This window comes from Podarcis melisellensis, assembly GCF_964234715.1.
Source record: "Podarcis melisellensis genome assembly, chromosome: 9".
Taxonomy (NCBI): Eukaryota; Metazoa; Chordata; class Lepidosauria; order Squamata; family Lacertidae; genus Podarcis; species Podarcis melisellensis.
In genome coordinates, this window is record NC_138541.1 from 54,029,778 (window position 1) to 54,173,956 (window position 144,179).

Consider the following 144,179-nt stretch of genomic DNA (forward strand, 5'->3'; position numbering starts at 1 on the left):
GAATGCTGTTTTTTCCACCACAAGTTTACTTTTAAAAGACAACTGAAGGCGGCCCTGTTTAGGGAAGTTTTTAACGTTTGATGCTGTATTGTTTTTAATGTCCGGTTGGAAGCCGCCCAGAGTGGCTGGGGAAACCCAGCCAGATGGGCAGGGTATAAATAAATTATTATTATTATTATTATTATTATTCCACTAATGGAGGAAGTGGACAGGAAGCAGGAGAAATCTCTAGAGCAATTTTTTGGGAATGCTAGGAGCTGCAGGGGAAGGGAGAATAAGCAAAAATCTTCCCTTCATTAATTGACACTTTCCACTGGATCAAAAGGCCTTGCACTTGCAACTCTGTCCTCTTACCTAGCACTGAGGCTCAAGAGAACACCATTCCCTTTGTAATTTTGCCCATTATTTTGAAAACATTTAATTTGCCCCTTGTTTTATTAGCTATTTAGTCACATTTTACTGTTCCTTTTGGTGGTAGGAGTCCTTAAAACAATAGGAAAAATTGTGGCAAATTCTGCAGTGTCCTCTCAAAATTCACAAATGAAAGGTAATTAAAAAATAAGTTGGTGTGTTCCTGTAATATAGAAAATAAAACATGGGCTAATCTAGCCAAAGTTAAAACATTTTAACCCCATTGTTCAAACTTCTCCCATTGAAAAGAAAACAGTATTTTGTTTGGTCTTGATCATGCTTGATGTTTGTTTGGTTTTTCATTTACTTTGCTGTTTTCTGTAATTATTTTGGCATGCTATCCTAAGTAAGATTTGCACATACATAAACCTTTCATAACCAAACACAAAGCAAATAAATACATACCAAGATCCACCTCCTATGTGGAAACAGTAGAATAGTAATTATTGACAAAGAAATTATTTCTCTCCCCCCCCCCAGCTCCCATGTCTAGAATAGATGACTAAATAGGGGCAATAAACTCCCTTTTGCTCACCACCTCCTCTGAACATATTAATGAACAGGTTCCTTTTGGGATGGAAGGTGAATAAATAAATGAAGTTTGGAAAGTTGTCCTTGGGTTCTGGGTGAACGAGGAAAGAGGGAATCTGAGCATATTCTGCTCCACGCCTTATGCTCTCTCAGTAACAGTGCTTTTTCTTCTTTTTCTATAGAACTGTGGCTTATTATTATTATTATTATTATTATTATTATTATTATTATTATTATCATTATTATTTGCTCTCTGTATAGCTCCAACTTGCTTCCAATGTGGCAAAATGCATGGAGCTACACTCACAATTTCTTATTTTTACTTAACAGGGAGCGTGCCATTCAAGAGATGCGTCGACATGGTCTCTCTACCACTTCGCTACGTGCCTCATCCCCACTTAGTTCAACTTTTAAAACTTCACATTCTCCAGAAAGAACAGCTGCAGTGGTAACAGAACAAGCAGACAAGTATGCCATTGAATAGATTGGGTGTTTACTTTTTTGACATGTTATTCGTTTTCATAATATGAAACGTAAAATGAAATGTCAGAACAGGTCTGCAGTTAGCATTTTTCCAAGAGTAAGTTACAGATTGACAACAGTAAACCTTTGCTCTGTGGCCCCTCCGTATGAATGTAATGGCGGGGGGGGGGGATTCTTGGATGCTTTGTCTTTTGGGTAGCTAGGGTAGCTAAAATTATACCAGTGTATATTATTAATAGGTTTTATTATAGTGCAGTCTGACTTGAAGTACTGAGAAACAGATTCCACAGAAAATAATATTAAATTATCATGTCTTAAACGGACAGTATAGTGCCAATGTAATATAATAACTGTAATCTTTTCCTTCTCAGAGGTGTGGGCTTCAAGGATTAATCAGTTACTTTAAAAGAAGAACAGTAATAGAAGTTTTAACATGTTTGGACTCGTTGTCAACACTGACATGAACTCTACCTCCTAAACATTGTTAAATCATTTAAAACGTTGAGAAAAATGAATGCTTTTAATGTGTGTGATCAACCCTTGGAACAGTCTTTTATCACACAATATTTCTTAAATATATGGATGAGCTTTGTCTTTAGGTTACGACCAAAGTGTGTGAATGTAAATCTCATTTTCAAATGCAAGCTGTTTACTACAAAACCATGTGAAGGTGGCTGGTTATGAAGAGTCTTTTAGGCTAACATTTATTTGCTCTTTTGTTTACACCCCACTAATTTTATATAACCTGTAAGTCTTAAATAATGTTCAATTTAACCTAGCATTGTCTATAAACTTAACAAAATAGCACATCAAGGATTCATATACTTCTTTATCACTCTTCAGAGCTGAGCCTGTATTTTGAAAATCACTTTAATTTCGCTCTTATTAAAAACAATTACAATTGCTTGCATTAAGTTATCATGTTAGTAATAATGCAATATATATGCTTATCTTGGATCTGTCAACACTCTTCTTTCTTTTTTTAAAGTTCAGTGATAAAGTTTGAGGAGTTGCCACAGCTGAGCTCCAGCTTTTAATGGCGTAAAATAAGGCAGGTTAGTTTAGAAAAACTATTAGGTAAGTGAAGTAAGAATCTTATTGCAAAAAGACTGATAAACTTGAAGTTATTGTCACAATAATGTCATATTATATTAGCAGGTTCTGGAATATGTTTCTTACAGTCAGCTTTATATGTGTTGACTGTGTATCATCTCTGTCCACTAACCTTTTCAGAGCATAGAAGCATACATTAAGCACAGAGCTACCTCTGCCCACAACTCGTTCATTTTTTCTAGTTTTGTTTCATTTTAAAGAAAGAAATCTTAATTATGGGACCTCCATAATATGCAAAGCTGATCTGTTTGTGTTTCAGTGTGAATAGAATTCTGGATTAAGGGTATATCTGAATTGTCTCTTTCCAGTATATTAATCTTGTTTAACATCCTTCTGCTGTAACATATGTACTTAATGGTGTAATACACAGTAATAATATACTGTCTAAAGTGAAGGAACTTCAGTTTTCCAAGCATAATTGCAGACTGATTTAAAACTTTTCTTCAAAAGCACATATTTTCCAGTTTCCATTATAGAAACTGCTATGAAGAAGAGAAAAGGAATATGACATACGACAAAAACGGAAGCCCCAAATCCTGAAGTTGGCTGTGTCTAGGTTGCTTTTAATAAAACTGTGAAAGCATATTGTTTTAATAAATAAAATATATATTAACTGGAATAACAGTCTCAGCAGAAATACTGTGTTAAATTTCAGGATGACCATATATTGTTTTTAAGGTATTGACAGTTCATTAGTATGATACGTTTTCATACCTTCACATCATTCACAGTGAAAGTGGTAACAGAGAACACACACACAAATTGTGGACATGTTCTTAATATGCCATGAAATGTGATTTTTTTGAACATTTCCTTTGACTTTTCAAACCAGCATCAGTACTTGATGAAAACTCAGCTGACAAGTGGCTTAGGTTCAAAACTACAGGAAAAAAAAGAGAAGAAGAAATCCCTTGGGAAGATATTGTAGTTTTTAATATATATGTGTGTGTGTGTGTGTGTTATAAAACTTAATAAATCATGAATAAGATATTTGACCAGTTCAAATGTAATAGGAAACCATGGTTTCCTGCAAGATGCATAAGCCTATTAAGCCTCAGGTTCATGTGTTCCCATTTAACAGATGCACAGATGAGGTTGGAAGCATGTAACCCAACTTTGGATGTAACTGGTTTTAAAACTCTTTAATTAGTTCAAACCAACTAGACTCAGACTGGATAAGAAACCTCATCATAACCATGAAAATGGAGAGAGGTGAGGGAAAACACATGAGCCCCGGTGTTCGACATGGCTGCTGCACGTTTCCTGTTGCATTTGAAATGGGCCGTTGTGAATTTCACTGCTGAAAAACAGCTTTTTATTCCATATGCTGCCTTTTTTATGTGAAACACCACAGTTGTGAAGGAGTGAAACGGTGGGTTCTGCCATTCTGCTTTTAAAAACTACTTTGAAGATATGATGTTATCTTACAAAATAAGTACAGGGCAATAATAATTATGTCTGCTGTAAGCAATGCAAATAAAAGCATCTAAAATGTGTCTCTGGTTTTAAAGAAGTGTGGAGAGCTCAAGGTAGCCTCCTAATGGATGAACCATTTTGCTTATTTTTAGAAAAATATTAGACATGAAAATCACGCACTACATTGTGGATAAATAAAAAAACAACCTTCCTGGCCCATGCAAAAACATCACTGTACTTTGAACAAAAACTTCCCTATTCTCTGTGTGTAACTTTATGCAACAATCCATCCAGGGACATACCTATACAGGCATGTTTTGCACGTCACGGTAAGCCAAATTATGCCTTATCAAGAACAGAACTTTGTTTTCCCCTGGTCTTTTTAAACTCCTGTGCAGTGCTAAAGCCATGGTTTGGCTTAGGATGTCATCAGAGCATGGGCTCCTGGTTAAGCAGTCTCCTCTCCACACTAACCAAAAGTTGTAGCCAAGGTATGCAGTGTGTGATTAGCACACTGAGAGAGCTTAACCACAAGTCCAGCTTCAGGTGGCATGCTAAGGCAAATCTTGGCTTAGCTCACCACTGTTTGTTTACGGACTGGGCAGGAGCAAAGAAACTCTCTGTGTGGTCCCAGTATAAACCACAGTTTGGCTTAATGTGATAGGAACATGGAAGCTGCCTTATAGGTTTCTCTAGCTCACTGACTGGCAGTGGTCCTTCCCAGCCATACCTGGACATTGTACATGGGACCTTCTGCATGCACATGGTGATGATGTGCAGAAAAGGCCATAGAAACTGCCTTCAGTGTGCACTTTCATACCTCGGTGTGGAAACCACACAACAAATGCACTGTGCATACTGTACTGTTGTGTCATTACAAAACCCCTACCTATGATGCTCCTCCAGTTTTTCTGTGGCGTGTACCAGTTCTGTGGCAGATGAACTGATCTGGAAGGTATTCTCTGTGGGTAGGAAGTCTGAATCAGGATAGGCAAAACTGAGAGGCATTGTTTTAACTTTGCAACTAAGCCTGTAGTTTGGCTGACTAGAAATACCTGTAGCTCAAAATCTATGATTAAGTCCAGTGATCAATACACCAGGTTTCTTTCACCATTTTTTTTGTATTTTTATTAAAGATTTTCTTGATTTACAGAAGTATGTGTAATGTCTTTCTCTTGTGTTTTTTTCCATGTAACATTTTTACAAATCAGTTTCTCCTTGGTGTACTTCTAAGATCAGTCATAAAATAGTTAAAATAAAGAGGCAATGCCAGCCTAATGAGTCTGCAGCCAGTTCTATCTAGTTAACTCTCATCAGCTGCAGTCAGTGCATTCAAGGGTCAGGGATGATGGGAGCTGTAATCTAACAACACCTGGAGGTCCACAGGTGAGCCAGCTTTGTGTCATTCAGGTGTTTTAAGCCCACTTTGCCAACTAGACTTTAAACTCTCCATACAGACAATGGGACTAGAGAGCACACACCAGAGAAACCAGTCGACATGGGTACGGTATGTCCATTTAGCAATATGAAGGTAGCGTAGTGAGACTAAATGCCAGCTTATTTTATGGGATATTTGAGGAAGCACCTGATCCACAGCAATTTAACGATGCCCCTTATTTCAGAAAGCCCTACCTCCTTTTTTGGGACTCCCTGGAACAAGCATTGCGGTTCCACGAAGGTGGATCACACTCGGGAATCGAACAACGCTCAAGTAGCCCCTTTTCCCCGAGTGATCTATTATTAGGCGAGGCTTAAGGGTGGGGCCGGAGAGAGAGAAGCCTGGTTTAGAAAGGGGGAGAAAGCGAGCGAGCGATCGCGCCTCGACCTCCGCGGAGCCTGTTCCCTCCCTGCTCAACTTGAGGCTGCCGGGTTGCAGGGAGAGAGCGAGCATGTGATCGCATTGGCTCGCCTTGCCATGGTGTGGCAGCAGCGCGGGCAGCAATGGAGGCGGCTTAAGGGACGAGGCTGGGCGGCTGCTGCTGCTGGCTGGCTAGACCGCAGATGGGAAAGCCCGACCCAATTTCTCGTCGCCAAATCCAGGTAGGGCATTCGCATCCCTCCCCTCTTTTGCCTTCTTTCTCTTCTCTGGCGCGTATTTACGCATAAAAGCATTGTTCAGAAGCCGCCGAGGCGTGGGTTTGAATCCTACCGTCTGGTTTGCGTTTCCCTGACCTTGTCGCTTTCAGGCGTTCGCACCTCTTGTTGCGTTAACCCCCGAAATCCATTCTTGGTTTTTTGCGGGGGGACTCCGCGCCTGTCTATTGTTAGACTGCAGGCAGGCTGCTATTTCCTTGGGTCTGTGTTTGCGTGGAAGGCTGGCTGTGCAGGCTGCCAGTCAACCTAGAGGATGTGTCTGCTTTCTGAAAAGGGGGTATTTCTTGAGCATCAATGAAAGGCATCTGTGATGAACGTACACATTGGCAGCTCTCCTAAAAGGATTAAATAAAAGCAGAGCTATGCATGTTGGCAAGGCTTGCTTTGGCAGTACTTTCATACGCTATAGATTTCAGTGTGCTCTGACTTTTGAATTTCTTCCCATTTTTATTTTTTAAATCCCTTGGGTTAGTGTTTTCTTTGATTCTTGCATTAATTTTCCCGGAGGCAAGACAGAAAGGGATGACTTTTTGTTTGCTTGCTACATCTCAAACAAAGCTCCAGAGCTGCAATGCTTTGTCTAACCTTCTCTAAGGCCATTTATCATGGAACTCCCGTCACCATATTTTAATGAGCTGTGAAATCTGCTAGTTATTATGGTTGAAAGACGGAAGGTATCGTTTCCTGCGAACCCACCACCCACCCAATAACTAGATCAAGTGCCCCAAAGGTTACACTATCCGGAATGAGACGTCTGTTTTACGTCAAGGCTTTTCATTCATAATAATAATAATTTTTTTGCAGAAAAAACCCTGACAGACCATAAGGGGACAATCTTAAACATGTTTACACCAGGAGCACATCCCACTGAGCTTAGTGAGTAAATTTACTCCCTGGTAAACTGGTTTTAGGGTTGCCCTTACTCTCACTACTTCTTTTCTCCAGACAACTGGAAAGTCTGAATTGCACAAATGCTGCTGTTTCAAAGAAGCAGGTGATCAAGGTCGGAATCCTTTGCAAATTCATGGTTTTCTTAAGAACTGTGCAAGCGGTCTTCGGGATTTAAGAAATATTCCATTTTTTGCGCTCATCTGCCCAAGAGGGTTAAAGGAAAACTAGAAGCCACAACCGTACATGTTGAAATTTTAATATGGTTAACAATAGTGCGGCTGAAATTGAGATGCTGGGGGAGGGGAAGAGGTTAGTAGTAGAGAGAAGGGAAGCATGCCCAGAGTACAAGGAGTACTCTAAAGCCCATTTTTCATTTGTCTCCCTTCTCAAAAGAAGTAGCTGTGTGATGATATCAGTAATGTCTGTGTGTTTTAGGGGGTTGATACGAGAACAGAAGCAGAATCTTTATACAATAAATCCAATTTGCAATAAATATTCAGGAACACAGTAGACAAGCTAAGTAGAGTGCAAATCTTTTAAAAAAAAACACACACACACACCTAAATGTCACAGGAAAGTTTATTAGAGCTATCAAAAATGTTCACTTAAATGTGACATTTTTGCTTGTCCTAATAAAAAGCATTGTTGCGCTGTAAGAATAGCATTCACATTGCTGCAAAAAAAGCGAAAAGATCAGTATATTTCACTAGGTGTTACTCAGCTATTTGGTGGGTGGGGGGGAAATAAACAGACCGCAGAAAATAATTAAGAAATGAATACTTGTAGCTCAGGGAATGCAAGAGCAGACTCAAGGTCCATTTAATCTGCCATCATACTTCCACCTGTGGCAATGTTGGCCTCCTCCAGCATTTGCTTAGGAAGAACTGGTATTGCTGGTGTTGAGCCATAATGGTAGACACCCATCTTGCCAAACCTCCCCTCCAGTATTACTGTGATGAGCCACCGCTGCACCACCAAGCCTCTGAGCAATGTTACTCAATTATGTAGTATTGTTTTAGAGGAATTGAGGTGAGCAGGGGGTTGGCACTCCTGGGTTGCCAGGTGATGGCTGCCATTTATTTTGCCCATAAGGTCCCTCCTATTGGTGTTGCATCATCTAGCTCTACAATATACCCTTTCCCGATATGGAATGGCTAGAAATGTACCCATTATTCCAAATGCAGGCTGACATATATTGATGGATCTGCATTAAATTACTGGCTATCTTGTGCATTACACTACTTGTAGTTTTCAATCCCTTTATGTTAATCTTTAGCATAAAATTTGTGTTTTTCGCAAACACCACACCCATACATCAGATTGGCCTTTTCACTGCAGGATCCACCATAACCCCAATATATTTTTCCTAGTTAGTCACTGCCAGGTTAGATACAGTCAGTGCATGTGAGGTTAGGGATTTATCTGAATCACTGTACACTTCACAGTGCAAATCTTATACTTGAATACATGGAAGTCATTCTCACTGAGTTCAGTGAGACTTTCTCCCAAGTAAGTTGGCTTAAGGTTGCAGGCTGAACATACCTCGAACAACAACAACATATTTATTACTTATACCCGGTCCATCTGACCGGGTCTCCCCAGCCACTCTGAGCGGCTCCCAGCAGAATATTAAAAACACGATAAAACATCAAACATAAATAAACTTCCCTAAACAGGGCTGCCTTCAGACGTTTTCTAAAAGTCAGGTAGTTTATTATTTCCTTGACATCTGATAGGAGGTCAGAGTGGACGCCATTACTGAGAAGGCCCTCTGCCTGGTTCTCTGTAACCTCACTTCTTGCAGCGAGGGAACTGCCAGAAGGCCCTCGGCGCTGGACCTCAGCGTCAAGGCTGAATGATGTGGATGGAGACGCTCCTTCAGGTATACTGGGCCGAGATTGTTTAGGGCTTTAAAGGTCAGCACCAACACTTTGAATTGTGCTTGAAAATGTACTGGGAGCAAATGTAGGTCTTTCCTGGACCATTGTTATATGGTCTCGGCAGCTGCCCCCAGTCACCAGTCTAGCTGCCGCATTCTGGATTAGTTGTAGTTTCCAGGTCACCTTCAAAGGTAGCCCCACATAGAGCGCATTGCAGTAGTCCAAGCGGGAGATAACTAGAGCATGCACCACTCTGGTGAGACAGTCTGCGGGCAGGTAGGGTCTCAGCCTGCGTACCAGAAGGAGCTGGTAGACAGCCACCCTGGACACAGAATTGACCTGCGCCTCCATGGACAGCTGTGAGAATCTCTTGTTCTGTTTAGATGTTGATTCACCAAGATGTAAGAAATTTTTTGGTGGCTGGAGGAGGAGAGTTCTTCACAGTTCGATTGCATTTTCTCCATCCGTGATGGTGAAGAGCTAGCTCACTGTTCACTTGGCTACCTCACACTTTGCTTGGCTACACCACTGCTCTCCCCTGACTTCCTAAAGCAGATCCTTCAGGGAATCACACCGTTGATTTCCCTTCACTGTGAGAACTGGCTATTTGCTCTAAACTTTCCGCTCCCTTTTCTTTACCCAGCAGTCAGAGCAGTCTTGATTGTGTACATTCAACTTGGCATTTTAAAAGGGAAGAAAAGACAGCCCGAGAGTTCAGGTTTCTCAATGCAGGTCTGATGTCCCTGATTCTGCTGATTTACAAAATAGGGCTATTATTCAAACGTGTCATTACAGCTCTATAAGGTCACCTCAGTGGAGACAGCAAAGGCTACAGCAGTATGGGCATTAGTTTATGAAAGAAGGGTGATTTCTAGTGTTTCCCGTGTAATTGATTTTTATTTCTTTAGTTATTGCGCCTTATGAAAGCTCTCTCTTATTCTCTCATTTGGGAAGAGAAACGGAGGCTGAGGGAGAAATTACTTGAAAAGGAGCATTGCTCTTCTCTGGTCTTTTTTACTCTTGCACCGTGCTGAACTAAGTCAAAGTTTGGTTTAGTATGTCATCTGAATCTGGGCTCATGGTTAAGCGCTCTCATCATTGACCACAAGCTGTAGCCAGCAAGGAAGCCCAAGTTTGGATGACACACTAAGCCGAACCTTGGCTTAGCTCAGTGTGTTATTAGAATGAAAAAGACGGGGTGGGAGAAAATGCCTGCAAGTATCTCTCCAAGAACATGTTTGCATGTTCTCAGTAAGCCACAGTTTAGTGTAGCCTTGCTGTGCAAACCAGGCCAACACAGTTAGCTTTTAGTACAGTGGTACCTTGGGTTACAGATGCTTCAGATTACAGACGCTTAAGGTTACAGACTCCACTAACCCAGAAATAGTACCTCGGGTTAAGAACTTTGCTTCAGGATGAGAACAGAAATCACACGACGGCGGTGCAGTGGCGGTGGGAGGCCCTATTAGCTAAAGTGGTACCTCAGGTTAAGAACAGTTTCATGTTAAGAACAGACCTCTGGAACAAATTAAGTTCTTAACCTGAGGTACTACTGAATGTTTTTATTCATTCTGTTGATTTTTCCCAAGTTTGTCTTAATTGCTGCTTCTATGGTTTTATTTTTGCAATGTACTATGCATTATGGTGTTTAATTATTTTGCTATAAGCTGCCCTAAGAGTTTTTACTGAAGAGTGGCATATCATTTTTTTGATATGCAAGGTATTCAATGGGAAATAGTTAAGAAGTGTGACCAAAGCAGTACTGAAATTTCTGATTAGTCTTTTCAGAAGGTAATTTTGAAGAGTGTCATACTGTTAACATCTTTTCTCGGTCTAGTTTGATCTTTATAACCCAGGGGTATTAATATAATTCCCATCTCTCTCTCTCTCTCTCTCCCCGCCCCCGCTTCTCCGCCTGAGAAGTACACATATCCTCTTACTCTGAAGGAAGTGTGGTGTTCCTTGATGACGTAGACATGCTAATTTTCATATTTCTGTAATGGCTTAACTGGAGGCAAGTCCCATTGACCTCGGTGGGGCTTGCTGCTGAGTAGACCTGTATGGGATTGCACTTTCGTGCCGTGTTGGTAATGGTGCAGCAAATTAACTTGCCTGCTGACAGTTTGGTTACAGAGCAACATTCAACAGACAGGCTCAAAGCAGGCCAGTTTAAGGATGCAGTCACAAGAAGAGGAACAGCCAAGGAGTTCTCAGTGCAAGCTGTTGACCAGCCTCCCAATAGCCCAGGGGTCAGCAACCTTTTTCAGCCGTGGACCGGTCCATCGTCTCTCAGACCATGCGGTGGGCCGGACTATATTTTGAAAAAAATATATGAACATATTCCTATGCCCCACGAATAACCCAGAGATGCATTTTAAATAAAGGGACACATTCTACTCATGTAAAAACACACTGACCATCCGTGAGCCAGATTTAGAAGGCAGTTGGACCAGATCCGGCCCCCGGGCCTTAGTTTGCCTACCCATGCAATAGCCTCTTCCTGCTTATTTTTACAGGGCTGATGAGTAGGCAAGAGCCAATCTGAGCAGGGGAATTCAAGAGATGTCAGGCCAGTCTGCATTCCAAAACAGGGCAGGGTTGAGGAGCAATTCCAGACAATGGGTGGTGATGATAATCCACAGCAACTACTGTGGAAGAGTTCCCAGCGTAGGCAGGGCTGACTCAGGCTGACAACCCTGAGGGGATAGTTTCTGAATCCTAGTTGTTTGAATAGTCCCTCAGTCAGCACTTTGGGGGGAAATAAAAATGGAAATTTTGAACTTATGGACCCCTAACGTTTCCCTTAAGTTAATTATATGTAGCTGTTCATAATTTTTTCCCAGGTGCTTGAGGGCGTAGTGTTTCTTCTGTCAGTTGTGCTTCGAGTTCTTTCGTTGTATATGCCCACTGACTCTTATTGTACAAGTAGCCTCATAGATAGCGGTATCGAATCTTTAGAACAAATAAGTAAGCAATGCATGGATATCGCTTTTGCCTATTACATTAAAAAGAGTAGTTTGAGACATTTGTTTGTTAGACCAACACTGTGAACTTTAATGGCTGCCTCAGTCTCTGGGTTTGTACTTTTTTGTCTCAAAACATGTCTAAGGGCATTCTTGAGGTTTTCCCCTCTTTAAATAGCAGGCTCTTCCATGTTTCCTGCCTAGATGGCATTTGCCCTGGAGTCCAAGAATCTAAAAAGGTATACATGCTGTTTTTGTACAGTGATTTTGTTGACATTGTGCTAAAACGGAAAATCTTAATATTCCACGTATTCTTTTATAAACACTCCAGTTGTCTTTGATAATCCAGGTATTTGATATCTGCTTGGAATTCTCCAGTTCCTTTCAAAATTTCTCTCTGGTTTGTCAGCCCTTTTCAAAAACAGAGTTCTGTGGGTACCTTAAAGATTTGCACATGTCATAAAGTTTCCTGGACTGGAATCCACTAGGTCAGATGCATGAAGTCTTATTCTAAGTTGTGTGTGTGTGTGTGTGTGTGTGTGTGTGTGTGTGTGTGCACTCTCTCTCTCTAAATATATATGGGTCCAGAACACTGTTTAGTCCTGTTATGTAGATCAGGCGTTGTAACCTTCCAACAGTTTGACTTCACCCCCAAAGGCACAGTCGTCCATTGTCTCCCAAGACAGAGGCCAACCAATACTATGTTGGATAAGTTTCAGCTAACAAGACTCAAGTACATGGACAGTTAAAGCTATGGTTATAGTATGTATGGTATAGTTAAAGTTATGGTTTTCCCAGTAGTGATGTATGGAAGTGAGAGCTGGACCATAAAGAAGGCTGATCGCCGAAGAATTGATGCTTTTGAATTATGGTGCTGGAGGAGACTCTTGAGAGTCCCATAGACTGCAAGAAGATCAAACCTCTCCATTCTGAAGGAAATCAGCCCTGAGTGCTCAATGGAAGGACAGATTGTGAAGCTGAGGCTCAGGTACTTTGGCCACCTCATGAGAAGAGAAGACTCCCTGGAAAAGACCGTGATTTTGGGAAAGATGGAGGGCACAAGGAGAAGGGGACGACAAAGAACGAGATGGTTGGACAGTGTTCTCTAAGCTACGAACATGAGTTTGACCAAACTGGGGGAGGCAGTGGAGGACAGAGGTGCCTGGCGTGCTCTGGTCCATGGGGTCACAAAGAGTCGGACACGACTAAACAACTAAACAACATGGACAAGGTGCTTGAATCAGTCAGGGTGACCACTTGCACTCTGGACCCTAGCCCCTCTTGGCTGATAAACGAGCAGGGAGGGGACAGCTGACTGGGCCAGGGTGGAGATTAATGTCTTCTCCTGAGAGGGTGAGGTCCCTGCTTGCTTGAAGGAGGCATTAGTAAAAAACCCTCCTCAATAAACCCTCCCTGGATTCAGAAAATCTATGTAATTACTGGCCAGTTGCCAGTGTCTTTCTTGGGGAAGGTTTTTGAGTGGGTGGTCTTCGACCAGATCCAGGTACTCTTGGGGGAAACTGATTTTTCTAGATCCATTTCAATCAGGGTTTTTGGCTCAGTTTTGGCATAGAAACTGTTTTGGCCTGTATGATGACCTCTGTTGAGAGACAGGGAGATGTATCCTTGTTAATTCTCCTCAACCTATTGGCGGCTTTTGATGCCATCATCCATTCTGGAGCAGCTGTCCTAAGTCAGGGGTGGGTGGCACCATTTTGCTGATTAGTTCTGGACCCAATTGAAATTGCTGGTTTTGACTGTAAAGTCTAAAAGTCTTCCCATATGAATTGTCTCAGACGCTGCAATAATCACCTGAGGCCCTTCTTCATGTGCCTCTTCTGTGAGGGGTTTGGAGGGTAGCAACACGAGAATGAGCCTTTTTCGCGGTGTGTGTACACACACACACACACGGGGTGGGAACAGAGAAACAGACAAGACACTATTGTGGGAGATATAAATATAATGATTGCAGAGGTGGAAAAATTCTAAGCAGCAAGATCAGAGGGAAATGATATGCAAAAAAAAATGCTGACTGACAATTACACTCTAGTTTAAATGTAAGATCATTGCAATGACTATTTACTGTTGTTGATGACAACACAGGCAATCTGCCATTGGTAAATTAATTTAACACATATAGTGAAATTTAAACACACACACACACACACACACACACACACACACACACCATTAGCTTGATTCAGGTGAAAGAATTGAATTTCTTGATTCAGTAGAGTTTCCCTTGAAGTTCCTTTGTTCAAGAACAGGCACTTGCAGGTCCGTAAATATTCAGTGGCATTTCTGAATATTGCCTTTCCTAATGTCAGATTTCTACAGGTTTGCTAGAATAACTCCCCCCCCCCCCAAAAATGATGCAAACTGACCTGATCAACACATTCCAGAATAATGTGCAGATTGGAACAGTTTCATCCAGATTTCATTTCACCAATTTTCAAATTTTATGATGCAGTTTTTGGTGGGTGGGTGTGAGAGAGAAAATGCATGTGAATGTTTTATGAATGAATGCATTCAAAAATAGCTATTTTAAGATAATTTTATATCCATCTTTTTAAATTTTAAAAAATCTGCATATTTAGAGAAGAAATTAGACAGAACAAACTTACAAATAAACTCCCTAAAGAATCATATGGGCCAGAAACAGGCTGATTCATCTGCTCCTAGATCAGTGTCAATTTATTACTTTCTGTAGAGATGAAACCTGCTTGCCCTGTGTAGAATACAGAAGGGCATTTTTGGCAGATGATATCAGATGTCATATTGGAAGACAGCCTGGTGATTGAGCCTCCACTGTTGTGGCTGGTGTTGCTTTGACCTGTGATCGTGTCGCCATGGTGAATACGGGACGGGCTTTCTTGCAGGTCTGATCCCTGTGCTTATGTGTCTGTTAGGAGGCCTGTTATTGCTGGTGAGTCATAAGTAAGGGGGCTGTTTGTAAGCAAGGGCAGGCCTGTAAACACTGAGACGTGTCAGGGCAATGGTGTGTACTTAGAAATCTAGACAACAAAACAGAAAAAAGTGAAACTCAATTTTCAGGCTTACAACAAATGCCTACAAGGCTACCATACAATTCAAAGAAAATGTTCCCAAGGTTGCCCACCACAATAGCATATAATTGTCCATCAGTGGTGGATTAGTGCAGTCTAACTTGATTCTTCCAGCAAAGGGTGATGGTTAATCTCTGGTCTTCAGGCAGGAGCAACTCTTGAACCTTTTTTGGTCCGTCAGAGGTGAGGCTTCGAGGGAATAAGCAGACCAGTCTGTAGTCTGTTGTTTAGAGGGTTTTGCCTCAGCGCCTTAGCACCAGTTGTGTTTATTGAAGCCCGTTCTGTCAGATTGTTCTCTCTCTCATGTCTCCCACTTTCTCTCTCCCATTCTGCATATGCAATGAATTTTGCACAAATGAATTAATGACCTCATATACTCTTACATTATAGTTTGTTCACATGCCGTAACTGCTACATAAACAGTGTGATACATACGTAAAATGCCTTTGTAAGCATCTATGTCAGTGTTTCTCAATCTTGGGTCCCCAGATACTGTTGGACTACAACTCCCATCATCCCTGAGCTCTGGCCTTGCTGGCTAGGGATGATGGGAGTTGTGGTTCAACAACATCTGGGGACCCAAGGTTGAGAAAGGCTGATCTAGGTGGATGTGGAAGTCTTCCTTGTCAGCATACAACCAATTCATGACCCATCCCTATTTTCTGGTTGGCTCAGAGCAAAAGTTTGATTAAACCTGGCTGCTTGACCGGGCCTTCAAATCAACCACCCAAGGCCAATTAGGAAAAGATTTTATCATGCAGGATGGACTGTAGATCACTGATAATGTGCTGGAATGATTCTAGGTAAAGGTAAAGGTACCCCTGCCCGTACGGGCCAGTCTTGACAGACTCTGGGGTTGTGCGCCCATCTCACTTAAGAGGCCAGGGGCCAGCGCTGTCCGGAGACACTTCCGGGTCACGTGGCCAGCGTGACATCGCTGCTCTGGCGAGCCAGAGCCACACACGGAAACGCCGTTTACCTTCCCGCTGGTAAGCGGTCCCTATTTATCTACTTGCACCCGGAGGTGCTTTCGAACTGCTAGGTTGGCAGGCGCTGGGACCGAGCAGCGGGAGCGCACCCCGCCACAGGGATTCGAACCGCCGACCTTTTGATCGGCAAGCCCTAGGCGCTGAGGCTTTAACCCACAGCGCCACCTGTGTCCCGGAATGATTCTAGCTGGGAGTAAAATGTGTAAATCCTGAAACAGAATCTCTAACGAGTTGGAACAGATGCTGTTATATCATAGGGTTTGGCTGAAAACAAAGGATTTCATAGTGTGTTCTGGGAGGAAGTGATTAGTATTTATGTATGTATGTATGTGTAGCAGCGTTCAGTATAAGGTAGTGCTTATATATGCATTATGTAGTGACAGAATAATATCTGGAAATTGAGACTGATGGTGAAATGAAAGTTTTAGTGGAGTTCCTTATGAGCCTCCTCCCTATGAATCTAGATAATAAAGATGCCATCACTGTATCTCTGGAAATGGTCCAGCACATGGGCGTAGCCAGGGTTTTTGTTAGGGGGGGTTAAAACCTCAAGTTTGTATTGATTTTTATTGATTTGGGGTGGGAGCTGCCCCCCTGCCCCCCCCTTGGCTACGCCCATGGTCCATGGTAAGGAGAAATGTTGTTTGTCTCCTATAAACTGTATGTAGTGGTTCTTCTGTCTCTATATATTTAAGAATGGAAAACAATGGTGATAGTGTTAACTGATTGCAGTGTTTGTGTTCCTCAGGATTAATTTTCTTTAAATCTTGGTGCTTGACCATAATTACAAGAACTGCAGTTGGTCAACCACGCTATAAATGCTACATGGATTGTGGCAGCTGTTATTACATTGCAACAACAAGAAGAATAGTTCGAAAGCTCCAAGCAATCTGTGTTTTTGATGTTCATAATTTGAGTCCTAAGCAAATAGATAGGAAATGTTCTTGCTAGAGAAGAAGCCATTTATATACAGATGTTGATGCCTGTAAGCAAAATATTAAATATACATCTCTTGTTACCCTAGCAGATTTTGAAGCCTAACAATCAATTAACAAAATATATTTTCGAGCTCAGTCTGTACATTCCAAAGTTTGCAAAGGTAATGTAAAGGAGTGGTGCTCTCTCTCTCTCTTTGGACAGGTGTTCTATTTAATAGCTGCTGTTAATAACATATAATGGAAAACCATGTCTACCGTCCTGTGACTGGGAATCCTCTGGCTGCAAGCTCCATCCCCAGATTGCTGGAAGTAAATTTGCACCATCCAATCCACCCCAATCTTAGAGGGGGTAGGGGGTGGGAATGCAGAAACAGGTTGGCAGGAAGAGTGATTATTATTTACCCTGCTCCCTCCCACTGGAGTTGGTAATAGGGGTTAGGAGTTTGTGTAGATGTACTATCCTGTCCTTTGGACGCAGGTGGCACTGTGGTCTAAACCACTGAGCCTCTTGGGCTTGCTAATCAGAAGGTTGGCGGTTCAAATCCCCATGACGGGGTGAGCTCCCATTGCTCTGTCCCAGCTCCTGCCAACCTAGCAGTTTGAAGCACGCCAGTGCAAGTAGATAAATAGGTACCCCTGCAGCGGGAAGGTAAATGGCGTTTCCATGCGCTCTGGTTTCCGTCACAGTGTTCCGTTGCACCAGAAGTGGTTTAGTTATGCTGTCCACATGACCCGGGAAGCTTTCTGTGGACAAACACCGGCTCCCTCGGCCTGAAAAGCAAGATGAGCGCCGCAACCCCATAATCGCCTTTGCTTGGACTTAACCATCTAGGGGTCCTTTACCTTTACTATCCTGTCCAATTTGCAGCAAACTCAAATTTGGCCAGCAGAGACTTCCAGCCACTGAATCCTTAAGTATTCCAGGTGTCTGGTGCTGGGCATCTTGTTCCACTGCCACACACAATCTGCCCACAGAGCAGCACTTCCACCACTTCCAGGGATTGAATAGCCAGAGGATTTCAGGGAGAGCACTCCACTTTTGGCGGCATTATTATTTCCTTTGCAATTTTTGTTTTGTTTTGTAAGAGCAGGTGTTAGCTAAGAAGAGCACTAGGACTAAAGAGTGAAGTACAGTCGTACCTCAGCTCCCAAACGTCTTGGGAGTCGAATGTTCTGGCTCCCGAACGATCGAAAACCGGACGTGAGTGTTTCAACTGTCCCACAGCCTATCAAAAGCTGCGCTTTGGTTTCGGAATATTTCGGAAGTTGAACGGATTTCTGGAATGGATTCCGTTAGACTTCTGAGGTACAACTGTACAAGATAACAAATTCTATTTAATTTCTATTAAGATGCAGCATCAAGATATTTATGATTAATAACATAATCACAAAGATGTTAGTGAGAGCTCAAATTGAAGCAATTGAAATTGTTGCCAAACAAGGGGGTAATTGCTGTAGAATTGTTTGATTTGAGATGTCGCAATATAGAGCTCAACACATCTTTCCTATATAGAAAGCGCGTTCTGTCTCTGCAAATGGAGCTAGCATTTGGCAATTCGACTCCGTTGGGGGCAAATTTAGATACAGTTCTGCAACTATGTCTTTCCAATGACCCTTCCCCCCCCCCATCAACTTGTCAAAAGGCTGCCTACTCAGTAGCATGCCTGGCAATTTTTGTATTCCCTTAGTGCAAAATAGCAGCCCATTTAATGTTTCCTACACAATCACTGCCTCAGCGAACAGGAACTGTTGCCCTATATTCTGGCAGTGGATTAATGCAGTTTAGTTAATACTTCTACTAGAATAGAAGTAGATATTTATCTTGCAAATAAGAAGATCTTGTGTCTGCCCATTTTGCTCACTTTCACTTCAAATGTCAACCTTCCCTCCCCCTTTCCTTCATCAAAGTACACTGTAAGCTCCTCAGAGCAGGAAACTGCCTTTTTTTGGGTTATGTTTGTAAACGATATAAATAATAACCTACCAAATAAAAAAGGACACTCAGCTTTTTCACCAAGTAAAAGGACTGCTTCATTTCACTGTAGCAATTAATATATATTGTTGCCTGCCACCCCAATCTCTGAACGGTGCAAGATTCCAAGGTTTCTAGGCTTCGTGTTTCCTTTTGGAATGAGGCATAGCAGAGACTGTGGTGCCTTTATGTTGTATGGTTTGTTGTTGTTGTTTAGTCGTTTAGTCGTGTCCGACTCTTCATGACCCCATGGACCAGAGCACGCCAGGCACTCCTGTCTTCCACTGCCTCCCCCAGTTTGGTCAAACTCGTGCTGGTAGCTTCGAGAACACTGTCCAACCATCTCATCCTCTGTCGTCCCCTTCTCCTTGTGCCCTCCATCTTTCCCAACATCAGGGTCTTTTCCAGGGAGTCTTCTCTTCTCGTGAGGTGGCCAAAGTATTGGAGCCTCAGCTTCATGATCTGTCCTTCCAGTGAGCAGTCAGGGCTGATTTCCTTAGTCAGGGCTGATTTCCTTCAGAATGGATAGGTTTGATCTTTTTGCAGTCCATGGGACTCTCAAGAGTCTCTTCCAGCACCAGTTGTATGGTTTAGTCACACATAAACCAGTTGTATGGTTTAGGTAAAGGTAAAGGGACCCCTGACCATTAGATCCAGTTGTGGCCGACTCTGGAGTTGCGGCGCTCATCTCGCTTTATTGGCCGAGGGAGCCGGCGTACAGCTTTCGGGTCATGTGGCCAGCATGACTAAGCAGCTTCGGAAACGCCGTTTACCTTCTCGCCAGAGCGGTATCTATTTATCTACTTGCACTCTGACGTGCTTTCGAACTGCTAGGTTGGCAGGAGCAGGGACCGAGCAACGGGAGCTCACCCCGTTGGGGGGATTCGAACCGCCGACCTTCTGATCGGCAAGTCCTAGGCTCTGTGGTTTAACCCACAGTGCCACCCAGTTACACATAAATACAACCTGAGCCTATGATTGAGAGGTTCACAGCGTTAACACCCCAAAAAGGACTTGCTTCTCCTATAACCTTGGATTCAAGCAGAAAGCAAACATTGAACTCTCTCTCCCTGCCTTTTCCAGCCTGCAGCATTTTGCATCCAGCTCACATTACAGTGGTAACTCTGGTTACGAACTTAAATCGTTCTGGAGGTCTGTTCTTAACCTGAAACCATTCTTAACCTGAGGTACCACTTTAGCTAATGGGGCCTCTGTTCTCATCCTGAAGTAAAGTTCTTAACCCAAGGAACTACTTCCGAGTTAGTGGAGTCTGTAACCCGAAGTGTTTGTAACCCATGGTACCACTGTACTCCTAAACTCTGACTTTATCTGTTGGGGGGGGGCACCCATTTTCTATTTCACAGGAGCCTTTTGAGCCTTTGTTCTCTTAATGGCCTATCACTCAGGTGCTCACCTCAACACAGAAAGCTATTTTGACTTAATCTGGATCCAGGGATTAGGGATTAGTTTAACAGACCAAATCTAGATTAAATTGTAACACTTGGTGAATCTAGGGATTACAGGAGTCTGCCACCCAGAAATCTCATATACAGTCATACCTCGGGATAAATATGCTTCAGGTTGAGCATTTTCAGGTTACGCTCCGCGGCGTCCTGGAAGTAACAGAACACGTTACTTCCGGGTTTCGCCGCTTGGGCATGCACAGACGCTCAAAATGATGCCATGCGCAGAAGCCGCGAATTGTGACCCGCGCAGTCGTGGGTTGCATTCTACTCAGGATGCGAACGGGGCTCTGGAACGGATCCCATTCGCATCCAGAGGTACCACTGTAGTAGTAAATGCATGAAAAAGAATAGAGCAATTGAAGAGTGCTGATCAGATTTCTGGAAGGCTTACCATTGGGGGGGATGAAATAAAAATGGATGAAAAGATACTCTAACTATAAACCACACACACAGGCAGTTGGGGATCATTCAGATTAGAAAGTACTATAATAACTCTTGACAATACTTCACAATGTTTCTGATGAGTTATGACAATTGTCTCCAAGAAATGAAGTTTCTCGTTTTGTGGCAAGCTCAGATTTACTATGCCCCCACATTAATGGTTGTAATTAACATTTCTCCACCATTGCTTAGAGTAGATGTAAACATTCTTTGATTGTATAAATAACTGTTCTGTATCTCTTTTGAAAAAGAAAAAAAAACTTTCCTCAGTAACAGTATCTCTTTTGGAAAAATTGAAACTACAAGGGAATATCATATGTGTTTGAAAATCAGCTTCCAGAGTAGCAGGTCTCCCACACATAGGACTGGGCCGTGGGTTGATTATGGCATTTCACAGCTAGGGTGGATTTTTAAAGGCTGTGTTGATTTTATGTAGCACATTTTAATGGTGCAGTGAGTGGGGTGAGCCAAAGGACAAAGGGAAAATGAATATAAGAGATGAGAGAAGAGAACAGTGTGCGATTGCAATGCAGATGGTGATCAAATCCTGTCAACATGCAACCGAGTAATGCAAATTAGCAGTATTCTTGTTTACTGTAGTTCTTGATGCTTCTCAAGTTTGATATATTTATTTAGACTATTTTTAAAAGTCTCATATGGTTGAAGTAAGATTCAGCAAGAAGGCATGGTAACGTCAAATAATAAGCTTTGGCAACAACAGAAATTCCTAAAACTTAAAATGTCTAACCAGCTGAGCAAGGGCAGGGGAACTGTAGTTCACTGAGGCCGTTATTCAAATGCCACACCCACGTGCCCCTACACCTGAAGTCATGAGTTCCTATAGAGAACGCTCACACACCTGAACCCTGCAGGAAGAAAAGGAGGTCAGTCTTGCTTGTTCGCTATCTCCATGGTCCAACTTTGGACAGGTGGCCAAATCATCTGGCATAATGATACTGCCAGATGATTAACAGTTAGGTAGTCCTGCCCACCTGTCAAAGTTGGTGTGTGGGGTGGAGGGAGATAAATATCTGCCCAACTAAGCCACAAAGGTGTCCCACCATTACTGTAGGGGATCTAAAACTATGTTATCAAATGCACACTGCAGGGTTGATACCCAGTAGGTTGTAGCAAGCCATTTACTCCAGCAGTTGTCATTGAAAAGTATTTTGTTTTGAGGATTATTTGAGTATTAATGGTACTTTTTGTGCCCCATAACTGAGGTTCTCTTGGTGTAATTTATTATTATTAAATTATTATTGTTATTACCTCACCCATCTGACTGGGTGGCAGCTTTCAACATCATAAAAACACAGCAAACGTCCAATATTAAAAACTTCCCAATTCTGGGCTACCTTCAGATGTCTTTGGAAAGTTGTGTAGTTGTTTGATCGCATTTTGACATCAGATGTCAAACAGATAAACAAAATACAAATATAGCATTAAAAAGTCAATGTAAGGATAAAGCAAATGAAATATAACAAATATCATGACATTTGCACTGGATATCATCAAACCTCAAAAGGCCAAATACTTGGGAAGCCTCTAAATAGCTACAAAGAATAGAAAGGCCTTGGCCCTGTTCCCAAGTGCTCCCCTTTGGACTCAACTATCCAGGTATGTTTAGCCTAGCAAAGAGATGATTAAGAAATTGTATGACAGCCATCCAGAAATATTTGAAGGGCTCAAAAGATAACGGAGCTAATTTATTTTCTGTTGCTCCGACAAAAGGTTCAAATTACAAGGAAATATGTGATTTTGACCAAACATAAGAAAGTGCTTGATGGTGGTAGGAAGTTTGCAAATGGCTAATCTAAGTCACTGCTTGCCATCCTTTCTGGGGTGCGTGCTGCAAGTGAAGTTCAAAATATGTAATTGTTTTGTAGGATATTATGGATAACTGCAGAGGCCTTAATAATAATAATAATAATAATAATAATAATAATAATAATAATAATAAATTATTTATTTATACCCCGCCCATCTGGCTGGGTTTCCCCAGCCACTGTGGGGGCTCCCAACAGAATATTGAAAACACAATAAAACATCAAACATTAAAAACTTCCTTAAATAGGGCTGCCTTCAGATGTCTTCTAAACAGTATCTTGTTTGGTTAGGGGCAACAGTCAATTCAGTTCTCCTTACCTCATGATAAAGCTTGTTTTCAAGGAACAGCTGGAACAGTTTGATAATGAACTTAGAAAGGTTTAAATGTTTGGTGGGTACCGAACCTTAAAGCACATTCTGTAGGGCCATAGCAAACCCCCCAAAGGCCTTTCTTAGAGAAGAGAGATCCTCAGGAGAACAAGGCTGGCATTGATGGAACAGGCTCAAATGTTTATTATTCAAGGTTGTAAAGAGATAAGCAAACTAATGTACATGGCCGTGGTGTAGTGGGCCATGGCAGGAAAGAGGGAGGCAAGACCTTACATGGTAATAGGAACTTATTATAACTTTCGATTTCCCATTAATCAGGTGGTTTACAAGAAATCAGGTGGTATTGTATTCTGCAAATGTATAAAAAGCTGGCTCGCTTAGAATTCGGGGCCAGACTCCGAGCATGAGCTGGTCTGTGCCTTTGTGTCCAAGCAATTGCTTCACAAAATAAAAAAATCCTTTTCCTGCTGTCGTTTGACTCTTGCAGCGTCCTTGATGCTCCTAGTAACAGATAGGGACCTACCTAGATAGGTAGGTCCTTCAATTCCTCCCCCGTATCCCAAAGAATCCTGGCAATTATAGTTTATTAACAGTGCTGGAAATTGTAGCTCTGTGAGCTGTGTTCTTAGGATAGTTGAGGAGGGAGGAGGGCATACTTTAAATATGTGATGTGTACACAGACTAAGAAATAATCAGAAGTAACTAGGGTAGGTCACTTATCAAGGTACGCATGTGAAACTCCTGGTAACCATAGCTGAACTCTAAAGTCGTTTCTGAGAAAGCAGAGCCATGTGTGAATTTCAGCACTGAAAGGGAAGAAGAGACTTATTTGATGTCATCCCAGTGCTCAGGTAGATTTCAAGGTCCGACTCTCACTTATCCTTTGTCATCCTTGCAGCTGCAGCTGCTCTGCTCCTGTGGGTGGGGCCAGGGCATTCTTTTCGCTCAGCTTCTCCAGATAGTAGCGGCTGATTCTTTTACAAGGACATTTCCTTCCCTCATTTGAGTGGAAGCAAAACCTTTTGAAGGTTGAACGGGGAGAAGAGACGCTGCCACAATGACAGAGAGAACATAATAGACATTTATTTTTTTTGCGGGGGGGGGATGACTCTGTCGAGACAATGGATAGAGCGAGGGATTTTTCTCATAATAGCAGCAATTGGGCTTCTCCGCTAAAGATGATTTAGTGTAAGTTTGGGAGAGACCCAAGAAATATATTCTTGATGTATGGAGTACTCTACCACATCTATGGCTTAGTGTCAGTCAAAACCATAGATGATATAACTATCAAAGGATATTGCCCATAATGTGTAAATGAAATCACTGGTTCTGAGGCCTTGTGTGTTAAGAAGTAGAATCAAACACAGTGTGACAAAAAAAACCCCTCACAATGACCGCTCCCCGCTTAAAACGGGGGGCGCCCTTTGCGTGGACGCGTGCAGCCCCTAGATCTGGAGCGGCTCCAACAGCATAGGCTATCTCTGCTTGAACATATGTTCTCCAGAGCCGGCCCATCCCCCCCCCACACACACACTGGATAACCCTGATGCTCCCTAGGTCCCCAGCATAACGCCCAATGCCTGAGCCAAGGTCTACCCACATTTGAAAATTAATAAAGTTGTGGCCAATTTAATCCCATAGCACATTCTCTTGAGTCGTTATTCCACATGACGGGGGGACCGCGGGGGATCTGGGGACTCCGCCTGTCCACGCAAAATCTTTGTGACGTGCAAGAAGTATTGTTTGTCTTACACGAAATAGGGTGCTGAACTTGGAAATGGCTTCAGATTTTGTCTTCTGCCCACCACTGTTATGCTGAAGAATTTATTATTAAGTAAGTGAGGCAAAAAATATCTGGGAGTAGGAGTTTTTATTAAATTATGAACACACCTAATTTTTTGCTGATGTTGTATTTCACTTTTATATTTTACTTATGTCCCACAGCAATCTGAAAGTATGCTGATACTAGTTCAGGCTTGACTGTCCCACTCACAACAACTAAAACAATAGTATCTTGTGTATTTCACATATCCCAGTTGTAAACTGAGGAGGAGTGCAATTACTTTCAGATCACTGCAGATGTGCCAAGCATTGTTATTATAGCTATTATACTGAATGCATTCTAGAAGACATCACATGTTGTCATGCGATTCCTTCATATGGATGGCATAAGTTAGTGGAGCAGAAGGGTATTTGTTGCCTATGTGAAGCATCACTGCTTTCAAGTTGAGTCAGGCAGAAATAACAGTCTGTGATGTGGTCTCTCCAGACCATGAGTACAGCAAACTGCATTCTGTGAGATTCATCTTTTAGCCAGGCTGTCAGCACAGTTATGTATGTTTTACAACAAATATGTGGGGCCCATGGTCTTGATCTGAAAACCGAAGTACAGTGGTACCTCGGGTTACATTCGCTTCAGGTTACATACGCTTCAGGTTACAGACTCCGCTAACCCAGAAATAGTGCTTCAGGTTAAGAACTTGTCTTCAGGATGAGAACAGAAATCGTGCTCCGGCGGCGTGGCGGCAGCAGGAGGCCCCATTAGCTAGAGTGGTGCTTCAGGTTAAGAACAGTTTCAGGTTAAGAACGGACCTCCGGAACGAATTAAGTACTTAACCCGAGGTACCACTGTAAAATTTGTATTCCTTACGCACAAGTGGAGTGAAACTTGATTTCTGAGATTTAATGTTAATTCTCTGAGCACATAGCGGAAACTAACTGGGTGAATAACTGTGGCATTCTAGAAGTACAGTGGAACCTCAGGTTGCGACGTGATCCGTGCAGGAGACACGTTCGCAACCCGCAGCGTTTGCAACCTGCAGTGTCGCGTGTGTGCATGTGCATATGCACATAGCTCACTTTAGCACTTCTGCGCATGCGCAATTGCCGAAACCTGGAAGTAACCCATTTCGGTACATCTGGGTTCAGCGCAGTGCGCAACCCGAAAGCACGTAACTTGAAGCGTCTGTAACCCGAGGTACCACTGTACAAGGACCATCCAAGGACTATATGGAGGAACTGTGGTGCAAATGAAATATTTTGGTTCTTGATAACAGCAGCACAACACACCTTCTAAGTACTAGAGTACTGGATTAAACCTAATGGATAACTAATCATGCATCATCTGAATATTTCAGCATACATATGTGTCTCACAACATCAATATTAACAAGTATAGACATGTTCCAGCTAGTTACAAACACACATTAAAAACATGGCTTACAGAGCACTGCAACAAGGGCTGCCACCTTTGTGGTAATATAGTATGCTTGTAACGCAAAAACTGGGTGGTAGGCAAATTATGTTCTTATATTTGTTCCAAGCATCTAAAAAACATTTGTGAGACCTAAAAAAACGCATGTCGCAAAATTGTTTTCTGTGATATGAAGGATGATGGCCCTTATTACTTTCCTTGTAATAAAGCAAGGAAATTTGGGTACTCAAAACGTGGTTTATAATATTAAACTTACAGAAATGCAATTAAACTAAATATAACAAGCAATAAAAGAAAAAAATAGGGATCCAATAAATTTAAATGGTTAAAAAGCCTTCCAAAACATGAAGGTCTTTCAAGGAAACCTCAAAAAGCCATGAGGGATGGGAGTTGGCGAATCTTCCCAATAAGTCAGTTTCAAAATTACAGAACTACCATTGGGAATGTCCTGTTGGTTCTTATTTCATGGTGGGGCTGAGAGCGTTAGTTGCTTAGCTACCTCTTGACCAAAGGACTAGTTATGGTGGGCAAAGTTGACATTTCTGCTTGAGGCAAGTGACCTGCATGCCACTTAACATGATGTTTCCACAAGAAAGAGTTTACAGAAAAGTGAACAGAAGTAGCCACAATGAATTGACTTTCATTCTGCTGCAGGATAAAGACCTATTCTAAAGAGAAGCCTGTATTGTAATCGGTCTGGCTCCCAAGGTTTAGCGAACAGAATCAGGTGACACTTCTGTCATGATCATCTGGTGTTGGTAGTCAGATTTTTGTCACCAAAGCAGGCCTACTAGCTGTATCTACATAGTTGTGCAGTCAGTTATATTATGAACCTGAGCTGGAGTTTTGCATGGCATAGTTCTAATCTCCAGTTTAAAAGATCTTGTACGGTTGCTGGAAATTGCTCCAGCCTCCAACCTTGGATAGCTACTGCCTGTCGGAACAGATAGGCTAGTTGGACCAATGACTGTCTGACTTAACATGAGGCAGATTTACTAGTTATTTTGCCTTCCCTTTTCCAAATGCATGAGTGTGTGCCTGCAAATACGTGATACGATTAATTATCTGTCGTGAATGGCACTTCCTATTCTTTGTAGAACTGAAATAGTAGTCAGTTATCATTCCAAAGCAGCTCAAGTCCCCAGTCTTCAGACAAATCAAAGAAAACCACTTGTTTCATATGTGACAACTGAGCAGATTGAAGAGCTGTTTCCCTGAGCACTTGGAAGCTACTACCACCACCATCATTCTATGGGAGAAAACAAGCTCACTTTAGCATGGTTGTTGACTACTTTGAGAAAAGGCCCCAGGAGCAGGCCAGAAATTTTGCTCTCTGAAGAGCAGGAGGACTAGTTTTGTCAGTCATATTTTGTGGTTATACATTATGCAGTTCAGGGGCTGAATTCCCAGAACACCCCTCATTTTTTGGAACTTGGAAATTGAAAGTTGAAAAATTCACCACACCTGACTGGAGTGGTGGTATTGTTTATGTTTGGTACTATGTCGTCTATTTTTATGTTTTCATATTGTAAACCACCATGTAATTCTTGAATAAAGGGCAGCAAAGATTTTTAATAATTAAATAAAAAAATGTATTCCCACTTTTCCGTCAGGGAAAGCGACGAAACATAGCAAAACCTCTTGGACCCGTGCCTAATAATTGTGAGACAAAAGGAAGAAATCACAGAATGAGCTCTAGGTTACCAAGTGGCAACATGTTTACTGTACTAAATGTCTATTTCGTATATGGTCATTTGTATTTAGCCAGAGACACATTTTACCTCAAAATATTATCCGTGGGCAACACTTCATTTGTTGTCCTAGGTTGTGTACACAATGATACCTTTAAAGCACATTCAAAACACATACTTTCATTCAAAGAATTCTGGGCCCTGTAGTTTGTTAAAGGTCACTGTTAACTGTGACTCTGTATGGGGCAAACTATGGTGCCCGGATTTCTTTGAGAGACAGAACGTGTTTTGAATGTGTGTACGCAACAGTCTCAGCTTCCCATTTTGCTTTTCTAGCCTGTTTCGAAATCCTCTCTCCACCCCCAGTCATTCTGCGCACTGGCATTTATTTGACCTTTCTTTTCTATAATATTACAAAGCTCTGCCATTCAGTCGCGTCCTAACATTGTTTTTGCAAGCTGAAGTTTTGGAGCATAAAGGGCAGAGGATGGCTGTAATTTCACGGTGCTCCAAGTGACATGAGGTGGCAACGTTTCCTGTTTTTCATTTGCTATGCAAAACTATAAAGCCTGGTTCCTGCCTAGAGCTCTTTATTTGCACCCATTTGTATCCTGCCCTTCAGTGTGGCATACATTGGAGGGGGGGGGGTTATCCCATTTTAGCCTCATCAGTAATATAAGTTCAAACTGGCAGACAGCTAGTGCAAGGCAGGAGAACACAGAATATCCACGATTGGCCCCAGAAACTGGCATTGAATAGCATATTGCCTCAGAAAATGTGCGCTGGTTTTAGCTATCTCCATTAGGTAAAGGTAAAGGGACCCCTGACCATTAGGTCCAATCGTGGCCGACTCTGGGGTTGCGGCACTCATCTCGCTTTATTGGCCAGCATGACTAAGTTGCTTCTGGCGAACCAGAGCAGCACATGGAAACGCTGTTTACTTTCCTGCTGAAGTGGTACCTATTTATCTACTTGTACTTTGATGTGCTTTAGAACTGCTAGGTTGGCAGGAACAGGGACCAAGCAACGGGAGCTCAGCCCATCGCGGGGATTCGAACCGCCAACCTTCTGATCAGCAAGTCCTAGGCTCTGTGGTTTAACCTACAGCGCCACCCGCATCCCTCACAGCGCCACTCGCGTCCCTCCATCTCCTTCCCACCCGCTATCTCCATTAATTTGTCCTAATTCTCTTTTGAAGTCATCTATAAACTAAATTTTGTAAATTAGTTATGCGTTGTGTGAAGAAGTGTTTTCTGTCCTAAAACTACAGGCCATTAACTTCACTGTGTGTCCAGAGTGGTTGTTATTATGTGAAACAAGTTCTTTGTTTCTGTGCAAGGTGCATAATTCTATAACCTTGTTCATGTCCTTAACTTACTCATGTCCTCATACCCAACTAAAAAAGTCAAATGCATTTTAACATTTTTCTCCTAGGGAAAGTGTTACAACACCCTGAACACTTTGACCGCCCTTTGCTGCAGCTTTTTCCACCTCGATATCTGTTGAGTTTTTCACCACTGCACAGTGGACTGGCAATTTAATTCAATTACCCACTTCAACTTCAGTGAAGGCAGGTGGGACATTTGGTGGCAGTGGGAAATTACCTCACTGCAATTCAAGCTGCTCATGTGTACATAGCCTTTTTTGTTTTTAGGTACAGCATTTATCATTTATGTATTTTCTGGAGTTGCCTGCATTTTGAGGAGACTCAAGCCTGGCCACAATGCTTCTCCAAAACTATTCCAAACTTCCATGATTCTCTGCAGGTCTACTCAGAAGTAAGTGTCACTGAATTCATTTGGGTTTCCTCCCAGGAATGTATGCGACCCATTTAGTCCTTCATAGGGGGGGAAAAACCTTGCTACAAGATAGGTAAAGGTACCCCTGCCCGTACGGGCCAGTTGTGTCCGACTCTAGGGTTGTGCGCCCATCTCACTTAAGAGGCTGGGGGCCAGCGCTGTCCCGAGACACTTCCGGGTCACGTGGCCAGAATGACGAAGCTGCTCTGGCGAGCCAGCACCAGCGCAGCACACGGAAATGCCGTTTACCTTCCCGCTATAAAGCGGTACCTATTTATCTACTTGCACCTAAGGGTGCTTTCGAACTGCTAGGTGTGCAGGAGCTGGGACCGAAAGACGGGAGCTCACCCTGCCGCGGGGATTCGAACCGCCGACCATGCGATCGGCAAGCCCTAGGCACTGAGGTTTTACCCACAGCGCCACCTGCATCCCTTTGCTACAAGATATCCCTAGTCATTTTCTTTCAACCAATCTCCATCAGCATTTTCATGTGCTACCCTGATTTGCTGCCAGCTCCGCCTCCTGCAACTGGCCACTCCTCCCAAAGGTGCTGATAGGTCAATTGGGGTTTGGTGGAACCCCCAATGACTAGCACAGGGAGGCGGGCCAGCTGGTGAGTCCCACGTGGCCAGAGGTGCTGTGTGTGGTCCCACAAAAGGCGCCCACAAAGGAAGGTGTGAGCGCTCATTTTCATGTGCTACTCTCAGGTATTCGTGTACATTCCCTCATTGGTAGTCCTTTCCATAGGCACTCAGATGTGACAGTGAAGCTCCACTGGTTCGTATAGCCCTTTGCATCATTCCACAGGGGATGAAAGAGATGCTGTTGGTCTGTATGTGATACAAAGCTAACTGCCTAACTCAGCACATGGGTACCACTCCATTGTTAGAATTTTCACCCAGGCTCATGGGAGGTAGGGAAACTAATGCTGCCTTCTTGTCTCTTGCTAGTTGCAAACATTCACTGAAGTCTTCACTGCAGGGCTTTTTGTTAACAAAAAAAAAGTTCATTCAAGAAAGGACACACACTTCAACAACATACTGCAATTCTGTCATCGGAAATGCACTTCGAAAAGACCTAAGGAAAGATGCAATTTTTGTTTGGCAGTCTTTGATATGGATCATCTTACAACTAAGTTTGATTTGTACTATTATTAGCTAAAAGGCTATTTTTAATCTGTAAGAAACCACCATTATAATTTTCTAAATTCAGAATTATGTGGGAGAAAATATATATATACACACATTGAAATGACACAAGCTTCACAGAACAAAAGTGCACTGGTCAGAGTATGTAGCAGGATCAAACCAATTCTGAAATCCTGATTCAGATATCGTATGTTGGGAAATGTAGGGAAAACAATAGCTATGGCATGTAGGAACCCTGAGGTAACTTGTCCTTTAAAAAGTGAAAGCTGAGATTCCTGGGAAGCAGAACTCTACTCAATACCACGTTATTTTTATGTGCTTTACATTAATTGCTATTATTTATTTAACTCATTTATATACTGCCCTCCATTTAAGAAATATACGTCAGGGCAGCGTGCAACAAGAATATCAAAACACAATTACATTAAAACCCAATATTTACAATACATTAAAACTGATTTACAGTAGTGCCATATCCACAGCAGCAAAGGCATGGCAGCATAGCACATGCAAAGGCTGTCTAAGCTCTAGTAGAAATTGCCCGCTGAAAAGATGCCCCAGTCTTCTTTCCCTTCACCACCATTTTCTCAATGTTTGGACCAACCAAGAACAGAACTAGCCTTTATTAAACCGCCACACCCACAATGAATGCAGAGGATTGGCACCTCACCTTGTAATGAATTTTTTTCTTATGACACAGTCTTGATTTCGGCTGTCAGGAAAGGTATTTGACAAGTGCTGACAGGTACAATCTGATAACTTGCAAATAGTGATTCATAAGTAACAGCTGTAGTCACTGGGTGTTCTAGGAAAATGGATTTTGTTTATAATTCACCTGGTTTGAATTTAATAAATAATGTACCGATCTTTATGCACACCTGTGTTCATAGTGGATTCCATTTTAACAGCAAGTTCTCATGGGAAACGCATGCAGAACACCTTACTCGCAAGCATGGGTGAAGCATATAAAATAGGTGTGTGGTCTTAACAAGAGCACAGAATACTCATGAATCATTAAAAAAAAAAAGCAACCTTTAGGCTGCAAGAAGAGAGATCTCTCTCTTACAACCTAATCTGCAATCCACAGACTGAAGTACGTCATTGTATAGAAGTCAATAGCCCTAAATTAGTTTAAATCTTTGTGTGACAGGTTGAAATGTTATCTTAGCAACCATGTGTTCCCAAATCTACTAAAAGAAAAGAAGAAAGTTAATGTGAAGTAGGAAACACACAGGTGGTCTGGTTGGCAGGAGAAAGGAGTGTTTAACCCCTGCCAATTCTGCTGATTCTTCCACAGACCATTGCTTTGGGTTTTGGAGCATGGAGAGGAATAAAAACCTTGAAAACGATAGAGGGAACTTTGTGATGGAGAATCAGCAGAGGAGGAAGCAATTAAGCAGCGCACCTGCTGTAAGGACCTGGCTATATCTTTAAGCACACCTTAAGCTAGAAACCAGATCAAGAAGAAAGCGAAAGGAGAGAAAACCTGTTGTACTCAGTCATATATGTTAGAAAGGGTTTTGTCCATACATCTGTCTGTCTGTTCGCTATAGGTTTGGCTGCCTCCAGAGCATGAGACTTAATCTAGGGTTGTGCATTTGAGCCCCACATTGGACAAAAGGTTCCTGCATTATAGGAGTTGGCATAAATGCTCCCAAGGCAAGGGCGGCAGTCTCTGCCACTGTTTGGCTGTCGGTTGCTTTTTTGAATCCAGATGGTGCACCCAAACATCACTTTGGTATTACTTTCTCTGTTTTCTGGCATAAGTTTTGTGCTGCCTCTCGAGATATTGTTGTCCAACTCGGCACGATGCTTCCCGAGGGGGGATGAAGGTCTCTGTCAAAGTTTGTGCGGCAGGTGCAATTTTATATCAACATGGTGGACCAAAATGTTACTTTGGCATGGCTTTGCTCAGTTTGGGGCATGACAGGTCGAGACTCACAAATTGCACTATCCACTTAAAGATCACAGCGTTTTTTGGTTTCTACAAATTCCCAGGCAGTACTGTACTGGGTACTCCTCACTAGTTCCTTAGTAACACTGTTTATTGTTACCTGCTCATCATTAAGCAGAGAAAGTTACATCTGGCTTTGCATTATACAGTGGTATACAGTGGTACCTCGGGTTACAGACGCTTCAGGTTACAGACTCCGCTAACCCAGAAATATTACCTCGGGTTAAGAACTTTGCTTCAGCATGAGAACAGAAATCGTGCTCCAGTGGTGCGGTGGCAGCGGGAGGCCCCATTAGCTAAAGTGGTGCTTCAGGTTGAGAACAGTTTCAGGTTAAAAACTGACCTCCAGAATGAATTAAGTACTTAACCTGAGGTACCACTGTAGTTACAAGGGAAACTTGAGGTTAGGCACTCCATTTTTTCTCTCATAACCTTTAGCTCTGCCAGTTTTTCTGAGCTTGTGGATCAAGATAGCAATGGCCATTTTGTACCATGCATATACGTACACACACACACAAAGAATATTGGGTTTTTAAATGCTACTTGAGAATGTTTTCCTGCCAGAATATCAATTCTATACACACACACACACACACATGAATCAGAGCTACATCTAATGGGTAGCTCTGCCCTAGACTATTGGTCCTCCCTTTAGGGTAGAAAGCAATAAACAAAACATTCAGCAACGTTTTCACTGGAGTTCCTTGGAGATCAGAACATAACAACAATTTTTGCTGTAGGCATGTGCGACTGACAGTGGAATTCCCATCTGGGTGTCCCAGTTCTTTTTTCACTTGAAGGAAGACATGTCCAAAATCAAATGGCTGCATAAATTAATGCCCCATTGAGAAGGGACAGAATTTGATGTTGCCAGAATATATTTTTTTAATGTCTATTAAGATTCAACAGAATGAGATGACTGCAGTAACAAAAATGAAGATAGTTTTTCAGGAAAATTGGAACACCCTTAGACATTTCAACAATTGCTTCCCTCCCCACTTCCCTGTTGTGATGGTCTGGAAAATATAAATGTTGAGGATCTGCTTATCAAAAGGGCTAGATTTTATGTTTTGTTGTATGCTATTAAACTGTCTTCCTTGACTGCTCTGCACTGTGACATTTGGAATTGACAAGCACCCTTTCGGGATTTCATGGGTGAACCAAAGTGATTTCAGGAATAGTGGAAAGTTCATTGCAAGTTTTCAGTACCCAATATTGGATGCATTCAAGATAGAATTGCAAGAACCAACACATTTTTTAAAAGCTTGTTGATACTTTTAATACTTTGAAATAGTCAGTTACATAGCTGAGAAATAATTGCTTGTGATCTGGAACACAGATGGAAAGTGTTTTTATATTCTCTTGGAAGCCACCCAGAGTGGCTGGGTCAACCCAGTGAGACAGGCAGGGTACAAATAGTAAAGTTGCATTCAAAATGGCTGTCTCTGTGCTGCTCCGCTGGGCAGTGGGCAAAGGTGAGTAGGACATCTCAGGCCTGGGTAGGCCACACCTAGAATGGCTAAGGACTATGTACAAGCCACAGGTTATCCACCTGTGTCTTAAACGGCAACTAATGGCTTTTATCAGACAAACTGCATACAGGATGATGATCCAGGCTGCCACTCTCCAAGGCAGTGATGATTCTATTTCTGTTGTGTTGCAGATCAGTTGTTGATAAATTTGGCAGCCTTCAAATAGAGGTTCATTGCATTGCATAAAAATGGAAATCAATAGCGTGCTGTCCAAAACGAAATTATATGTCGTAACCACAGTGCACTAAAGGTATCTTTATTCTTTCTACAACTGTATGAGATGCTGCAAGCACTTAATTTTGATCCATAAAAACCAGTGATGCACAGCACACCGTCGGTTCTTAATGCAAACAGTAGCAGTGATAGATAAAGAAATGAATGTACAATGCAATAATTTTTTCATCCGCTCAGGGGAATTCACTTTAATATTAAAACTTCACTTCTACCTGGTAGATGCCAGGCACCAAAATGTCATGTTTACTTTCTCTTGCTCAGTTATTCTTTTAATCATATTCTGAATACTGCACTTATTGGGGTGGGAGTAGTCAGTCGAAATCTAGGTTATGTTGTGTGGGCTAGAGTTAGATTACAATGGGAAATTTCTTCATCTGATGAGCTTCCTATTTAATTTCAGTTAGCTTTTCCGTCTCGGTGTATATTCGTTTATTGTTTATTTTTCAGGTTAGGTTTTCTCTGGTCACAAAAAGTATTTTTGCAATTCCCAATACTAAACATTACCCAGAAGTAAAAAACACCTGAGCAAAACAGGTCTTGCCTCCCGGTAAGCAAGTTATGCTCTCACTCCTCCTATGTGTTGTACCCAGATGTTAATTATCTGCATAGGGCTGTTCTTCGTGCTTCAGGCATTCCTTGGTCGGCTCGCTTTTTTCCTGTCAGAAGAATGCATGTACCTATATAAAAATACACAATGGTAGGCAGAAAGTGCATAGCCACACTGGATGGAATCCTCCTGCAGGGTGTTGAAAACGGCATGGCATAAAAGCCACAATTATTTCCAAGAAATAATAATAATAATAAATAATAATAAATTTTATTTATACCCCACCCTCCCCAGACAAGGCCAGGCTCAGGGCAGCTAACAAGCAATAATAAAAACAAGTTGAATGAATACAACTTAAAAATAAGATTAAAATACAACATTGAAACATTGAAACATTAAAATGAGCCTTGTTTTCTTCAATTAATATTCTTTCTGTGTGGAATAATCTGTTTTCTCATTCTGTTTGTATACACAATCATAGCTGCTTGAAAGCCAGTTAACAAACTCTACCAATGATCCACCAGAGTGGATGTTGACTCCAACAATAGTGGGTCAGCAGAGGTACTGTCATTTTGAAAAAATGGAATGACAGAGCCGCCCCTCTTCAGAGAGGGGCGGGGTTGCATGCAGGCCTCGCACCTTCCCATCCTCAGTGTGTCCCCCACGTCACAGGGGACTCCCGGTCTGCTTCACAACCACCAGCCAATCCGGCTGGCTGGGGGGCGTGGTTTGCCGGGAGCTCTTCTGTCTGCTCCCGGCTTCCATGGATCTCCCACCCTCCTACCCTTCTTGCGTTCGTCACCTTGGCCTTGCTATGGACTTTGGTTGGTCGCCCGTTGAAGGGGCCTGGTAGGAATTTTCCCACTTGGCAGATTGACACCAGCCAGATTGGTTTTCGCCTACCTCATAGCAAATTGTCACAGCTTTGTAAGGTTTGGCGGTTAGGCATTGGAAAAGCTCCGTTTATGGGAGGGGAGGTTGTGGCAATCACCTACCCCTCCTCTTTAAGGGTATTCCATTAAAGCAGCCTTTCTCAACCTGAGGGTCCCCAGATGTTGTTGGACTACAACTCCTATCACCCCTAGCCAGCAAAGCCAGAGCTCAGGGATGATGGGAGTTGTAGTCCTACAACATCTGGGGACCCGCAGGTTGAGAACCGCTGCGTTAAGAACCCGGGGGTCGTGGTTCCTGCTGGAAGCCTGGGTAGAGGCTAGGGCCATAGGACAACCTGTCACATGACCCGGGGGGGAGCTCCGAGTTGATGTACATCAACAGGGCTCCCCCTACTGGTGGTTAACCCTTGTTAGACTTCCTGCATGACAGGCAAGAGTCAGATATAGTTGGTTCGGGTCCAACCAACCTAAAGCCATACCACTCACATTCTGTAACCAATAAAGTTGTGGCCTTTATTAGCCAATTAACCTAAAATACTTGTGTCCACATGGTTTATTCATCAAAAGAGGGGGTGCCGGGCCTTGACGTGCAACAACCACACTGCAACTGCTGTTCAACTTACATTATGCCGAAACAGCTCCTAAACTCGCCAATCTCTCCCAGTCTGTTGCTTGAACTGTTTTGGGGGGGGGGGTGCATCAGTTTTATATAACAACTTTTAATGCTTGTGCCTGAAAACACCCCAGTAAGCGTTGTTTTTAATACCAGACATATTGATTTTTGCAGGCCAGGAGTTGTCAAATAGCAATTGTCTAGAAATAAATACATGCATTTCTCCAGTTAACATTTAGATTTCAGACCATGCGGAAACACATCCAGTTCATACCCACTAAATCATCTGAGCCGTAGACAGCGTTAATGAGTTCCTCATATAATTAAAATGAAAAATTGCTTGCTTTACAAGGCTGTAAAAATATTCAATGGCCTTTTACTTCTCCCTTCCTCTCTTTGGAATAACTGATGGTTCCTGAGGAAAACGGATATGCAAATTGAAAAGCTATGGATGGCAGAGATGTTTATCATCTGCTTGGCTCTGTCTGCATCCAGATCTATTGGGTCAAGAAAGACACAACCCTGAATAGCAAAAAGGATGAACGCTGATTTTTTTTCCCCCAGTTGTATTACAGGGTAAGGTACCTAGGATACTTCCAAAGGTTTTCAAAGTGGTGTGGATATTTTATTATTATCTATAGTGCCTTAAAGTAGCCCTTCAAGGGTAGTTTACAAAAACAAGATAAAATAAAAATACAACATATAAATAGCATACGAAACATTCATTCGTATATTTAAAAGTCTGGGAAAATACTAACATCTTTGGTGTTAAAAAAAAAGAAGTATGTGTGTTGTTGCCAGGCAAGCAGGGACATCTATCAAGGTGCTGTAACTAGCTTGCCAGTTGCAACCCATCAGTCATTTTGAAGTCCCGCCCAACTTCTGTTTACGTACAATACAAGCTTTCATAATTACCACTGACCTCAGTGCCTATTGAGTCAACACACATAGACTGTGGATGACAAACACGCAAGAGGAATGATCTAACCAAGTTAAGCAGTAAATGCGCACTTGAAATCTCTCTCCTTGGAAATGAAAAGATGCTTAACAGTGGTTGGATCATACTTCATAATAAGTTTTACCATTGTTTCAACTCATGACTGTTTTCCTACATGAGTACTACATACATGTGTCAATTAGGCCTTTTTCTCCATAGTAGTGGTATCCATGTAGAAAAATGTGGGTTGGAGAATTCCTTCTCTGGATGTCTCCGTATTACAATCTTTTTCTCCTCGTGTTACCATGCCCGTTCGCTGGCCAAAGAACTAATGAAGCTTGGGGTGGGGTTAGAGTTGGTTTTGTTGAGTAGCTGTCATCTTTATCACATGGCAAACTTCTTTGGAAATGACGGGAAGGTAAAAAAGCAGTGTTTTATCTTGTATGCCGTTTGCTTGCAATGTTCAAAGAAAGAATAGCAAAAATTACTTTAGTCAAGTGGAAGCTTCTTCTATGAGTCCAAACTCTTTGGATTTTCCCCTGACCCTGTTTAATCTTTGTTCCACACATCTGATTTATCTGTATAAACTGAAACAAAACAGATTCTTTAATCTGTAGGATAGAGCTCTCTCTCTGTGTGTGTGTAAATAAAATACAATAACTATTTTAGGATAAGTATGTAGCATTACTGCAGAGCAACCTCCATCAACAACTGATCAGAAAACTTTGCACAACTGTCCTGCAAGCCTGACTATGTGATCATATACTCATTCACCTTTCCTCCAGTGGTAGTGATGAATCCGTTACTCCATCAGCTTAATCAAATTATTGTCCCTGGGTAAATGACTTTATTGCAATACTTTGTGAAGGTCAGATCAGGCAAACGGCATGTTTAATTACTGTGCTACGGATCACAGTTTGATCTCTGGAGAGAGAGAGAGAGAGAGAGAGAGAGAGAGAGAGAGAGAGAGAGAGAGAGAGAGACTCCCCAACACAGTAGAACACTTTAGCAACTCTGTGCTGTAATGGATCATGGGCTGACAAGACTGAAATTAGGAATATGCTGCAAAGCATCTTCCATCTGCTATAACACAAGGATAAATGTGTGCCTGCCACGGACCAGTGGTTTAGAGCACTACCTACCAAAAGGTTTTTTCTTCCAGTTACTCAGTGCGGAGAGTATTTCTGTCATGCTCCTCTGGTTATAAAAGGAAAGAATAGGCCATTTGCTTGGCTCTCTTTAATGATTTATGTTGAATTACTACTTCATAAGGCCCACAGAACTCCTTTGTAAAACTGATTTACAACAGGTACTATAGAAATGTTACAAATTATTTGCTGCCAATATGGAATGCCGGAATGTCAACATGAGAAGCTGTGTTTGATCTACCAGGCAGGTGGGCTAAGGGGACTCAGAGTCAGGTGTTGTCACCTATGACTGGAAACAGTTTGTGTTTTTTAAGTGAGTTGAAGGTTATAAGATAAATCAATAATTTTTTGTGGTACATATCATCATATCTCTATTTTACCTATGTTTCCAGTCATTTGGGCAGTAATGAGACAGAAGAAAGTGAGAAAATATGAATCAGTGGCGTAGCATGGGTTGTCAGCACCCGGGGCAAGGCAAGTAATTTGCACCCCCTAACCCGGCCCCCCTGCACCCCCCACGCTACGCCACTGATATGAATAGTGATTAAGTATACACCTTTTAATTTTTATATTTTGTTTTTGTAATAAAAAAAGCCTGTGTGTGCCAATTGTAACATTTCCTCTACCCTATTCCCTCCCACTCTCTTATAAAACGAAAACTTATAAAACAAAACTAGTGGATATTCTGTAAATACCTCTTTTCCATATTGAGTAAAGTTCCCTTGATTCACCACTCCATTTAGCTAATTTTTGATCAAGTTTAGGCTTGGTGTACATAAGCAACCTCACAGCAACACAATTTTGGCAAAGGGAGGTAGCATACCTCTTTCCTAAATGCAAAAGGAAGCAATCCCTATTCATTTCAATGAAGTTGCATTCACACTACATATTTAGGTCTGGGCTGTATTGGATTTTGTTAAGCTTTGCTCCTTTATCCTATTCACTTTCCTCACGGGGTTATTTCGCATGCCTGAGTCAGAGTCTTGTAGGCTATTCTGGAACTGCAACCACTCTCTTTTGAGACTCCAAATACAAATTAAATATCAGCTTACCACAACATGAACAGCCTTTGTGAAATGTTCCTGTTGAACTGCTAAACCTTAGTATTGGAGTCGGTGTTTGAAGTAATCTGCATGTAAATATTTCTAAACATCAGTCAAGGCCACTTTAAGGTGCCGCCGGTGAAGTTCCTAAATGGTGCCTCACTTCCCCCAGAAAGGAACACAATAAATAAGGTACCACAAAACTAAAGCCAGGTTTGCAGTCTTGTACCTACCTGGGTGCAATTCCCATTAAACTAAAGAAAAAAGAATACCTCTGGGTATATGATTTTGTTAAGTTGTGGGTGAACATATCAGACGACACAGCAATTCTTCAGACAGCTCTTGTTTATTCACAGGCCAGAACAGAACTGAACTGAAGGGTTTAGCCAGCCTGCTTATATAGAGTTCCACTAGAACGCAACAGTAACCATTTTCTGTAACTATCCAATCACTGAACGTCACTTTCAATCCCTTATTTGCATATGTGGACCTGAGTGAAAACTATCTACAGTATCCCCCTGCTGGCTCAGGGTGAGAACTTCAGTACATAACAGATTTATACCATCATACTGCAAGTTAGCTATATAGTGAATTCTTAATGTGTACCCATATTTGAGGAGACATGCCTAAGCCTCTTTGCAAAGTTTTCACATTTTGTACTTTGCATTTTTTTGGAGGGGGGATTTTTTTTAACCTCCACTCACACTTACTGTGTAGTAGTAATATTTACAGAAAACAACTTCTAGGGAGTTGAACTTGATCTCAGACAAACCAGCCATAGGAACAATGCATCCTGGTTGCTTTGTGGAAAGAAAGGGCAATCTAGTAGATCCTTGAGATTCCAAGGACTAGAAAATTAGGCAGAAGCAAGAAAAGTGCACTAAAGAGGAGAGGAAAATAGCAGCTCTTTAAGATTCCAGGGATTCCTTGCACCTCATGTCCAAACAACCCCACTCATCATTCACAGCCCTGATTTCACTCATTGGCTAAAATCAATTGAAGGTGGGTACAGCCAGACTGGCTAATCTCGCAGAAATAGTACAGAAGGATACCTGCAGATTTAGCTGCATAACTTTAATTGGATGGAACACCGTGCTCTAGCCAGAACGGTCAGCTCTGAATTGGTTCTGCTCCGTGATTTCGCTCAGTGTTTCAGCTCTGTGATTCAGCTCATCTCAGAGGGTGGCCGCGTCTGGCTGTGCTCTGATGTCCATCGATCCCACCTTCGTCGCCAGTGTTAAGTTTTGGGTTGAACATATCAGACAACACAGTGATTCTCCAAACAGCTCTTGTTTATTCACAGGTCAGAACAGAACTGAACTGAAGGGTTCAGCCAGCCTGCTTATATAGAGCTCCAGTACAACGTAACTGTAACAACCTTCTGTAACTATCCAATCACTGAACGTCACTTTTGATCCCTTATTTGCATATGTGGACCTGAACTATCTACAGTATCCCCCTGCTGGCCCGGGGTGAGAACTTCAGTACATAACACTAGCAGGACTAGATATATTTATTTATTTAACATTAAAGCATAGTGGGGGGGGGGCTTGCAAGGGCCCCTAGTTGCATGCTGCTTTGTCTCCTGAACTAGTAATAGCTAATCGTGAGACCTCTGTATACCCTATATATTGGCCCACTTAGTTTTTACCCTTCTGGGAGTGTATATTGCAGTGTTGCCTTTGAGTCCTTTTTGCTGATGTGATAACCACATGTCGGTGGACCACTTTTCACCGCAGGAGGAAGTAGAAACAATTAAATGTGTGAAGAGCTTTTGTTTCTTACCTGTTAAGGAAAGAAGCCTCACTGGCGCTAGTCAGGAGTGATTAATTTACAAGGTCCCCACTCTCTCTAACTGCAGAGGCAGTTCAGGTTTATGAAACATCAAGGGATCCTTTTAGCTGGTATATAACACACACACACACACACACACACACACACACACACTTTAATAAATAAAGCTTGCGTTCTCCAGATGAAGCACTTTCCTGGCATGCTATAGGGAATTCCCTCCCCACACCATGTTAATTCAAGTGTGTGAAGTGGCAACAGAACTTCCACAGCCCAACATTTCAATCCCCTGTACACTTTTGTTTTGTTTTGCTTGCTTCTCCTTTTTATGAGGTAAAACTAATGTCCTGAGTCCTGACTGTATAGCTAAGGGAAATGTTTCCCTTTCGGGCTCTTCCAGTAATTGGGATATTCTGGACAAGTTCCCCAACTTTTTTTGACTGATGCGGAAGGGCTTTTACTGTACTGCGGTGCACTTCATGGCCTCCTTAGAAGATAGGAAGAGACCTGCTGCTTCAGGCCAAAGGTCTATCTAGGTCAGCACCCTGTTCTCACAGTGACCAACCAGCTTCATTTTCAGATATTTACAAGGTGTCTCGGACCACGCGAGTAGAGATGCCAGCTTTCTAAGGGCCAAACTGCATTTTAGATTGGTGGGGAATTTAAATAGTCTGCATGGGGCCTGGGCGGGTCATGTTCCAAAGACAAAGCAGTTGGTGAGGGGTACAATCTGAAAGGGAAACACAACAGGGTGGGTTAAGTTTTCTCTTGCATTGTTTTGCTGCTGAACATCTCTCACAAGTTGCTGTTTGCCGCAGCTGCCTTCAGGGACTGAAATACACTCAGAATCGAGTGTGAATGTCATGCTCTTTATTCAGCTCATAGTAGCAATGAATGAAACTTCCCCCAAAATGTCTCGCTATATATACACATTATTTACACGATGGGCCCCGTGTGATTGGCTCATTCCAGGCTGCTCCTGTAGGCCAATCAGCTTGCTGATTCACTTCCACCTGGAGCTGGATTGGGTGGCTCCTGCGGACCAATCAGACTGCTGCATTCTGGATCCTATTGTTCTAGGATTCAGCTCAGTATATAACAGGGACCATTTTGGGTGGGAAAAGAGCACAGAGGGAAGTGTTGAAAGCCTCCCCCTGGTACAGCAGTCCTGATGCAGATCAGGGGAACTTGGCGACTGGTTTTTGTGAAGAAAGAGGCATGGCTTAAATGGTCCTAAAAACTATGTAGATGTGTAACTTATGTATCTTGTACTTGGCCCCAAGTCATGTGGAAATAAATAGCCTAATGATTTAGAGAAACTCCCAACCACCCAGAATTAGATGAGGCTCCGGTGTCTTGCATTGTCTTTGGTTGGCAACTGGCTAACTAGAAGCCGTTTAAGCTTCAGGGTTAACAGAATAGAAAGAAACATGATAGCCTGTGATGACAGGCTTCAAAAAGGGTCACTACCTCTAGAGGGAAGCATGAGAAATAATTGAATCGTCGTCTCTCAGTTACAACAGGTTCTTTGTTGCCAGAGTGCTGTACTCTTGACACCTCTGCCAGAAAAGTTAGAATAGCGCTATTGCGATCGGTGTCAGGGAAAGAGACACTGGGAAACAGGGACATTGTCCCAACATGGTAGGCTGAGGTTTGAGTTTTCAGCCTTCACATTTAGTGGCTGTTTAATTTGTACTAAAAACTATTGCTGCTGTCTGTGTGTCATATAGAAGCCAACACTTCAGGCATATTTACACAATGTACTCCAGTAGTTAGAACAATAGTCCCCTTGCTTTAAGGAACCTTGACAGCTTAGTTCATTAGAGTTTGTAGAAGGGTTGTAGCTCAGAGGTAGAGGACTTCTTTGCATGCAGAAAGTCCAATCTCTGCCTTCTCTAGGTAGGACTGGAAATGTCCCCTGTATGAAACCTCAAGAGAGCTACCTCTGGTCAATGTAAAGAAAGTTGACCTAGGTGGACCAATTGTCTTGACTCAGTATGAGGCAGCTTTCTGTGTTCCTATGAGAATTCTAGGAATTTGTAATTAAATTCTTAAATACTCTCACCAAACTATAATTCTCAGAATTCTTTGGGGAGGCCATGATCTGTTTAGCAAGATTGTATTTTGTTGAATTAAATCTCCATTGACCTGGTTCACATACTATGCTAAACTATGGTTTGATTAGTTAAACTGTGGTTTGTTTTTTGAACACCTGAACCTAGTCCAGCAAATTAACCAGAGTTTGTTTTCTAGTTGGTTTGTCACTGAGGTTTGTCATTATGGCAGACAAGTCATGCTTTAGAGAAACAAGTCGTGGCTTGTTTGATCATGTTAGATGATGAGATGGCTTATGGATTGTGTTTTAACATTAGCAATGTAAATATAAATATAATAGTATGTACACAGCTGAGAGAACTGTCTTCCTAAACTAAAACACTATCGCATTTTTCTCCTAAACAGCTGGAAAGAAGAGCATTAATTGGTATACTGAAGAAGTGCATGAAAAGTTTTGATACTTTGGGAAAGCCTGAGTTGACCCGTATATAAGAAGATTAAACTTTGGGAAGGTAAGGAATACATTGTAAATAAATATATTTTGACAGCTAAGCTATTATTATTATTCTATGAATAATAGAATATTTGGGCAGTTCCTGACAGTGCTGTATGAAGAATCCAGTAAACATGCACTTTGTGTATATTTACCAAAAAGGGCTCAAACCTTGCTGTGGAGAGCAGTGAAACTGTAGCTACAGACACTACAAACCTGGCTGAAGGCTGAAATTGCTGGGCAGTGATAAACAAAAAGGCAATGCTACTTGTTTAACTCCAGGTAGGTACTCTATGGGATGCGGGTGGCCCTGTGGTCTAAACCACTGAGCCTCTTGGGCTTGCTGATCAGAAGGTTGGTGATTCGAATCCCCGCAATGGGGTGAGCTCCCATTGCTCAGTCCCAGCTCCTGTCAACCTAGCAATTCGGCCTGTAAAGCAAGATGAGCGCCGCAACCCCAGAGTCGTCTGCGACTGAACTTAACTGTCAGGGGTCTTTTACCTTTTTTTAGGTACTCTATACTAAAGCAGATAAACTTTCAGGGCTGATCAAAGAGCCAGCGTATATATGGCAGTGGAAAGGAAGATTACTTTAGCTAATTTTGTGGCTAGTTAAACGTGATTTCGGGAAAGTAAGCTCACAACTATTACTGTGGTTGGAGAACTGGAAAGGGGGTGGGGAATGACATTTGTTGTATGACGAGGGAATTGCTTCTTAACAGATAAAAAGAGGGTGTATAGAAGCTGAGGGAGGTTTAAATGGTAGTGTTGGTTAGATATGTGTGGTTGAGGTGGCCTAGCTCTTTCAGTGTTCTCATGCAGGGACAGAGAAGTGATCCATTTGGTCAATACTGCTCTTTCTCTCACAAACTGAATTCCTAACCTGAAGGCACTATTATGATCTGTGACATTGGAGGATACACGTTCCCTACAAATAGTACAAAGGTGCAGTCCTAAACTCTGTTAGTAGAGTGTGTGTGCTATTGAACTCAGTGGATTTTGCACTGCAAGTAAAGTTTTAGAAATATAAGCAAAACATTTTGCAGAAGACTGATTTTGGCCCTTTATATATTATAAAGTAACTGATATTGATCCCTTTAGTTTTCCCTAAGTGACACACTTAGGGACACACTTTCTCTCACACACAGACATACGAGTGGTACAGTTAGGCAGCTTTTAGACTGTTAGTTGTTTAGATGGTAATGTTTATCATTTTACTCAGTTGGTAAAGTGTGGTGAGCCAGCTCTCCTACTCATTGTGTTGAGTAGGGTCCTGGGCTTCTACCCCAAAGTGCTACCCTGACAGCGCTACTGCCTCCCAGTGCGCCAAGCAAAACCATTGCTGCATTAACTTACGTTTGCAGCTGAAATAATTTGTGCTTTTGTCTGACTGGAAGCCATGCATACTAGAAGATGCCTGCTGTAGGTGGAAGGAAATTCTTTGCAAGCATGTTGAATCAGTATGCGAGTTGTGTTGGCGTTTCTGCATTCCTTCAAATATATGCTGATTCCCAATCACCTACAGTTTTTAATATTTGGAGCCAAGTGGATAAACATATCCTGTTTACTCCGGATTGCCAGAGTTATACATACATTTACTTGACCACCATTCTTATTTCATGTCACCATGCAGATAATTCTTTTTTTTAAAGAATCTTTCATTGGCTGCAGCGTGATATGAAACAGCACACTGGATAATTTTTATTTTTCAGCTGTCTGTTAAATTATTGCATGTTGCTATAGTGCTGAAACCCATTGTTGCCATTAATTATTTGGTATGTTGTTTCAGGCTAAGGGTTTGCTTTTTGATGACCTATCTACTATTGCTCTCTTTCTACACACACACACACACACACACACACACACACACACACACACCCTCTTTAGTCTGTTCAAGCCTCTAGTCTCTCAAGTCTGCTTTTCCATTTCCTCTTTGGTAATAGTTTCAGACACACACAGAGGCACACACAGGCATACTTTCTACTCTGTCTTAATTCCTTTGTCTGGTGCAAAATACAAAAAGCCTACATTTAGTTCTGTTTTATTAAAGCTATCTATTTTCTGTTTCCTTCATAGTCATCTTTTCCTTTTTGATCCATGAATGTCCTTGTCACCGTTTTTCCTCCTTACAGACATCCAAACCAGTTGGGTGGCGGGGAATAAATTTAAAGTCCTATTTTATCCAGCACACCCTTTGTGATCTGTTTTGTTCACTCTCTACCACTCTCTCCAGGGGTAAAAGGGAATGGGGTCTGCAACATTTATCTCTGCCATAATTCTCTGGATTGGCCAGATTTGGTATAAATGGGAGCCTTGCCCTTTTGCCTTGTCCCCAGAGCAGGTATCTGCTATGCTTCAGGCTTCAGCTTGTAGTTTTAAGTGCCCTCAGCTCTAGACACTTAACTTCAGAGAGTTTGAGCTAGAGAAGAAAAACACAACCCTTTCTTTCGCTTTCACGCCTCCTTTCACTTTCCTTCCTTCTTCCTTCTCGCTTTCCCATTCTTACTCATTCCTTTTCTCAGTAGTTCTTTCAGCATTTTCTCTTTCCCACTGTTTGCCCCCATCCCACACACCCTTCCTTTCTCTTTGCAACCATCATTTCCTTGCTCATTTCCTTGCTTGTGTCCTCTTTAATTCTCAGTTCCTTCCTTCTTCTGCTCCTGTCTCCCATATTTTCCCCTTGTTCCTACCACATTGTCTTTCGAATCATGTTCTCATCCTTCTCTCTTCTACCATTTCCCCCCCACCTGCCCATACTCCCCACCTCCTAGACCAGGCATCCCCAAACTCGGCCATCCAGATGTTTTTGGGACTACAATTCCCATCATCTCTGACCACTGGTCCTGTTAGCTGGGGATGATGGGAGTTGTAGTCCCAAAACATCTGGAGGGCCGAGTTTGGAGATGCCTATCCTGGACTTTACTCAGTTCACAGGAGTTGCCTTCCTCATCCCTTGTTTCCTCCAAGGCAGGGTTTCCTAATGCTGGCTTTTGATGCGGCATTTTTTTTTAATGTCAAGATTTCAAAGCATGGTGTTTTTTTTGTTTCCCTCCCTTCCCCGTGGCTCCTGGGGAGGTGAGCAGCTGGCATAAACTAGTTGTAATGAAAAAAACAATTATGCAGTTCAAACCTTATCATGCCCAAGCTCATTTGTTTTGCCTGATGACGGTATAAACGAGAAAAACTACAACTCTCATCATTGTTTATGAAAGGTAATCTCCATTCCTGTGTTGTGTGAAAAAGGAAAAGTAATTAAAATAAGTTGGAGCCATTGTTTCTTGCACATTGCCTTTCTGGGGCGGGGGGAAGCCAGCTAAGGTATGGTTCATTTCATTGTTAATCAGACAATGCTGAAACGAGCCTGCACTCTAATGGTGTTAAACCTGAATTCCATGATTAATCAATGTAAACTTTGTCATGCTGTAATTTTGTTTCAGTAACATTTAGCAAAACCATGGCTACAGATGAAAGAGATACAGAACACAATGTTCAGTCTGAGGGACTGGGTAGCAATGCTGCAGGTATTGGAAAAAAACAAAACCCTAAACTTTTGCTTTGGGATGCAAATTAAAGAGACAGAATTTGAGAATTGGTTAATCTTTTTGGACGTTCACATCCATGTTATTTTAATTGATTTTGTGGTGATAATTTCCTTTTGGAAATTGCTTGGGAAAACACAAGCACTATGTAATCTTCCAACCTTTTGACTTCACCCCCAAAGGCGCACTCCTCCATTGTCTCCTGAGATAGACACATGCTAACCAACCAAAGCATTAAGAAAGGGGGTGGTGGCAGAATCTGCACAGCAGAGAGAGACCCACAGGTTCCTACAGCTGCAAGTGTTGCCTGTAACCAGTGGCTGAACCTAGTCTAATGCCACCATAGACACAGAAGAGCTTTTGTTTTACATGCAAAAGGTCCCACTCACAATCTGTCGCAACTCCAAGTATGCCTGAGAAAGATTCCTGCCTGAAATTAGCTAGTGCTGCTACCGGTTGGCATAGATAATAGGGCTATCAGCCCTTCCCAAAGGGACGCGGGTGGCGCTGTGGCTTAAACCACAAAGCCTAGGACTTGCCGATCAGAAGGTCAGCGGTTTGAATCCCCGCGATGGGGTGAGCTCCCGTTGCTCGGTCCCTGTTCCTGCCAACCTAGCAGTTTGAAAGCACGCCAAAGTGGATGTAGATAAATAGGTGCCGCTCCAGGGAAGGTAAAAGGCGTTTCCGTGCCCTGCTCTGGTTCTCCAGAAGCAGCTTAGTCATGCTGTCCACATGACCTGGAAGCTGTCTGTGGACAAACGACGGCTCCCTGCGGACAAAGCGAGATGAGCGCCACAACCCCAGAGTCAGTCACGACTGGACCTAATGGTCAGGGGTCCCCTTTACCCCTTTACCCTATACAGCCCTTCCCAACCCAATCTGGCAGCCCAGTCTGGGGGCCTTGAGCAGCCCTTACCTGACCCTGGGCCAAGCCAGGTAATTCCAACCCAGATTCTGTCCCGGATCAATCTGTGGGTGGGGCTAGTGTTCAGTTAGGATTTTTTAAAACCCTAATTAAACACACACGGTTGGGAGCGGAAGGGGTGAGGAGGAGGAAATGATACTTCTCCCCCCCCCCCATCATAATGTGAGCAGGAGGGTTCAATCCCAGTTTGCATGGAGATTCAGCACAATCTGGTGCACACCCTAGTAGATAATACAGTTGTACCTCAGAAGTGTAACGGAATCCGTTCCGGAAGTCCGTTCAACTTCCAAAACGTTTGGAAACCAAAGCACAGCTTCTGATTGGCTACAGGAAGCTCCTGCAGCCTATTGGTTGCCCCATCCAACATTCGGCTTCCAAAAATAGTTCGCAAACCAGGACATTCACTTCCAGGTTTACGGTGTTCGGGAGCCAAAACGTTCGAGAACTAAGCTGTTCGAAAACCGAGGTATGACTGTATTGAGCTAAATAAGATACCTTCCTATTTTCTAACACCCCAAGAAGACAAAAGCTGAAGGCTGCAACTGGTTTATGTGCCCTGATGTCACATAAGGCCTTGAAACTCTTAAATCAGGTAGTCGAGTGCTAAGGGTCACACAGTAGATATTTAGAACTGAAATTATGAGGGCAGTGAACTATTTTTGTTACATAAACCCATTTAGGGTATTACTTACAAGCCGTGGGCTTTTCAATGTGACATTAATACTACCAGTCATTTGGGCAGCCAGAGTCGAACAACACTTCCTGTTAATGGGATAGGATGACCCCAACCAGGGATGCAGAGCATAGGCAGCTATTTCCACGTTTACCCCAGAGAATAAGCTATTAAAAAGACAAGCAATGCAAGTGTTTTAAAAAGCTTTGAGGCGAACACATACTGAACGAAGCATTCCACGTCACTCAAAACTTTGCACCCTCATGTATCAAGAGACATACTCTTGCTAAAAAGGTACCCCATTGCTGCTATTTTAGTCAGAGTTTTGTTCTCTCTCCCATGGCGCTAAACATGGAAGTGTCCCCATTGAAATCCTGAACAGATATACTTGCAATATAAGCTCATAATTTGTTGGATTTTGGCTGTCTACACTTAAGAGTTTGCAACAGCTACAGCAGCTATTTCAGAACTTGCCACGTGGTTCAACTTGCACTGAGGCCAGAAAGCAACTTAGGGTGGGGTATGTGTAAGGAGTTGTTCCTTTTTCTTTAGGCTTTCTTCCTCTGCCCTGAAGGGGAACACAACCTCTCCAAAGAAATCAGCCTCACTACCTAAGAAAGAGGGGAGACAAGAAACACACACTTAAGACAGAGACATATTATTGTTGCTGATGTGGAAATAAGGCACTGGTTGTGAATTATTGATGCCCTGCTTACACTTGCTTCATACAAGGAGTTGGAGAAAAGATGCAGCCTCTTAAAGGATTTGTGCCAGGTCAACAGCCAATGGTACTATAGCCCAAGGGCATAGGATGGAAATTATACTGATGCAGGAAGGGACCCAAATTGACAGACAGCTAAATATTCCAGTATTTCAGAAGCAGTCCCAATCTGGAAACACAAAATGCTTGCACAAGATTAGCTTTTTAAATAATAAGAATATAAGAAGGGGATGCAAGACTCTTGCTGAGAGGCTGAAAGTTTGTCTAGTAATTCTAACCCACCATTCTGCTTCCACAGTGACAGATGCTTCCAGGAAGCTCACAAGCAAGCCTGAAGGCAATTGCCCTCTTCCATGGTTGTTCCCTAGCAACTGATGTTCAGTGGCTTTCGTAGAATCATAGAATTGTATAGTTGGAAGGGACCCCAAGGGTCTATCTAATCCACCCCCTGCAATGCAGGAATCTCGACTAAATTATATGTGATAGATGACCATCCAACATGACATGGCCACCCTACCTCTGCTCAAAAACTTCCAAAGGAGGAGAGTCCTCTCAAGGGAGTCCATTCCACTGTCAGGCAGCTCTTACTGTCAAAGATATTCCTGACATTTAGTCAGAATCTTCTTCCTTGTACCTTGAAGCCATTCGTTCAGGTCCTACCCTCCAGAGCAGAGACAGCCCTTTTGATATTCGAAGATGGCTATCTCCTCTCAGTCTCCACTTTTCCAGGCTAAACATACCCAATTCTCTCAATTCTTCCTCGTTGATGGGTCTATTCAACGTGAATGGGTCAAATTCTCCTTTGAAGGCATCACTTCATCTCCTAGTGGAGAAAGCCATACATTTGATTGTGGCTGCGCACACATCATACATTTAAAGCACATTCAAAGCGCATTCCCCACCTGAAGAATTTTGCAAACTGCTTTAGCTGTGTTATGGATGCTGAGAATTGTAGCTCTGTGAGGGGTAAGGATGCTCCAAATTCTAGTTTTTTGAGAGGGGCAGAAAAACTTCCTCTCTGTTTTCCCCATGCGTTAATTTATAAACATATTCTCAAGTCTCCCCTGAGGCAATCCCGTCACCCAACTGACAAGGCCCAATCACTTTAGCCTTTTCGCACAGGAAAATGTTATATGAGATTTTGTCCTCATAACTTTCCCCAAAGCTGACTCCATAACTGGAGACAGAATAAAAGACTGAACCTGGTTATTTTTTCACTGGTCATTATTATAAGTTCCCTCATATCTACACTGCTGAGAGGTCATAGGGTAGTACAGGGGCACTCAGTACTTGTCCGTTGGTCACTGGGTCACAAGCAGTGCTTGGGGCAGATGTTCCATTGGTCCAATAGTTGGGTTGGAACTGGAGAAAGTGGAAGCATAAAGAGAATCAATGGATGCAGACAGCATTGTGATGGTTCTGTCTCTTTATAATTGCAAATAGCGTGGGTTTTGTTTGTTTTTGCTGTGACTATTGGTGCAGTGTACTGACATGAAATTATTCAGCTGAAGAGAATAATTTCATTGTGTGTTGAAGCGTGCTGTGTGACCTCACTAAATTCATTGCCTTTCTCCCACCCCTTACAACGGTGTTTTACACTTCCTTCAGTTTGCAGTTTTTATCTCTCTGGCTATGCATGAATGTTTTTTTTAACCACCCAGTCCATGAAAAGTGGCAGTGGAATTTACCTGTCAGCAGATATGTATGAGAAGAAACAATACTGGAAGGAGCTTAAAGGATCTCCAACTTTAATTAGACAAGAAAGGCAAGGTGCCAGGTCTCTCTTTGAGTAAAATGTGAATGCTTAAGAGTTATGTCATTGCTGAAATGCAAGGATGAGCATCAGCAGCAGAGACTGCTCTCTCCACTAGCAAGCTCAGACAAACACCTTCAATTATCAGTGTGGAGTCCTTACGAAGTTACCATAATTGCATGGGAACTACTGGAATACTGTTTAAATGATTGCACAGGTTCCTCCTGACTTATGAATGAGCCACCTAATCATAATCATAATCATAAATAATTTATTTATATGCCGCCCATCTGACTGGGTTTCCCCAGCCACTCCGGGTGGCTTCCAACAAATTAAAACACAATACGACATCAAACATTAAAAACTTCCCTGAGCAGGGCTGCCTTCAGATGTGTTCTAAAAGTCAGATAGTTGTTTATTTCCTTGACATCTGATGGGAGGGCGTTCCACAGGGCGGGCGCCACTACCGAGAAGGCCCTCTGCCTGGTTCCCTGTAACCTCACTTCTCACAGTGAGTGAACCGCCAGAAGGCTGGATCAGAGCTGGGTCACTGGAGGAAAGAGATTGGGAGTAAAATGTGCTGTGCTGGCAGTGGTTGGGGAGCTGCGATGTATATTGCCAGCTCAAAAAGTCTGCAACCGGCATCACGATCTGAACGTCATACCGGTTTCAGACAATAAATTGAAAAGTTGCCCAGCTGTAATAATAACCTATCGATAAAATTTCAATTTGATACCTAAATGAAGAAATAACTATCTTATGATTAAACATAATAATCTAATCCTGAGGCAAAATTCTCAACCCGAGGTACTACTTCCGGGTTAGTGCAGTTTGTAGCCCAAAGCATTTGTAACCTGAGGTGTCTGTAACCCGAGGTACCACTGTAATTCCATATGGCGTTCTTTTCACAGACAACGCATTCAGCCCTTCGGGAAACTGCTGGGCATTCTGATGCTTTGTTTCCAATGGGACGATTTTTGCAATATTTTGGCTGGTTTACATTTTGTTAACATTCATCTGTGCTGACAGGCATCTGGAGCTCACTTCTCCCCCCCCCCCCACTAGGGTGTGTATTTGCTGAACCGGCATGTTGTCTTCAGTTCAAGGTCTAACTCTGGCATCAATTCAAACTCTCTTACCCCATTGCCTAAGGTTGAGCATAATGCATATTTGAAAGAAGAGAAGAAAACAGCTTCATAAGCCCTGATAAAATGACCATGAAAGATTTATATCTAGGTTTTAGTTAAAGAAGCTCTTAGCAGGCCCAGAGGCTATTGCTCGCCTAGAAGTAGGCAATTGAAATAAAATGTCAAATTGGTGTCAGTGCTGCTAATGCATTTCCCCAAAGGTCATGCTAAGAGTTGTTACTTTCTCCCTATTCCTATATAAAAGACACAGCTAGAGAATGGACAAGGAAACTGCCCTTAATTACACATTGTCAGAGAGCACAGACACGCTCTATTGTGAAGACTTGGCCATCTTTTTCTCTAGGCTTTTGTATAGCTTGGCAGCTAATTATGTAAGCCTTTTAATGGGCATTGATGGGCAGTTGATGCTCCTGCTATTTTAATAGGCCTATCTATATTAGTATGTTGAGTAAGGTTTTCCAGGGATTTAGGGGCAAAGTGTTAAGCTGATGGAACCTTACTCTATTTCTCCATTTCATCAAATTTGGCTGAAGCTGTAGCAGTCCTGAAATACTAGCCCAGCCTGAGTAGGGAATGTAAACAGGAAGAGAGGCCATGGGAGGCATGCATTCTGATGCTGCCACCCCAATATCACTGTATACTAGACCCTGTATACTCCACTTCCGGTGGGGTCAGAAGGAGGCTAAAGACCTATGTGGTTCTCAGGAGCCCTGATAAGGCAGAGTTCCTGATTGCGTGTGGAGGCTTCTCGGTGTGTGCAGTTGAACAGCCTTTGATGCCTCTTCAGAGCTTCCCACTCAATATGGGAAAGTCAGGAGTGGAGGCTCGTTCACACCAGTCTTGAAAGACCTACATTGGCTCCCAGTTCATTTCCGAGCACAATTCAAAGTTTTGGTGTTGACCTTTAAAGCCCTAAACGGCCTCGGCCCAGTATATCTGAAGGAGCGTCTCCACCCCCATCGTTCTGCCCGGACGCTGAGGTCCAGCGCCGAGGGCCTTCTGGTGGTTCCCTCATTGTGAGAAGCAAAGCTACAGGGAACCAGGCAGAGGGCCTTCTCGGTAGCGGCGCCCGCCCTGTGGAACGCCCTCCCATCAGATGTCATAGCGATAAACAACTACCTGACATTCAGAAGACATCTTAAGGCAGCCCTGTTCAGGGAAGTTTTTAATGTATGATATTTTAGTGTTTTCTGGTCTCTGTGGAAGCCGCCCAGCCTGGCTGGGGAAACCCAGCCAGATGGGCGGGGTACAAATAATAAATTGTTGTTGTTGTTGTTATGAGGGCTTTGGGGGACAGAGTTGACGTGGGTCAGCTCTGACAACGTGTATCCCCAGCTCCTGCTCATGTTGACATTCCCTAATCAGCCCTAATGCCTGAATAGGGCTGTGGTCAGTAACTAAACCCAATCAAGATAAGACAAGGGTGCGGTGAGGAGTGATTCATCTGGACTTGGAGGTGATGTTGAGTTTGTTGTGGGCTGGGTGATGCTTTCCGTGAAATATCGAACATGTAACTTAGATCTGCCGTTTTCTTTGAAGAGACAAATGGCCTCTGTGGCTCCCAGGTACTTCTTACTAGCTGAGGCTGATGTGCTAACTGCAATCCCACCGGGACAGAAATGGTCTCACCACGGTCCTCAATGCTGTATGTATGGACTGCCTCAGAGGAATGATCAGAAACTGTTGTTAGCAGAATATATACTGCTTCATGATCATTGGCTTGGGCCAGCTGGATGGTAACTATTAAGTCAGTTTTATTAAGTCTGCTATATTAGTCACCAGTTCATTCTCAAGCACAGTTCCAAGTGCTGGCATGTTAAGTCCACCTTTCTCCAATTTACCTCATGCCTTGATATCATTTTGCTGAATCTCCCTCTGTTCCTGCTCCATGCCACTGGCTGATGTCAGGATGTGAGGTAAATAGTACTATACATTCTTGAGGAAAAGGTACCACAAAACTGGGCTTCTATTTTCAGCAGCCACCTTCTTTCTGTTCCTTAACAGTTTAGTTCCAGCCTATGCAATCAGCCCATAATGATCAAGGCACATATGTTTTCGCTCTGATGTGGTGAGGCTAAGTCATTACGCAAGTGAATGGGATATATTTTACAATATTTGAGGTAGCTGTGGGGTCCAAGCTCATTATTCATATTCTAAATCTTTCTGTAGTGCTTGAGTTAGTGGGGAGGCAAAAGATCTCCAACCCAATCTTTTTCTGGTGGCCCCTTAAACTACTGTTTTTTTAGAAGTCCATAGAGTTGTCATGGCTTGATTAAACTGGGGAGGAGGTCTGAAGTTGGGGCTTGTGCATTTTGTTAAGGTCCCCCCCCCCCTTTTCCTTCTGTTATATAATTTGAGCCCTGCCTTGCTGACTTTTACTGAGTAGGAACAATTCCTGCTAGAGGCTTCTTTACTTTCCAAAGACATCTGTGGGCGTTTCTTTTTTTCTGAAATCCAAATATAGCCCATGTATTTTCAACTTGAACCACCAGGCTGTGCCCACACAAACTTCATTTGCTTTTAAATATTCTTTAACCAATTTTGGGATAAATTTTTCCATCCGTGATCTCATAGTTTCAGTTTTTCCTTTGAAGGGGATCAAAGCAGGAAAGGCTCTCTGCTTCTGCCTCTCACCTGCCGTTCAAAATGATCAATTTGCTTAAGAAGCCTTGTAAGTAAAATGCCTTTCTTGTGAATTATCAAGCACACAGTGATCTCTGATTCAGAAGTGTGCTGCTTTAAAAAAAATAGCATGTTGCTATAATGCTGGTGATTTGTAGCTTAGGTTTGATTTCTCTTGCAAGATGATTGATGAATGTATAACTTGCTGACTTGCTGTGTTTCATATCTGCAAACCTGAGGATGCTGTTGCTTTTCATGCCACGCTCACAACGCTTTTTCATAAGCATGTGTGCAAATTAGACTCTGATTCAGCTGCAGCGGTAATGGGATCAATTTGTTTCCCATTATGCTGCTGTTTGTTTTGTGTGGTTTTTTTGCTGATAACTTCTGTTATTATCAACTGTAGTTGTAGAATTTAGGAACCTGTTTTGACTGGCATTCAGATTTGCAACTGGTAGATAACAAATAGTTTAATTTCCATTTCCATGTTTTCGATCCTGAATGCTGCAGGATTGGGAAATGAATTTAATGGTATACCCAATGGATTTGGGACTGTGCAGTTGGCTACAATTTTTTTTGTCTGTGCTGATGCCAGTGGCGTAGCGTGGGGGGTGCAGGGGGGGCCGGCTGCACCGGGCGCAACATTTGGGGGTTAGGGGGCGCAAATCCACGGGTTAGGGGGCGCAAATCCATGGGTTAGGGGGTGCAAATTACTTGCCTTGCCCCGGGTGCTGACAACCCATGCTACGCCACTGGCTGATGCTAGATTACCAGATTGGTGGCAGTTCTTTCATACCCATTATGCTGCAACAAACTGAGAAGTCTTGATATGCCTTTGACTTCTGCAAGTAATCATGTGTAGACTCCTTTATAATTGTTGGGTACTATCGTTTTTTAAGAGTAAAAATTACTAACCAATAATCTTGAACACTACAAATCCCACTGAGTTCAATGAGGTTTACTCCTGGGTGAGTGATTATCGCCTAAGAGACATAGCAAAGGAAGGCAGCATTTCTTAACAGATGAACATGCTGATACACAAACCTAATGCAGTAGCATCTTTTGGCAAAGCATTGATTGCAATATTATTATTTTTTACATACCTGAAAAATCACCAACAGAGGAGGTAATTGATTTAATTCAGATCCTATCAAATGAAACCACGCAATATATTCCACAATGAGTATTCATAGAACCATAGAGTTGGAAGGTATCTTGGAGCCCATTTAATCCACCCTAGGTACTAAGTGCAGCTTCTACAGTGCAGGATACGATTTCAGAATCCCTGGCAGATGGCTGTCAGTCTCTGATTAAATACTTCATGTGAAGGAGAGCCAACCCTTTTAGCAAAGCTCTCTCCTGCTGTTAGGAAGCGTGTCTTACTGTTTACATGAAATCTGCTTCCCTACAGTTTCCATCCATTGGTTCAAGTTGTGTCCTCTGGAGCAAGAGAGGAGAAATCTGCTCTATTTTCGGTGTGACAACCCTTGGTCTACCACATTTGCAGTGCTAAGCAGGGTCTGGCATGGTTTCAAATTGGGTGGGGGGCTGCACATTGAGAGTCCTGCATTGCAGAGGGTTGGATTAGATGACCCTGAGCGTCCCTCCCAACTCAACAGTTCTATGATTCTCTTCTCCCTGCCGAGCAAATGTATCTCTTTCGACCTTTCCTCATAGGTTTCCAGATCCTCACCATTCTGGTCACCCTCTTCCAGACAGGCTCTGTTTTTTTCAGCGTGGTTCTTCTATGTCCAGATTGGATACAATGCTCGTGTGTGTGTGTGTTAAATTGAAATATTGAGCACTCATGGAATTTAGCTGACTTTTGTTTTGTTTTTGCCAGGAGCGTCAAATCAAGGAATCTTGTTCTGTACGCTGCCCACTTTTAATTGTGATATATATTGTTTTGTTCTATTCTAGTTTTTAGGAAACCTTTATTGAATGGTGTTGCGTTCTTGTTGCTTTTATGGAAGCAGCTTATAGGGTTTTATTATTAAGCGGTATAATTTTTTTAAAAGCAAGTGATATAAATAAAACAGATACAAAAATCACTTGGAGATAACCCTAAGCTGTCTGCCCACCAGCCCAACCAATGTGTTTTTTAGGTTTTGGTGTTCTCGAGAAAGCACACAGAATGTAACGATGGACAAGCGTAGCACACAAATACCTAGGGCTTTTCTTGACTCTCCCCTGCCTCTGTCCTTTTTTCTTTCATGACAGAACAACTGCTCAGAGGCAGGGCAGCTTTCAATGTAGCCTGAAGCACTCCCAGAAGTGATGTCTGCATTTGGATGAGTCTGTTTTTTTATTTCATTTTTGAATAATGTTCATTTCCCTCGATGGTCAAAGGGGACAGGTTTCCTCTGCTTGGGAGGGGAGAAAGACAAATTCTCCTTCCTGCATGTGACAAGAAATGCTGCTGGCCAAATGTGATGGGCCCTTGGTGCAGCCTTCTTTGTTTGCTTTCATGCTTGCTTGTATTTATTAGGTATTATGGGATTGCGGGACCAGTGAGAAGAGTAAGGGGCCAGGCTGTGAGGGTGCTTGGCCCGCTCCTTGCTACACCGGTGCTCTCCTTGGCTCTGTGATCCCCCCAACTGTGGTCTGATTGACATAGCTCACTACTACGCTTGCCCTGGGGTTAGAAATTTTAAAAATTAGAATGGTGCACAGCTAGAGCCTCTGAGGAGCTGGTGCAGTTCTTTGCCCGGTCTACCTGTCTCCAACACAGCTAGCTTACCCAGCCAGTGAGACAGAAGTGTTTGGCTGTGCCTGCTGATGGCAGTAGCAAGTGTGCATCTTCTTGTTGTTGTTGTTGTTTAGTCATTTAATAGTGACCCCATGGACCAGAGCACGCCAGGCACTCCTGTCTTCCACTGCCTCCCACACTTTGGTCAGACTCATGTTTGTAGCTTTGAGAACACTGTCCAACCATCTCGTCCTCTGTCGTCCCCTTCTCCTTGTGCCCTCCATCTTTCCCAACATCAGGGTCTTTTCCAGGGAGTCTTCTCTTCTCATGAGGTGGCCAAAGTACTGGAGCCTCAGCTTCACGATCTGTCCTTCCAGTGAGCACTCAGAGCTGATTTCCTTCAGAATGGATAGGTTTGATTTTCTTGCATTCCATGGGACTCTCAAGAGTCTCCTCCAGCACCAGAATTCAAAAGCATCAATTCTTCGGCGATCAGCCTTCTTTATGGTCCAGCTCTCACTTCCATACATCACTACTGGGGAAACCATGGCTTTAACTATACGGACCTTTGTCGGCAAGGTGATGTCTCTGTTTTTTAAGATGCTGTCTAGGTTTGTCATTGCTTTTCTCCCAGGAAGCAGGCGTCTTTTAATTTCGTGACTGTGTGCATCTTATTTTTCTTTATTTATATTCCCGCCTCACCTTGGCCCTCCAAGAAGCTCAAGGTGGAGGGCGTCATTTTCCCCTCTTCCCACTTCCCCCATGTCCTGGGAGAAAATGGGACATCCCACTTTTTGAACGAGATTGCAATGGCCATTTTGGGTGCTGCACTCTTGTATGTGGCTGACAGGTGGGTGCACCCTCCTCCCCAAAATACAGTGGACTGCAGGTGCTAGGATTCAGGAGGTGGACTGCAGGTGCTGGATTCAGCCCACCAGCTGGGAATCTGGTTCCCCATGCCTGCTCTAGATGAAGGTATTGTTACTGTTGTCATTATCTTTTTTTCTTTTTTTTCAATATCCATTCAGTAGTTGGGACTGGAGGTGAGTTTTTGCAGGTCAGAGACTGGCGCCTGTTGGCTTTTGGTGATTTGGAGATTGCAGCCTGACAGATTTAGATGAATCAGGAGACATCCCCACTCCACAATGCCTGATACAAAGAAGCAAAAATGGCAGTAGCCAGGCAAAATATTTGTTGGTTGCCAAGTCTAGTTTCTTGCCAGACCTGAGTTTATTTTGCCTGCAGATGTTGGGGACTGAACTGTGCAACTTCTGCATGCATGGTGCCAGCCCCCTTTGCCTTATGCCCTGAAATATACTCGGAGTCGAGAGTGGATTTCATGCTCTTTATTCAGCTCATAGTGGTGAGGAGGAATGGAATTTCCCTCAGAATGTCTGCTTTATATACATTATTTACAGAATGGGCCCCACGTGATTGGCTAATTCCGGGATTCTCCTGTAGGCCAATCAGGTTGCGGGTTCACTTCCACCTGGAGCTGGATTGGGTGGCTCCTGTGGACCAATCAGACTGCTGCATTCTGGATCCTATTGTTCTAGGACCAATCAGACTCTGCATTTTGGATCCTATTCAACTCAGTACATAGCACCTCCCCCCCCCCACTCAACTTCCCATTCAGTAACGTCCAAAGCCACTCCCATTCGCCTGGCAAGCGAAGCAAATCTGACCTGCCTGCTAGTTCATTCCATGCTATGTTAGCACAGAGTCAAAGTCTGGCTTCAGTTCACATCCTACAGGTTAATGTGTTTTTGAGGCCTACTTGTTTCCATGGCACACTTGATACAAGCAAGCAACACAATAGGGCCTCTGATATCAACTGCCCATTAATAGCAGGCAACTTGCGCCCACAATCTTCAGGAATGCTGCCCAGGGAGAGAGATATTTTTTCTTTCCTTTTTTTCTTAAAGACATCTGAACGCGTTGGAGTACTTAACTACTCTCTTCTTCAGAACTGTAAATTAAATGATCATTTGGCTTTTTGCACCGCAGACCTGAATAATAAAGAACCGTTTGCTTTGTCAGTGTGCGTGGGAGTACTGGGTGTTAGCAGAATACAAAGGAAAAGATTCACATTTGTCAAGCGGGTGAACGTCCTTAAAGCTCTCTTCTTTGTACGGTAGCTAAAGAAAGTTCTTTTGAGGCACCATAGGCAGCGACGCCGGCTTCCTTTCCGCTTTTAAGATATATGAATGACTCATTACAGTACTAGCTGCTGTGAAGTATCCCAAATTCTCCAAACGTAAGTGGAGATGGTGTGATTGCAGGTTTTGATTTATGTCTGTCTGCTTTCGATAGCCACTAATACAGATGGAGTATGCATTTCACGCCCTGGAAGTGTCTTGATTTTTCCAGGGACAGTCCCAGGACGATGAAAGCCATCCTCGCTTCTGATTTGATCCCGGAATGTCCCTATTTTCCTGGCCAGCTGCAGAGCTCAGGGAGGAGGCTGAGTCGGTGCTTATCCTGGACAACAGCTGCCCCAGCTGCAAGGGAGCATCCCTCTGTCTCTCCATCGCCTCCCCATCGCCTCTGCCCTTGGGCAGCTCATAATGGGTTAGAGGAGAGGCTGGAGCAAAGCTAGGTGTGTCCACATCTAAAAAAACATTATTAAGTAAACTTTAATAAGTTACCATTTCAAAACTTAGTGCAACAAATACCTCAAACTTTCAGGGTCCATGAAATAGCTGTTTTCTGTCCAGTACCATGAGAAGTACCGATTTTTTCGCTGTAATTGAGAGTTTTGAAATGCTTTCCTATTAACATACTGTTTTTAAACACTGGCCAGAATTTCTTTCCTTTTCAAAACACCTACCTTTCCAGTGTTTTGAGCATTTTAAATAATACTGTATACATCTGTGTTGTGTCTGTAGCCTATGACTTTTCATTTTTTAAAAATTCTTTGTAGGATATTTCCTGAACAAGACCAAACACATTAAACTGTAATGAATCTTTTAAGAACATGCTTCTTTTCTTTTTGCATTCTGTGTGGTTTCTGTGCAACACTCCTGGTCGCTTGTTTTTTTTAATAGGCAAGACATTGTTTGCTTTAAAAACACACACACACAAAAGCCCCTATATTCTCCTTTCATACACAAGGCGGGCAAATGGGTGGTTGGCTCATAAGAGCAAACGGAACAGCAACAGCAGCCTCCCCCAACCCCACAGTTCCCCTTTACTGAGGTGGATTTAGGGCAATATAAGCAGCGTGGCCTTCTCAAAGTCCACTTACCCAGCTTTGGGAAGGAGACACGGGGGCTCAGACAGGGTCCTAGAAGAGGGCTCTAAGATGCTGCCCGAGCCTCACGCCTCCTTCCCAAACCCTGGCTCCAGCCAGTGCCACATGGGCTGGAGGGAGGGCATCAAATGACCTTGCACAGAGCAGCATCTTACCACTGCCCCTGCCCTTTAAGCTCAGAACTTGAAACCAACTCTTCCTTTCTCCTTCTCCCACATTGTAATTATGCACTCTCTGCCTGTCTTCCTTCTTGAAGCCTGCATCGCTATTATGTACTGAGTTGAATAGGATCCAAAATGCAGAGTCTGATTGGTCCTAGAACAATAGGATTCAGAATGCAGCAGTCTGATTGGTCCACAGGAGCCACCCAATCCAGCTCCAGGTGGAAGTGAATCCACAACCTGGTTGGCCTACAGGAGAATCCCGGAATTAGCCAATCACGTGCAGCCCATTGTGTAAATAATGTATATAAGGCAGACATTCTCGAGGAACTGCCATTCCTCCTCACCACTATGAGCTGAATAAAGAGCATGAAATCCACTCTTGACTCTGAGTATATTTCAGTTGCCATGACCTAACCCTGCCTCCATAACTCTTCAGAGGAAGAGATCTTAAAATATTCAGGGAGAATATCCAGACCTACCAAGTGGCCGCCTTTCCTTGAAACTGGCCAATACCTAGCCAACTGGGATGCAGTTAATGCATCAAGTGGTTTATTTTAGAATCTAAACCTATGCCCTCAGCCAATCTCCTGCAAGCACTTCAAAATATTTCTTGGTGTCCCTGGGCCAATCAGAATTTATTCAGGGCTCTTGTCAACCAGAATTCTGCAATTCTGAGACAAGGGAGCTGAGCCAAAACACCTTTTTGGAGACTTCTTAGGAAGCATCAGAAAGACTGAGCTTGTTGTGTTTGCTTTGGTTTAAAGCAAAGGCAAGGAACCATGGCAAGAAACAGACAAAATTGGCTGTTGTGACCCCTGGCGCTACCTGCTCCTACCTTTCACCCCACCAACTTCAGTAGGCAGCTGCCACCACTGATATAGTGACTGATTGATTTCAAAGGCCTGTATTGAGTTCTATGAGGAGCCAAAGTAAATGGGAGACCATTTTGGGTCATGGCTGGGGTGCGTGTGAGACATCTTCCTAGAACATTGGGTTACCACAGGTAGGAAGCAAAGTGAGCTCCTATAATAGCAATATTCCCAAGCACACCCCTTTACATACTCATGACTATAACCTGTTCCTACGGGGGGGAATTTAGCAGTGCACCATGAACATCGTTGTAGTGAGCAAAACTTGCCCACGACCTATGATTGCCCAGCTCCATTAATAGGGGACTCCATGGAATTATGCAGTGTGCTAGTTCTCCCTTCACATATAAACATTGTTCACAATGCAGTGGTACCTCGGTTTTCGAACATAATCTGTTCTGGAAGTCCATTCGAGTTCTGAAACGTTCGAAAACCGAGGCATTCGAAAACCGAGATGCCACTGTAGGTATTTTACCAATTTTTAAATAAGTAGGACTATCGTGAAAAATAAGAGCCCTGCTTTACCATTATTAATTTTTAACATAGTTTTTATTTTTATTCATCTCTAAGCTGTTTTATTTGTGGCATTGAGCTATATATCTTTGTTTAAATAAAAAAACTATGACATGCAACTATTACATAAAAATAAAGCAACAATAAGCACTCAGATAAATGTTTATGAATATATTAACCAAAGTTGTTTCAGAGTATCTATACCAAAATGATTACAGTTCCTACTTTACCATTCTTAAGTTAATATTTCATAGTTAGGCTGTAAGTACTCTAGTAATGTTGCCTTTGAATAAATGACTGTGCAAATCTATTTCTAAATTCAGTAGGTTTTCCTGTTGAACGCTTTTGCTTACATGGCTTCTTGGCTTTTTTAAAAAAAGCTTTGCGGGTACAAAGAGAGATGAGGGAAAATGCAGCCATTCAGAACATAAAGGGATTTTCCCAGCATGCTGTGGGAAATCTGGCAACCTCTTTGACAGTAATCTGATGTTGTTTGATAGCTAGAAAAACAAGGGCAGTTAAAATTATAATTTTATTGTATACGGAATTTTGCTTGCGATAAATGTTAACATTCACTCTCTCTTTCCAGAGATTTACAATTAAGATAGATGTTCATAGCTGTAGAATTAGATCTGCCTCTACAAATCTTTGGTATTCAGTGCTGGCATATCAGAAATGTTTGCATAAACAAATGGTTTTAACTGGATGCCTTTGAAAACTGGATTTTTCACTTATTGCGAACCAGCCTGGCGTATGACTGCTGCAGGAAAAATCTATGCCGGCTCTCAGTTATATTGTCTGCTGGAACACTCCCACACATAAGCAGAGAAAATTCAGCTGGTTGATTAATGTTTTACACGGCTCTCTGGCTAGGCTGTGCTGCTGAAGACTGCTGCACCTTGTCTGAGCCAAGGGATGAGGGTGCAGAGGGTGAGTAGAGTAAACTAGGAGGTTGGATCATGCATAAGGAGACAATCTACAGTTAATTTGCTGTCCATAAAAGCAACACGCAAGCCTACACTGCCTGTAGGGAAGTGATTTTCTAATGTCAGCACCATGTTTACATCTTATCCTAGATCAGCTCTAGGCATGCCACTCCCATCAAACTTAGCCAAACATTTGCTGTGACTGTTGCTTACCTAACACAAAACAATTTTTTTGCATTTATTGTATTTTCTGGCATATAAGACTCCTTTTTAACCCAGGAAAATCTTCTGAAAAGTCAGGGGTCGTCTTATACACCGGCTACAGCAGCAGCTCCTGCAGCAACTCCCCACCAAAGGACAAAATGACAGCAAATTAAATCAGAGGACACCAAGCTCTCTAGATGAAGCAGAAATACGCTTGAAAATTGGCCCCAGAAGCCCCCCCCCCAAATCACCAGCAACAGAACGACCCAAATCGCTCCCGGTTTTATTTGATGTGCGTTGGAAGAGGGGTAGTCTTATATGGCGAGTATATCACAAACTCTATTTTTTAACTGGAAAAGTTGGGGGTCGTGTTATACGCTGGAAAATACAGTATAAAATAGACAGTTTCCTCTAAACGATGACTAAATCTTTGCTAAACTGGGGAGCAATCCTTTGGGCCAGTGGCCTAGCGTGGGTTGTCAGCACCCGGGGCAAGGCAAGTAATTTGCGCCCCCTAACCCGTGGATTTGTGCCCCCTTACCCTAACCCCCAGGTGTTGCGCCCGGTGTAGCCGGCCCCCCCTGTACCCCCCACGCTACGCCACTGCTTTGGGCTCCCTCAAATCAAAATTCCAAGGTAGCTGGCTATAGTATGACTATGATGATGCTTCATTGCTACCCAGACTTCACTAGATCAATATGATGCAATTAAATGATGGCTTCTCTGGGATACATTTTTCTTTGAACTGTTCGCTTTTTGAAATAGGATTGTCATTGCGCTAATACTTCTTCGCTCACTTACAGTCGCCTGTGAAGGTAGTGGCCTTGCTTGTACATACGGCGGAGCCATATCTGTTAAAAAAAACTATGGGTTAACCACAAGTGGTCCCATTGATGGTCAGACTAACTATAGCTTGTTTTGCAGCTGCTTATGCAGTGGTTGGGACACAGGTGGCGCTGTGGGTTAAAGCCTCAGCACCTAGGACTTGCTGATCGAAAGGTCGGCGGTTCGAATCCCTGCTGCGGGGTGCGCTCCCGCTGCTCGGTCCCAGCGCCTGCCAACCTAGCAGTTCGAAAGCACCTCCGGGTGCAAGTAGATAAATAGGGACCGCTTACCAGCGGGAAGGTAAACGGCGTTTCCGTGTGCAGCTCTGGCTCGCCAGAGCAGCGATGTCACACTGGCCATGTGACCCGGAAGTGTCTCCGGACAGCGCTGGCCCCTGGCCTCTTAAGTGAGATGGGCGCACAACCCCCGAGTCTGTCAAGACTGGCCCGTACGGGCAGGGGTACCTTTACCTTTACCTATGCAGTGGTTAAGAGAGGGTGCTGGGTTCACACATAACACCAAGCTGTAGATAAAACAAATCAAGGTTCGTAGGTCAATATCAAACTATAGCTTCAAATTGTTTTTTGTTGGCAACAAAGAAGCCAAAGTTAGCTTGCTGGGTTCAGACGATCAAAGAAGCCATAGTTTGATAAACCATCACCCAGCAATATGTTCAGAGAAGTGTTTGCTTCAAGTAATAGGTTGATACATTTGTTCATTTATTAAATGGCTTTTCATCATTAAATTATGTAATTATTAAAACTAAGCTTAATCAACTGGTTATTTTTAAGGGTGCTATATTATTTCCTCAAATGTTGTCATGAGGCAAAAATGTGAAAGACTGACAATTTAAAAGAAATGTGCGAATATAGGAATGAGAGAGAGAGGAGGAGACTTCATGAAGTTAATTCTATATCCCCAACCACCCACACATACCCATTTCTTGCATAGTTACCTGGCAGGGGAGATACCATGATCACATACCCATTTCTTGCTCTTCCCTTCCCTTTTGACAACAGTAGGGCTAAGAGTGGGTGTGAAATATGGCAATGGAAGGTAATGGGGGCAGAGGAAATGGCAGTGTGGCAGAACTTGTTATTGAAAATGCAGGAATATATCAGGGAGATATTATAGTATTTCTTATGGTAAGCATCGATAAAATATGTTGCTTATTGAACAATGCATAAAATACTGGAACGTGGTTGTCAAATGTGAAGGCCAGGAGCCTTAGGTCATGGAAATTGCTTCTAAAGGCCTCTTTGATTTGCGTTGAATTATTTTTATCCTGTGTTCTTCAATGGCTATAGAAAGCCAGCCCTGACCCCGAGCTTTTATTCACTTAGCTCTAGAGTGGAAAGCACATAGTAAAAATTATATAAATCAAATATTGTTTCAGGTTAGTCAGTTTTAATCTTGGTGAGCCATTTATTTTCCTATTGTATGTGTTGGTTGGTATTAGGTTCACTAGAACAAATTGCACTAGGGATCTGTATAATTTTCAGAAGCAATAGTAACATCCACAAAATAGAGAAGATTAAACAGCTAGGGTACTTTTCCTGTTTGCTGGTCAATACTTGAGTGCGCTTATAGAATTTCAGCCACATAGCACCTAGACAACTTTGAGCCTCTTCTGACATCCCCTCATTCTTAGTAAGGGAACCACTGAAATTTTTTTGCAGCTCTCTGGTCTTTAAGTCTTGTGAGGTGACATTGGGTAAGTTATATCTACAGGAAATATATATTTTTAGAAGCGGTGTATTCCTGGGGACAGGGACGCGGATGGCGCTGCAGGTTAAACCACTGAGCCTAGGACTTGCCAATCAGAAGGTCGGCGGTTCGAATCCCCGCGACGGGGTGAGCTCCTGTTGCTCGGTCCCAACTCCTGCCACCCTAGCATTTCGAAAGCACGTCAATGTGCAAGTAGATAAATAGGTACCACTCTGGCAGGAAGGTAAACAGCATTTTTGTGTGCTGCTCTGGTTCGCCAGAAGCGGCTTAGTCATGCTGGCCACAAGACCCGGAAGCTGTACGCCGGCTCCCTCGGCCAATAAAGCGAGATGAGCGCCGCAACCTCAGAGTCAGTCACAACTGGACCTAATGGTCAGGGTTCCTTTACCTTTATACCTGGGGACAGTATCTCTCTTTGAATGAATTTGTGTGGCACACAGCTGAGCCTTAAAGGGTGGTAGAACAGAGGTCCCCCAACCATTTTTGGGCCCAGGGACACACTGGAAATGTAAGGAACTGTTGTCATCGCTACAACATACCCATTTGAAAAACTGGCGATCCTCGGACGCCCCACAAACGAGCCAATAGCCTGCACATATCCCAAAGCAAATTTAAGTAGCAGACTCTCTGAAAGACACCAAAGGCCCCTAATCAAAAATGTAAGCAGAAGCTTTTCCTTTTGGTTACCCCAGAGGAGAGGGAAGAGGGAGAACAAAAAGCCAGTTAATACTGTATTTTTCCATGTATAAGACTAGGTTTTTTTCCTTAAAAAGAATGTCAAAAATTAGGGGGCGTCTTATACACGGATAGTGCCAAGGGTGGGCTGACTATTGGTTGTTGCCGCAAAAATAGGGGGTGTCTTATGCATGGAGGCGTCTTATAGATGGAAAAATACGGTGGTTGGGTTACTAATCCATGGTTTAAGTTACATGTGAACCTTCTTAGAATCTTCTAAATCCATTTCGTATTAAAAAAATGTATTTATATGGGGGGGGTTTTAAAAAATATTGCCAGTCATTTTGAAGGGTAATGTGATTTTAGCTGTAATGTTCTCATTAATTTGTCCCTGGTGTTTGAGTATTGCAATATTAGAGGCACAGGAATTGCAATCTGTTGCGAGATCAGATGCTTTATTTTGTAATATTGCTTTAGTAATGGGATTATGGGTCAGACAGAAAAATGGAAAAATACTATATCTAGTTTCATGCTATTTCCATTTCCATCTTGAATTTAATTAAGTAAAGATTTTTATGTCTGATAGTTAATATGGTTTAACACAAGTGCACCACTTAAGTTTTGGGGTGGCAGAGTTTTGAAGGTGCAAGGGCACCCATAATTCTTGGATTTAGTAAAAGTTAGAATAAATCAAGGTTTGACTAAACTGGGCTGAACACAGAAGCACCCTGAATTTTGCACCCACAAAACTCTGGCACCCCAACACTTCCCAGGTGTACTTGCCATCGCATTTATTTGATCTTTGCAAACTGAAAATGACTGGCTTAAGAAATTGAAATATAGGCTGTTGCAGTGTTTGTTTACAATATTTGTATAACATAGTGGTTCTCGAAGCAGCTCACAATAATAAGATGAGATTTATAGGCAGATTATGTTGCCCACGCAAGAACAGATCCGGAATACCATCTGCTGCTGTTGTGCTGTAGTACTGCATGGCTCATGGCTCTGTTCTCTTGCAAAGTTGTGATACTGGTGGGCTAATAATAATAATAATAATAATAATCCTGGGCAGCAGTGTTTTCCAGGTTGTAGCTGCTCTCATTGCTAGTGCTTTTTTGGGGGGAATTTTATAGGCAAATTCAAATAACCCTTTATCAAGTAGTAATATAGCAAGGTGTGGTACGGTCTTCAATGCTCTGGCAAGTGATCAGAATTTTACTGCACATCTGCATCTGATTAGAAATTTGGCAAAGCAGTGGAGTTATTCTCTTCAGCTCCTGTTTGGCAGGCCATTAGCAACAACCAGCTTAACAAAGTGGTTTCAAGCACACCATGCAAAATTGGCAGCTTCTTTAATGGTTATCTCCAGCAAGACAAAGATTGCATAAATTTATTGGTATGGGATAAAGCATAGCTGTCAACTTTCCCCCTTTTTTAAGGGAAATTCCCTTATTCTGAATAGGATTCCTCGCAAGAAAAGGGAAAAGTTGACAGCTATGGATAAAGCGCTCTCTCTCTCTCTCTCTCTCTCTCTCTCTCTCTCTCTCTCTCTCTTTGGTAGGGCTATTCTTTTTTTCTTCTTTTTTTGAATTACAGAACTAAAATAGCATATATTTTAAAAAAATATACAGGCAGCCCCCCGTTAACGTTTTTTCAATATGTGTGTGACCGCATCACACCGAACCTGGAAATGACCTGGAAACATCATAAAGACGTCACTGAAACATAGACCCACACATTTGCTCATTTGTCAATATTAGTGAAACCATAGTGTGATAGTTCTATAGGCATGTATTCTAATACAGTGGTACCTTGGTTTTCGAACGTAATCCATTCCGGAAGACCGTTCGAGTTCCGAAACGTTCGAAAACCGAGGCACAAAGGGCGGCCTGCAAATTTAATAGAGAAAATTGAGAAAAATATATTGAAATTTGAAAAAAAAAAAATACACTCAGCGGAAGTTGTTTGACTTCTGAAGCGTGTTCGAAAACGGAAGCATTTCCTTCTGGGTTTACAGCATTTGAAAACTGCAACATTCGTCAATGGAGACATTCAAAAACTGAGGCACCACTGTATGTGGTAAAAGTCAAGGGTCTAATCCAATGATAAGGCTTCCCTACATTAACCACCTGGTTACTAAATTGGTCTTCTCTATGGCCATCTACAGCAGGTGTTACAGAGTAAGAATGGAATTCTTCCAAGCTATTATGATGGAGTCTCATTGCTAGATCTGTCTTGAAGAAATGTTTCTCCTTCCTGCTTTTTCTTCACATTCAGATTTTAAATGTATGGTTTCTATTTCAGGTGTTGTTTACGCGTTTTGTAGTATTTATTCCTTCACAGTTTTCCTGAGTTTTCAAAGTATTGAATTGGTGTGTGCTGTTAAGTATGCATTTTAATCTGTAAATAAAATTTAGACTCACTTTTTTTAATATGAAGAAAATGACTGTTTATTTCTAGGGAATACTGGACAGAAACGGGGAAATGGGGTGAGGAAGCTTGAGGCTGGAATCTTCCTCCAGCCCAAAAGGGGTTCTCAGTTTAACCGCATGATGATCAGATTGCTGCACTGTAATAGAAAGTTTGTTGTTACTTATGTATGAAACCGCAGAGTAAGAAACTCTGAAGTTGCCATCTCTGTGTGTTGGGTGATTGGTGTGTTTGTGTTTGTTTGTTTGTTTGTTTGTTTGTGTGTGTAATTACATATAATAGTTTCTCTGTTTAATAGCAACACAATCTTCTTTCTAACCCTTTCCCTCTTTCCTAAAAGAACTCCCAAAAAGAGGAGGTGGGAGATGCTTTTTTAACTTTTGGAAACAATGCCTTTATCAGTATGAATTACCTTTATTACCATGATAAGGTATTGATTAACCATTGGCTTCCATCAAAACAAAGCAGGAAGCAACAACCAAAAGTTGCAGCAGTGCAGAGCTAATCAACAATTAGGGTTGAAGCAACAACGCCAGCTACAGAATACTGTAGTGTACTACAAGGCTCGCCATAGTATCCCTGCACTTTTGCACACATTTAAGCAGGGAAACTTTCCCATGTTAACAACGTGATTTGTTTGAGCATCTGCACTTAACCAGTGACTCAGTCTTATATGTGCTCCGAGACATAATTGAGATCCTGGGCTGCTACAGTTGCTGAGCCCTAACTTAGGCTCACTGGTGTCTAAATTGAGTTAAATATACAACTCTCTAACTAGGGAGTGGTTCTTTATTTACCAAAATGCCATTACAGCGTAAATGGTATCATGGCCCATAAACACAGAGAGGCAGCAGTTGCCTTGGGATATGAGGAAGCTATCTCCCAGGTGCCCATAAGCAAACCTGAGGAATAGCTTTGACTCAAACAAGCAAAACTTGAATCAACATATTTGCCCAGTCCTCCCATCTTAGCCCCACCTTGTCATTAACCAAGCCATCTGTGTGATACTGACTGATATCACTATTTAAATATTAAGAACAATGAGCCTTGTGGCAGCTTCCAGACTGACAAATTTATCATGGCATAAGCTTTCACGGACTGCATTCCATTTCGGCAGACGCAATGCTGTGTCTGTGAATCCACACAATGGATTTTTATCAAACCACAGGTGTTAATTGTCTTGCCAATGCCAGGATGTCTGTGTTCTAATTACTGTTTTTCTGTGATGGGCCATTGTTAATAAGGTTACGGTCACAGCCTGTACTTTTCTGAATTTAATTTCCTTCTGACCTTGCTGTTTAGCCCTTCCCCCAATGTATATATGCACCTGCAACTCAGGATGAAATGGCCTTTAGTTGACAAAACCTAACGCACTAGCCTACTAAGATGCCACAATACTTTTCTTGTTTTTGCTGCAAGAGACTAATATGGCTACCCCTCTGGAAATTTAAATAATAAATTAGTTGCAACTCCCCCTTCCACACTCTGATGCTTAGTATCTGTTGCAGGTAATATTCCTTCAACAACAAAAATAATAATTCTGCTATCAAATCCACAGTGTTGCAGCATACTGGTTGGTGCATATAATCCTGTTTTTCCCCCTTCTAAATATTAGTCTGGTCCTGACACCCAAGTGTGAATCTTTAAAACTTGAGGGCAGATATTTTAATGCTTTCCATTTTGCTTTTGCAGTGCAGGGCCTTCGGTTTTAATGCCTCCAGTCTTGTTTTTGATATATAGCGCCTTTCTCAGCGTTACGTGGAAGGCACACATTTAAATTCCAAGCACAACGTTTGCTTAGACTTTTGACTGCTCTTTGGCCTCATTCTTCCTTGGCAAGTGCTTAACTAACTGCCTTTCCGTTCACCCAAGGGTGCTCCGAGGTGCAGTGTTGATAAGCTCCTGTGTACATTTGTCTCGTTCTCTGCAGACAAGAAAAAAGCCAGCAAATTCCAGCCTTTTAAGAAGTTTTTTGGTAGGAGGAAAAAACGGGAGGCGACCCCAGACCAAGAGGACACCAAGCTGAAACCAAGCAGTTCCTTTGGAAATGTCTGCAATGGACTGTCTTCTGACGAAGAGACAAACAGTGGTCTGAGGTAATGAAACTTGTGTATTTTGCCATTGCTGATGCACCTTTTGTCCTCAGCCTGCCTGGAAGAAAAATGGCAGCTATACTGAGAATTCTTATGTGAATCAAACATGACCATTTTGCATTTTGTCAGCTATTACTTCAGTGCTGTTCTTTTGAAGTAAGTGCTTCTGTAATTTGATGACTCCCAAGGGACTGACTTCAGGATTGCAGCTTTTGCATCCCTGTATGCTAAACACTGAATATTAAAATGTGTTTGTTAAAATATTACTATAAAGTTAACTGGCAGCCCTATAGCTATATAGGTGTGTTACAAAAGATAAACTTGGAGATAACTCCTCTCCCTCTACACTCACAGCAGGCACTTCATGCATGAAACCATTTAGACATTTATACACTGTCTTAAATAAATACATAAATGTTCAGAACTTGCATGAGGAGAGAAATTGTAAGTAATGATGGGTGAGTTTCTCCCCTTACTCTTGCTCAATTTGAAATGAGCTCAGGTAGAACAATTTATTCCCCTCCCTGAAATGGGAAGGAAATCATTCTGTTTTCAAACTCATTCTGAATCTCAGCTCCTTTGCACCTCAGATGTGCAGCAGAATAGGCTTCTTCTGTTGCCACCTTCCTCTATTAGATATGGAAGGATCAGTACATTTTGGTTCTCTTGGGTTCTATTTTTCCCCAGTCTTAAATGCAATTCTCAACATTTCTGCAGCAATTTGTGATTATTTTTTTTATTTGAAAAGTCCTCATGAAAATTATTCAGCATTTTAGCGTGAACCCCCCCCCATAAACACATTTTAGCATGTTCTTTAGGCTAATGTAGACATTCTTGCAAGCAATGTAAGCCTAATACAATGCATTTTTGTATAATATTTTCACTGATATATTCATTTAAATGCACATTTCCCCCCAATATATTCATTCTTCTCAGCATTTGGTTGGATAACTGCACTGCAAAATCTGGACAAGTGTGAATTTCAAAGGGTGCCTGAGTTTCTGTTCTCATATTGTTTAGGAAAGTGTCGATTTGATTTGGGTTTGAAAGCAAACTGAAACGATTTTCTCCCCCCTATTCTCTGCCACAGCCCACTTCACTTTCTCATTTGTCCACAGGGTCAGCGGTGGTGGACAGAGCATCAGTTTAGCAATGTTTAAGTACTAGGAACCTGAACTTTCCAGGTCTCCTGACATTCCTAGTGTGGTGTCAAACATAATGGGAACTGCCCTTCCAAGGGTTCCTGGAACATTGGGTCTTACAGAACCCTTTCCAGTTCCTGATGCCACCAACATCAAATAAATTCAGATGGTATAAAGAAGTAGGTTGAGAAGGCTGAGAAAGTGGCTTAACTGAGCAGGCCCAAACTTCGGAGGATCTGGGGTCTGAATTGGGAATTAATGCAGTGGTTTCCATACTGAGGAATGTTTGTTTCACATCTCTTAGTTACAGAGGATTTAGGCATGTAAATTTAGACATTCATTTTTTATTATTATTAAAAGCAAGGGTACGTGATGCTTAACTTTGAAGTGACTGGCTGCCAAATCTGCTTGTGGGAACTCGGCTTGATACATCCACCATGTTGACTGGGAACCATACAAAGCCTATTGAGTCTGTGAATTCAAAATTAATAATCTAATATTAAGCCTAATATTGTACATGCTATTTATCTGGAGCTGCACATTTCCCCTTTCCTGCCTTTCTTCTCATTATATAGTTCTATTATTTGTCACAATTGTATTCTGTATTTCTGAGTGCAGCATGTCTGAAACGTACCTCTCTTTATGTTCCCAGCCATCCTGTGAGATAGGTTAGGGAGAATAACTTTACACTTGACCACCAAATGAGGCTCATGGCTGAGAGGGATTCACATTCAGATCTATGCAGTCCAAGTCTAATACTCTATTCCAATGACAAGGAGGCTGTGGCCCTCCCTGATGTTATTGGACGCCACGTCCATCAGCCCCAGCCATCATGATCAAGGATGATAGAAGTCGGAGTCCAACAACATCTGGAAGATGTTCTCCATCATGGCTCTAACCAGTTATATCTCATAGGGGTTGGACATATCTGCAATAATCCAGATATGAGCTGACTCCAATCTTGCCACTGAAAATACAAAAGAGATTTTAAACACATTTTTTTCTGCAGGCAAGTATCTTATTTTCTCACAGCTAGCATTTCTGGAAGGCGCTGATGCAGAATGTATGATATCATTAAAAAGTTACAGCCTTTTTTTATTATAACATAAGATTTTGCATAAGGAAGGATATTTCCAACTGTGAAATTGGGTTGCATAAACTATTCCTCATCCCACAGCATGTTTGTAAAGGTTGAAGCTGCAATAAACAATCTCCAGCTGCTCTCTTGATCACTGATGCTGGGAAGTGATTCACCAGTTAGGCCAAGGTAGTCAATGAAGGAACCAGCAAACGCGTAGCTCAAATACTACAAGCATAGAAAATGGTGAAATTACAGGTGCCGCTTAACATGATTGAGAGTACATTTTGGTGTATTTTTGTGGCCTCTCAAACTTTTTTTTTTTTGCCTGTTTGCTTCATGCAATGAGACTAATATATGAGATACATATGAGAGATATTGCCAGACTTCATTTCCTGTTTATTTCTTGGAGTGCTTACTTCTTCCCTTTAGCATCTTGCATTACATCGTTCTCGTGGTAGTTAAGCCTCTTGCAGATAGTGCATGTTTCGGTTCTGATGTGCATTGCGGGCCCAAGGCACAGTGGAGCCGTAGCTGGTGAGCCCCAGACTGCAATAAACACAGGACAAGCATTGGGGATTTATACAAGCCCAAACCGTATTGATTTCACAAGTTTTGGTGCAAGCATTGGGTGTGTATCGTGAATCAACCAACCCAACTTCTGGTTGATTATCTTGCCAAGGCATAACGGATCACCCTATGGAACGCACCAAATCAGGGTGACCCTGCCCGAGATCACCTGTCAGGCCCCTTCTGGGCATGTGAACAGAAGCACCTCCACCCTGGATGCTTTCAATGGGATACCCTGATTCCCTGGACTGTCAGGATTCCAACTGTGCCGTCTAACCAGACTCAAGGATCCAACCCTAAGCCTTATCCGCCACTCGAGTTGGACCCTCCAATCTCTAACTGAGAGAAATGCCAGGACACAGCTTACGTTTATGTCCAGAGAGCAGACAAGAGTGAAGCCGGGGGCAAGGGTTGCACTCAGTCCACTCACCAAGCCACACCCCCAAGCTCACCCGCGATTGGCTAGAATTGTGGGCGAGCTCTCAGAAATCATTGGGGTTCATAGGTGGAGGAAATGGCGTCCTCCCCTGGTTGCTCTGATTTTGGGTGGACGTTTGTTGTCACGACTCAGGCTGAACTGCAACTGCCGCCACCCCACAGACAGAGGCAAGCGGCTATTCCACCACAGTAATTCACAGTCAAATTTCTGATAAAAACACCAATGTGAGCTCAGCCTTGGATGCAGTGATCATAAGTATCTGAAGAGTCACTCGCATGTATCATGGCAACTGTTGTCATAGTATTATCATGCCGTTTTAGTAAAAGGATTGTTCAGTGCACAGTAGGACCTTGCTCCAAGCAATGCTTTATTCATTGCCAGGATTTTTTTTTAAAAAAACCCAAACCCTAATAATTTGGCACCCCAAAAGTGATATTATTTGGAATTATTTTCTCTGGAGGGGGTAAAAACAAGAAGGCATATGGGTGCGAGCACACTGCAGAATGTTACTCTCATTCTTTTTCATTTTCTTGTTGCTATTTGCGAATGCCTCAATAAGGGAGTGGGAGGCAGGTTTCTACACTCCTAAAAATATGTGGCAGCTTGAGGTTTCCAAAAGATGATAATGGTCTTAGAATTGTGCAGGAGCACAGCAAGGATGCAATATAGATAAATCACTATACTTGGAAATATATTCTTGTCACTGTAGGTGAACCATAAACATAGTTGCATATAGAAATACCCGCCAGGATATGTAGCGGATATAGCCATAAAGTATCATAAGAGGAAAGGACACAATTATAGAATCGTTGAAAGATTAAAGATGGAATTATCTAGAATGGACTGGAGAATGAAGTATGTAGAAGAGCAAATGATTTATTTATTTTTTGAATTGTCATCTTCTCTCAACTGGACACAAACAAACCACTGGGCTCAAAAAGTTCTTTCCCCATTTCATGTTGAGTTCTTTAGGTTTTTATTTGAGCAGTTTTTGTTTTCTGTATTTTATTAATAGTTTGTAAGCCACTTTGAGTCTTATTTTATAAAGACCGACGGGTTACACATTTTAAAATAAATATTTATAACATTGGCCACCTGTGTATAGTATCATTGGTTGTTCAGAGATATAATACTCGCCAGACATTACCCCATGTAGTTTAAAAACTCATTAGGCACTGCTGCCACCAGAGTTACCTGCTGGAATGGCGCCACAGATCTCTAATTAAACCGATAAAGTGAATTTTCCTATAACTGTACTTCTGGCCTCTAATAGTGCTCCTTATTTTATGTAATACTTCCACACTAGATCAGTGTAGTAGGGTTGCAGGCAGTGGGTCAGATGTTGATGTGTTTTCTTTAGAAATAGATCAGGAAGCGCCACTATGAAGTCTATAATTGGAACTTGTGATCCAGATAAGTCACTTGTGGAACTGTGCACACACAACCAGGATTTTCTTTGACATCTTCACCGCTGCAAGAAAGGCAGCCAAAAAGGCAAGCCGCTTTTAAGTCAAATAGCGGATTGACTATTTAGCTGTTTGAAGAACTGTGGAGAAAATTTCAAAGAAAGTTCTGGCACTGTCAGGCAATTCTCCACACACAGCTTTTTTTGGGGGGGTGGGAAGTAGGATGAAAGCTTATGCCTTAAAAAACTAGTTAGTCTTTAAGGTGCCGCAATATTCTTTGTTGTTCCTGCTGCAACAGACTGTCATGGCTACCCCTCGGGAATCTGATACGATATTAATAAATTATGTCTAAATTATTGTCCCATCTGTTTTCAAATTGAGATTCTTTAGATGAAGATAAGGTTTCTAAAACGAAGTCCTCTTCTACATGCATGTATAGTGCAATATGTACTAAAATACCGTATTTTTTGCTCTATAAGACTCACTTTTTCCCTACTAAAAAGTAAGGGGAAATGTGTGTGCATCTTATGGAGCGAATGCAGGCTGCGCAGCTATCCCAGAAGCCAGAACAGCAAGAGGGATCGCTGCTTTCGCTGCGCAGCAATCCCTCTTGCTGTTCTGGCTTTTGGGATTCAGAATTTTTTTTTTCTTGTTTTCCTTCTCCAAAAACTAGGTGGGTCTTGTGGTCTGGTGCATCTTATGGAGCGAAAAATACGGTACATTGTGTTGTCTTTATTGACAGATAGCATTTTATTCCCTTGTGTCTTGAATTCTCTGCAACTCTGAGTTATTCTCAACACTGGGTATGATCCTAGTGAAGTTGAGCACTTTTAAGGCTTGTTGATTCTAGTGGCAGAACCTCCCCTGCTGAAATCAGTAAGACATCAACATGTTTTACATTGGCTTGATTATGCTCAATGACTGGTAGACTTCAGCAGTAAACAATTATTTAGTGTCTCAAGCAGAAACTGTCAAGCCTTATGAAGGTGTCCAGTGCTTCTTGTTACTCTCAAAAATTGTGATAACATGATGTGCTGAACTATTTTAAAGCTTACTAGCCAAGTCCAGCTCAAGAGAGTTCTTAACTCTGCGGACGTGGCCTCTGTCTGGTACAACTAGATGCATTTTATATTATATATAATGCCTTGCTTCAAAATTTATATTTATTTGATTTATATTTAGGGGGGAAATGATTCAGTCAATTTGCATTTGTTCCAAAGGATCTTATTAATGGTTTACTAAGTTTTCAAAGACAAAAGCTTTTCATATCGTAATTATATAACAGCAAGAAGAAATTTTCATCTCTCCTATAACTAGGAATTGGAAAGCCTTTGAAATCTTCATTCCCGTTGACTTTTGCTCTGTTTTGCTTCATAATTTCATTTCAAGGAAATCAAGCATTCAAAATACAAATGGTAAATTGTCCTTGATTATATATATTTTACCACTCATGTGGATTAATGTGTGACTAGTGGTGCAGGACAACATATGGCTGATTCATACATCCTATATACAGTCTCTTTGGGAATAAGCGGAGCCACTGTCGGCTGATGGGTGTCTGCTCAGCTGCCATGATTTCAGCAATGTCAGTAGATTGAACAATTCCACTGCCAGCACAGGCACTGTGAGTGTAGAGGCATTGGACCATATTAACAGTCCATAAACTGATATTAGAATGAGTATACAATGGCATATGGAATGGATTTTGAGTTATCAAAGTCCAAATTAAAACTTTTTCATTCAAGAAAATGCCGCACTGATAGACTTTTTATATTGGACAAAACAAATTCAGGATTGACCTGAGCTTATTTATTAGTCTCTGTATTTGAAACTGAAGTCATAACTAACTGATATTCATCAATTTCAGTGGGTCTGCTCTGAGTATGATCTAGTAAGATACCATCACGTGTGCCTAAAAACAAGTATGTTCCTTGTAAGAGCTTGTATATTTTTTGTGCCATGATTTGTATACTGCAGACATATATCATGCTCATTGGCCTTTTCCATATTCACCAAATGGTACTTGTGGAAAATGTAAGCTGTGGAAGAAAAGTTGTGAATAGAATGCAAATTAAATATTTTACTTCCCACCTTGAACCTTCAAAACCAGTTAGGACACGGTATTTAAGTATACCTTCACTAAGAAACCAGAGGCCTTCCTTCTGGGTATTGTCGGCCAGAAGGTGCTAAAGAAGGACAGAACATTCTTTATGTATGCAACAACGGCAGCAAGGATACTTATCGCTAAGAACTGGAAAACTCAAGATCTACCCACACTGGAAGAATGGCAGATGCAACTGATGGACTATATGCAACTGGCGGAGATGACTGGCAGAATTCGAGACCTGGGAGAAGAAAGGATTGAAGAAGATTGGAAGAAATTTAAGATTTATCTACAAAAATATTGTGATTTAGTGGAATGTTAAGAAGGATGCTTGGTTATAAATAATTGGCCATCACTAAACTGGATCGGAATTTGATGATAAGTGAGATTAAGAGAAACAAAAATTTGTTGGAGAATTGTTACATTATATTTAAATGAGTGATTACAAAATTGCAAATAAGATGATAATTTGCTTGAAAAAATTTATTAACGATGTAAGTGGGAGCGGGAGACGTGAGGAAGTCCAAAGAAGTTATGAAACTTTGTTAAAACAAAGCAATGCTGTTTATTATCTTTGTATTTCTTTTATAAAAACCCCCAATAAATATTTTATAAAAAAACAAAACAAAACCAGTTAGGACACGGTTTTAAATACATACATACATTAATTTGGGGAAGCAGTGCAATGAGAAATGGCAGAGATGCTTTTACAAAATAAAATCCTCTATGTGTTGTGTTTCAGGTCTTCCAATCATAGTATGGGAACACGGGCTTTTTCCCATGAGAGTATTTTTATACCTGATGGGCGAACAGAGAGTGAAGAGTCTCTTCAAGCAATGTCACAAGAAAACATCCTAGGCAAAGTCAAAACCCTTCAGGTAAGAATTAGAAAGCGACATGACTACAGGTGTTGCAGTTCAAACTCTTTTAATTTTTCTTGTTTCATCATCTTTCCTTCCTTCTGCTGACCCTATTGCTATGCAAAATGTCACATGGTTAGGAAAGTGGGTTCATTCTAAGTGTGTGTATTTGCGATTTACAGTTTCTGGCAGCGTTCTCCATAACCCTACTGCAGCATGAAGGCCACACATAAAATTAGGTGAAGCTCTGGTCTCATGTTCAAATACTGTTGTTTGTGCTACATGAGGTCTGCACAACTTAGAACCCACTAAACTGAACACATTCAGAAGTTAAATCTCGATCAAATCAGGATTGAATAATTAACAGTTATCTGACGTAATGACAAAATATAAACCAACACGCAAGATAGCCTTAAAATGCACTCCCATCTCCAGAGGACGAAGGATCAGTTAGGGAGATAGGAAGACTTTTTATTTTACTTCTTTAAAAAAAAGATTGATTAACCTTCCCGATTTAAGGTATATGTCTTTGAAACCACCTGTTGGCAGTCCAGGGCAAGCAGTAAAAAAGGCTTGTCACGCATCTGTCAAGTCCCAATGCATGGGGTGGTGATGAGTTCCATCCAGTCACAAGCTGTCAGTTAACTAAGAAAAACTTGATAAAAATCAGCACAAGCAAATGGAAAAGCTTTCCCTGGGCTGTAGGTTTGTGTGTGTGTGTCTGAATGTGAAAATCTCCCTGAAAGTAGAAAACTCCTCCCTGATATGCTCTGCAGGGTTTGCAGTGAGAAGGAGATAAGCAGGCAAAAGTCTGTTCTGCTGGTGGATAGGGCCACAGGAAGGAAACCAGGTCAGAAGGGGGCCACAGTTGGAACGAGGTTGGGAAACACTGATTTAGAACATGCAGGTTTAGTGCTTGGTTTCCGGTTCTCAGGAGATATTGAAAGAGAACTGACAGAAATTTATTAATGAGAACATTTAATAGGACCTCATAGAAGAAAGTTCCCCCAAGAGCTTGGCTAAATGCAAGTATTAAGACAACTGTAGGTCCCACCAGCAAGGTCCTTATTGCTAATACAGTGGTACCTCGGGTTACATACGCTTCAGGTTACAGACTCTGCTAACCCAGAAATATTGCTTCAGGTTAAGAACTTTGCTTCAGGATGAGAACAGAAATCGTGCTCCGGCTGCGCGGCAGCAGGGGGAGGCCCCATTAGCTAAAGTGGTGCTTCAGGTTAAGAACAGTTTCAGGTTAAGTATGGACCTCCGGAACGAATTAAGTACTTAACCCGAGGTACCACTGTATATGTCCGTCAGAACAAAATACATGATAAAATCAAATAAAAATACCATACATAGAGGCATTTTGTTATTTCACTTCAAACACTTGCTGATTACAAAATGTCCCCCCCACTAGTGCATTGCAGATGAACACATACAGCTTCCTTTGACACATAACATTTCTATCAGTAGCTCCATTCATAAGCCTTTATCAATATTTGCAGCAGCTTGTGGATGGGGAGACAGCACAATACCCATGCTATAAGAAGGCATCTTTATTTAGAGGTGCAGGTCAGCCTGTCAGAAAAGACATAGGATGGGTAAGATAGCATTGTAGATATAAAAGATGACAAATGGATCTTCCAAAGGCTCATAGTCTGAAAGTTATGAAGGAACAGCAAGAAGCAAACTGCACAGGTAGAAATGTTGTAGGCTTGATGTTCCAAATGTTAGAAGGATAAAGGAAGAATAAGAGACAGGGGGTTAAATGAGCCTCTTTTATGAGCCGGAATTTAAGGAATCGGTGGAAGAGAACAAAGGCATGGTTAATGGATACATATGAGCCTCAGAGTGTAATAATGAGGCAGCAAGATAATAGTTCTTCATAAGCACAAGTAATTTGATGTCCATTTGAACATCAGTGCCTTATGTGAAATAGGACAGAAGAATTATGTGAAATCTCTAGCAGAGTCTGTGCCCTTGGGTGCCTAAAGATTTCCTTCGGTAGGGAAACTGGGCTGCATTCTCTCGGGTACCGTCAACAGCGGCTAGTTCCCTTGCGGATTTTCCCATCCTTTGGGGAAGTTGGAGCTGTTCACACATTACGCTGCACACAGGCACAGACATTTGTGTGGTGAATTTGAAAGCCAACACCTGGATTGAACTCAGTAATCTGGAGTACAGATTGGGTGCATGCATGTTGGAGCGGTCAGGATCACTGTGTTGTGGATATTTCAGCCAGCAGATGACACAGAATCGTAGAATCGTAGACCAACCCCCTGCAATGCAGGAATCTCAACTAAAGTATCCATGACAGGTGGCCAACCAACCTCTGCTTTAAAACCTCCAAGGAAGGAGAGTCCACCACCTTCCGAAGGAGTCCACTGTCAAACAGCTCATACTGTCAGAAAGTTCTTCCTGAGGTTTAGTTGGAATCTCCATCCTTGTAACTTGAATCCATTGGTTTGAGTTTTTCTCCTGAGCAGGAGAAAACAAGCTTGTTCCCTCTTCCATGTGACAGCCTTTGAGATATTTGAAGATGGCGCTTGCCCCCCTCGCCCCACGCATGTTCACAAAAAATACTTCTTGGGCGGGGTTAAAAAGTGGGGCTGAATGGTGATTAAATACAGAATCTAGAGCCCATGAATAAGATAAAATCTAAAATGCTATTCAAATAAATTTCTTGCTCATGGTAGTGTTGATTTTTGTGCATTGCTTGTGCAACATTCTACTACTTTATCTAAAAAGGTTTTTTTTTTTAAATTGAGTCTTCTGATCTTTCTGAGCTTAATTTGAATGGTTGATTTGTTTCTTCTGAGATACAATATGAAACCTTGACCAAAGCCACACAGCAAATGAGTCATAGTTCTGTTTCATATACAGTAGATATCCATCTTCTTTAATATATTTTATCTCTCCCCTGTTGGAAAGAATACCTCTATTTTGAAAATGTCTGTCTGGATTTGACAATCTCATATTTATATAAAAAAAATCAGCATGTATCCTTTTCTTTGAGCGTGCATTTCCTGTAGATTTTCACACATTGGATGACAGGCAGAGAGACAAAATCTTGTGGTAAATTTCCCTGTAATTTACAAAATAAAAATAATTAACAGTCTCCTCTCTGCTAGCTGAGTATGATTCATCCAGCTATTTCAAGAAAGAAAGGATAAATTTTCCATTTGCCTGTTCCAAATACCTTTTAAAGAGTTTACTTTCCACATGAAATGTATGTCCAATTATTCAGCCCTTTGGTGCCAATCAGAGAAGTGCTACCTTTCTTCAAAGAGGGGTGGGGCGGGGCAGGGAGGATAGCTGAACATTTCGGTGTACAATGGCAGTTAGGCCAGTGAGTTGCAAGTGTCAGTTGACGCTTACAGATACGTCTGTAGATAGAATCCACTGGTTGGCATCTGTCTTGGGTAGTGCTTTTTGGGGGGGGGGGCGCATACCCCTAAACATTTTGTGAATCTTTGTACTTTTGTCTATTTACTGTATGTACCATATTTTTCGCTCTATAGGATGCATCCGACCATAGGACGCACCTTGTTTTAGAGGGGAAGAACAAGAAAAAAAATATAGCCCCCTCTCTGCTCAGCGCCCCTTCAGCAAAGTTGCAGGAGGAACGGAGCCCCTTCCATTTCTCCTCCTGCTTCGCTGAAGGGGCGCTTTGCAGCTCTCCCTCTCTGCTAAAGCAAGGAGAGTGAAAAATATGGTATTTCCCCCCCCAATTTGAACTATAAATCAGTGGTTTTCTTGAGTCAAAATGAGAGTATCCCTAAACATTTTGAAAGAAAAAAAGCACTGGTCTTAAGTCATTTTATAGCACAATTGCTGCTAGACCAAATATGTGGCAGAAAAAGGAGTGAAGCTCCTGAGGGGAAAATATATTCACAAGCAGCGGAGGCATTCCATCATTAAGTTACAGTGCCTGCTGTGGCTGTAGAGGCTGATATGGGAGAGACAAGTTTTGTTGCAGTCATGGCAGATGCAGGCATACTGTGGCATTTCGTCTTTCTTCGCTCCTCCAAGCAGTCATTCCTACTCTGGAATCCACTAATCCACACATTATTTATAGCAGAAGTAAGGAAATAAGTGTTGAAGCCCACTCACGCACTATATTTGTTCCTGTGTAACATATTATTCAGTTCTAAAGACTTTGCTAGGTCTAATAATAATAATAATTTTATTATTAATACCTTGCCCCATCTAGCTGGGTTTCCCCAGCCTTCAGATGTCTTCTAAAAGTTATATAGTTCTTAAGCTCCTTGACATCTGAAGGGAGGGCATTCCACAGGGTGGGTGCCACTACCGGGAAGGCCTTCTGCCTGGTTCCCTGTAACTTCGCTTCTTGCAGTGAGGGAACCAGCAGAAGACCCTCAGAGCTGGACGATGGGGGTGGAGAAGCTCCTTCAGGTATACTGGGCTGAGGCCATTTAGGGCTTTTAAAGCAGTGAGCGAAGAATTAAATGGAACACTCCTGAACAGTTTAGCCAATAAGGGAAAAAGGAAAGGAGAGCTGGTGCTGGGGTGGGGGCAGGATATAACTAAAGGTTGATAACAAGGAGTATAGCTTTAGGATATACCTAAAGATTGCTAAGCAAGGGCCCTACTTGTATGATACCTGAAGTATAGTGAGCACCACGTATTGGTTGAATCTGATTATTTTTATTCCAGCTTTTCATTATGCTTCTTTCAACCCTGAGCTGATGGGTGCATAACCCAATAACCACGGATACACTTATTGAGTTTGAGACAACCTTCATAGCTGGTTTTTCCATGCCTGTGAAAGGGAGCTGGACAACTTGATCTTGCTTTTCATTGGGGAAAATATTTTCAGTGCAATCCTATGTTTACTGAGGAAAAAGTCTCATAATGTTCAATGGAGTTTACCCTCAGTAAGTGCAACCACAGAAAAAAATTCCAGGGTAGGAACGAAGTGAAGTGGGAGAGCAGACTATTTTCTCCCCGCCTACAAAAAAAGAGAGAGAATTGCCTGCATGTTTTGCCTCACATCGCAGGTTCTACAAAAGATAGTAGCTTTCTTTTTATAAGAAATAAATCTGGGAATCTGGCCATTATGATTCATGGAGGCAGGGACACACACACACTGGCCCTTTACTCAGGTCAGTGTGTCTGGCTGTTAATCAGAAGGTTGGTGTTTTGAGCCCACCCAGGACCGGCTGTGGACAAGATTTCTTCATTGCAGAGGGTTGGACTAGATGACCCTCGGGGTCCCTTCCACCTCTACAGTTCTATGATTCTGTGACTCCCCGAAGTATACAAACTTACCAGGGAGTAAGAAGGGCTGACTTCAGTTTATTAAAAGCAGCTGAATGTAAATAATATATTAATTAATTTAATAAATTATATTTCTTAGTAGTTGTTTCCCAAGCCGTAATGATTTTTATTGATGATGGAGCTCTTCCAGAGCTTGAGAGTATATTTTCCCCTTCAGGAGCTTCACTCCTTTGTCTGCCACATATTTGGTCTAGCGGCTATTGTGCTATAAAATGACTGCTGCTGTTATAAGAAGGGGGAAGGTTTTCTCATCGTTTTCTATTTCGTAAACGATAGTGCTCTTAAGATACAAATTATCACCTCTCCTCACCCCCACCCACTCCCTAAAGGAAAACAGATATACATTTTTTTAAAAAAAACAAAACAACAACCCAATAATAAACAGTAATTATGAAAGAACAAGGAAATACACTTTCAGCATGTACCTTTCTTATGACATCCATATTTTGCTGCTTTAGGATGAGTGAGAGATACAAAGATAAAATGGTTCCTGGGTTGGAAATCCGAATGCATCTTCTCTTTCTTTAGCTGATTATTCTGCTTGAAAGTTCACCTGCACAAAAGTTCCACTGAAATGAATGGGACCTGCGAAAGAGCGCTAGCCATGAATTCAACTCCATGGGTCAGATCTGTCTTTCTGTGATCTGTGCAAAATCTCCTGAGAAATTTTATGAATCTTTCTGAAACACGTCCAGAATTTCTGAGATTTTCCCCTGAAGCAGGGACCACCAAATTTGCTTGGACGTTTGTTTTTAGCAAACTCCAGAACTCCCCTAAGCAAGTCCCCAAGCATTCGTTTGACATGTTTGCAGGCTCCCCATAAGTATCTTGTTGGACATGGTGAAAGCAGAATACTGAAGTAGATGGACCTTTGATTTGAAGCAGCAGATATCATCTTAAGATTCTAAATTCCTCAGATTCCCTCAAATCCACTTTGAATTTCACTTTTAGGTGAGTTTTTGTTGGCAACGTTAGTGTGTCTCCCATTCTGCTGCCCATAGGCTGTCACCTAAGGTTGTTGACTTACAATGCTTCATGTTTAGGGCTGCCTATTTATCACTTTTTGTTGTGGAATGGAATCTTAGAAGCATAGATACAGTCAGAACCAATTTTTACCCATAAATTATTTGTGGGTTAGGGTCTTGTTTCTCCCCCACCCCCATTGTTGGGAGCTTGTTATTGATGGTTTTAGGGCCTTTGAGTAGGGTTTCTTCAGTACTGCACCCTCGTGAAGATTGTCTATTTTAAAATCTGAAACCTGGAGGCATTTGGATTTTGTGGAAACCTAGACTCAGAAGAACAGGAGCTACTTCTGTGGAGAAATAGGATGCTCTATGGTTCCAAATTGGGAATTGGTTGACATAAAAGATGGAAATATTGGCACAAATCAAGATGTGCTAAGTGTTAGTATTTCACACCTCTGATGCTGCAGATGAGATTGGTGTAAATCACATGCCTGTCTGGGAAGAGTGTAGGAACAGAAGACAAGTCTTATCTCTTCCACTTTATGTACTATTGCACTGTACTTTTGCTCTTACTTGTTCCTGTTTCCTCTCTTGGAGCTGGAGAGAGAAGACGCCATGACTCCTTTGTCCATTGAGTAGGGTTTCTTCAGTACTGCACCCTCATCAAGATTGTTTGGTTTTAAATCTGAAAACTGGAGGCACTTGGATTTTGTGGAAATTTAATCTCAGAAGAGCCACTTCTATGGTTAAAAACAAACAACTGGTTCCAGCCATTGGGAATTGGTCGGCATAAAAGTTGGAAGTATTGGCACAAATCAAGATGCACTAAGGGCAGCCTGTGATCTGTTGTTCTAATACAGTTACTAATGACCGCTCCCCGCTTAAAACGGGGGGCGCCCTTTGCGTGGACGCGCACAGCCCCTAGATCTGGAGCGGCTCCAACAGCATAGGCTTGGCTTTGCCTTCCCTCAGGTGGGATACCTGGAGGTCTCCGCCTACCTCAGTCAGTTGTCCAATCCCACCTGGGGAAAGCCAAGGAGACCAGGCCAGGGTCTAGATGTGCTAAGTGCAGCCTGTGATCTGTTGTTCTAATACAGTTACTAAAATTAACTGCCTTCTCTTTCATCTGATAATGCTGAATATTATGGGCCCCATCACTGTTGGAGAGGAATTAACTGTGTAGGAGAGGGTATGAACAGCTATGTTTTTCCTTTCTAATATGCAGGGTGTTGTTGTTTTTCCCCCAGCAACAGTTGGCCAAGAATATTAAATTTGGCCAACCTTCACAAGTGACTGTTTCAGTGAAGACAGTTGGGGAAGCAAACGCTAGTTTGGAAGCAGATGTGTTACTCAGCAGCCCAATGGAGACGGCTGCACAGCAGGACATGGTCCTTCCAGAGAGCAATAATAAAGTAAGTCCTTGATACGTTACTTTGGGGAAATGTCAAATGCAGTTGCCTGCTGCTGGCGGTGGTGAGTTTGTACTTTTGCATACTGGGTGCGCGTTTGGGGGGACTAATTTCAAGAAGCTGCAGAATAATCAAGCATGATGCAATGTGGCTGTTGAATGCAGCACACATGACTTCATTCACTCCAGGTACAGCTGTATGTTCACAAGTTCAATGTTCATGCAAGTCATGAAGCTTGATCTGAGAACCTTACATATTTGTCCAGTCTAGAGTCACTTTCCTGATGTGAAAAACAACAACACAACAGACAATGGAAGACAGTATCTATATAGAGAATGTCCCATATTTTTCACTCTATAGGACGCACCCGACCATAGGATTCACCTAGTTTTAGAGGGGGAGAACAAGAAAAAAAATCTCTCCCTCTCTGCGAAGCGGCAGGAGAAACGGAGCCCCTTCCATTTCTCTTCCCGCTTCGCTGAAGGGGCGCTGCGCAGAGAGGGAAAGCTGCGCAGCGCCTCTCCAGCGAAGCGAAGCCAGGAGAGCAAGAGGGATCGGTGCGTACCAACCCCTCTCGCTCTCCAGGCTTCAGCGAAAGCAACACGAAGCCTCCAGAGCGCTGCGCTCCAGAGGTTTCAGGCAGCTATCCCTGAAGCCAGGAGAGTCTTGCTCTCCTGGCTTCAGCAAAAGCAACCCGAAGCTTGGAGAGCAAGAGGGGTTGGTGCGCACCTACCCCTCTTGCTCTCCAGGCTTCAGAGAAAGCAAAGCGAAGCCTCTGGAATGCGGCGGGAGCGCTCCCGCTGCACTTCGGAGGTTTCGTGTTGGTTTTGTGTTGCTTTCGCTGAAGCCATGGAGCCTGCATTCGCTCCATAAGATGCACACATATTTCCCCTTAATTTTTGGAGGGGGAAAGGTGCGTCTTATGTAGCGAAAAATACGGCACATACGTTTTCACATTTCATTACCCATGATTAGTTTTGTGAATTGGCATTTTTATTTGCTTCATGACTGTGCGTTATCCCATACTGTGTGCATGTCAAGGTCAAGACTTGTCCATGACCTTCCAGCTCTATTATACCTTTCGGCTAAGTGCTGGTGATAATGTTGGCATTACTTGCACTGTAGCCCACATGAACTGGCCCCTCTCACCTATTCACAGCATTTTGGGTAAGGTGAGCAAGCTGAAATCTTGTGCTTAGCTCGTTGCAAATTGCACTCCTCGATATCTCAGCACTAGGAGTCATGTGTGATTCTCTCTCACCCAGCACAGATCCAGTCATTTTGGAGCCTGACAGCGCCAGCCCCTGGGAACAGGACACCTTTCTCTGGCAGTTAGTGTAGGATCCATCAGAATCAATTTGAGGAGGGCTCAAATTTCCTTCTGTGTTTGTCTCCTTACCAAGTATCGAGGGAAAAATGATGGATGCCACTCCTGGGTGCCAGAGGAAGCAGAACATATCCAAGCAATATTCCTCAGACCACAATGCGAGCTCATCCTAGGGGTGGGGAAATGTGTCAATTTTAGTTTCTCTCATGTTTCCAGTTTTCAGTTCTCTACACTTCCACATCACTTTGCACATTAAAAAAATAAATCCTAATCCTGAAAATTCACCAGCCTTTTAGTGCAAATTGTTCCCAATATACACACTTTAATGCAATTTTGCCTAATAGACACATTTTTGAAACACAATTTATCCTATAACGTATTTTTTATGTTATTCACACAAAATGCATTTCTGTGCACACTTTACTGCAGTATATGTATTTTTGTACACATTGCATGGTTGAAGAACTGCTTTGCAAAATTCAGAAAAGTTCAAATTTTGAAGAGTGGCTGTCTTTCAGTTAGTGAATTGTTTCAAAAAGTGCAAATGATATAGATTTGCCTTTAAATGCATCCCTGGCTGAGTCACATAATTTCTTAGAGCTTGTTTGTATGTAGTATAAATTCAAGCACAACAAATCCTAAAGAGGTTTTGTTTTTAAAGAGCTGCTTACTGGGAATTGAGGTAAACAGGCACATTTTCTTGCAGGAAAGAAATACAATTGTTAAAGGAATTCATGGAAAAAACAAAGAAAATACAGTCCCCACCAATTTCAGCATTCAGGGAGTTAAAAGCCTGCAATGTGGAGACTTATTTATAAAACCACAAGTGTCAACCACCTTGAACTTAAGAGATAAATTGTTTGCTTTGCAGGCTTTCAGGGACACACATGAATTATAAGCGATAGAACCCTGTGTCTTAGGGCAGCTGGGAAATGGAAACCTTTATTCAAGGATATGTAGAGCATATTCCGGAGGCTTGTCTCTCTTTTTTTATTATTGGTTTTAATTCATTTTGCTACATCAAACATTACAACAAACGAAGAAAACAAACATAACACATACACACAAAAAAGAAATACCGTATTTTTCGCACCATAGGACGCACTTTTTCCCCTCCAAAAATGAAGGGGAAATGTGTGTGCGTCCTATGGTGCGAATGCAGGCTTTCGCTGAAGCCTGGAGAGTGAGAGGGGTCGGTGCGCACCGACCCCTCACGCTCTCCAGGCTTCGCGGACCTCTTCGCAAGGAGCGGGAGCACTCCGGCTCCTTGCGGAGAGTTGCCAGCATGCCGAAGCCTGCGCGCGCTGAGCTCAGCGCGCCCAGGCTTCGCGGACCTCTCCGCAAGGAGCCGGAGCGCTCCGGCTCCTTGCGGGGAGTTGCCAGCATGGCGAAGCCTGCGCGCGCTGAGCTCAGCGCGCCCAGGCTTCGCGGACCTCTCCGCAAGGAGCCGGAGCGCTCCGGCTCCTTGCGGGGAGTTGCCAGCATGCCGAAGCCTGCGCGCGCTGAGCTCAGCGCGCCCAGGCTTCGCGGACCTCTCCGCAAGGAGCCGGAGCGCTCCGGCTCCTTGCGGGGAGTTGCCAGCATGGCGAAGCCTGCGCGCGCTGAGCTCAGCGCGCCCAGGCTTCGCGGACCTCTCCGCAAGGAGCCGGAGCGCTCCGGCTCCTTGCGGGGAGTTGCCAGCATGCCGAAGCCTGCGCGCGCTGAGCTCAGCGCGCCCAGGCTTCGCGGACCTCTCCGCAAGGAGCCGGAGCGCTCCGGCTCCTTGCGGGGAGTTGCCAGCATGGCGAAGCCTGCGCGCGCTGAGCTCAGCGCGCCCAGGCTTCGCGGACCTCTCCGCAAGGAGCCGGAGCGCTCCGGCTCCTTGCGGGGAGTTGCCAGCATGGCGAAGCCTGCGCGCGCTGAGCTCAGCGCGCCCAGGCTTCGCGGACCTCTCCGCAAGGAGCCGGAGCGCTCCGGCTCCTTGCGGGGAGTTGCCAGCATGGCGAAGCCTGCGCGCGCTGAGCTCAGCGCGCCCAGGCTTCGCGGACCTCTCCGCAAGGAGCCGGAGCGCTCCGGCTCCTTGCGGGGAGTTGCCAGCATGCCGAAGCCTGCGCGCGCTGAGCTCAGCGCGCCCAGGCTTCGCGGACCTCTCCGCAAGGAGCCGGAGCGCTCCGGCTCCTTGCGGGGAGTTGCCAGCATGCCGAAGCCTGCGCGCGCTGAGCTCAGCGCGCCCAGGCTTCGCGGACCTCTCCGCAAGGAGCCGGAGCGCTCCGGCTCCTTGCGGGGAGTTGCCAGCATGGCGAAGCCTGCGCGCGCTGAGCTCAGCGCGCCCAGGCTTCGCGGACCTCTCCGCAAGGAGCCGGAGCGCTCCCACGGCTTGCAGAGAGCTGCCTGTTTGCGGGCTGGGGTCGGGGGAAGCTCGAGCTTCCCCCGCCCCAGCCCCGCGCCTGGGGGGGGGGAAATAATTTTTTTCCCTTTATTTCCCCCCCCAAAAATGGGTGCGCCCTATGGTCCGGTGCGCCCTATGGTGCGAAAAATACGGTACATAAAAAAGAGAAATAATAATAAAGAAAACAAAAGAAAAAAAATCTCTTAACATAAGGCACCAACAAATTAACTTACATTAACTAAAGAACACATAACACTGATTGACTTCCCTCCATCTCGGTTTCAGAATATATTATATGATTCTTTATCTGCAGTTTATTTTCCTCAAATAACTCTTTACATCACAAGTGTTACGTCACACCTACTGTGATTTTTAGATTTTTTACCTCTGTTTCCATGTATGTCATAAATTTATTCCATTCTTTATTAAACTTTATGTCTTTTTGATTTCTTATTTTCTGTGTCATTTTTGCCAGTTCTAAATAATCAAATAGTTTGAATTGCCACTCATTTATAGTTGGGATTTTTTATGTCTTCCAATTCTGCGCTATTAGAGTTCTGTCAGCCACTGTCGCGTACTGAAAGAGTATTTGATCTTCCTTTTTGATTTCCTCTCCAAATATCCCCAGCATAAAGGCTTCGGGTATTTTTATAAAAGTATATTTGAGAATTTTTTTTAGTTCATTGTAAATAGATTCCCATAATTTTTTGATAGGCTCACACAACCACCACATATGATAGAAATTGCCCTCCTTGATCTTACACTTCCAACATAATTTATCACCAGTTTTATATATTTTTTCCAATTTTACGGGCGTTACGTACCACCTGTACATCATTTTATACATATTTTCCCTGAGTGTTGTGCATGCCGAGAATCTCATACCTTTATTCCATAATGCCTTCCATTTGTCAAACTCTATGTTATGTCCGAAGTCCATTGCCCATCTCACCATTACCTCCTTTACTTCTTCATTCTTGGTGTCCCATTCAAGTAACAGGCTATACATTTTCGATTAAAAAAAAAATAAAAAATTATTGGAACAGAAGACCCCTTGGTGGCTATCGCCAATTGATATCCTGACAATAAAAAAAACAAACAACGAAGGAGAAAGGTGGACCTATGAAGACTTGCTAGTAAAAACAGAGACCAGTTGGAGGATTAGGCCTTATGAAGAAATAAAGAACAAATTGACAGGATGGATCCAATTTCACCATATTAATTCTATATGGACTGAAGATAAAAAGAATGGGATAAGTGAGAAAAAATCTAGATTCCAGATTGAAATACTAGAAAGTAAAACAAAACTCCGGAGGCTTGTCTCGACACTGGGTGTTGCACATTGCACAAGTCTCTCTTAGGGGGACTTGAAAGCGTGCATCATCTTTAGCTCAGTGGAACAGACTTCGAAATTGTGAAGTACATACATAAATTTTCTTCTAGGTGGATCTTTGTTGTGCTGCTGTCTGTAAGAAACTCTAAAAAAACAAGTACATTCACTGAGGCTTTATTGCTTTGAAGGTCAATGTAAACTAGAGTTGAATGCTCCAAGGCAGCTTCATATTTTATATGGCAAGCACAGCTGTTGTTGTTGTTGTTGTTAATTTCATTTCTATCACATCTTTCCTCAAAGGAATCAAGAATAGCAGTCTTAACCCACTTCTGTACATGTGTGTGAACTGTTTCTCTATCAGATAAGTGTCCACAGGTTTTTAAAGGCATGAGTATGAAATCTCACATGCGTTTTCCACTGAACGCACTGGCATAACACTTGTAAGCAGGCAACAATGTGTGCTGTATAAATTGTGGGTCTGCCCTCAGTTCCCATGGCACCATATTTTCCCAGGGCAGAATGCAACACTATTTGAAATATTTTTTACTAATATCCTCTCCCAGACCAAAGTTCTGAGAGTAGTGAAGCTAACCAGAGGGTCCCTCTACTGAACAGAGGAGTCTGAGGAGATGGAGGGGGATCGTTAAGGTATTTCTACCAGTTCTGTAATGGTAGTCCATAGTTGTGATATTTGGCAAACATAATCTTATTTTTCCAGTCAGGTGCCACACCCGATTCATTAAGCCCAGCAAGTTTGCGTGGAACAAGGCAGGAAGTGGAAGATAAGGTAATAGTCATGCATTTGTTTCAAGGACCTCTATAGCCATTACATTTAAGGTTCCACCATAGGACCTATTTATTGAGCATTTGTCCTGGTCTGCTTACATGGCGGTTATATTATACCTGGTCTTCACTGAGCATTCGTTCTGATTTGCTTGCATTGTGTTTACAAGTCTTCCTGTTAGTCATTTGCACATCCTTTTTTCCTGTCCTTTTCCAAACTGCAAACAGTCCCCTTCTTTTTAAAAGTGGATTTATTGCACTAGGGCAATAGAGCCCTTTAAGCTGGTTTAATTGCACAAACCCAGCATTTCAGTTTATGCTTGAATCACCCCAGCAAAATACCGACAGTCTGGAGGCGCTCTTACATTTCTACGTTACAATTTTAAAAGCACAACTGGAAATTTCTAAGCATGTAACCCCAAGCCATAAAATGTGAATATGGGACTCAAACATCATGTGATGATGGTAGATCTGTATCTTTAAGCCGAATCTGTGCTAGTCATATAGTAAGCAGGCAGTGGGGCCTCAGTTTGAAGATGGTGCTCAGCCTTTCCCCTGCTTATAATTTAACCTTCCCTCAATCTCTTTTCCAACATCACTTTCCCATCTGCTGGACTTCAGTGCGGCTGGAAACGGGTTGTGGGACAGTTTCACTTTTGAGGGATGCAGGTGGCGCTGTGGGTTAAACCACAGAGCCTAGGACTTGCCGATCAGAAGGTAGGCGGTTCGAATCCCCATGACGGGGTGAGCTCCCGTTGCTCGGTCCCTGTTCCTGCCAACCTAGTAGTTTGAAAGCACATCAAAGTGCAAGTAGATAAATAGGTACCGCTCTGGCGGGAAGGTAAACGGCATTTCCATGCGCTGCTCTGGTTCGCCAGAAGCAGCTTAGTCATGCTGGCCACATGACCCGGAAGCTGTGCGCCGGCTCCCTCGGCCAATAAAGCGAGATGAGCGCCGCAACCCCAGAGTCGGTCACGACTGGACCTAATGGTCAAGGGTCCCTTTACCTTTACTTTATATACACTAAGGGCAAATCTGGATTTGCATGTTTCCACTTGTAGTCGGAACCTAACAAACAGGTATTTGACAATATTAGGCATCCTACTGATACAGTAACCAAAGAGCCAGAATTTGATGACGCCACCAATTGACTTGGACTCAGTGGCAAATCAAGTGTTTGTAATGCTTAAATTGCCCCTTGGTTCTCAGTTTTTTGTGTGCTTCCTTTACTTCTCATTTCATTGAGTGCCCCTTTCAAAAAGGACCAGTTGCTTTGCTGCTCCCGGACCCTACATGTGATTCCAGGCCCACTGTGAGCTCTTTGCCAGTGCCCCCCCTCTCTCACTTGCCTGGCTTCCCTTTGTCTGCATATACAGTGGTACCTTGGTTTACAACCATAATCCATTTTGGAGGTCTGTTTGTAAACCAAAATAGGTTGTAACCCAAGGAGCACTTTTGCCAATGGGGCCTCCAAAAAAAAATTGTTCGTAAACAAACAAAAAAAAGGGTTATAATCTTAAAAAAGGTTTCAAACCGGGACACTTCAGGGTTTGACGTGTTTGTAATCCAAAATGTATGCAAACCAAGACATATGCAAACCAAGGTACTACTGTAGTGTTCAAGCCGTTATGCTGCCTTAGGAAGGTGGTTACTATGGAAGAGGCTCCTGGCCTCCCCAAGATATTTTGGCCATACTACTAGCCAGTGGCATAGCAGTTGCCCTGTGCGCAAAACTGTTAGGGGTGCAAAATTTCAGTACCCAAACAGCTGTGCATTTCTGTCGATGGGCTCCATTGAAAGTAGCTTTTTCCACACGGACCAGGAGGTGATCTCTCCCTACAACACAACAACTCTCTGTGGCTGTGATCTCCTGGGTGACACGGATGCCATTAAGCAGTTGAATGTGCATGCCATTTTCTGCCAGCCCTGTGTGGCCCCGATCACTGGCAACCCACGCTACGCCACTGCCAATGGCTATGTGAGCACATCCTCTGTATGTACACTCTACCAAAGGCAGCAGAATAGTATGGGCAGGAGGAACTACATGGGCAGGAAGGGAATCTGCTGATTCGAAAGAAGTCCCAGAATGTAGAGGATATAAAGAGCAGGGAATCCAGAGACAAGAGTCACATCCACACCATACATTTAAAGCTCACAGTCCTGTTCCACCCCCCCCCAAGAATCCTGGGAACTGTGGTTCGCTCCACAATTCCCAGCACCCTTAACAAACTACAGTTCCAATTATTCTTTGAGGAAAGCCACGTGCTTTAAATGTATGGTTCAGATGTGACCAGGGTGTCTTAAGGAAAAGGACATCGGAATAAAATGATTCTGCCAGGTGTGGCTTCTCCTCTCACTACACATCGCTGTGATGGGGAAATCTGTACCTGATGAAATTCTCCCTTCCATGCAACACTTAAAGGCTCAGGTTTTTGCAGGGTCTATATCTGGCAACTCTTAAGAGGGAAATGAGATCCAAGCATCAGTAGGTGGTGTATGAAGCTAACCAAACACACACATATTTGGCTATGGGTGGCAAAATAAATATAATGTCACATGATTCAGTAGTCAAGAAATAGAGCTTTACAAAGCCCAGAATACCTAAAATATGGAAAGTGCTACACTCTATATAATTCTGTACTTGCTGCTGCCATTGCTGATTATGAGCCTATTAACATTTATGACATTTTGGCTGATTTCTATAAGGCATCTAACAAGCTTATTAAACAAGGGCAAATAAATATTAGATTAAAAAGCCTCTTAAATTTTGTGTAGGGCTGCCACGTAATATTTGCTTAGTCTCGGTAGAGTAATTAGTGATAAGTCAAGGAGCGTCCCTTCCTGAATTTTTAAATTTCAGACCTCTGTGTCAGGGAACTTGTTACTGAATCAGAAGGGAAGCCACAGGTTTGTAAGGAAATGAGAAACTACTGCATATTGATCCAGACCAAAGGATATTGTGTGTTCTGCGAGTGGGTCTTTTAAGGGTGCAATCTTCTACTGTAGATCTGCTGGTTGAGGAGCTATAGGATTTGACAGAACCTTCACCATACTGGCAAAATGTCATGAAGTATAAGCTGGTAGGAAATCTCAGTGATGCTCGCATACTGTGGTGTAGCAGGATTTTATCTTGGTATAATGTGAGTATAGCATTGCTTGATAAGGTCCTATGGAGCGGTAGAGTGGGTGACTTCTTTTAAGGAGAGGTGCTAGAGGTTGGAACTGGGTCTCATACATCCAAAACTTAGAATATATTACTGAGCCTCAAGTCTGAATGGAGGCTTACAATAGTCCTGGCTCAATAAACAGAAGTATGGGTAGTGTTAAGCTGTGGGTTAACATATCAGACGACACAGCGATTCTTCAAACAGCTCTTGTTTAGTCACAGGTCAGAACAGAACTGAACTGAAGGGTTCAGCCAGCCTGCTTATATAGAGCTCCACTAGAATGCAACAGTAACCATTTTCTGTAACTAGCCAATCACTGAACATCACTTTCAATCCCTTATTTGCATATGTGGACCTGAGTGAAAACTATCTACAGTATCCCCCTGCTGGCCCAGGGTGAGAACTTCAGTATATAACACCAATTCCTAGGATGACCTACAACTTTTAAAAGCATTATTTATACACAGCCTTGTGTGAACTGTGAAACTTGTCTACAACTTGAAATACCTTACATTTGCTGTGTTGGCAAACAGAGGAGCCACGTTGGGCAGCTCTCCTGGGTTTGCAGATATTTGAAGGACTTACCAAACCTAGTCTTGCCCCTAATTCACCTTCTCCGCTGCTCCCTTGGTTCTGGTATGACCACTGCGGAAGTGACACAAATGGCGAACCCTTGCTGGCCAGGGGATTGGGATATATTCAGCCAGCCTTTCTCTTGTGAGGCTGTACTGATGAAGTGGATTCTGTCCCAGTGTTAATTCTCAGTCCATATTAGCTGCTGCTAACGGAGTACTTGAGTGATCAAAGGGAGAGGTTGGACTAAGTTGTGTGGCAGTGAGCAATGATGTGTGGTCCCATTGGGAGCAGACCAGATCTCTTGCCCTGCATCTATAATCATCAGGAACTGGTGGGTTGCATAGGGGGATAGCATGGTGCTTGAGTGTCTTGGCTACATAATAGAAGAGGAGGCGGTTCTTCTATTTGACTGGAAAAATGAGGTGCCTCATGAGAAGCTGTGTTTTCACAAAAGGAAACTTCTGGATTTTGCTCCGAGTTCATTAATGGAGACACTGTTTGATTCCGGGTTTGTTTTGTTTTAAATCTGCTAATCCTTTTAAACCTGTTGATTCAACTGTTTAAATCAACTTCATTTCCACTTGCGACGATTTAACAGGTTACACCGGTCAAATCATCATCGCGGCCGAAAAGGCATCACTCACCTTCTGGCACCATTGAAACTGTCAACCTCGATGCGATTCCCCTGGCAATTGCCCGCCTGGACAACAGTGCAGCAAAGCACAAACTCTCTGTTAAGCCAAAGAATCAGAGGGTTTCCAAGAAGCACAGAAGGTTATCACAGGTATTGAAATTTATCTGCTTTCTATATAGTCACAGATACAGACATAACTTAGATGAACATTCTAGTCATTGATTGTGAGACAGACAGATCTACTAAGAGCTGTGTATAACGTTTGAATCTTATCTGCTCACTCTTTGTTCAGTATTTATGTTCTTGCTTAACCATCAGACATGTAATCGGCTTAGGGCGTTCATTGCCACCAGACACTATGACGAGCACTGATTGAATCATGGAAATAAGCCCATAAACATTAGTAGCCTACTAATTATCTTAATAGCCTGTATGCCCACATACCTGTATGTATGTATGTGCGCCAGTGGATATCTAAAAGCAGCGAGGAGTGGAGTGTTGATTTTAGTAAACCATCTTTACATGGTAACCTGTTTCTTACAGGTGACCAGGTGAACAGCTATTTATACACCGGCATTAACTGATTATGTTCCTTAAAAAAGAACTAGACACATTTTCTTTGCTTTTTAAAAGGTGGATAATTATAAAGGACAATTCCACCAGCTATTAGCTATAAAGTTAGAATCATGTCACCTTGTTCAGAGGCAGCATGTGCTTAATTACTAAATGCTGGAGGCAAACCACTGAGATGATCCCCATATTTTGCTTGTGAGTTTCCCAGGAGCATATGCCTGCCTAATGTTTTTGTGTATTCTAGCAAGGCAGCTCTTTTATTCTCATGCTTCTATTTAAGAGAAGTACATTGTTCGTTCTGGTCTTTAGACACAAGATCTTGCCATCAGCTGTAATGTGAAAATTTCTCAGATGAGTGGAAACTGAATGGTGGAATACTTGTGATCCCAGTGGCGTAGCGTGGGTTGTCAGCACCCAGGGCAAGGCAAGTAATTTGCGCCCCCTAACCCTAACCCCCAGATGTTGCGCCTGGTGTGGCTGGCCCCCCCTGCACCCCCCACGCTACGCCACTGTGTGATCCTGAATTACAAATACATATTTTCAATAATCGGTAACTTTCAAACTAGTCCTTCTGACAGATCAACCCCCACACTCATGTTTGAGGAGTGGTTGTAGGGGCAACCCTCCCCCCGCAATAAATATGCTTTGTGGGGATTTTGGGATGGTCTTGGGAATTCTTTTGCATGGTGGAAAACCATTGAAATGGAAATTGAGCCAGAATTAGAAGAATCCCAAGAGCAGTCATTTAATTAAACAAAAACAACATAACAAATGGTTGTGTTGATTGCCCTGGCCTCCGGCTTTTAAGTATAGCAAGCAATCATACCTCCTTGCCATGCACTTCGGCCTTTGCCATGCACATGCCGCCCCTCAGTTACATTGCTGCTCACATGTGCTATGTCCACTTATTTGTGCCTTTTTCACAAAAGGTTACTGCACTGAGACATATAAAAAATGCAAGATTCAAATCAGTTGGGAATGGCTGCAAGATCAGTCATTCTTCAAATAGTGTAAGTGGCCATAAATTGACTGCTGCATTGTTTTTTCTACTCTGTTTGCCACGTATCTGTTTTATTTACTTAGAAAATAATGGTATGTAAAGAAAATAAGAGGCTTGAAAGCAAAGGAAATCATTGAACTATTGTTGAACTATTTTGATTGTTGTTAGCCGCCCTGAGCCCAGCTTCGGCTGGGGAGGGCGGGATATAAATAAAATTTATTATTATTATTATTATTATTATTATTATTATTATTATTGAGAAAGTAGGGTAAGCTCTGTGAAGGACAAAATTTCCTGTTTTCCAGCATATGTTTTGTTAATGACTATGCCTTTGTTGGCTGTAATGATGAAAGGTGGAGATTTATTCTTACAGCATGCACTTTTCCTTAAACATTTCTTGAAAATGGTGGTAATGTGTTTTGTTTTGTTTTTGTGACTTTAGAGTCAGTTCCTCCATTGGTGTAGGGCAGGCATGTCCAAGTCCTCAGAGGCTGTGATCTACTCCCAGTATTAAAAAAACTGAGCTTTTTTTTGGAAAGGAGGACCTACAGTTTTGAGCTTTTTGGGGACTGGGGAGATCAAGAGTTCTTGAGCTTTTCTTGGGGGTCGACCTAGAACATCCATTGGACGACCTAGAACACCTTCATGATTGACCTGTTGAACATGCCTGATGTAGGGAATTAAAATGGGAGAGTTGCACCAGGGTGAACGGATTTCATAGATCCTGAGGCTGCTATGATCTTGCCTTTCTGTTCCAGAATGTCATTCCTAGTGAACAGCAAAGTATTTTGATGATCCACTGGCTGTGTTTTCATGCTTAGCCATAAACGATGGGTAAGACATTTGCCCACAAGTTGTGTGCTAGTGAATGCAGCTTAAGTTCTTCCACTTTTCTCTTCCCTTCTTCCAGTGGGGGAAAATGACCATGAAATATCTGGCTTGGCATTATTTGTTTCTCTCCAAAAAACTATGTTTGGGAAGCTAAGAACAAAGCTTGGCTTCAGATTGTATGTCTGGGAGAAAAGAACCACAAGCACTGGTTGAAAAATAATGCTAAACCAGATGCTTCATGGTTTGTGTTCTTGCTGGAGGAAAGAAGGAGCAAAGTGAGATAACTTGAACTGTGTGCGCAGACTAGTTAACTTAGCCATAATTTATGGCGCAGTGTTGTGACCAAACGTATGTGTATGCATTTATTTATAGCAAAAAGAACTAAAATGTAAGGCGGTTCATTATGAACTCCAGGGTTATTGACTTAAAACACTAATTCATTATTACCCTGTCCCTCCACACAGCATAGGATCCATAAATAAAAAATGTTAAGTTAAACTGTTTCTGTTTCCTGACACTAGGAGATGCAAAGTGTGGCAGTGGCAGAGGTTGAACAAGAAATCCTAGAACCACAATTGTATGAAGATAAGCTCTCCAAACATGATGGCTACCATGTTACAGACAAGCCTATCCAGCATAGGGAAAGCCAAGAACAGAAAGAGGGCAAAAGAAAGCTAGAACATTGCTGGAGAAACTTGGAGACTGAGAAGAAAGTAGAAATGGCTGAAGCAGAGTCAAAAAGCCACACAGAACACAAAAGACTTCAAGAATGCCAAAGGGAAAAAGAAGGGAAGAAACAGAAGCTTCAGGAGGAAGAGCAGCTTTTGAAGATGGAAGAGAGAAAAGATCGAGAGGGGAAGAAAAGTCTTGATAAACGGAGGCATCAAGAATTTCAGATGCAGAGGCACAAAGGACTAGAGGAGCAGAGAAGGAATGAAGAGGGCCTTCAGGAACCAGAGGAACAGATGCATCAGGAAAAAGGAAAGCAGCATGAACTAAAGGAACAAAAGCAAAGGCAAGTGGAAGAGCAAAGGCATCAGGAACTGGAGGCTCAAAGGCAACTGGAAGAGCAAAGGCATCAGGAACTAGAGGCACAAAGGCAACTGGAAGAGCAAAGACATCAGGAACTAGAGGCACAAAGGCAACTGGAAGAGCAAAGGGAACTGGAAGAGCAAAGGCAACTGGAAGAGCAAAGGGAACTGGAAGAGCAAAGGCATCAGGAACTGGAGGCTCAAAGGCAACTGGAAGAGCAAAGGCATCAGGAACTGAAGGCACAAAGGCAACTGGAAGAGCAAAGGCATCAGGAACTGAAGGCACAAAGGCAACTGGAAGAGCAAAGGCATCAGGAACTGAAGGCACAAAGGCAACTGGAAGAGCAAAGGCATCAGGAACTGAAGGCACAAAGGCAACTGGAAGAGCAAAAGCATCAGGAACTGGAGGCACAAAGGCAACTGGAAGAGCAAAGGCATCAGGAACTAGAGGCTCAAAGGCAACTGGAAGAGCATAGACATCGAGAACTAGAAGCACAAAGGCAACTGGAAGAGCAAAGGCATCAGGAACTGGAGGCACAAAGGCAACTGGAAGAGCAAAGACACCAAGAAATGGAGGTGCAAAGGCAACTGGAAGAGCAAAAGTGGCAAGAACTGGCGATTGAAAGGCAAAGGCAAGAGGAAGAGCAAAGTCATCAAGAACTGGAAGAGCAAAAATGGCAGGAACTGAAGGATCAAGAAGAAGGAGAAGAAAAGAGACATAGAGAATTAGAGGCAAAGCAACAACATAAAAAGCTCTTTCAGCAAGGGTGGAAAGACAGGCAAGAACAGGGGACGCAAAAATGGCAGGAAGAAAAACAAGGGCATCAGAATTTAGGACAGAGAGCGCAAGGACTGGAAGAGCAAACGAATGAGGCTGAAAAGCAGGATGAACTGAAACAGGAAGTACTTCAAGTGCAAAAAAGGCAAACAGACCTGAGACAAAAAGATCTAGAGGAAAAAAGGAATCTAGAAGGTGAAGAAAGGTTGGAAAGGAAGGGGAGTGCCATAAAGCTGGAAAAGCAAAAGAGACCAGAAGAACTACCACAGAATCTAAAGGAGAAAATGAATAAGGACAAACAAGATCAGCAAGAACTGGATAAACCAATTAGATCAGCAGCAGAAAATGAAAGATGTGAACCACAGCCATGGCCTGAGAAGAAGATGCAACAGGAAGAGTTGATAGAGAGGGAAGGAGGACGAAAGCTGGAAGAACAGAAATCCCCTAGTTTAGAAGGACAAAGACCACTGGAAAAGCCAAAAGAACAAGGCAAGTCCTTCCCATTGCAACTGGACAAAAATATTCATTTGGGAGAGCAACATTTGGAAAGTCCTGAGAAAGATCTTCCACTTAGAGAATCTAGCCAGCAAACGATAAAGCAGCCAGACAAAGAGCCGAAGGAAGAAGAAACTCCGAGGCACCACCAGAAAAGGGACTTTGAAGCTCAAGAGCAGGAAAGAATTTTAGGCGAGGAGCTCCGATGGCAGGAAGTTGATGCGAGGCAAACTATGCCCAGGGGATTTACCTTCCAAGTATCCTCTGGAGAAAAGCAAATTATATTTCCGAAAGTAAATCTGAGCCCAGTTACGCCTGTCAAAGAGGCACCAACTCCTTCAGCTGCAAAAGAACTGACGACTCCTAAATCTACCAAAGGTTCTCACGGTCCCCCAACTTCTTTGTGTGTCCCCCACACAGCAATTTTGGTCACCGGAGCGCAGCTCTGTGGAACCGCGGTCAACCTCAATCAGATAAAAGATACAGCTTGCAAATCTCTCCTTGGCTTAACAGAAGAGAGAAAAACGATGGACGCACGGAAAACGTCACCAGATGCGAAGCGTAGGAGTAGCAAAATGAAATATGCCCCAGAGCCATTGGGCAACCAAACCATCCCAGCTGAGTGGGCTTCTATTAGGTCAAAAATCTTAAAAAGTGCAGAAAATGGCCAGCGCAATGAGAGAGACAAAGGAAGCCTCAGTAGGCATAGCGATGATTGGACACCCAAAGGACAAAACGCTTCCCACGGCAATTTGCGCAAGACCTTATCTGCAAGTGCAAAGTTTTCTATAACTCCTGCCTGGCAGAAGTTTTCGGCTAATGCAAGCACCGAGAGTAAAGTTGGCCTTGAAGCAGAAACCCCAGCCAAGCCGTTGGGTCCACCCACAGTCCATTCAACCCAAGAGACAGTTCATACCGAGGCACTGTCATCTGCAGGGAATAATCTTGGAACACCCACAGGAAATCCTGAAATACATCGCGAAGTGGCAGGCAACACCGAGGGTTGTAAATTTGCCAAAGATCTCCCATCTTTCCTTGTTCCAGGCGTCTCGCATTCTCTAAGTAAGGAAGTTGCCCAGTCGGAAAGTGCAGCAGCTGCTATGGAAACACAGCAGAAGGTTGGTGCAAGGAAACCGGACAGCGCTTCTCCAAATGGAGAAGAAAATGTGTCTCCATTTGGGGTGAAATTAAGGAGGACCAACTACTCCTTGCGCTTTCACTATGATCAGCAAGCTGAGCAGAAGAAGAAGAAAAGGTACAGCGCAGGAGACAGTTTTGACGGGGTGCCCACCCCGCTGGTTACGCCTGACAATGAGAAAGATGCAAATAATATGTTTTTAAAAGAGAACAAATCCCCAAGCCAAGAGAGAAAGGATGTCATGGTTAATTCTGTGAAGAACTCCTTAGCTAATATTAATCAGAACTATACGACAGCCGCACCGGTATCTCTCCCAGCTAGCAGTCATGTGTCTGCACCTGGTCAAGAGAAACCCACCTGCAAATCGCCACTCCTGCAAAAACCTGCATTGGCTCCAAAGCCCACCAGCCAAACTCCGCCATCATCCCCTCTCTCAAAAATGCGCAGGTCTCACTTAACCGAATCCACGGGGCAAAGGGTGGCTAAAACGGAGCCTGACACCACCTGGAGAAAAACGGAAGCTAAAGGGAGCTCTCTGCTTTCACAAGCCCACGAGGCAAGCAAGGGGGAAGAGGAGGAGTCTAGGGAGAAGAGGTCCTTTTTCCCATCCATCACCATGCCATGGAGAGAGAGAACAGAGAAGAAGCCAGAGCCGTTGAAAAAAGGTAGGCGAAGAAACGCAGCCCCTAAAATACAGCTCTGTGGTGAGCAAGGGAGATCAATATCCGAAATGTCAGCCTTAAACAGTATTGTATAATTTCCTCGGTGGTGGTTTTTATAGGTTCATTACTGGATTCCATCAAAGTTTTATTATGCGCACACCAGGGGTGATTTCACACGTCTCTTTAAGGACTGACGCATAAAGTGATTATTTTCATTGCATAAAATTAGATTACACATAGCAAGGAAAGTTTTTTGTATCATGTCACATTGCAGCAAACACAGTGCTTGACAATAGAAGCAACTAATTAATCTGAGTAATCTAGAGATGTTTGTGCGTGTGTAAATGCATCCCAGTAAACTCATATCCCAATAAGGACTCCTCCGCATTTTCCTACATCTATATCTTTGGCAAGTCATGTTAAATCCCCGCATCCAAATGTGGTGTCCCCATACAGAGCTCCTGTGCATGCAAGCCTCCCCCATTCACTTCAACAAGAGGGGTAGATCCTTGCATTAATCCTTTGGCTTGTGTTCCATTGAAATAAATGGCAGTGGTGGAGTTCTGTCTGAGTCCAGAGATTGCTCCATGGGGATGTAGCCCTTTGGGGCATCCGCCTTGTGCGGGACTTCTAAACTTCATTTTCTGCAGCATGGCCATTTGCAAGCTTGAAAGTTTGCCCAAATATCCCAAAATAACATGTCAAATAGCTCCAAAATTGAACCCCCGCGCTTTCTAGAAATAGACGGAGGTGTTAGTGCTCCATAGATGGTTACAGATAAAACAAGTTTTGACATTTCTAGGACAGCTTGCACCGAGATCTAAGGATGCAAAGATCTTGTTAACAAAATTGTTGAAAAAGTTGGCGCTGCTGAAGTCTCACCCAAATGTTTTCTAGAAGTGTGGAGCTAAGGAGAAAGGGATAAAAGGCTCAGCTGGAGCCTAACTTGATTTGGCTTACAGCAAATGTTGAAGGTGAGAGAGGAGAGGATAGCTATGCTGTGAGATCATCTGTTTACTACTTTTTTAAAAAGATAATAGATCATAGAATTGTGGGATCATAAAATTGTAGAGTTGGAAGGGACCATGAGGGTGATCTGGTCCACCCCCCTGCAGTGCAGGAATCTTTTGCCCAATGTGGGGCTTGAACCCAGAACCCAGAGATTTAAGTGTCTCACTCTTTACTGACTGAGCTATCAGCTGCTTAGTGGTGGATACACTGATGGGGTCTGAGCTGGCACAGTGACTTGCTAGGAAAGGGATTTTGGGGTCATGGCAAATAGCTCAACGAAAATATTGACCCTGTGTTCGGCAGGGCGAAAGGTGAATTCCGCGCTAGGGATCATTAGGAAGTTATTGACTCCCCTAAAAAGAAATGTTACAGCAGTGGGAATTTGAACCTTGGTCTCCACAGTGCTACTCCATTCCTCTGACCGCTGCACCACACTAAGCCATACTTTGTGAATTCTGGGTGAGATATTCCTCTTAAATATCTTGAATGCATCTGTCATAAAAATTGAAACCCTTGTGCGCTGTGTTCTTCTAGAAAGGCCAGTTCTTCAGAGCAGACATTCCATAGACGGCTCCAAGCTGATTGAGAAAGTTGAAACCGCACAGCCGCTCTGGATCACGTTGGCTCTGCAAAAGCAGAAGGGCTTTCGAGAGCAGCAGGCGACCAGAGAGGAAAGGAGACAAGCCAGGGAGGCAAAGCAAGCTGAGAAACTTGCTAAAGAAAATGTAAGTACATAAATCTGCAGGTGATTTTTTTCTTTCTTTAAAGAGCAACAGCAGATCTAACAAATCCAAAAGAATGATTCCTGGTGGTATGAAATATTTTGATTTTTTTTTCTCACTAGCTGCCTTCAGATTTTAGAAATTATTTAAGCTTTGGCTAGTAAAGACAGTGGGGAAATATGTAGTTTTGTCGTGGTCATGACCATTCTTCATTCGTAGTAGAACTGGACTGTTGAGAGAACAGAAGAATCTTGGAGACCTCATTTCTAAGCCTGTATTGTGGTTTGGAGAGAGAATGCAACCTTTTCCATATTGCACGATACTCATTGAGGAGTTGGTGAAAGAATAAGAGCAGTATGTCCACACATAGAGAGCAGATATCCGTTTCCTCTTGGTAAGCAACCATTTGTGACTTCAACGCTAAATGGGAGCCGGCAAAAAATTGCAAGCCTTCCTTCCCCCGATTTTTTCCACCTTTCCTTATGTACATGCACCCTCTCCCACGGACAGCATGTGGATTTGTGTATTGGCACCTTCTCTCAAGCAGAACTTGGCTGCTTGTCCCCCCCCCCTCCAATTTTGCTGGCCAACTGTTCCCAAAGAAGCCAAGGGTTCATGCCGAAGTCTGCTGTTCACACCTCACTGCAGGCCTCCCCAACAACAGCACACAGCTCCTTCTGTCCATAAGTGAAATTATCTCAAGAGAACCTTTTGTGTTATCACATCCTGGAAACCTCAAACTTTTCCCTTTCCCGCTGGAATTCTCACTACTCTCATCCCTCCCTCCCTCCATCCCACATGTGACACAGCCCTCTGGTAAGTTCCATAATTTCCCATGTACAAGACGATTTTTCTTTTAATTCTAAAAGAATTTTAAGAAAGGGGGGTTGTCTAATACACGGGTAGTGCAGAGGGGGGACGTGCGATAGGTTCCAGCCGCGAGCAGGAGAGTGTCAGCAGCGATTGGGCGGGTGATTGGTGGCTGTGGCAAAGCCTGCTGTTGACTTGCTGTCACTGCGGCAATTGGGTGGGCGATTGGCAGCTGCTGGTGGTGATGCGGGCGGTTGGCAGCGTTGGTCAGGCGGATGAGCGAAATTCGGCAATCCCCCCAGAAAAAGCTCAACAACTCTGTGCAGTCTCCCCCCATTTTCTTTATTCGGAGTCCCCCAAAATAGGGGTCGTCTAATACATGGAAAAATATAGAAATCTGGGGTCAGTCCAAATGCAGAGTGCAGCCAAACCGAAAGGAACTGGACAATTAGGAGGGAAGTGGAGCTGCAGCACTTCCCATACCTTAAAGGTAAAGGTAAAGGGACCCCCCTGACCATTAGGTCCAGTCGTGGCCAACTCTGGGGTTACGGCGCTCATCTCGCTTTACAGGCCGAGGGAGTCGGCATACAGCTTCCGGGTCATGTGGCCAGCATGACTAAGCCGCTTCTGGCGAACCAGAGCAGCGCACGGAAACGCCGTTTACCTTCCCGCCGGAGCGGTACCTATTTATCTACTTGCACTTTGACGTGCTTTCGAACTGCTAGGTTGGCAGGAGCAGGGACCGAGCAACGGGAGCTCACCCCATCGCGGGGATTCGAACCGCCAACCTTCTGATCGGCAAGTCCTAGGCTCTCTGGTTTAACCCAGAGCACCACCTGCGTCCCTCCCATACCTTAGGGAACATGCAACTGTCTCTTGCAACCCTGAAAGCCAAGCATGTGAGGACAGAGGAAGTTTGTGTCTGTGCTTGGTTTGCTCTGCTGCAGTTTTCAGCTTTTTGTGGCCATTCTGGTGGCTTACATTATTTTATCTTGTTTGCTGCCTTACCACCTCAAGGTGTCATACATAGTTCTCCCCTTCCTCATTTAATTCCCACAACAACCATGTGAGGTAGGTTGGACTGAGAGGCAGTGATTGGCTCAAGGTCACTCAGTGAGCTTCATGGCCAAGTTTGAACCCTGGTCTCCCAGGTCATAGTCTGACACTAACCAGGTGAACGCTGTAATGAAGTATGTAATGCAATCTATGCTGTTTACTCAGAAGCAGAGATTTGAGGAAATAATTCAATCTGGTACACCTGGCAAAGGCAAGCCTACTTTGTTTTCATTTTTCAGCCACCGCCCTTCGAAATTTGCTACTTCTCTGAATTCAGCAGTGCCATGTAATGTGGACAGAAATGCAGTCTATTGGGGATTAAGTATGCTTGGGGAATGCATATTAGTAAAATTATATACATTTGTGGGGGTGTATATAGCATATATTTCTATATAACATGAAACTGCCTTGCAAAAGTATGTATTTTAAGGAGAAATTCACACTAGAAGGCTGATGAATTTTCATGAGGGTTTTTTTAAAAAAAATAAAAACACACACAAACTAATGTGGAAAGATGGAGAACAAAACTTACAATTGGACAAATGAGAAAATTGGAGGAAATGACATTGTCACATTATTGGTTCATTTGCTTGTCAGTCTGGTGCAGGGGTCAGCAACCTTTTTCGGCCGTGGGCCGGTCCACCATCCCTCAGACCATGTGGTGGGCCGGACTATATTTTTTGGGGGGGGGAATGAATGAATTCCTATGCCCCACAAATAACCCAGAGATGCATTTTAAATAAAAGGACACATTCTATTCATGTAAAAGCACGCTGATTCCTGGACCGTCCGCGGGCCAGATTGAGGTGATTGGGCCGCACGCATCTGGCCCCTGGGCCTTAGGTTCGTGGGCCAAATTGAGGTGATTGGGCCGCATCTGGCCCCTGGGCCTTAGGTTGTGTATTCCTGGTCTGGGGCTTATTCCTAGGTGAGTGCTAATTCATCTAGGCTGCAATTCTATGATTACCAAAGCTGCAGTCTTACAACCCACTTATGTGGTAGTCTGAACTCAGTGGGGCTACAAGTGTATAAGATTGTACTGTAAATATATTATTATTATGTTATAATGAAATATTATAAATGTAATGTGGTTTTTGTTGTTGTTGTTCTTTGCGCTAGGCCAGTATCAGCAATCAGACAGATACTAAAAGTAGCAGCAGCAGCAGCAGCAGAACTAGTACCCTGCCTAGACCTGCAGCCCAGGAAGAGAAGAAAGCTGAGACTCCTCTGTCAAGGTTTGAACGCAGAGAACAGCTTAAAAAATCCAACACTCTTCCTACATCTGTGACAGGTAGGTTGTTTTTTTGTCACAGTTATTGACGTTATTGACAACCTTGACGTTTTTGTGATCTCTGAATGGCTCCCCTGTTGACTCATGCTATGTCCTCCGCTCCCCCATACTACATTTGAAGAGAAAATTTTATTTTCTGGCTTGTTTCTCAGCATGGTGTCATGGGCTTTTGAGGCTCAGTGCTTCAGAAAACCAACACTTTCAAATGGAGCAAGTTCCATAACTTTGCTGACCTGACCTGAGCACTGAGGGTGCTCGTAGCTAACTAGCTCACAAAAAAAAAAAATCATTTATTCATTACTAGCATGCCTAGGTTACTCATACGTTGCAGATTACCAGCAGCCTGGAAGAACTCCTGTTCTGATTCACACACATTTTCTCATCTTGTCACCTGGAGGCAAATCTTATCATACTCAGCTAACCTCCAATTACTAATATGCCTTAGTGGGAGTTGTGGCCTCAGTGTTTGACTAGATGGAGGTTGGGTGAATATTGTGCTTAGTTTTCTTGTCATTTCTACTCAACGCCCGTGGAGCTGAATACCCATTTATCGACAAACTGGATGAATTCAGATTTTACAGCTTGGTTTGAATAGGCTGCTTACTGCTCATGGCTTGGAAAAAAAAGAAAGGGAAATTCTGCCTTTCTCCTTTTGGAATTAGCAAATTCCTCTTGAAAACATGGCCTTTGATAGGTACGTGCCTGGATATAATGCTGGCAGATGGCTGAGAAAGCTGTTATACTAATGAATAATGCGCTAGTATAATAAATACGTTGTTCCCTCTAGCGCACCGAAACCATTAAGTTCCTAGATTATACTGCCTAATTACTGCTTCTTTTGTGTGACTCTTAAACTGTGCCTTTAAAACCTGCAGGCTGATTAGCTGATAGAAACAAGAGGGGCAATGAATTTTATTTCATGGTAGGGTAACACACAAGGGTGGCAAGGGGGAGTAAAATTTTATGTACACCATATTATTTACTATTGCAATCCTTGTTCACATGAGAGAGCCATAGCTTTGGAAACCATTTATTTTTGCGGAGGAGATAAATGAAGCACTTTGCTTCTGCCCTTCCCTCATCTATTCTAGGGTTGAGCTCTGGCATTAAAAACTGATACCATGGCTGTTGGTTTCGGTATCAACAACTTAGAATTCTTAGAACTTTTCTCAGGATAGTAACGTTGTGGGAAACCAACTGGCTCCTGTTTCAAAATGAGTGGCAAAAGTTGGGAAGGAGGAATTCTGTGTTCTTTCCAAAAGGGAGATAGATCTAGGAGGGTTGCGGTTTTTCCCAGGGCACTCTAAATCAAGGAGAGAAAGGACTACTCCACAAGCTGAATGTATGGCGTTCTCACACACACCCTCATTCCACATCAACTCCTTGTACTTGAGGTAGGAGCTATCCAGACATGGAAACCTGATTTCTCATGCAGATTGCTCCTTGTATCATTAATTTGTGTGTGCGTCTTCAGTTTCCTCTGCGAGGAAGAGCGGAGATTGCTTCCACATGCAGACAGTTGGGACTGCCTAATTGAAACCTGGTATCTCCTTTTGTTGCCACAGCTTATGCAGAGTAAAGATGGGTGGATGAATTGTTAATGTGACTATTTTTGCTGCGCTGATGACTTGTCAGGTTTTGAGTCTGTTCGGTGTATTTTAAATGCTATAAATAAAATGCTACGAAAAAAACAGGACAAGAAGGGCAAACTTCACCCTACCATGCCTGAGAAAACAATAAAAGGGGGTGAGCCCCAAAGACACACCCCAAATAGCCAATCCCTTTTGGTGTTTCCTTGCTGACCACACCCACACACCTACCCATACCTGGCAGGCTGGCCTTAGATTGTCACTTTTCCAGTACCAATGCAATGGGGGCTAGTTTGGGGAGTGCGCCAAAGAGTTACAGCCATGTGGACTGATGGCCAGCAGGTTCAGTGGGACCTAGTCCTGATGAAAATGCCTCTCAGAAACAACAGGCTCTTGGAGGCAACTGCTTTTACAGGGAAGGAAGGAAGGGTGTCTGATGTCACCCAGTACCAGTGCCTCTCTCCACTCCCCCCTCCTCCAGCCACCTGCTTCACCCTACTTGCATCCTTATAATTATATACTTATTACCCCCGAAGCTCAGAATATTGTTTGAAAACCAATGTATTTTGGAGTATTTGCATGTAAAGCTTATTCAGCTGGTGCAGCGAGGAAACAAGATATTTCAGCCCTGCTATAAAAGCTTTTGAAGTCTACCAATCTCTCAAACGTTAAAGAGTCAAAAGGAGTCAGCTTCTGCAGGCTTAGAATTCCTACTGGTAAAGAAATAGGTCAGAGAAATGCAAGACTAATTATGGTTTCTCCCAAAAGCATGCTGTATCTTTCCAAAGGTTTTGTTTTTCAAGGTTACAGATGTCTTTGAAGAGATTATGATGAAACAGAGAGATAATCTGTGCAGGAAGTTCCTCAGAAAATTCTGTTTTGTTTTGTGTTATTTTACTGTTTACGAACTGCCGTATATCTGGCATTGCATGGGAATTCTAAGGCACCAAAAAATATCAGTGCAATTTTGAAAGGTTCAGTCTGCCATCTTAATTCAAAATGGCAGCCAATAATATCCAAATATAGATGAAAACCTGCTCCCTGATCTCCAGAAACAACATGCAAAATTTGGTTACACAATCTCAAGAGATGTCCCAGTGTACAGCGAACAATTTCCCAAAGCATTTAAAAACACGTCTACAATATCCCCACCCCCCACCCCAATTCTTGCTTCCTAATGATACACTTGATCATATACGGCATGTAACATGAAGTCTCCATTTCCCATGGTTCACTCCCCACCTTCAGGGGGAACATTAGACAAAAAACAAAACGTAAGGCACATTTGCCACAGTTTGTCTTAAGCATGATTTAATCATGAATATATCTCTCCGTCCTGGGTAGATACACAACTCCCCCTTCCTGCACAGTCCCTGCCCGATTAAAAAAAGTCCTCCTGCGATTTGTCATGTCTGAACCAGGAGAATAAGTTCAACTCCAATTAACTAATTTTGTTTCCAACACTGACTTAATATACCAGCCCTAAAATAACCATTAACAAATATCAGTAGGAAACTTTTCATTAATATAGCATGTCAGAAAGGTAGGCAGTCCTCTCCTTAGGAGTGTAATGTTTTTTGAAAGAATTCATGCCCAGCAAACTTAGATGAGAAAGTAGGGTGAATGGTTCGAATCCCTTTATGCTGTCCACAGCTATAAATTCAGCTTCCAATGATGAATGCTTCTGCAGCTTCAGATGAATTAAAACTTATGCATTGTTGTGGCCATGCAGAGAACAGGTGATGGAGAAATGCTTCAAAATTATTTTCCCCGATTTTAGGCTTTTGTAGCAATCTACTGCTTTAAGGAACTCTTGGTCCCCTGGTACGCACCAATTTTTGTAGTTAGTGTATATATGTGTGGGTGCATGTGCTCTGAATGCAGGGCTGCTTGATCATCGGGTATTGTTCCAATGGATTCTGCTTTGACACTTGAGTCGAGGAAGATGTGAACAATTAACTTTTATTTTCTTACACAACTCCTCCTAAAGTTTAAGAGAAGCCTGAAACAGGACTCAACAGACATGGAACTTCTCAACTGCCACAAAAGTCCTTCCTTTTCCAGAGTAAGGACTTGGTTTTCACTTAGAGTCAGAACTTACTAACCAACAATAAAGACAAAGTCTAGATTGAGGCAGGCTCAGTTTACCTTCACCTGTGATAACACTGAACGTTTTATAAAATACAGTATAAAATGGAAGAAACCTACACAGCTAGGGCACCATGGAGGAGGGGGTGGTTATTCCTCAGAAACACCTATAACTCTGGCTGTTATGAATAAAAAAAGGAATAAGAATGCACTTCAAGTATATCTCCCTTTTTCCAATTCAATCTTGGGCAGGCCTTTGAATTTTGCTGTGAAATCTTGCTCTCTCCAACTTTCTTGCCTGCCTGTTAAAATGGCTCTCCTGCCACACTGAACATGCACATGACAATGTTTCTGGTAGGTTTCTGCCATTTTACTTTGCAGTGATAGATCTTTTTTTCTTTTTCTTCATTAACAGTGGAGATCTCAGATTCTCTTCCGCCGTCACCCTTGACTAAAGAAGTCACCAAGAGATTCTCCACGCCAGAAGCGAATCCGGTGTCAACAGAACCTGCCTGGCTGGCCTTAGCCAAGAGGAAAGCAAAGGCCTGGAGTGACTGTCCCCAAATCATTAAGTAAACGATACAGGTTTTGCACTTTTTCTGTTGTTTATTAGTTGCTCTCTCCTCTTTATTTGTATTTTCACATGACAGAACCAACTGGGACAAACATAAGTGCATATCCTGAAGGATGAAGAACATTTTTAACAGTTTTACCCATTTTTCCTGGCTCACTGCAGATTTCACCTACATTTTAGAATCTTTTGCATTGAAAATCTAGGGACTATAGAATAGAGGTTTAGGCACAAAGCTCAAGTTTCATCTCTCTTGAAAGCACATGGATGTTATGTGTTAGGGGTTCATATCACTTTAAGGATCGGTGTCGAAATGTTCCTGAATTTTGGCTCTGATGGTATGGATTTCCATTTGTGTTTTTTTAATATGTTGCTGCAAAGCAGATATTCCAGCCACTTAAGCTGCTAAAATGAATGTAATGCACATGCTGTTTCCACTTTTGAATGGAGAAAGTAATACCATTTACTGATAAATTTATAAATCTCTACAGGATTCTGGAAAACCTGCCTTAGTAGTAGTAAAGAGAGTATACTATGATTACCTTTTCTTAATGTTGCAAATAATTTATGGATGAATTTAAAATAATTAAGTTTAACTTGTGACTGATGAAAGCACCAATGCGCCCAGTCCTACCATAGAGTTTGCAATATTGTAGAGTCTCTCAGTTTGGAGCTATTAATGGAGCTAGCTCTCCTGTAATGAGAACCCATCAAGATATTTTCACAAATTCAGTATTTTGTTTTAAAAAGCTTAATTGTGACAAAAATTGCCTTTATCAGCTGCTTCTAACTGGAAATATATATAAATAATTAACATGCTGAAACAGGGTGGCATCAAATATGCATTTTCCTGCAATAATTCTCCAAACCATGCAGAAGCTCTCATGCAAAATCCATTACAATATTTTCACTGCCGTTGTGTGCAGAAGTAAGCTATACTACCTATACACCTCCATCTTTCAGTGATTGGTCGTACGGCACAGATAAAAATAGGATTAAAAGTACATGTGAAGGCAGGACGACCACAAACACTAATCTTTCAAATTATACATAATTTAAATATTATACAAAAACCCACTTAGCCATGTACTGTAACTATCCCTATACCTAACTGGCTGAATATTAGGAACCCAAAATATTAACAAAAGGAGACATGATTCCAGCTTTGTGAAAATGGGGGATTTTTGAACTGCAGGAACTAGACTGTTTGGACTTCATTCTTATGGACCTTAGATTGCATATTCTCAGGAAAATAATTGTTTTCTGTACTTAATTAGCACTTTGATTTTCAACATCTGTGCCGGCATATCTGCATGTTACGCTGGCAGAACATGACTTCAGCACTTTTGTTAACAGCATGTTTTAAAAATATTTAGTTACTGTTAGATACTCGGTACAGGAAGTCGTAGAACAGACTTCAGATTGTAAATCTGGCTAAAGAACATTGCAGGGATAAGTGTAATTTATTTGCATGTAAGTCTTATTCCCCTTTAAATCGTTTTATCTCTAAAATGTGGAGGAAACAGTGATGTGTTTTTATGGTTACTTTTAAAATTGCTTCAAATTCAAGGATCACCAAATAGGTCTACAAGGTATGGAATTCAAATTGTTCCAGTAGATACGAACTGGTTTAAACAGAACTTCAGTTTGCCTGGTTTGTGGATTCTACAGCAAATGGGGTCTTCTAACTATTCCACCTAAAACTACTTATATTTTTAAAGCCCCTTTTGTTTATAAGAGGCAAAGGTGCATTTTGATTAACTAATGGCTAATTCAACAGGATCCCTAATAGTACCACATTTGTTTTGCCAGAATAATGGAAGAACTCAATAATTAATCCAAGGAACATTTTGAGAACTGCAGTTCTGCTCCAGAGTACATTTTTAAGGCAGCAGATGCTGTTAATGAATAGGCATCCTACAGAGGAAACAAAAGGTCAGTTGTGTTTCTGTAAAATTGCAAGCACAAAGGGGTTTTGGCAGTTATGTAGCTGCTACACGAAGCGCTGTCCATGTGGTTATTGGGCTATCAGTGTTGTTTTTGGTTTCATATTTAAATTCAAACCATAAGCATTCCTAAATAACCCATCAATTTCAGGATTATTACAAATGTTTAAGGCAAAAGCAGCCTTTAGGATTTCGTGGGAATCAAGTTCATAAAAGAGCCAGTTACTTGAAGAATTGAAAACAGCTCATATGCTTCCACTTAAGCGGCAAAGATTTCAACCAATATAGCAGGTATGTTGAGGCTTTATGTTTAACCCATGGCACAAACCCATATACCTACGTAATACAAGCACAGATGGGGCTCCTTCTGGCCAGCAGGGACATGAAGGGAAAAGTCTGTTTGTGGATGTCCATCTCATGCAAAACTTACTGGTGACCCTCGTTTATTTTAGACAGAGGTAAGCTGCTGACACCAGGAAGAGCTCCTGCTGAATGTTGGGATAAGTAGCACATAGTACAGCCTGTATACAAAGAAAGTACAGGCCTGCCTTGATTGGTGCAGAAGCCTCTTGCTGGTGGTAGAAAATGTTTTTTAAAGCACGCTTAATCTAGTGGTGCTTAAACCGGGAATTGCATAAACTGCAATTACAACTTTGTTTCCTCAAATCCATTTCCAAGAATTTTTGGGAACAGGAGAGCAGGAAAGGGGAATGTGGGGGTTGAAAACTGGAGAGTTGGGTGGGATGAATAATAATTTTAGGGGGAGAGGTGCTACTTGCATGATAAAAGGGGGGGGAAGACCTACCAAATAATTCTAGACACACTGTTAGCATAGAGCGTATAGTGAGTAAATAGTTCAAAAGCTTCAGAAGCAAAGTGTTTTCAAGCATGAAGGGGGTCTAGTGTACGAAAATAGTATTCAGAGGCTCTGATCCAGAGAACCAAGGAAACCAGAAGGCTGTGTATCCCTGTTCAACAGGAATACCATCAGCATTGATAGCCCTGAGCATACTGTAGGCAGTAAGGGACACCTGGACTTAAGTTGGGAGGAACCCACTTTCCCTTGGGTGTCCAAAGCAGCACTCTGTTGCATTTATAGGAAGGGGAAACCCATTTCCATTCATGAATCAGTATCTGGATCAGAGTTGGGGGTATGTACAATATTGGTTTGGAAACCTTTTTAGAAGCTTATATTTTCAACATTTTCATTTCATGTAAAAGTCAACTTGAAAATTTTGCACTAAATACCAATGAAGTGTTACTTTGCTTAAGCTCTGTCACAGCCTTTCTACTGAACAAACATGACATTTATTCAAAACACTTTAAAAAAACTGATCTGACCACTATGTAGAATATGGTCTCAACTTTTGGTGGCGGTGGAGTAACTTATATACAAAAGACTTAAGCTATAGGAAGTTAATCATATCCAAGTTCTGTTGAAATTAATAGGGCTTAAGCCAGTTATGAAAACTTTGTTGTATTGATTTCAACAGGAGTTGGGCATCACTAACGTTTGGGAACAAAATATTATTTCTGAGGTTACAGATGCTTAACCTCTGTTGTTCATATAGTGGTGTATAAAATAATGAACAAATGTACAATTGTGGGGTTTTGTTTTGTGTACTTTTTTAATTTTTCAAATGTTTTAAAGTGCAATTGTTTCTTATACTAATGTCATTTTAATTCCTATTAAATTATAATCTGCTGAAAGTTATCAGAAGATGTACGTATTCATTGTCTTTTTGTTACAAATGTCAGGTTTATCTTCTAAGAAAAGCCTGAATTGCTATAGGTATCTAATTATGTGTTTTTACCAACAATAAAACCTAAGTAAAATGATCTATGACTACGGGATATATTAGTGCAATTTCTCTTTTTGGTTTTTGATCGTCAAATTTTAATGTAAATGGTTAATCACGGAAAATTTGTTCTATTTCAATAAAAAAAGACAAGTGTTCATGTAGCTTTGAAAGTACTTTTTATTTATGTTTTCATTGCTGCTTGTTTTTTTAAGGTTACATGAAAAGGTTTAACAAGAAGTTCGTTCCTGTTGGTGATAATTCAGGGGAAAAACAGTGAGTTGTACTCCCATAAATGGAACTTTCCCTACCCACCCCATCCCCCAGTGTGTCCCTAAAATCTGCTTTATGGGCTTGGAGGACTTAGAAGGAGATGAGGAAGGCAGGAAAGGGAAGTCTGTGATCCTTATAGCATGTAATAGAAAGAGCACATTGTTTCACAACATTAGCACTTTGGTGTTCAACATCTACCTGTTTTCTGGAACAAATGTAAACTTCTGTTTTGTCATTTGCACATTACAAAAATGAGCCAAAGCAGCACTAAGTGTCCTGCCAGCACAAGGATTCCTGCTTAGGCAACAGCGCTTTCCCTCTCTCCCCCCACCTATCTCCTCTGGTGCCTCAAGCCTCTGAAGCAGATTTACAGAGGATGCAGGTGTCTGTGCAGGGGAAGAAGAGGCAGGAAGTCCTGTTGTGCAAGCAGCAATCCAATCCTTGTGCTGGAGGGACACTTATCCCCGCACATATATCGGTATTGCAATATATGATAAAAAGTTGAACCCTATCAGCTCATCCATTCTTGCAATATTCAGTACTTTTCTATCACGCCATCAGTGTTGGGGGTTGATGTTGCTCTCAGATAAAAAGCTCAAGCTGTTTTCGAAATGCTTTGTATTAGCAAATCCATAATTTCAAATGACTTTCTTAAATATTACTGTATTTTTCGCTCTACAGGACGCACCGGACCACAAGATGCACCTTGTTTTTAGAGGGGGAAATAAGCCTGTCCGCTTCTCCCAGAGCTTCTCAGGGCTGCGGGGAAAGCCTGGGTTTCCCCTGCCCCCAGCCCCAAAGAGCAAAGAAGCCAAGACAGCAAGTGGGATGGATCCCGCTCGCTGTCTTGGCTTCATTTTTAGCTGCGCACAACCTCTCCAGCCAGCAAGGCTGCGCGCGGCTTTGGCAGAAGCCAAGACAGCAAATGGGATGGATCCCGCTCGCTATCTTGGCTTCTTTTTTAGCCGCGGGGCTGGGGCGGGGGAAGCCCAAGATTCCCCCGACTCCAGCCCCCAGAACAGGTCCGGGAGCAGAGGCAAGGTTGCGTGCAGCCTTGCCTCCGCTCCCAGGGCTGGGGGCGGGGGAAGCCTGGGTCCCTCCCCCAGGGACCACACATTCGCTCCATAAGATGCACAGACATTTCTCCTTAGTTTTTAAGAGGAAAAAAGTGAAAAATTGGTATATGCTGGCTTTTGGGGGGATAACAATTATTCCGCATTCTAAAGTGCCCTGGTAAAATATAGTATGGCATCTACCACAGCCATGGTGAGTACATTTTAACATATTAGCCAGTGATGACCATGGCTATTAAAATATATTTATGTAAAGTGCACAAGTAACTTGATGTCAAGAGAACTTTGTTATGTCAGAAGCTGGGATTTAAATTAATAGATGATTTTGCTCTGAAGACAAGGTTTTCTATTTTGTACTAGGCCTGGGCAATGTATTGATACATCGCCCAGGGCCAGACCATGATGGCTGCTTCACCTGGCAGTATATTGCAGGTGAAACTGTCACCGCTGAGTCCCTCTGCCACCAGCGGGCAAGGGAGAAACGAGGTGCAGCAAAGGTTTCACCACTGGGTGAAGCAGCCATTGCGCTCTGGCCCTCATACTGCTGACAGAGGAGCAAGCTACATATGTTCCTCCCTTAGCTGCCTGCACAGGCAGATGGCTCCTTTGAGGTTGTGGGGTCCATGGCTGCCTACCCCTCAGCAGCGAAGTGTACAAGCCGGAGGTGGGGTTGGGGCTCTATTACACTTGAGGGGGGTGAGCGGGTTGCCTCTACCTCCTGGGAGAAAGAGGTCGCTCGCAGGGCTTCCTCAAGTGTAACAGAGCCCCCACCTAACCTAAGCCAGACGTGGGGGTGGGGTGCCTCCCTTAAACTTCTCTGTTCAGGGGCATGTGGCTGCCTGCCCCTCAACAGACATTGGGCTCCCTGAGCAGTGCAAACATGTTGCATTGTCCCTGCCGTGAGGCACTGGGGTGAAAGCGCCTCAGCTCCTGCGTGAGTGCTGCAGCAGTTTTACCCCACACCTCGGACCAACGTGGCTTGTTTCAACATTGCGGTGTATCGTCAGATCACAGCAATTGGCTGGTGGTACATCGTGATGTTGAAAACCTAACACCACCCAGCCCTATTTTGTACAAGCAAAATTAAAAATACTGTATTTTTCGCTCTATAGGACGCACTTTCCCCCCTCCGAAGGGGAAATGTTTGTGCGTCCTATGGAGCGAATGCAGGCTCTTTGGCTTCAGCAAAAGCAACGCGAAGCCTCTGAAGCGCAGAGGGACCACTCCCTCTGCGCTCCGGAGGCTTCGCGTTGCTTTCGCTGAAGTCTGGATAGCGAGAGGGGTTGGTGTGCACCGAAGCAAGTTCCCACTGCGTTCCAGAGGCTTCAGGTTCCTTTTGCTGAAGCCGGGAGAGCAAGACTCTCCTGGCGTCAGCAGAGAGGGAGAGCTGTGCAGCGCCCCTTCAGCCAAGCGGGAGGAGAAATGGAAGGGGCTCTGTTTCTCCTGCCGCTTCGCTGAACGGGCACTGAGCAGAGAGGGGGAGAATATTTTTTTCTTGTTCTCCCCCTATAAAACAAGGTGCGTCCTATAAAGCGAAAACTACGGTACCAAAAAGGGAAATTTTAGGCACCTTATTTGGTTTTAAAAACACATAAGTCAAAGCAATAAATATAGTTATTTCTACAGCCTACAATGATTGTTGTTCCCCATACAACAGGAGATGAGAACACTTCTCCTGGAAGCTTCTCTTCACCTTGTACAAAGCCAGTCTTGGCATTCAAGATCCATATTCTGCCATCTGTGGATGCCACTGCCAGAAGTGTTTCCTCTTGCAAGGCAGGATGGTGGAAAACAAATGGAATTGCATATACAGTTGATGTTGTTTCAAATTTCCACAATAAATTACCTTCCGTACTACAGCAGTAAGTAAAGTTGTCATGGGATCCAAAAAATATATCGCTGGAAAAATCTGAAATACATGGCGATGAAAAAATTGGTCCATTGCTAGAAAACTTCCATATCTGCGTGAGAAATTGAGAAATTAAATAAGTTATTGACATTTCTATTAGTGTCAGCCACATGTTTTACTGCTGCCACAAATGAGTGTCAGCCTTTGTACCTCCTCACAAATAACTTTACAAATTATACAATTTGAGGCCTAATCCAGCAGACTCACCTTTTTCATTTCACCCACATGCATTCATTAAAATATTCAGTAGCTGCTTCAAGTGAAGCAGCTATCACAGCTCAAGCAGTACACAGAGCTTTCTTATCACCTCATACATATTTGCATATATTCCATATATTCCGCTGCCAAGTCCTCAACTGAAACCTAAAGTGAAGCACCTCCAAGTACATGCATGTGTGAATTAGGGCTTGAAGATGAAGTCACAAGAGTCCAACTAGAAAACTCAAAAGTGATAGATACTCCCAAGAACTGCAGTTGATAGCAAAAGCAGTTCCCCCACCACAAAACTAAAATGAAATCGTAGTAGAGACATCCTCTCACCCCACTAAGCACAATACCCAGAGTGATCTTGAGAGCAAAGTCAAGGAAGAAATGCTGTAGCTATGGATAACTCACACAAACTTGGTAGATGCATGTTCCAGATATGACTAAGGCAAAATTTCTAGATGTCCTAGAACAAGTTGGTCTTGGAACCAAGAACTAGGGACTTGACCTTAGGGTGAGATGGAAGTGTTGAACTGACTAGAAGCAGCAAAGATGGCACTTGCGAACGCAACATGTATGTAAAGAGACTTCTCAAAGTTATAACAGTCCTTGGCTCAAAGAAGTATCAAAATGCACATGTTGAGATAAGTTATGCTTATAAATACATATTTAGGTATTAAAATCAAAGGTTAAGCGGAACAGTCTTATGGACTAGAAAGATACTGAAATGATAATCCAGTTAGGTTACCACTATCAGCTCTAGTAAACTGGTAGAAAGCATTATCAAGTGTGCAATCCTATACAGATTTACCTGGAAAAAGCCCCACTGAATGCAATGGGACTTGCCTCTGAGTAGACATGTATATGACTGCACCGTGGGTTTTGAATAATTACGTTGCTTCTGCAAAAGTAAGTCCTGTCTCACTAACCTGGAATCTTCCAACTCTAATCGGGAAGATACTGCATACATCAACTTTCAAGAAAAAGCATGGAGCAGCTTCCAGCAAGCGCCCCCAGCTGATCTCATCTTTCCAAGGCTTCCATCCTCAGACAGGAGCCCACTTGAGAAGACCTTTGGAGATGCATATCAGGCAGGCTATAAGCTAGCCTGCACTGTGCTTTCAAGGGCATTCCAATGATCCCCACTGTATCAAGTTCTTCCTGATAGAAATGCTACTGGGCTCCACTGCCTGAAGGAGGAATTTTTCTGAACCTGCTGCAATGGTGGTGATAACCTGCACCAGCTGTGGGCTCTATGGAAGTAACCGGTGGAGACCACATTTGGCTTGTGGGCCAAAACTTCCCAATCCTTTGTAATGTGATGCACTCTGGTGCAAAAATGACATGAGGGCAATAGCAGACATGCCTGGTCCCTGTGTGAAACAGGATGCTGGACTAGATAGACCTTTTCTCTGCTCCAGTGTGACTCTTCTTACTTGTGAAAAACAGATTTACATAACACAAGCTCCATTGGGCCTGTATGGATGCTAAAAGGTGTGAATTGAGTTAATTCTAATCCAAGTTTTGAAAACAAGAAAAGATAATAAAGACAGGCGCCTACCTTTTCTCCAAAGTGGCTAAAGCAATATAAATTTCCATCCACACATCCTACACATACACAGTCCTTGTTGCAATGTGGTGATGAGAAGATAGGTTTTCCGCAAAAGCTCTTCCAGATTGCGTTCCCCGTAATCTGAAAATGCATGCGTGAAATGTATGGTTTTAGTACATCCCATGGCTTCAGTTAATGGGAAAATGAAGCAGCTGGCCAAAGACATAGAAGTATCTGATACTAGGAAAATGGGAGAACATTCTTCCTTTAGCATCTGAGTAGCTGCTCCTACAATGAAGATACTTCATTACTTCTAATTCCAATCCATTTGGAATTTGTCACTAACAGTATGAGGTATAAGTAACAAATGCAGTAACAAGTGAACTAACACAGCTCTCCGTGTTTCCCTATTTCACAGGCCCCAAGGTACATATTCTGCCATAAAACGTACAGCTGAAACAAGGCAATGCCATCAATCAAGTTAAGCGATTAGGGATGGTTCGCCTGTACTAGAGATATATGTTGCTGAAGAAACTGGCCATAGTTAGACTTGTCACCACCTTACAAATCACATAGGGAAATGGTTCTGAACTAAGCCAATGTAATTTTTAAAAAAGTAGCTTTTTGATTCCCAAACAATTTCTGTTTGTGATGGTGTTTCTTGCGTTGAGTGTATGCTAACACAGCATGCATTATCAAAACAGTATGGAGGCTCCTCAGGGTTATTTCTCTCATTTCACTGTCTCTCAAGCTGCTGTTGCATCTGCTATTACCTCTCCCCACCCTGAGTTCTTAATTCTCCATTTGTATTATTTCTGGACCATAAAGAGCAATAAAGTTACATACTGGATTTACAGCTAGCAGCAGCCCTCCAAGTGTAGCAATATACAGGTGATGTGGTAACAGATTTAGGTGAGGAGAGGAAAATACAGCTCCAGCTTCACTGTGTAATTTCCAGACACACTCTTTCTTCTGTCAGCATAACAGAAAGACAAATGCAAGTTAATGATTCCATTGCTCAACTACATGTTAAAGTGCAATACACGGTATCAAAATTCTGCAAATTGGTACAGTGTTAGCATGTGTTCCACTGTGGAAGAATCTTTGTGCTTAATTGGGATGATACTTATACCCAAAGTTGCAACCAGTTCATTATTACTATTCAGAACAAAAATATGGGGTTCACAGTTCTACCTCATAAACAGCATTAGACACATTCAGCAGCAGTAGGCAGATAACTGCTAACCGTTCAGCTAAAAAGGGGAGGGGTTGCATGCCATACCGATTCTGTTGAGTGGTAACAATTATGGAAATAGTGGTGTGGTAAGAACTTTAAATGGCTAAGATGTTAGGGTTGTAAGCACCAAATAAGCCGACCACATTTAAAGCAGGTCTAACTAACTGGGATTTTTAAAAGCCTGTAACAGCTGAAGGTTTGTAGCTTTCAGTTTCTTACGGAGCTTGAGCTACATTTTACTAACTTGAGTTAAGACTGCATTCTAAATTAACTAGAAGCTCCACTAAAATCAAAGGGACTTGCTTTGCGCTATATAGATATTAGATATAGGAGGCATTTTCATTATTTCTTATTGGCCAAACATTCATGACTACTTACATAAATATCTAAAGCGTATACATGACGGTCATGAGATCCAATGAAGACTACTCCTGTGGAAGGATCCACAGCTGGAGAACTTTTCACAGCATCCTCAGTTGCAAATGTCCAGTGTGTTTCTCCATCACTCCTTCTGAGGACATATACCAACCCATTATAACATCCTGCAGATAATCACAGCCACAGAAAGCAGATATATTTGGATAGGCACTGAATTATTTAACTGTCCACAAAAATACTGAATTTTTGAAGTCCTCACATGCTTATCGTTCATTCAAATACAGGAAGTCCATTCAAAACACCCGTGGCATTCTTTATAAACTGGTCTCCACTGATGGGCACTGCTTTTCATATGCTGAGAACACTACTAGCCCATGGTACATCCCACATTTATTTATTAGGAAAAAAAGAACTAAATCGGCTACTGAACTATGAAGCGGTCTTACAAAATCACTAGTTGTTCAGTTACTGACTGTAAGTTTTGATTAGAAGAGCAGTGGGTAAACTCTTTTGGCCCATGGACCTTATTCACTCTTGGCCAATGATGGGTGTAGCTAAAAGTAGGTATAGCCACACCACCGCCTTGTACACAAATATACAGGACACCTGATCTGTTTGTAATTGCCCCCTCCCCGCTGATCAAATGATCAACCAGCACCATGTCTTTTCTTGTTTTGTTTCTGCCACTGCCAAATTGGCTAAGGCCTTGAGGGAGAAAAGGAACAAAATTGCTTGGGGAAGCAGGTAAGACCTGCAGGCTGAGGCTTAGCCACCCCTCGCTTAGAATGCCAAAGGAAAGAGAAAAGCGATAAATACGTACCAACAACAAGGAAGTTTCCGCACCTAGATACGCAGGCGGACGACTCAATGCGATCTGCAAGGTTTCTCTCCCACTTGACTTTTCCTGAATATAGGTCAATTGCTTGAATCAGGTGAGAATGTGATCCAATATACACAAAGGCAGATAATTTTTCGTTGACAACTAGTGGAGATGCATCCACACATTTGCCCAGGTCTGACTTCCATCTGAGATGCAACATTAACTTTTCAGCCGTTTGCCCAAGATTCTCATGCACAGGAGTGTTTAGTATAGAATCATCTTCTGCCTTATTTGCACTGCTGACAATTGTTTTATCCCGCACACTCGGCAAAACCTTGCTCTCTCCTGCTTGTTCTGTATTACTGTGGTTCTTCAAGGGGTCACCCATAGACAACAACCGGTTTCCTCGGGTCACGGCAGTAAATCTAACAATATTTGATTCAACTTTTGGGGATCTTTCAGGTTTTAGCTGCGCATACTTTTTACTGGGCTCCTCTTTGCTGCTTTCACTCAGCTTTCTTTTTACAGCATTGTTACAGCTTAATTTCAGGTTTTCGCTTGGGAAAACTGTTTTTAAGATGTGCCTGTAGACCTCTTCGATGGATCTACTGAGAATAATTTCCAGGAGGCCAGGGACAGGCTTGCCTACCATATGTTCAATTTCATCATGGAACTGTAATGATTTTAAGGAATCCCCGCCACTGTGCAAAAACCGTGACTCTTTTAAAATGCTTGCGGATTCATCTGGGAAATTCAGAACAGCCTAGGGGGTGAAAAGAAGAAGCAAAACATGTAATGCACACACTTTTGACTCTGATAATGCCTCTTTGCTTGCCTTGATGGAGCGGTGTTGCTGCGTGCATAGAAACCTTTGGCTTTTGCACAGCTGGAAGGCAGCATTTTGTACCAATGGTTCTGCCCACTTCTACTCGTTTTGTTTTGTTCAGTACTGGCACATTGCCCCTGAAAGGTTGCCCGTGTAGGAATGGAGTCCTTTTTTATTTTATTTTATTTATTTATTTATTTTAATAAAAGCGTTTATATTGCCTTTTATATACTGCAATATTAAGGTGGTCTACAACAATAAAACACAAAACAATACAAAAAGAGTACAAAACAATAAAGTTCTGCCCATTAATTTCAGTATGAGTAACACTGGATACAACCCAAAATCTTGGCTCACTCCAGATTTTTTTCTATAAAACAGGGCAAAACTTGTTGGGATGAAAGGAAAGGGAAGCAATTGTTATTGCCCCCTTTCTCTTACACTGAAATAAGGAGACCCTTTCTCTGTGCTCACTTTATGCCAACAACCTGGGTCTGGGGTCTTGAACTTAACCAGGGGGATCTGCTGGAACACAGGGTAAAAATTATGTTCATCTGTATGCAACTCCAGCTCATAAAAATTAGAACCTAAATATATTAGGAAACACTACATAATGTATGTATGTATATATATATATATATATATATATATATATATATATATATATATGTTTTGGTGTCTTCGGGTGTCTTCCCGTGTAAAAGTTGGGGTGTCTAGGCGACGTTTCGACGAGGTCTCACTCGTCATCTTCAGGCTGGTGCTTTCGGCTTCTTGTTACTGGAACAGAGCAGGATCTCAGTGTTTGAGTTCCTATAAATACTGTTGAGGGGGTGTGGTGTATAGCCTCCAGAACATTGGAGGCTATACACCACACCCCCTCAACAGTATTTATAGGAACTCAAACACTGAGATCCTGCTCTGTTCCAGTAACAAGAAGCCGAAAGCACCAGCCTGAAGATGACGAGTGAGACCTCGTCGAAACGTCGCCTAGACACCCCAACTTTTACACGGGAAGACACCCGAAGACACCAAAACCTGCATTCCTGTACCCGTGAAAATCTACGAAAGCAAATATATATATATATACACACACATACACACACACACACACACACCTATGCTCCATTTCCTCCCAGTTGGCAAGTACTGATATAGTTCTTTTAGTTTAGGAAATAGTTTTCTGAAAGTTTTGGTTTTGATAGATTAGATGGCAGCAAGCCAATCTGTTTGCTACAGTTGTTTACCAACATTTAAGCCTTCTGGGAGGGTGAGTAGGGGAGAGGGATAATTGTTTCTATATACCGTAATTATTGCAAAGCTGTAGTAAAACACCAAATTAATGTAGGGATTTATAGTATATGCTGCACATGCCAAAAAATATTTAGACTATATTCCTCTCCCGCATTCCTAACATGTATGGAAGCTCAATTGCTATGATAAAGATGTAGCTTAAAACACTACCTTCCATAAATGCTGCAATCTCTCCCACAATTCATTCTTGTTCAGCTTACTGTCACTCCTTCTAGAGTTCAAATGGCTGCCGTAAATTCTGCTCAGCTCAGACACATCCATTTTGCCTTTGTACAAAAGAAAAGGTTTTTTAAAAAATTATATGAAAGGTAAGGATTTCAACATATTTGCTAAGGCTCTGAGTTTCACGAGGTACAAATAGGCATGCACATCTATTTTACTACAACGCAGACCTCAAGGACGAAGTACACGTTATGTTACCTACATTGGCAATCATGCTGTGCGTATTTTTAAAACAAAATTTCAGAAGCAATGCAAGGGAAATGAAAGTCACTGGAAGCACAGCATGGTTGGAGGTTCAAGTCTTCCAGTTATGATCTTGGTAAACAAATCCTCAACTCTCACCTCCCAGCGTGACAATAAGCATTAGGAAAAAGCCCATGGGAGTTTCTTTCCTAACGCAATCAATAATAATAATAATAATAATAATAATAATAATTTATTTATATTCCACCCTCCCCAGCCAAAGCCGGGCTCAGAGCGGCTAACAACAGTAAAATGATACAACATTCTAAAATCAGTTCATTATAAAATCAGTTCAAATCACATTAATGGCAACCATTGGGCTAGAGTTCTGTGAGGATTGCCAAAGGCCTGGTGGAACAGCTCTGTCTTGCAGGCCCTGTGGAAAGATGTCAAGTCCCACAGTACCCTAGTCTCTTGTGACAGAGCGTTCCACCAGATCAGTTCCACGCCTGATGGAGGAGGAGTGGAGTGGTGGTGGTGATGATGGGGAGGCTGCAGGAGATGTGTATGTAGGGGGAGCTTGGGAGGTGTGCAAAGACCACCACCCATCACAATTCAGGCTAGCTCTATGTGTTTAGTGAAGCTTTACATATAGCTGGTCCTTCAATCTGTGTGGCAAACCTGTTTCTCATATGTCTGTTGCTCCAAGAAAAAGGATAATTAAAGCTCTGAGTATGGCTCTGCTTTTGCTGAGAATCTCTAAAGAATTGGACACATTTGGCTTCTACACAACACTTAAATACAACATATACGTATACTGCTTGCAAAGTTACACTGCAATTATAGGACAGACTCCCCAAGGAGACTTGACAAGTGAGATTTCTATGTAATCGTTGCTGTCATGTTTAGCCCTTTTTGTGTGTGTTTTTTCCAGACTTTTAAAACTTGGTATGCGTGGATGTTTGCACTGCCTCGGTCCTGCATGCTTTTTTAAATAATATACTTTCAATTTGAGCTGATTTTTTAAATGGAAGAGTGCTTAATATAAATTACTAAGGACATTTATTTAAACATAATTTATCTTACCATGTGATGTGAATGGTAAAGTGTCAATCAGCAACACCTCATCTGGGACTGCATGGCTAGGAAGACATTCCTGGAGTTTCTTTAAAATGTCTCTCTTTTTTAAATTGCCTTTGGGCACAACAAACAGAATTAATTTTTCCAGTTGATACCATATCACAGCACATGTTTCTGCTTGACAGCAGCCTTCTGCAATCTGAAAAATAAATTGATTTCTCTGGATTAATCTAGCAACAATTACAGAAAACTACAACTACAAGCAGGGACGCAGGTGGCGCTGTGGGTTAAAGCCTCAGTGCCTAGGACTTGCCGATCGAAAGGTCGGCGGTTCGAATCCCTGCGGCGGGGTGCGCTCCCGCTGCTCGGTCCCAGCGCCTGCCAACCTAGCAGTTCGAAAGCACCTCCGGGTGCAAGTAGACAAATAGGGACCGCTTACCAGCGGGAAGGTAAACGGCGTTTCCGTGTGCGGCTCTGGCTCGCCAGATGCAGCTTTGTCACGCTGGCCACGTGACCCGGAAGTGTCTCCGGACAGCGCTGGCCCCTGGCCTCTTAAGTGAGATGGGCGCACAACCCCAGAGTCTGTCAAGACTGGCCCGTACGGGCAGGGGTACCTTTACCTTTACCTTACAACTACAAGCAACATATAATGGAATTAAATCAGATGCCTCTATTTTCTTCAACTCTTTCTTCATTTTATAATTCAAATCTAATTTAGTGACCATAAAAATTATTGCACTGAAGAACTAGCAGAATATGTAATTTGAAAAGCTTGGTGGATGTTATTGCACTGCTGGACCTAGACAATGAGAGATGCATAAGCACTTTTTATTGAACTTCTATTCGTGTAGAAGTCTATAAATATTCCACTTACACAGAATGCTTGAAAGGTAACTATTTGTCAGCTACAGAGAAAGGCAGGGGAGGTGGGGAGAAAACGCTGGCAATGAATACAAATATTTTAATCATGAGATAGTCATATCATAAATTCCTATCACATGATGTGAATGGAAAGTCAATAAATACTGTTGGCTTTGAGTATTGTTTGATTTTTCCAGTATGACTGAAATAACTATCTTCCGGGGGTGGGGGGGTGGGGAGTCTAGGCCACTATTAACCAGAGAGAATAATTTTAGAGCTTCCAAATGCATCTTCTATTGGGAGTTTTCTGTAGAACAATATTCTACACCGTGAAAAGAAGGTATTGAATCAATAGCAATCAAATAACAGTTACTGAATACTCAATACTATTTCAGAAAAGTACAAATACGGATGTACAAAAAAATAGAGAGGGATGAGTAGAGAAGCCAACGACAACAGCCTTCCCACTAGTAACACAAGAAGCACAGGGCTCAAGCAGAAAGTTTTCAGTGGGTACAAGTCCATGTGCCACCTTCTGAAAGCAGGCTGCTTGCTCCTCTTCAATGCCATGGCTATCAGAGGGTTTGTGCCTGTATGTTACTCTCTGTTACCAACATTCAAAGGCAGAATAAAGGTATTATGCATGTGCAGCCCTCATTCCCCGCCAGAGTTGGTATGGGAATGGGGTCTAGATTTTTAAAGGCAGGATTTTCTTGCATATCTTGGGGAACCCTTTTGAGAGAGAACCCTTTCAATCAAGTCTCTTGCCCCAAGTGTGTCCACATGAATTACAAATTGGGGAAAGACCATCAAAAGGAACTAATCCCCAGGAAATATGTCATGATTCCATCTTGTACAACAATCTTGCTGCTCCAGTTGCCTATTTCGGACAGCCTTCAAGGGTAGCCCTATGTAGAGTTCATTGCAGTACTCCAGACTTGAGATCAACAGGACAAAGATCATGACCAGGCTCTCTCAGTGTACCTAAGAACTTTGATAGTTATTTATTACATTACCTGCTGTACATATTCAATACTGAGGCGCTTGCCATGACGTTTAATTTGATTGTCCTTCCGCCCCAAGAATAACATTTCGGTATCCTTTACTCTTACGAAGTCTCCAGTTGCTCTCATTGTGCCCTTAGGTAGTGTTACTTCATCATCAAGAAAGCAGACACGTTCCTCACCTCCTGTTCAAAAAAAGATCATGCAGACCAAAGTGGTCCACAAGCAGACATTAAGAGCCAGAAAGATGGCTAAAGAGCAGATAACAAAGAAAAAGGGGGAGGAAGCAACAGATATGCCATACAGCTGGGGGAAGGCACAGTTTTTTTAAAAAATCAAATACTAAAAATCTGAAACATTTACACTAGGTGACTAGAATGGATACAAAAGCAACATCCTGCCTGATTATTTAACATTTGCCTGATGCAAAATATACCACATTTTAATTTGGATGTTCCAGTATGTTATGCCCAGCTAACAAGAACAGGAGACAAAAAACTATTTTTAAAACAAATGCCGATCTGCTACCACTATCTATGTTATTCAGAGGCTTCAAGTCACCAGTAAATAAAATCACAGGGTTGTTCCCAGAAGTTCTAAACGCAGTTAATAATAAAATAAAAGCCCTGCTGGATCAGAGGAAAAGTCCACCTAGTCCAGCATCTTGTTTATAGTGCTGGTCAACAGAATGCCTCCAGGAAGTCAGAAACTTTTTTACAGGAGAGTGCTGTTTATGGCTTCCCATAGGCAACTGGTTTTATTTGCCATGGTGAGAATAGAATGCTGGTCTAGATGTACCTCTGGTTTGATCCAGCAGCGTACAGTGCATGATGGGAACAGCCTGCTCACTCTTCTCCAGCATACTGTCTTTGAATATGGGGGTTCAAAGTAGCTATCATGACCAGCAACTGTTGATAGATTTGGCTAATCCTTTTAAAGGACCATTTAAGCCCATGGCTTTCACCACATCTTCAGGTAGTGAACTCTAGAATTAAAAATATTAGATAGAAAATCACCTATGAACACTTGACCTTCACCTTCTTCAACGGCAGAACCATTAGCATCTTTGACTTCAACTATTGTTCCAGACAGTGGGGTTCCCAGTGGTACAAGGGAATCAAATCTAAAACGAAGGAGAAAAAAGGGGAAAGTAATGTAGGAGGAGGAGACAGGGAGAGAAGTTCTAAAATATAACATCGAAAGTGAAGAATCCAGGAGTACTCCCAAACTAAGTACTTGGCCCTCTTGGAGGAATGCAACTCTGTCCCGGACCACCACTCAGAGTTGCATATTTCCCAACCTGCGACACTTGTCTGGTTCAATTTTCAACTTATTCATTGTCATGTACCCCAATCTAGCCCCCAGACATCTGTTCAGATTTCCCACTGCCTCCCTGGGATTAGGTGGAAAAGTGTTGCAAAACATCTCAGCTCAAACATCATGTAGATGTTAGAAAGCATCTCTGGAAAAAGAAATACGCCAACAACCATTTCTGACAGATGCTTCAGCTCATGCAAATTATTTCTTAAGATTAAAAATGCAACACAAGTACTATTCAAAACGTGACTACTTCTTTAAGGTCATTTTATCCAAATGTTAAGGGCCTCTCTCATATCAAACACCCACAGAAATCCACTAAGATCATTCCATCTACAGAGGATTTGTACTACTAAGCTTTTATCATTTATTCATCAACCAAAGTGTGCATGCAGGCAGCAAAACAGATTGACATTTCCTACCGGTGATCAGAACTAAAAACCTCCTCGGGAACCTTGTAGCATGTGGCCCAGCAGGAAACTTCTGTAATACCATAGATATTAAACACGTGTGTTTTGTTTCCCTGTCCTCTCCAGCTTCTTAGCACATTCAGTCCAGGAAATGCTTCTCCACCGAGAGCTAAGATTCGCAATGACGTATCAGCAGACAACACTGTTGATTTAATGCGCTGAACTCCAAATCTGCGCAGAAGTGTGGGTGTAGCCTATGCATTATAGAAAATAAGTTTCCAGATAAGTATCTGCTATCCACCAAAATCTATTTCTGTTACTTGTACTACCATATACAGCAGAAACAAGCAACTAGAAGCCCTGTGGACAGAATTTAGACTGCAGCAGACTTAGGGCCCCTCTAAGTGAGAATGTCAGCACTGTAACTTTCTATGTACTTTGTGCTGCTTGGAAACTATTAATGTTGGATGAAAAGAGAAATCAGCAGGATCAGTTGTGTGGCTACTGAGAACCCATTACTGGTTCTGCTAGTTAAGGACTATGGTCATATAGACTAGGTTCTCAAGATTTGGACACCTGGACACTGTCTCATGATGCTCACAATGAGTGATAGGGCTTTAATTCACTGCTGGAAGACAAGCCATGGCCAAGTGGCCTCTTTTCTCTCTGAGAAAACCGTACGCAGAAACTCTGCAAACTGCAATTACTCAGTGACTATTCTATGAGTCAATGTCCAAATTTTAAGAAGCTGTAAACGAAGGTTGAATATATCCTAAGTACACATATAGCTCAAATCCAAAATATTTACTTGGAAGCAATATGCTGATTATTATTATTATTATTATTATTATTACTCATTTAATTAAAAGCAGGTCAACTGAGTCTAAAGCTCATGTGGAACACTGACAGAAGCTACACTTGGAAACACAAACACAGCACATTCCACCCACCCACCCCCCATCCTTTTCCTAATGATCCTTAACATGCCAGTCTCATTTTTCACAGTTACTGCACATTTTCATTGAGAGATTTAAAAATACACAAAAGACAAAATGACTGTACTGATTGATTATCATTGTATTCCAGTGTTATGCAGAAGCAGCATTCAGAGCAAACAATTAGCACTTCTCGTATCTTACCTGTAATACAGACACTCTGTGGTGCTGAAAAAGAGCCTCAGACAAGTCCTGTGGCATCATTTTAATCAGGTTAGGAACTATAAGCAGGGAAGCCCCACTTGCCAGAGCAATGAACAGCTCAATTACAGATGGATCAAATGTCAGGGGAGAGGCCATAAACACTGTATCATCTGGTGTAATCTTAAATACATCTCTAAAGAAAAAAGACACACAAATACCTCTTCAACCATCGCATGCATTTTGGAATCCAAAACTAGCAATTTCACAGATAGACCCCCCACATATCTAACAATGGAGATGTACAGAATCATGCAGGCATCAAACAGGCCAATGACACCCCCTCCCACCAGTATAAGAGGGCATGACAAGTTGAAAATGCTCTACTGCCCCCACTTTCATTTCCTCCACCTGGAATATTCAATTATTCTGTGGGTCCAGCTTTCTCTCTCTCTTAGGTCTTCTTGTTCTCGAGCTCTGACAGGATATATCTTTGTTTAAAATCTGTCAAGCTTGAATAATTATTTCCTAAAACCTAGAATGTTTCCTAGGCTTCTTTTAAAAATAAAACTCAACATGAAACTGGAAGGTTTGCAATTGATTTTACTTTAATTGCAGGGAAATCCCAAAGCACAATAAAATGTTGTAAAATTAAACAAACCCAGCACAGAAGGAGATTAATTTTAAAGGGACATGGTGGGTGACTGTAGTCAAATTCTTCCTGTCCCACCAATAGCTTGTCTCCTTGTAGTTACTCCCCCCCCCCCGCAAGCTTTCCCCCCTTAGTCATAGTCGCATCTGGTATCAGAGCACTCATTTGGGGCAAAGTGTCTGGGGAGAGGGGCTGTGGGCAGGTAAAGCAAATCTGCGGCCATGGGGAGTGTTCTGTACTCCTCACCCAGCAAACCCTCAGCTCAGCCAACTTTCTATGTGATTGTGGCAGATCCTGAAATGCAGCTATCACAAAAGGCAGTGCGCAATTGACTGCTGTAGGGTACAATCCAGCCAAAGCAGAGCGCTTTCAAATTCCATGTATTTGAATGGGAGAAAAATAAATGAAACCTAAAAGCACCTAACATTGCTGGATTACATCCAAAATGTTCTTAATGGTCCAAAATAAAAACCAGGTCAAGCAGATAAGGAAGAAAAATAATGAGTACCATGTTAGGAAATAAACTGAAATGAAAAGAATACAAAAAGTAAAGTGTTTCTTCAAGGCTGCCTGTGCTTTTTGCTTTTTTTTTAAGAACTCAAAATGGCTTAATGGCTTAATTCACCCATAAGAAACATATGGTTTATTATTTCTGTTATGAAAGCAGTGCATCCAAACAATCAACTGGAATTACAATAAAGCTCTTGAAAAACAAAAATTCTGTTGATGAGGGGAAAGATAAAAGTATTAAAGACAATTAGAAACATTTTTAAAACATAGGTTGTGATCAATATGAAAGCAACATGCCAAGATTATCTATCTTCAAAAACAACAATAGATATTTACTCCTTACTCTGCAAACTGGAGATGCAGTTAAACAACTAGCTGAAATACTGTACCCCCAAAAAAATTCCCGGTTTTCCAGGGGATGTTTCACCCATCCATCACTTGGTTTTGTTTTGTTTTTTCACTCGATTACTGCCAAGTAACTTCTTTCAAAAGCACAGCATTAGAGGTGTTGGAATTCTGCTTGTAGTATTAAATCTTGGTGGGATAAAGTGATGAATATTGTGTGAACCTGTTACGATATAGAAGCAATACAGCTGCAAACTGCTAGGTTGAAAGCAAAACATAATGGGAATGTTGGGACTGCCCGTGGGAAACAGAGGGACTGTCAATTCACAGTGCGAAGCACCGGAATTAGCTCAGAGTGTAATATGAGCTCTTCCGTTTGTTCCTGTTCAGGAAGTGCAGGAAGTTTTTACCACTAGACTGCTGGAGCTTGAAGAGAGCAGTCATGTTTTTTGTAATGCTGCAAAGACAGAAATAAAGGCATGTAAATACGTTTCTGTCTATCTCTTTCCCCTGCCAGGGGGGGCAGGAAAGAGGGGGGGTGTTCTTCTCACGTTTGAGTAGAATCGCCTATCGCGACCTAGCCTGGATCTTGCTGGGGAATGCAGCCAGGGAGGTCAACAGGGAATCAAGCAAGGTGCCTGGGAGAGTTGCCAGTTTCTCCTAATAAAGGCTTGATTTCCGACAGAACCATCCCCAAGAGACACTAGTCTAGGATGTATCTGCATTGCTTGGGTGATACACCTGTATTATTTGGGAACTTCAGTTGTCTCTTCCCCCCAACACATCTGCTGATCAAGGAAATAAAAAACACAAGCCCACAAAAAGAAGAACAAGGAATCTTCCTAATAATTTCTGCACAATTCATTTTTTTAAAAGAGGTCCATATTCCTGTGGGAGCTCATATTTAATTTATTACCAATTTCTCTAACAGCCTTGTCAAGCTGAACCAACAGCAGACACAGGGTTCTTCTGGGAAAATCTGTACTCAAATGAGACGTCAGAGCTGAAACTCAACATTTGTTGCAAGGCATATGAAGTTGCAGTACAGTAGTTTTACACTTGCAATTTTCAAGCATATCATGCCATCACAAATAAATCAATGGCTGAGGTTTGCATATAACACTTAACTATGGTTTAGTGCTATGTAGATGAGTTTCCATGAGCCTGATCAAATCATCAGACTCATCCACTCCCACCTCCCCCTGAGCAATGAGGAGGAGGAGGTCTACAGTATTTTGTTTCACTTTTAAAGAATTTGGTGTAACATTACATATGAACCAAGGATTTTTACTTAAAACTATAATGGTTACTGAAAAAAAGCCCATTTCATTATCCATGGTTTGAAGTTTACTTGTTTAACAATTAACTACTGCTTGTTTTAAACCAAATCCCTGGTTAATACTAGCTAAGCAGAGATTCTTTGATAGCAAAATTAAGTTCTCTCCTTCTTGTTGTGAGAGATGGGGGTGGTGGAGTGAGTCTAACAGGTCATTAGAATTCATGGAGGGTCTTCCACATAAACTGCGGTTTAGTCTAAGTGTGAACTGGGCCATTATGTTTGTACAGATGTACATTTTGACATCTGTCACTTATACTGCAATCCCATAGCCAATTCCCTGACAGTAAGGCCCACTGAACTCAGTGGCACTTTCTATTCAGTATGCATATATAGGTATACTTTATGTCCAAAATATGCCAAACTTTCACCACCCTGACAATGTTAAATATTAATTACAAGCATGCTATCAGAGCACACACAAACTACCACCAAACTCATTTAAAAAACAAACCTAGAGTTAAATGAAGTCAGGCTAAAAACATGGTGTTATTCTGATACAAGTTCTGAATTCTGAATATTTACTACAAGCAAAATTTGGTGACAGCTATGGCAGAAAGTCATCAGGTATGCTGACTTTGATCCCATTAAAAAGACAAGCTATAAATGAAAGCAAATAAATAAATAAATAAATAAATAAATAAATAAATAAATAACCAACCAACCAACCAACCTGGCCTCTAGCTAGTCACCTTTATTTTTAAAAGTCTATGAAAGTTTTTTGGGGGAAAAGCACTTACCGAAGATGAAGAATATTTGGCAGTATACATTTGTGAGGTACCCGGACAATTTTAGGGATCCCTGTTGTTCCAGATGTATGTAAAATATATGCTATGGAGCATTGCTGTCTGACATCCAGCAGGTCTTTGAATGGTTTTGTCTCAAGCTGGTCCAAGGCTCGTGTCTCTAAGCCACTTGGCATGGCGTAACTTTCATTGTTATTGTTTAAATGTTCAATATTACTGCCCTTCCTCTGGAAAAGAATCAAACCAACTTTTGGTATTTCAAAGGAATTATGGCAGAACAAATGCCCATGTGCTACTGTGAATTTCTGAAAGAGAGAAAGAATGGTTTTAATTGAATAATACTCGTGTGCAAATACTGTTGTTCTTTTCTCTACAGTGTACTCCTATGACAAATAAAAACCTTTCTAAAGTAATAAGAAATTTGGGATACCTAATCTGACTTGAAAGGCATGAGACATTTTAACCCTAAGGGTGCAACCTAAGAACTACTCCACAACAAGTAGACAAACCAGGAGTTTGCTACAGCCCAGAGAGTTCAATGGAATTTACTTCCAGGTAATCTAGTTTAATAAGGTTTTGAATTTTGTTGATTCTTTCCATCCTCAATAGGCAAATTTTCATTTTCTAAACAGATGTACAAATTAATGTGTATGTATTATGCGAGGTTTACATATAAAAATGAAGGTGACTGGGTTTTAAAACTAAGCAAATAAGCATTCCACTGCAATAAGAACCTAAACGCCTTGCGGGAGCAGACCAAAGACCCAATTAGGCCAGAATTCTGTTTTCACAGTGCCCAACCAGGTGCCTATGGGAAACCCATGAGAAGGAACTGAGCATAACTGTAGTCTTCCCCACTTGTACAAAGAGTTCTCCCAGAAACTGGTGTAAAGAGGCATGCAGCCGACAACACAAGGTATACTAAGACTAGTAGTCGTTGATAGTCTTATTCTCTTTGCAAGTCATCCAAGTTGATGCCATCACTATCCCAAAGATTTTTACTTTAATATCCCAATTAAAACATGTTGAAAGCTTTTGCACTTACATCAACTCTGTCTTTCTCCACAAGGACATATTGGAAGTTACACTTTTTCATGAAATATGCAGACAAGTTTGGAGGGGCATCTGGATCAATGGGGGAATAGGCAGCTGGCACTTGGAGAATTCTAGCAAAACAAAATACTTAATTTAGCAAGTGTTCTAAATTCTAGCAAACACTCTAGCAAAAATTCTCAGCAACCCAAACAGAAAAATCTACATATTCACAGGTTTACATTAAAAATAGTCTTTTGCTAGATGTTATGGCATTCGGAGTTTACTAACATAATGAAACAATTACTTTTAGGGCCAACTACATGTGATGCCAAATGCATTACTGCTAATTACATCAGATGTATTTGTTTAAAAAATTGCACAAACTCATCATTTTTATCTGGACAGCTTGGCAAGCCAAAGTTTTTCCCTTACTTCCATAACTGATCTCTCCCCCATGCTGCAATTAGCAAAGGGGGGGGGATCTCCCAATGACAACAAACCAAAACTTCCCCTCAGCATGTATCATGGGCCAAATAAAAAACCCCTCCTGCACTATTAAATAACCAAGAAACTCTGACATAATTCCCCTTCATGGATCACTGCCTTGCCGTGGCGAAGGGGCTTGAAGAACTCAGAGAAGCTATGAACTATGCCGAGCAGGGCACCCAAGATGAACAGGTCATAGTGGAGAGTTTTGACCAAACGTGATCCACCTGGAGGAGGAACCGGCAAGCCACTCCAGTAACCCTGCCAAGAAAACTCCATGGACAAAGACAACAGGCATATAAAAGTTATGACGCTGGAAGATGAGCCCCTCAGGTCGGAAGGCGTCCAACATGCTACTGGGGAAGAGCGGAGGGCAAGTACAAGTAGATCCAGAGCTGATGAAGCGGCTGGGCCAAAGCCGAAAGGACACTCAGTTGCGGATATGCCTGGAAGCGAAAGGAAAGTCCAATGCTGTAAAGAAAAATATTGCATAGGAACCTGGAATGTAAGAACCATGAACCTGGGTAAGTTGGAGGTGGTCAAAAATGAGATGACAAGAATAAATATTGACATCCTGGGCATCAGTGAACTAAAATGGATGGGAATGGGCGAATTCAGTTCGGATGACCATCATATCTACTACTGTGGGCAAGAAACCCATAAAAGAAATGGAGTGGCCCTCATAATCAACAAAAGAGTGGCGAAAGCTGTACTGGGATGCAATCCCAAAAATGATAGAATGATCTCGATACGAATCCAAGGCAGACCTTTTAACATCACAGTAATCCAAGTTTATGCACCAACTACTGGTGCTGAAGAAACTGAAATTGACCAATTCTAAGAAGACTTACAACACCTTATAGAAGTGACACCAAAGAAGGATGTTCTTCTCATTATAGGGGATTGGAATGCTAAAGTAGGGAGACAAGAGATAAAAGGAACAACTGGCAAGTTTGGCCTTGGAGATCAAAACAAAGCAGGGCAAAGGCTAATAGAGTTCTGTCAAGAGAACAAGCTGGTCATCACAAACACGCTTTTCCAACAACACAAGAGACGACTCTACACATGGACATCACCAGATGGGCAGCATTGAAATCAGATTGATTATATTCTCTGCAGCCAAAGATGGAGAAGCTCTATACAGTCAGCAAAAACAAGACCTGGAGCTGACTGTGGCTCAGATCATCAGCTTCTTATAGCAAAATTCAAGCTTAAACTGAAGAAAGTAGGAAAAACCACTGGGCTGGTAAGATACAATCTAAATCAAATCCCTTATGAATACACAGTGGAAGTGAGGAACAGGTTTAAGGATTTAGATTTGGTGGACAGAGTGCCTGAAGAACTATGGATGGAGGCTCGCAACATTATACAGGAGGCAGCAACGAAAACCATCCCAATGAAAAGGAAATGCAAGAAAGAAAAGTGGCTGTCCAATGAGGCCTTACAAATAGCCGGGGAGAGAAGGCAAGCAAAATGCGAGGGAGATAGTGAAAGATACAGGAAATTGAATGCAGATTTCCAAAGAATAGCAAGGAGAGACAAGAAGGCCTTCTTAAACAAGCAATGCAAATAAATAGAGGAAAGCAATAGAATGGGAAGAACCAGAGATCTGTTCAAGAAAATTGGAGATATGAAAGGAACATTTCGTACAAAGATTACCATAATAAAGGACAAAAGTGGAAAGGACCTAACAGAAGCAGAAGACATCAAGAAGAGGTGGCAAGAATACACAGAGGAATTATACCAGAAAGAAATGGATGTCCCGTATACTCCAGATAGTGTGGTTGCTGACCTTGAGCCAGACATCCTGGAGAGTGAAGTCAAATGGGCCTTAGAAAGCACTGCAAATAACAAGGCCAGTGGAAGTGATGGTATTCCAGCTGAACTATTTAAAATTTTAAAAGATGATGCTGTTAAAGTGCTACACTCAATATGCCAGCAAGTTTGGAAAACTCAGCAGTGGCCAGAAGACTGGAGAAGATCAGTCTACATCCCAATCCTAAAGAAGGGCAATGCCAAAGAATGCTCCAACTACCGCACAATTGCACTAATTTCACATGCTAGCAAGGTTATGCTTCAAATTCTACAAGGATTCTCCAAACGAGTAGGGAAATCTACTTGGAAATTTCCACAGATCTTTTCTGTCAGGCAAAGTGAAAATGAATGACATACACATCATAAATGACAAATGTCAGATTTTCTAAGATTTTTGCAATTGACCTAAAGGCAGAAAGAAAGCCGTTATCAATAAATAACTCAATGGGGGCATGCATTTGGAGGAGAAAATGTGGAGGAGACTCATAAATGCCAAACACATTATAATTCTATTTTCATTTGTTGTGAGATTAGCATGCGAACTGCATGAATCGCTTACCTAGTAACAAGACATCAACTAGGTATATAAATATAACCTATCATTATTTCAGCCATCTCTTATATACCCGTGTTTCAAAATAGAATTTCCCAAAAACCCTACTCAATGATTATTTTTTAAAAAAGCTAGCGTCAACTGCTGACAAGTGAAAAACGAACTAGCTAGACAACTCCAGGTATGTTACATCATCCTAGCATCTTAACATTCCATGCTTCAAATCCAGAAGTGAACATTACTACCTGCCAATCAAGACTGATATCAATGTCAACTGATATCTGGTGGGAAGAGGAGAGTGTGGGCTGGATTCAATTTATTTTCCCTCCATCTCTAAGCAAGTGTTATGTGCTGTACTTTTGGTTCCAAAGACAGTGAGGGGAACTGTGCATTTAACCCCAAAAGCTGGATTAAGCCTGGAACTTTACATGCAAAACCAGTGTATGTGCAATAAACTGTGTAGCACACACACCAACCTGACAAGGGATGTGCATGCCACTATCTGCTTACACACCCATCCACCCCACCCTAGATGCATTGGAGCAAACTGCAACTTTTTCTTTCACTTAAAAAAATTGAGAACATGTTACTTAAGACAATTCTCCAAAGAAATTCATACCTAAGGGTACTACTGTCCTGATTTACATAAAAAGTTGTTTGCACCCAACTAAGTCATACTCTGAGTTACCCACTGAAACCAACAGATTTAAGTTAGTCATGACTTAAATCCATTGGTCTAAATGGATCGATTCTGAGCATCACTTAATCCAATACAACTGATTATCTACAACTGCTTCAATTTCACACTTTTATAAATGATTACACATGGATACCAATAATACTCAGGCTCTAAGCTTGCGTTTTGTGGGCAGCTTCACCCATATGATTCAGCAAGCTAATATTGAAACAGAGAAATTCCATATGTTGTAGGGGAGGTAACTGTTCATAACGGGGGGTGGGGTACAGAATTCTAGGCCTTGGGTGCATCCTTTTGGATCCTGTCCCACCAAATTAATAGCAGTTTTAGGTGAGCAAAGCTACCTGAAGTAACAAAAGCCCAGTATTTTTAAAGATAAATGGGTTTGGTTCATCAGTGTGCTCATCACTCCATCTAGTGGCTTAAGTTACTGAACAAAACAAATCTTAAACTGGTGTGGAGATTTGGTTCAAGTGAAATCTTGTAAGCACTTTTCTAAGATTCAATGGGACATTCTTCTGAGTAAGCATTTATAGGATTTCTAGAGGGGCAACTGTGTTAATCTCTTGATGAAAAAACAAGGAAGTGTCATATAGCACCTTAAAGACTAACAAATTAGAAGTGAAGCGTACAAGATTTTATCCTGGGCACCAGCCCACTGCACGTTCACCTTTAAACCATAGTTTATCCTGTGCACCAGCCCACTTTAATGCAAACAGACAATTGTTTTAAAAACTAAGCTGGCTTAATGCGGTGACTGTAACATATTCTATATACAGTATAGCATATATAACATTTTGTACTCATGCTATACTTATATATTAACAATGTATAGAAATAATACCCTATAATCCAAGAAGGCAGATTTATTCCTGGGTAGCAGTAGAGGCCTATTTCAAATCGTTCGGTGAAATTACAATGTTTCTTCAGGAAATCAGTAAGTTCTGTGGCTAGGTTAATAACCGTTTTGTAAGTGTAGATAACTGGAACCTTATTGATGCATTCATCAAAGCATACTGCTCTTCTCTCAGGATATAAACTGGCTGCAGTCTGAACAATCTCGTGAAGAGTCATTGCCAATATTTATACTGCATACCTGTAAAATAGGAAATAATAATTAAATATTTTTAATAAAAAAACCTTGTAAAACACAGAATGTGGAGGCATGTCTGTTTCACAAAATACACATAATACCCATTTATCAATTCTGATGATTATCCCAATTCCACTTCCAACATTTTTTGCCATTCTGAAAGAACAGTTGAGATGCTTTAAATATGTTCTATTCTTCCAAGTAAGGAGAAAACATGAAAGCTATATTGCAATTTTAAAAGAGAGAAACAAGCATTTTCACAAATGCATATACAAATATTTATCTCTGCATATCTAGGGCACAAGGAGAAGGGGGCGACAGAGGACGAGATGGCTGGATAGTGTTTTCGAGGTTACCAGCATGAGTTTGACCAAACTGCGGGAGGCAGTGGAGGACAGAGGTGCCTGGCGTTCTCTGGTCCATGGGGTCACGAAGAGTCGGACACGACTAAACAACAACAACAAATCTAGGGTATTTTAAATGAAACCCTAAACTAATAGTCTTCAACCTATTCCAGCCTGGGACACATTTTTAATCCAAGGAAGGGATACCCATGTAAATTAACAACTAATTCAGTCAAGGAGGTGCTGTGGGTAAAAGGCCCAACGCTCCATGTGTGGCTGCCAGAGGTTTCACCTGCTGCAAAATGCTTTCACCTGGATACTTGTTTGGAGACAGCTGGCCCAGTCCTATTACGTTAGTGGTAGGGAAAGTTTTTCAGGCCAACGATGCATTTCCTCCTGATAAATTCTTCAAAGGGGTGTGTGTACACGGCAGCAGTGGGCATGGCCATCTCACAGGTTTGACAATACTGTACTGTAGTGTCTTTCTAAGAAACTGCAGCTGTCGAAAAGAACAGGAAAACATGTAACCACCAGCAGCTGTACATCAAATAATAAGTCACAAGTTTGGTTGGTCGTTTAAAAAAAGAGAAACAAAACATGGGAGATAGCTCAGTAGTAGCATGAGACTCTTACTCCTCAGGGTTCTGGGTTCGAGTCCCGCGTTGCAGAGGGTTGGTTTAGATGACCCCCGTGGTCCCTTCCAACTCCGCAATTCTATGATTATAAGGCACATCCACTCTCTTGTCAAGAAGGGAAAGAGGGGAGCTGCGCAACTTCGACCTACAGGAGGCTCCCTCTCCCTATGACTCACGGCGAAACAGCAGCGTTCAGGAAACGAAAGAGCCGCCTTCACTACCACCGGCTTAATACAAGATGGCAGCCGCAGAGCGAACGATAAGCCGCCGCGGAACCGTTTATTATGCGGCCTGTAACACGGCTTGGCCGGCCCTCGATTTGCTCTTTCGTTCCTATGGCAACTCCGCGCGCACCCACCTGCTCCTTCCTCTTTCCCGCCCCGCCCCTGCAAGCCATTGCAAATCGCTCTGTCGCCGAACTACAAGAACTGAAAGGGGACTACTCTGCCCCGCCCCGTATTTAACAGGCCCTGCTGCGATTGGTCACTTTCCTCCCCCCCCCCCATGGGGCAGTTTCTGTTCTCAAGACCGGAACTGGAATTCTTCCGCAGCGGCGGCGTCTTGCGATTGGTTGAGGGGGAAGGCCGCATTTTGATTGGGTGGAGGCGCGCACCTTCCTGGCGGCTGGGAGGGCGTGACGCCATACCGTTCTGAGGAAGAGCGTGGGTTGCCGTCACTCATCGCCCGTCTCCCTGCCCCCTCCCCGCCCTAGGATACCCGATGCGTTGTGCCGATGCTTCGGAATGCGGGGTTCCCGCGTGTCTTCGAGGCTGATTGCACGTCTGATTGAGATCAAGCGGGCGCCTGCGATGCACTTCTTTCGGCGCCCGCAAAAAATAAGTAAATCTTTGTTTAGACAAGCCTACCTAAATAGCAAAGGAAATTTAGATCTGTTGCAGCATTTTAACTTCGCACATTGTACGTATTATTGCTTTATATTTTTGTACACCAGTTCGGGTTCTTTTGGTGTGTTTTTTTAATCAAGCGGTGTAATAAATAAACGATTAAATAAGTGGTGCCAGGAGTAATTATTTGCGAGCGTGCGAGCCGCTCTGGGCGGAAGAGTTGGCCTTCCAATGTAACGTTTGTCCTTCTGCTTCCCCGTGTTGCATCAGAAGCAGCAAGGAGCATAAATTTAGCAGCCTTCCTTTTACCGTGAGAGGGAGCGCCCCGATGGTCAGTCTCGATGAAGACATTAACGAATTTTAGCTCTCCTGCTTGGGACAGAACAAACACACCCTTTCGCTTCTGCTGTGGGATTATACATCTTGGGCAGCCCTCTTCTGCTTCCCCTCGCCACACCAAGAACGGATTCCGACTTCTGCTGGGACCCCAGTCCTTTGCTTTTTTGCTGTCTCCATCCGCACCCCCTATCACTCATCTTGTGCTTGATCCTTGGGAGGCTTTTAAGCAGAGGTTGGATGGTTGTCATTCATATTCTACCTTTCCTCCAAGGACCAGAAGGTGGCATTCATGGTTGTCCACTTCCCCATTTGAGCCTCACAACAATTCTGAGGTAGGGATTTGCTCAAGATCACCCAGAGAACTTTATGACTTGAGTGGGGATTTGAATCCTTGTTTCCCCATTTCCCAGTCCGCTTAATATATTTCCACCTTATTCCACATTCTTGA

General features: G+C 42.5%; 3 protein-coding genes and 1 long non-coding RNA gene across 17 annotated transcripts in view; 2 read left to right on the plus strand and 2 right to left on the minus strand.

Moving 5' to 3' along the window:
* The window catches only part of CEP135 (centrosomal protein 135), a 33,880-nt gene extending 30,720 nt beyond the window's left edge, over positions 1-3,160 (plus strand). For 2 of the 5 annotated variants that reach the window (XM_081924396.1, XM_081924393.1), the window contains exons 25-26: positions 1,273-1,410; positions 2,414-3,160. In XM_081924396.1, the coding sequence (XP_081780522.1) occupies positions 1,273-1,410; positions 2,414-2,462 (187 nt within the window). In that variant the 3' untranslated portion in view covers positions 2,463-3,160. Of the gene's footprint in view, positions 1-1,272; positions 1,411-1,796 lie in introns of all 5 variants that reach the window. The other 3 variants (XM_081924394.1, XM_081924392.1, XM_081924395.1) reach the window with 3 other exon arrangements.
* A 2,536-nt stretch (positions 3,161-5,696) lies between these two features.
* Positions 5,697-115,217, plus strand: CRACD (capping protein inhibiting regulator of actin dynamics). 3 transcript variants are annotated; one of them, XM_081924328.1, is made up of 11 exons: positions 5,697-5,994; positions 43,815-43,921; positions 71,489-71,654; positions 79,133-79,268; positions 86,764-86,928; positions 92,672-92,740; positions 97,078-97,263; positions 100,039-103,624; positions 105,167-105,357; positions 108,340-108,511; positions 112,604-115,217. In XM_081924328.1, exons 4-11 carry the CDS (start codon positions 79,149-79,151, stop codon positions 112,762-112,764), a joined length of 4,650 nt encoding a protein of 1,549 aa, XP_081780454.1. In that variant the 5' UTR covers positions 5,697-5,994; positions 43,815-43,921; positions 71,489-71,654; positions 79,133-79,148; the 3' UTR covers positions 112,765-115,217. The 3 variants fall into 3 exon arrangements, with proteins under 3 accessions (XP_081780454.1, XP_081780455.1, XP_081780453.1); XM_081924329.1 differs by lacking the exon at positions 5,697-5,994 and adding an exon at positions 6,863-6,924; XM_081924327.1 differs by lacking the exons at positions 5,697-5,994; positions 43,815-43,921 and adding an exon at positions 55,207-55,331.
* A 4,161-nt stretch (positions 115,218-119,378) lies between these two features.
* On the minus strand, positions 119,379-142,937 carry AASDH (aminoadipate-semialdehyde dehydrogenase). Of its 8 annotated transcripts, none has more exons than XM_081924402.1 (16): positions 142,906-142,937; positions 142,225-142,411; positions 141,320-141,571; positions 136,935-137,055; positions 135,884-136,194; positions 132,304-132,496; positions 131,177-131,418; positions 130,454-130,560; positions 129,450-129,622; positions 127,579-127,771; positions 126,238-126,353; positions 123,951-124,713; positions 123,131-123,294; positions 122,362-122,487; positions 121,525-121,656; positions 119,379-119,811 (listed from the first exon to the last, which is right to left on the minus strand). In XM_081924402.1, exons 3-16 carry the CDS (start codon positions 141,547-141,549, stop codon positions 119,422-119,424), a joined length of 3,261 nt encoding a protein of 1,086 aa, XP_081780528.1. In that variant the 5' UTR covers positions 141,550-141,571; positions 142,225-142,411; positions 142,906-142,937; the 3' UTR covers positions 119,379-119,421. The 8 variants fall into 8 exon arrangements, 7 of the variants coding, with proteins under 7 accessions (XP_081780528.1, XP_081780526.1, XP_081780527.1 ...); XM_081924400.1 differs by lacking the exon at positions 142,906-142,937 and adding an exon at positions 142,546-142,890 and having other exon boundaries at positions 142,205-142,411; XM_081924401.1 differs by lacking the exon at positions 142,906-142,937 and adding an exon at positions 142,724-142,889.
* Positions 132,863-135,766, minus strand: LOC309377440. Its single transcript, XR_014171573.1, has 2 exons — positions 134,496-135,766; positions 132,863-134,030 (listed from the first exon to the last, which is right to left on the minus strand). It is a non-coding gene; the product is annotated as an uncharacterized lncRNA (long non-coding RNA).
* Positions 142,938-144,179: the final 1,242 nt, after the last annotated feature.

Coding starts and splice junctions, on each gene's coding strand:
- CRACD (XM_081924327.1), top strand. CDS start 55,307: ATGATCAATTTGCTTAAGAAGCCTT. Junction 86,929..92,671: donor TTCCAGAGAGCAATAATAAA/GTAAGTCCTTGA, acceptor TTATTTTTCCAG/TCAGGTGCCACACCCGATTC. Junction 103,625..105,166: donor GCCAGAGCCGTTGAAAAAAG/GTAGGCGAAGAA, acceptor GTGTTCTTCTAG/AAAGGCCAGTTCTTCAGAGC.
- AASDH (XM_081924402.1), bottom strand. CDS start 141,549: ATGACTCTTCACGAGATTGTTCAGACTGCAGCCAGTTTATATCCTGAG. Junction 127,772..129,449: donor GTATTGAATATGTACAGCAG/GTAATGTAATAA, acceptor TTTATTTTTCAG/ATTGCAGAAGGCTGCTGTCA. Junction 124,714..126,237: donor GATTGCAGCATTTATGGAAG/GTAGTGTTTTAA, acceptor TTCACCCCCTAG/GCTGTTCTGAATTTCCCAGA.